Raw genomic sequence first — 144,179 nt, 5'->3', positions numbered from 1 at the left:
CCCGCTGCTTCCGGTACAAGTGCACCACGTTCGAGGCCTGGCTCCAGAACCAGAGGATCTCCATGTGCTTGGCGTCTCGATATGGTGACAGGTGGCAGGAGAATTCCACTTCATCCCCGACGTGTGCCAGAATGGGTTCCTCATGGCCTACCACCCTGATCTCCTCTAGGACAAGATCCCAGACAGTGGCCCAGATTAACTTTCCTCAAATAAGATAGTACATACGTTTTGTGGTTTTTTGTGGGGTTTTTTTGCCAACGGTTCCGTGTAATTTAATGCCTCAGAAATATGTTTATTTGTTTTTTGCAGCTCAGAAATCCACAATGAACTATTCAAATGACAAAGGTGAAACACTCTACAGGACAACCAATCCTGTTTCTTGAACAAGTAATTGTCATGAAATAGTTGGATGTGCCACGTTAAAAACTATACAAAACACATTATAACCAGATACAAATGTGTGGTGGGCTACTGGTAGCTGGTTTGAACCAACCAGCTGCCAATATTATTCAGGAGACAGTTGTCTCAATAGGGCCAGGGCATTAAATTAAATGGAGTCTTTGGCAAAAAAAAAAATGCACACTATCCTCTTATGTGAAGAAAAATTGATGTATTTTCATAAATGTGCAGAATAAAAGATCTGAAAGAAGAAAGACCAAATTATTGATGGTGATCATTTCTGCATGGTGTGAATAGATGTTTTCTTATTTTTGCTTTGTCTGATTTTCTAATATTTTATAATGTACACGCACAGCTTCTATAATTCTTTGTTAAGAATATTAAAATAATCGGTGGGGGGTGCTTCTTGCCTCATGAGTTTTCCTATCTAAGATCAAATCCTGCTATTGAGATTTTTATTTATCTGGATCTTTCATTTGATTGTCATCTGCAGTGATGTCTCCACATGGCTGCTTTACTCCCTGTTTTCTGCAATTTCCATGAGAGTTGCTGTTCTTGCTGCAGTGCCTTTCCACCCAGCATGCCTTCATTCGTTTTTTTCTGACTTCTGTGCCCCTCCTTTCCTTCTTTCAAAGCTCAGCTTAATCCCACCCCCAATTCTTCCTTTATGAATTCCTCCCATCCTTCACTTTGCCCATATAGCATGGGAGCACATTTCTTCTCTCCATATGAGACCCCTTGTTCCCTACTGGGTGTAGCCTGGACACCACTCCTACCAGCTTCCCTCTTCAGGTTCTCTCCAGCTGCTGCTGCTCCCATGCCTGATGCCTGGCCCTTTTCCTGGACATACCCTGCCTCAGCTTACCTCTGTCTTCATCTTCCTACAGACTGTCTCCTGCAAGGTTCTACTCAAACAGTACCTCCTCTCTATGGCCCTTCTTGACTTTCTGGAAAAAAACAAATTGGTCTCTTAGCTGTGATCCCGGATCCTTGGGTACGTTTCTCTTGCAGCTCTGGTTACACAGCTGGACAGTAATGTATATCATGTCTGTTCACCTTCCTTGAACTGACTGAGGATTTGAGCTGTGCGTTGTCAATCACTTCGGTATCCCTGGTTACCAGCTCAGGGAGTTGGGGAATTCTATTTGCATAATTAGTTTACATTCTCTGTTAGTTGCTTCTTTCATGAGAGATGGTTTGACCAGGATCCTTTCTGCTCTTCAAAAGCTATGGCTTATATCGCAGGAGAGGAGTTAAAAATATTTTCTGACCGGTTCAGCCTAAGTACAGACCAATAAGACTTTCCTGGCACCCTCCCGCTATGCTTTCTGCCATGGTTGTGAGCTGTGGAGTTGTTGGGGTTAGGGGGGCCCTGAAAGGATGGTGGAGGAGCACTGAGGGGCTGGATGGTGTTCAGGGTCAGTGACTCTTTAACAACTGGGATGGAGGGCTTATTTTTTAGCCCCTGAGACAGCCTAGTAAAAGGCTGCAAGATCTCAGTCCTGGGATAACCTGCAGAAGGGGTGGGCAGAAACTGATGTGCTCACTGAGGTCCCAGCTGTCTGGGATGCAGATTAGACATGTTACCTGAGCGCATCGCCCTGGGCTGGAGGAGGAGGAGCAGGTGAGTGAGGAAGAAGAGACTGCTGGGCAGACGTCCTCGCTGGTAGGAGTTCAGGCAGACTGAGAAATCCATCACTTTTCCACAGCAGTCGGGGCCACCTGCAGAGGGATAAAGACATACGGAGTGATGCAGTAGAGTTAGAACTCCACATATCAGGCCTGACATCTGTTATTGCCTCAAGTCTATTTTTTTCAGGTACTTTCAAGCTCCAGTGCCTGGCTTCTTTTCAGTCATAGCCAGATGTGAGAGTTGCTTCTAATTTTAACAGGCAGCATTGCTTGTAGTGGTATTGACCCTTGCTTGGACTCACAGTCTTCCAAGAGGACAGGGTCAAAGGGTCCCAGAGGAAGCAGCTTCTGAATTTTGCATTGTTTAGAGCCAGGAATAGAGCCATGCATTGTGTGGGAGCTGAGTTAGGTTTCAGTGACTTGGCCCAAACAAAGGGAAATCTATAAGAACTCTCAGATGCGTTTTCCTTTTCTCTGCCCAAACCTGTTCCCAATTCCCTTTGACCTGGAACATCAGGTCCACAAAACAGAGGAACAAACACAGTGCACTTTCCTAAGTGGCATGCACGCCTGGCTGCCTTTTAACTCCAGCCACACCTAAGACACCTTTTTCCAACCCTGAGACCTCAGGTGGAGTTCCCAGGAGGTCATTTGGTAACTGTCACTGAGTCAATAGCATCTTTAAGACCACAGTGATGGGACTGTCTCATCGATCCCTCCCCATACCCATCCGTGGCCCCAGAGATCCAGCCCCAGTGCAAGCAAGGGCTGTTCCCTCTTCACTCCTGATGCCCCTTGGGGAGCTGTGGTAATGTAATATGAGAATCAGTGAGCCTGAGAATATGAGAATCAAGGTAGCCGATTCATCTTGGGAAATATACAAGTCTCCCCATATTTCTCCTCTATTTAGTTGTGGGACTTTAGGCAGATTATGTAATTTGCTGAACCTTAATTTTTTCACTTGAACAATGGAAGAAACCAATCAAACTCAGAGGGCTGTTAAGTCTTCAAGGTGAGATGGATGCTCTTTAAAGAAAAATCAGCTCCTTCCTCTGCCTCCAACTTCCAAACATCTGCTTTCTGCTCCCCATCTTCTTCTAGAGGCTACATCCCTCTCCTTTCACTCCATCATAGCATCCCAGAGCAGAAAGGCCCATGGCAGTTTCTACTCTCCAGCTTCCCCAGTCTCCCCTCTCCCTCTGTCTGCCATCCTACTCCACTGTTTGGTTTTCCTTTCCCCTCAGACCTGCGAGGTGGCACCTGTTCCTGGGGTCTTGTGGCTACAGAGCCCCAGCCACACCATTGGTAATATCACCAGCAGGGTTTACATGAAGGACTTTAGTTCTTTTTTTATTGTGTAGTTGATTTACAATGTCTTAACTACTGCTGTACAGTGAAGTGATTCATTCTTTTTTTTAAATATTTATTTCCATTTTGGTTTGTGCTGGGCTTCCCTAGAGGTTCAGATGGTAAAGAATCTGCCTGCAATGTGGGGAGACCTGGGTTTGATCCCTGGGTTGGGAAGATCCCCTGGAGAAAGGAATGGCTACCCACACCAATATTCTTGCCTGGAGAATTCTAGGGACAGAGAAGCCTGGAGGGCTACAGTCCATGAGATCACAGAGTTGGACACGACTGAGTGACTAACACACACACAGTCTGGGTTATAGAGACTTCCCTGGTGGTTCAGAGGGTAAAGAATCTGCCTGCAATGCAGGAGACCCAAGTTCGATCCACTTTCTTTTTTAAAAATATTTTCATTATGGTTTATCGTAGGATATTGAAAATAGTTTTCTATGCTATATAGTAAGAATTTGTTTATCCATTCTACTTATGAAAGTTTACAGTAAAAAAAAAAAAGAAGTTGAATTCAAAGAGTTGAATGATGGTTAGCAGGGGAAGAGGGTGGGGGAATGTGGTACATGTTGGTCAAATGGTACAAGCTTTCAGTTATAAGATGAATAGGTTCTGAAGATCTAATGTATAGCACGGTGATCATAATTAATAGTACTGTATTGTATATTTAAATTTTTCTAAGATTAAAGTTTTAGTGTTCTCACAACAAACAAAAAAGATAACTATGTGAGATGGTAGATATGTTAATTAGTTTGGTTGTGATTATTATTTCACAATGAATGCATTTATCAAGATATCATATGGTACAAATATATACAATTTGGGGGGCTTCCCTGGTGATCCTGTACATAGGATTTTCCACTGCCAATGCAGGGGGCCCAGGTTCAATCCCTGGTCAGGGAACTAGATCCCACATGCCGTGACTAAAATTTAACATGCCACAACTAAAGATCCTGTATGCCACAGCTAAGACCCAACACAGCCAAGTAAATAAATATGTTTAAAAAATAAATAATGTATACCATTTTTATTTGTCAATCATACTTCATAAAGCTGAGAGAAAACCATATTAGGTTTTAGTAAAGTATTTTTCTGCAACTATTCAGGTCATGATTTTTTTTTTCTTCTTTTTCAATTGATTAATCAACCTAACCTGTCAAATTCTTAGAATAAGATAGTTGGCAATGAAAAAAAAAGCTAACAGTATGTGAAAGACTTTAAAACTGCTGGTCACGTAGCAGAAGATGATCTGAGAAGGTGTGCAGGTAAGTTAATGGAAGGCAGGCAACAAGAATGACCTCTGTGCTGGAAGGACCTGGGCTGACAGGACCACTGCCAGAGGGAGGGGTGATGGCCTGTGAGTCAGTCGGTCAGGGGCCTTGCCTCGTGGAAAGCAGAGGCTAAGCTGGGGAGTCTCCATTCATGCATCAGAAGGGGCCCCTAAGGAAGGAGATTAGAGTCCCCTTTCAAGGGGGCCTGGCTGTTTTGATAGCCAGCAGCTATTGGAATATGGTCACACAATAATCAGCAGAACAGAGGCCCTGGGCCAGAGTCCAGGCTCAGGCTGGGCAGTCTAGCCTTTCACCCTTTTGGCTGCCAGCAGGAATGTGTCTGCGACAGGCCCACCAACTGGGAGCAAAGGACATAGAGCCCTATGGATGTGAAGCTCTAAGGGTACATCAGCACCAGCTAATGCCTTCCGAAACTAGAGGGGCTCAGAGGGTGTTTACAGAACCATACGGACTAGCCAGACTCTGAGGAATTAGTCAAGACTTGTGCTAGGAACAACTTGGGTGTTCCCAAGGTCGCAACAAGGCATTAGATAGGTCCACAGCTGGGGGAAGGGGCGCCTCACAGCAGGGTCCGTATCCAAGGTCCCATATTCCTGGGGAAGGAGGAAGCTGCATCTATCAGTCAGTCCGTGCGTTCCAGACCCTGGAATTACTATCAGGACTGCAGTTCTCTGTTGTGATACACTCTTGTGATTTCAGTCACTGAGGCTGCAGGTGGAAGAGGTCATAAACACACATACATACATGCATGTGTCCACAATAATAAAAACTAATATGAATTGAGTGCTTACTATCTACCCAGGACTATCCTATATCAGAAGTATTATTACTATTATAGGACCAAGATAAAGACAAGGAAACTGAAGCAGAGGGAGGCTAAGTGACTTGCCCCGCACACATGACTGGAAGGTGGTGGAGTTGGGGGAGTTCCTCCTAAGCTCTGCACTTCTCTGGACGCAGCTTCCTCACCAGCAGTGTTGTGTCAAGGCGGGGTGCACCTCAGTTCTCCTGTCCCCCAAGTCACGACCCCTGTTAGGGACCACCTGGTCACAGAATGCAGCACTCACCCTGACAGCATCTCCCGGCAATTGAAGAAGTGGCTTGAGTCCCCAGATGTCAGCCGCAAGACTAACCAACCAATAAGTGGATACAAACAAAACCACTTCTGATAAAACAGCTTAAAACGAGTGTTTCCCTCAGACCTTGTCAACAGCATCTTCTCTAGCAGGAGGTCATGCCCCATAGTACCTTTGCTTCCAACACCCAAGGAGCTGATTTTAAAGCCTTTAATTGGAGGGAGGCTGTCTGGTGAATTCTTGAAGGGAAATCAGAGGGGCTGAATGCTCCCTTCCTGTTCTAAAGAGCATGCTCCTCCCCATTTGCTGCCAGAAGTTTGCCTTTTACAACCTCCCTCAGCAGTTGAAATGCTCTGATCCTTACCCCTCTGAGGGGAAACCCCTTCTGATCGCAGCTATTCACATCACAGTGGAAATGGATTTCAGCTTCCTTTTCTGATGGGGAGGTTTTACTGGGGAAAGGTGAGAGACTGGACACGTTGCAGATTTGAGGAAGATGGAAGACCCAGGGAGGCGAAGGATGGCCAAAAAGGAGGTCCTAAGTTAGAGTTAAGCTCTGTTGGTGGGGAGCCTCTGAAGACACAGGGAGATATAAGGGTTGTGCACACCAGTGCCAAAGAAGTGCTGCTGAAATGCCGCTACCCTCCACCCAAGTTTATCCTCCCTCTTCTTTCTTTGTTCCTTCTCATTTTTTACCTGGCCACACTCCAGCTTCATTCCAGTTTTGTCCTCCTGCATCTCCAACTCCTGAACAACATTAATGTTTTCTTGATTTGCAGTTCAGCACTTGAGTTTCTCTTTAAACATTATTTTATTTTGCTTTTGCTGCTTTTGTAGGCTTGGGCTGTGTGTGCTTTGCCCCTCTCTCATTCCCTGTGTCCTAAGATTTCAGCCCCCAGGGGTAGGACTTTTGCATTCTTGCATCCTCTCCTCTTCCAGCACCCACGGCAATGCTTTGCCCTCTGCAAACTGTTAATTAATGCTCTCTGGCTTGCTTTGGTTTTATTTCAATAGGTCCAGAAGTGTATTTACACCCCTGGTCTCTAAGGGAGATGAATTTCCCCAAGAAGAGATCTTCAGTGAGGCTTCATATGGCTTGAGGGGGAAATGGGATGTGTCTGAATCCTTCCTCTTCAGGTGGAGCTGCCAGAACAGGCATCTCCCCTCGGTCACACTGACATCCTTATCCTGCAGCCAGGTTCAGCTGATAAGATGGTACCAACCCATGCTGTGCTATCTCCTCAGCCCTCATTTTCTGAGTCCCATTTCTGAAAAGTGGAGGTTTAGACAGGATTGAGTCACATACCTGGCAGGTAGCAGCAAAGAGTCCAAAATGACAGGTGATCTCAAGTTCCCTCCAAGGGAGACAATCGCGAAGTATCCTGGCTCCAGATGCTAAGGTCCCCTAGACATGAGCTGGCAGCGCAGTAGAAGGGACCAGCTCTTCTGTGACAGAATTATCCACCCACCTTCCACATTAAGATACATGCTGCTTGCTCTGCCCTTTGTTATAAAAACCAAGATAGACAGAACAAAACGAGGAAGTCTCTGTCACATCCTGCCTGAATTGAATTTCCATGGAAAGTGCCCCCACTAAGGTCCTAGAAGTAGGGTAAAGGTATCTGGGAGTTTTGTAGGGACTGTAAACTACAGAAGCTCAGAGCAGGGAGAAGACGCTCCAGCTGGCTGCCCAGGATCTCTGGGGCTCCAGGGAGGCAGGATGGCCATGCCTGCCCCATTCTCTTCACCATCATAGCAAAACATACAGAGACTGGACAGGAATATCCACTAAGGATTAGGAGAGGCCTGGTGTTCAACTCTTAACTCTGGTGTTTAATTCTTAACCTCCACAGGGTTAAGGACAGTAAGAAAAATAATCTCAGAACTTGGCTATGAGTAAAATCTGCAAGAGCTGTTCATATACAACTTGGAAATGCAGCAGGGTGTTGTGCTGGGACTCCTCTAATGGAGCAGAGCTCAAAAAGAGAAGAAACAATGACTATCCCACCCTACCCCGTTTGGCCATATGCCACTGTGCCACTTTGGTGTTAGTGGGAATGAAGCACAATGGACCAAGGTGCCAGCCTAATCGGCTATTAGGCTGACATTGTTCCTAGGGGACAAGTCAGAGCTGTGGTACAGGGGAATTCAAGCACGTGGAGGACTCCCAGAAAGAAATGCCTGATGTTCAGGGAGGGACCTGTGCAGGTGCTGGGATTCTGGGTTAGTGGATGGAGGTGAAAACAGTGAACTTCGGAGCCCCAACCTGATGGTGATGCTCCATATTGAGGCAGGCTGGTGCATGCAACCCATAGAGACATCCCAGGACAGCAAAGGGAGCTGAGTAGTGAGCTTCAATGGTGGGTCCCAGTCCCGGGGGGTTGGGGAGACAGAGGAGGGCCCAGGGACAGGTTTAACATAAAATTGACACTGAATAAAGAACAAAATCAGGGAAATGATGGAGACAAAGGGAAGGGTAAAGACACTGGAGGGAGGCTGTTAGCATGTATGGGGCAGGAATAGGTTATGGGCTTGCCATGAGAGTTTACAAAAATCACCAGTGGAAGGCAGTCCTGGAAACAAAAATAGATGGGACCAAATTGCAAAGACCTTTTATTCCACAGAAGGAAGTGGAACATTGTCCTAGTGGGCAGCCAAGAGTCAACTGGACATTCAAAGGACATGAAGTGATTCAGGATGGGAAGAAAAGTGGAGGTTGGTTGAGGGACTATTTGGAAAGGTTAGTCCTGAGTTTTTTATTGGTTTTTCCCAACACACTACCTGGGGAGAGGTGAGAATGTCACAGCAGGAATGCAAAGGCAGCAGACAGAGTTCACTTCTGTGACTTCTGGACGCAGCACAGCTGGGATGTGGCAGGGAGACCCCCACAAGCCACTTCCTGCACTTCCGGTACATCCTCCGGCAGGGACAGGACCCTGCGCCCTGTTCTACCAGCTGCACATGGGCACCTCATTCCAAAACCTCAAGAAATGCATACATGCCTGTGTTCAAAAAGAGGGTGAGCTCTGGACTCCTGGGGAGCTGCAAGTGAAAAGGGAAGGACCCTCAGTTGTGTTTGTTTGAGCAAGCTCCAGGAGTTGGTGATGGACAGGGAAGCCAGGCGTGCTGCAGTCCATGGGGTTGCAAAGAGTCAGACACGACCAAGCGACTGAACTGAACTGAACTCAGCTGCCTTTGGTCAGTGAGGAACTCATCTTTACAGCTATTCCATTGGGTCACTTTGGCCAATTCTCCTTGGTGTATATCAGCCTCACCATGAGGTTGTCTGAGAGGACTCACGGGTGGGGGAGCCTGAGAACACCCCCAGCATAAAGGCCATTCTCACATATAACATTGGAAGATGGAATGAAAAGTCACACCAAACTCACAAGATTGGTTAATTCTTCAAAATAAAGGAAAGACAGCAGAAGAAATGACAATAAGAACAACTTAAGATAAACTTGTGAGAACAGATGTAAATGTAGGGGAGAGGGGAAGTTCCCTTCTATACTGAGTTTGAAAATATATAAAGCTTTCCCTCACATTCAGAGTCCATGCAGGAACTTGTATCCTCTTTCTCACTACCTCACACTGCTCGTTCTAGCTTTTCCAGTCTTCTTTCTGTTTATTCTTGGCCCCTATCTCTACCAGCCAAGCACCAACGGTGGTTACCTACCCCCACCATGCATTTTCTCCCAGCATCCTACCCACCTCTTCTCTCTGCTAATCTCTTTCCCCAAGTTCCTGCTCAAAATTTCTTCTTCCAATACCTTCATGAATGAATTTCCTCTTATCTCTGTGTACATACTTTCTTCTCATTCTTTAAGTTGCCTCATATTGTTTAAACTTGTATAAATGCCTCATGGGGCCACATTTACAAATGTCTTTGTGTAACTATATATTTTTTCATCTGCAATTCTGGCTCCTGATGCTCAGCAGCCAAGTCTCCTTGATCCTTGGGTACCAGCAGTGATTCTTCCTCACAAAGGATGCTAGCCAATCTCATGAGTTGATCACAAAAGGGAAGACAGTCATTAAAGGAGATGGGTTTTGCTCTGCACTGCTCAGAGGCAGAAAGATTTGCTAATTTCTCAGCAACCTTCCCCCAGCCCATAGCATGGCTCCCTGAGCTCTCCTATTGCATACCTTCTTTTGTTGTTTTCCAAGAAACTTAGACTGAAAGTCCTGTGCCTGTCAGCTGGCAGGGCGCCCACCATTGTGCTTTTGTCACACAAATGGTGAAGTGCACACTTGCATTGAGAGAGAAGGAGAAACACTCTACCAGCTCAGGCATTCATTTTAAGCTAGGTCCTGGGGGATGTAAAGGGTTGCAGGGGCCTCACACACCCTTCCACTACTCAACCACTGTGAAATCTCCAAGGTCAACAGGCATTTCTGGAGTGACTTTAGGAGTGTGACCCAAAGGCATCCTCATTGGACACTCCAGCCTCAAAGGAATCTCTTTCTAGTAAAGAATTAGCCAACATCCTTTTATAATGAGCAGAATCATGGAGAGTAAGAACTGGTTGTAAAGAAGCCATCAACTAATGCAGGCCCTGTTGAGAACACATAAAGCGTTCACATAAAGGGAAAAGAGGGCAGGCTTTAACCAGTGTGCCTTGATTATGTTTTTTTAAGCAGCCTGTCAAATTCTTTTTTTAAATAGGATTTGACAGAGATTGAGTTACATAAAGAGATTTTAGAAAAAAGTGATTAGGCTGTTATTTAAGGATGCTCCACACTCATGGGCATCAAACCAGCAGCTTCCTCCCCCAGCATGGGGTGGATTCCACTGTGTCATCCACACTCTCTCCTGGCTCCTTGGACATACAAATAGTATCTGTTTGTTACGTTAGATGGAAACCATTTTTTAAAATATTTAAAATTTCTAAACAAGGCGTAAAAGGTGGCAACCTCTCCTTTCAGGGTCATATGGAAACACTTGTGCAACCAAGAATTCACTATTGATTGGAGCATATATACTTTATTTCACTATTGTTTATTATTGCTTAAAGCTCTCAGACTCAGTGAACTTGCATGTTTAACTTGTAGATTTTTGTCTAGTAAAACTGCAAATAATTTCTGTCAAGGATAAAAGAAAAATAATCTCAAACATGCAGCTTATTGCCCTGTGGGAGATTAACCACTGTTGCATATAAGCCAGTAATCTTATCCCAACATTCTAGGGACTTCCCTGGTGGTCCAGTGGTTAAGACACTATGCTTTCAATGCAGGGGCCACAGGTTCAATCCCTGGTCAGGTAATTAAGATCCCACAAGCCACACAGCATGGCCAAAAAAAAAAAAAAATCTTATCCAAACATTCCTATATTAAGCTGGCTCGAAATATCCAACTCCTCAAATGGTCTTTGGACCAACTTTTGCCATATTATTGATTAATTATGAGTCAAATAAAATCCTTAACATATTCATTTCATATTTGAATGACTAGTGTTTTAATTTTAAAAATACATACTTTGACAAGTTATTAGTCTAGAAATAGCTTTCACTGAAAGTGCCCTGACCTGGCCCTCAATGAGCAGGGACCCATTGGCCTGGTCTTATCAGCACTGTGTGCTCATCACTGACATGATGAGCCCCAGTCCATCCCCAGTGGAGGCAGGATAAAATGGGATGATCTGGAAAACACTGCCAGGAAAATTCTCTCAAATATTCAACATCCTTTTAGGAGGCCTTTCTGTCTTCCTCTTTGTCATTTCAGGTTTAATTTCTAAACATCTAAGTATGATTGACAGTGTCATTATGAAGACCTTTTGAAAAGAACATTCACATCACTCACCTGCACACTTACATCATTATGTCTGGAACCTGGTAAGAACACAAGTCCTCAGCTAGAATTGAGCAGGTTTGTTCCCTGAACAGGGCGCAAGAGGGAAGATGGTGGTCCCTTCCCAAGTGTGAAACTAAGAATCAAGCTGGTTTGAGTAACTGCCTGAGGTGGGAGAAAGGGGGAATATCATTCAGAGTTGACCTTCTCTGTTGACTTCTAAAATATTTGTCCAGTATTGTGTTGGAGGAGGGAAGAAGCTGGCTGGGAGGGAGGGAAGCTGATGGTGCTTTGGGGTGGCCAGCCCCTTCCTCTGCATGTGGGCCTCTGTCGTCAACAAGCACAGCTGGGACAACACACCAACTCCTGAGCAGACATCAGGAGGGAAAAATGGAGGGAACGAAGAGACTAGAAAGAGAAGTTAAGTTCCTCCACAGTACGTAGGGTACAGAATATCTTAGATCACTTCGCCCAAGCCCCTCATTGCACAATCCAGAACTGAAGCACAGAATGTGTGACTCCAACCAGCCTAATAAGGAGGCAGAGTTTCCATGACACAACATGCCTGGAGAGGTGCACACTCTATATCCTGGGTGTATTTCTGAGAATCTGCCCCAGCTGAGGTTGGGGGCTGGTCATGGACACAGTATCTCTGTTCAGACTTGGCTCACACGCCTGCAAGGGAGGTGCTTCACATCACCCCACTCTTGTTGATCTGTGCACCTTTTCGATCTTATCTGTCTTGGCTTCTGAAGGGCAGAAATTCATGCTCTCACACACAAACAGACACACAAAAGCTGTCCTGAATGTGTTCTGTGCATATGTGTAACATTCCCCTTAGAACAGAAGGGGATTTCTGGATAACAGGAAACATGTAGTTAAGGTTTTGCTGACTACACACCAAAAATGTTATGTCAATTGGCACTTCTGGCAGCAAGGTGCAATGGGGGTACATCTCTGTGCACTCTTTTAATAAATACTGAAGTCATAAATCTCTTGCATTTTGCTACATTTATTTTAGTGTACCTTTTTTAATCTCTAGTTCATGTTTATGTTCTACTGTATTTCAGGTCTGTGAGTTGTCTGCTGTATTGCATCTCATTTATATTGGATTGTTTACCTTTTCTTATTGGTTTGGAGGTGTTCTTTAGATATTTTGGATATTATTTTATCCATTGTTTGTGTTTTAACTTTGTGTATGACATCTTAGAAATGTAAAAAAGAATTTTGTTTTTCATCTGGCTTGGTCTCTTCTATCTTTTATTTATTGGGGGTATAATTGTGCATAATTATGTTGTGTATAATTCACAACATTGTGCTAGTCTCTGTTGTATATAAAAGTTAATCAGTCATATGTATACACACATCCCCTCCCTTGGAGAAGGGAATGGCAGCCCACTCCAGTATTCTTGCCTGGAGAATCCCATGAACAGAGGAGCCTGGCCAGTTACAGTCTATGGGGTTGCAAGAGTCAGACACGACTGAGGAGCTGAACACTACCCCTTGCCTTCTGGGTTTCCCTCCCGTCTAGGTCACTACAGAGCATAGAGTACAGTTCCCTGTGGGAACAGGCTCTCAGTAGTTATGTATTCCATGCAGAGCAGTATATATCTGTCAATCCCACCCTCCCAATTCATCCTATTCTTCCTTTCCCCTCTTCGTATCCATACATTTGTTCCTTATGTCTACGTCTCTACTTCTGCGTTACTGATAGATTCATCTGTATCATTTTTCTAGATTCCACATATATGTGTTAATATAAGATATTTGTTTTTCTCTTTGACTTACTTCACTCCATATGACAGTCCCTAGGTTCATCCATATCTCAACAAATGACCCAATTTTGTTCCTTTTCATGGCTGTAAAAGTTAATCTAGATAAGTATATCAATATTTTATAACTTCTGGGGTCTGCTTCATGTTTTGAATATAAATGTAATTTTAAATGACAAACACATGATACAAATATTTCTAGTATTTTCTAATAATTCTATAGGTTTTGTTTCATTTATAATCATCACGAGTGTGTGGTTAGGAATATAAAATTTTCAGTGGGAAGCAAATGGCATATCACTTGTTAGAGAAAAATCACAGGTTTTCCCATGATTGAAGTGGCATCTTTATCAATTACTGTATTTCCGTACAATATTGGGTCTGTTGCTAAAGCCTCAGTTCTATTCTATTGACCTGTGCTGTACTTTGCTTAGTCGCTCAGTCATGTCCCACTCTTTGCAACACCATGGGCAAGCCTGCATTGCGGGCAGATTCTTCACCATCTGAGCTGCCAGGGAAGCCCAGTAATATTGGAGTGGGTAGCCTATCCTTTCTCCAGCGGATGTTCCCAAACCAGGAATCAAACTAGACTCTCCTGCATTACAGGTGGATTCTTTACCAGCTGAGTTACCAAGGAAGATCCTCTATTGACCTACTTAATCTCTTTTTATATCAGAAGTACACTGTTTTTTTTTTTTTTTAGAAATACACTGTTTTAATAACATTCTGATATCTGAAGGGCATCTCACTTCTGACTATACTTCCTTTTCTATAGTATCTGAGATATATTTTTATATTTGCTCCTCCATATGAACTTTAGAATCATCTCCACTATTTTTCAAAGTAGACATCTTGAGATTTGGATTGGAGTAACTGACATCTTTATGTTAATCTCTCATCCAAGAATACTGTTCACTTTTTGTTCTTTAATATAATCTTTTAGTTTTGTTCTTCAGGTACACAGTTAAGATTTTTTTTCTCCTAGACTTTATTTCATGGATTGTGTGGCTATTGTGAAAGAGATTTTTTTTTAAGTGTCATTCCTTATCGCTAGTATATGAGGAAGAATCATTGTCTTCTTGATTATATCTTGCACCTGATCACCCTTTAAAGCCCTCTGATCAGTTCAAATAATTTTTTAGTGGGTTCTCTTGGGTTTTATAGGTAGACAATTTTATCATTCACAAGAAATACATTTTCCTTTCTATTTAAATATTAATGCCTTTAAAATCATATTTATATTCAAAACATGAAACAGACCCCAGAAACTATAAAATAAATTGTTTAGTATGTTTATCTACATTAAAATTTTATACCTCTCTAAGATGAATGATACTATAAATAAAGTTAGAACACAAACAATGGGTAAAATATTTCCCACATGATAAAATCTCTATATTTTAATAGGAGAACTTACTTTGTCACATTTATTGTGGTTACTGATTTTCTTTGACTTTACTCTTGTCTTCTTATTTTATGTTCCTATGAAACAATTTCTTCTTACATATTTGTTTCCTAACAGTCAGCTTGTACAATTTTCTTTCTTTGTGCCCCCTCTAGTGGTTTTAAAGTTCTGTAATCTATTTCTACTTGTAATTACTCTCAAAAATGTAAAAAAGTATTTTTTTCTCCTCAGTTTGTCTAGACCTGTTGGTCACTTCTGAATGAGACAAAATATTGAACATGTTTTTACTTCTCTTCCCTTTCTTTCTACTCATCCCCCTCCAAACTCCCAAGGTTGATTGAAATAATCTGGAAGTTTTGTTTCAGATGTTTTTAAGTACATTTTGTCCTTCTTCTATGTTAAGAACTATTTTCTAAAAATTACAGTAAAACTCACAAGTACATTAGCCACAGTTAAAATAACACTCATTACTTTTGGCAGTTTTGCTGCATACCATTCTTCCTTATGTTACATATCTCATCTACTTTATCTTTCCTTGGGTTCATTTTGCTTGAAATACCCTCCAGTATTTTATTTCCATAAATATCCTTCAATAGAATAATTTCTCTGATTTCCTTCATTCCTGAAGATCTTCTTTCACTTCCTTAGTTGACAGATGATTGTTCGAAAATGTAGATGTATATATATATATATATATATATATATATATATATATATATATATATATATATATATGAGAAAATGAACCTGTAATAGTCATGGGGGAAGAGTGGTGAGGAGGTAGAGGGTAGTGTAAATAACTTAATCCTGAGCCCTCTGACCAGAGAGTCAATAGACAGGGACTGGTGATAAAATTTACACATAAGGAAGTAATTACAGGAAAATCAAACCCCAAAGTCACTAAGTTCTCCTTCTGGTAACAAGACTGGTTTGGATAGGGAAAGGATGAAGAACGGAGGGAGGTTAAAGTATTTTTTTTTTATTTGTTTGTTTGTTCAATTTTAATCTTTAAACATGAGCCTGTATTACTTCAATATACAAAGGAACTTATTAATTCCAGCCAAATCTGGGATGTGAAGTTGGGTTTTACCTGTGAGTGACTCAGTTTATTGGCCAAATAAAGAGAGAATAAACAGCATAGAAGCTTACAATATCAATCTCTCTCCCACCCCATCTCTTTTTTTACTACACACACACACACACACACACACACACACACACACACACGCCTTTATGTGTGAAGAGTGTGGGGGTGTGAGTGTGTGTAACCAGGCTTCTCTTTGGCTCTCTCTCTCTCTCCTTTCCTCCTAGGAGACGCATTTTTGACCTCTCCTTCCACACTGTCCCCTGAGCTGACTATTTTGTTTCTAGATAACAACCTCTTAACCCAACTCACCCCCATAGCCTTCTCAGTTCTTGGCTTTATATTTCCCACCCCCTTTGGGACCCATAGAGAACCAACCCTCACTTCTGCCACTCACCAAAGTGTCCTAGATCCTCTGATTCCTCTGGCCCCCTGAACTCAGTCCATCTTCCAAAACAAGTCCTGCCTCCTCTTCTTGAAGTTCTTCAGGAACATGTCTCTATCACTAGGCACAGTGCATCAGTCTGGCTTGACTTAAGCCCTACAACCTGATCCTAATCACTGTCCTAAGGTGAGAAAGTTCAGAAGGATGCCCCCAGGAGACAAGGTCCCTAAGCTTCCACTTTGCTAGGTCTGCAGTGGTTTGACTCTGACACCATCCTGGGCTTGACTAACAGCTCCTGTGGCCTGCAGTTATATCTATGACGTCTGTGTTTTGCTGTTTTGCTTTCCATATTTATTAAGATAAGCAATTGGGATTTTGGGGGGGGGGGAGCAAGATGTTCATAGCACTCATATTCCAAATCTGACTACCACACTACGTGAACATTAACTTTTTCTCTTATTCATATGACATTCTGACAAAGACTCCTTGACAAAACTCGGATTCTTCTGAGCCCTGTTCTTAACTAGTCTTCAACCTTGTAGTCTCCCAGCACAAATGATTCCATCTAACATCCAACCTAAGAGCCTTGAACAAACTTGAGCATAATTTCTAACAACTCAAGGCTGTGTCCCTGGGATGACATAGCCCCTGTTACAGCTCCTGCCTGGAAAAACTCAAGGGTGAAAAAACAGTTTACTGCCAGTCAACACTTGAAGATAGTATCCTGGTCTCCTAGTCTGTATGGAAGGGTAGGAGCCAGTTTCCACAAGTGGAAATTCTTGTAAATTTCCATTTTTCTTCATTTAAATTTTTATTTTATGTTGGAGTATAGTTGATTAACAATGTTGTGTTTGTTTCAAGATTACAGCAGTGATTCAGTTACACATATACATGTATCTGGGCTTCCCTGGTGGCTCAGTGGTAAAGAACTGCCTGCCAATGCAGGAGAAGCAGATTTAATCCCTGGGTCGGGAAGATCCCCTGAAGAAGGAAATGGCAACCCACTCCAGTATTCTTGCCTGGGAGATCCCATGGACAAAGGAGCCTGGTGGGCTACAGTCCTTGAGGTCCCAAGAATCAGACACAACTCAGTAACTAAACAACAACAACATACACATATATATTCTTTTTCAAATTCTTTTCATATTTAGGTTACTATAGAATATTGAACTGAGCTCCCAGTGCTATTCAGTAGGTCCTTGTTGGTTATCTATTTTAAATATAGCAGTGGATATATTTCAGTCCCAAACTCCCAATCTCTCCCCACCCTCATCTTTCCTCACTGGTAACCAAAAGTTCATTCTCTAAGTCTATGAGTCTGTTTCTGTTTGTAAATACGCTCACTTGTATCATTTTTGTAGATTCCACATATAAGTAATATCATGATATTTGCCTTTCTTTGTCTGGCTTACTTCACTTAGTTGCTAATCTCTAGGTCCATCCATGCTGCTGCAGATGTCATCATTTCATTCTTTTTAATGGCTGAGTAGTATTCCATTGTATATATGTACCACATCGTCTTTATCCATTCATCTGTCAGTGGACATTTAGGTTGCTTCCATGTCTTGGGTGTAGTAAACGGTGGTTCAGCGGACACTGACTCTGCTTAATCCCCTGCTTACCGCACTCCCTACTCCCTCATCCTCCCTTTCAAACACCCAGTCACCTCTACTCAAGTCATAGTTGAACTCAGTTTACCCTGGACTCTTCCCTATTTCAATAAGGTATTAATCAATAAAACCTGTTTATCATCTTAGCTAGGACCCAGTTTTATCTTTAACAATTATCTGGTGTCACGACTTGGAAAGAATCAGATACATCACTTGACTACTGGACCACTCACTCAGGACCCCAGGCGCACAGTTTTTTGAAGCCTTTGTCTTCACTCCTGACTTACTGATTGGGAATCCATTGGTGAGTCCAACTCCTGATCCAGTGCTAAAAAAAAAAAAGAAAAGTTTGTCGAAGCTGATAATGATAAATTTTGACTCTTCAGATTCTGAATGTATTTTACAAACTGAGTCAGAATCTCAGTCAAAAGAAATCAGGTTAGAGTCCCAGACTTCTCTGTTTATAAGACAGGAAGCCTGGGTTAAAGGCAGATTTCTTTGTTTGAAAACTTTCGCCAGTTAAGAACTTGGGAGATTTTTCAGCCAGCTGAAACTCCATCTTTTCAAACTCTCGCAGCCTACATGCTTCGCCACAGTGACATTCATTCTGTTCATGTCCTTTCCTGTGGACTGACTTTACTAAAGACAATTTAAAATTCAGCGGCTTCTTTGGCAAACTTAATATCTCCCCCAAACTATCTCATTTGAGATGTATCCTTTCCCTTCCCCTTCACTCCTCCATCCTTTTATCACCTTAAGTTTTCCTTTTGGCTCCTTTAAATCTTTTGATTTGTTTCCATTCAAACTCCTACCTCCTGTATTCCTCTCTTTGCCCACTAGACCTTTCCTTTCCACTCCAGCCTCTCACTTTCCTGTGGTCTGTCAAAATTTAGGCTCTGTTCCCCCGACCAGAGGTTCTTAAGGGACCACAGACCCAAAAGGCAACCTGAGGCTGAAAAAGTAAAAAGAACTAATTGGAACAAACCAAATATTTTATCCACTTATACAGGATTTGAACATAGCCAGATTGCCATTTACTGTCTCCCCAGTTCCTCACTCCAAATTTAGCCCACAGCCTCTGCAAGATTATATATCAGGGCAAAATAAAATCTTCAAAGTCTCCCTCCAGAAATATGGCAAAGTGTTTTAGTCCCCATATTGAGCAGGTAACTTTAATGTGTTCCATCTGCCATGAACACAGTTTTGATAAAAATATAAAGTGAGCAGCACCAACTCTTATATAAAATCCTGAGTTTTATATCATTGTCATGCCTGACTCACAGCTAAAATTATAGAATGGAAGCCATAAGATTCTTATCTGCATCTGTCTGTATGTTTATGCATGAATATTGTGTATATGTGGTATTTTCCTCCCTGCAGATGGTATTACCAAGTTAATATTATAAGATCCTTTAAAGAAAGTCTATTTGAATTGGCTTAGATAAAAATGAGAGTTTATAGAAATTAAATATTCCTAAAACTCCCAGAAATTTAGAAATATTTATCAAGTTCACTTGATTTAGGTAAATCTTTGATAAATGAGACTAATTTGATATTATAAAATAGGTTTAATTTTTTAAGGGTATATCTTCTTAATTGCTAGATTTAAATGTAATAGTCATACATTTTTATTCTACTTGAGTTGACTAATCAGATAAGCTTATTAGATGTAGAAGACCTACTTACTAGATGTAGAAGATTATATAAACTATAAATTTTATTTTAACCAAATTGAGTTATTATTCTGACAAATTTTATTTCAACAATAATTACATTTTATAAAATGCTTACTTAAAAGTAGTTTCCAAAATCTCTTTTGTAACTTTCAACCTTAGACTTATGCCAAATTAAATTAACAGATATTCATTAAATAGATTATTTATAAGATAAAATATTGACATTCATTATTAAGCATAAATTTAAGTTTATATTCTTTTGGCTTCTTTATATGGTACAAAAGGCTAAGGATATCTGGTCTGTTAACAAACATGTTCTTTTTTGCCACACTAAAAGAATTATTCTATAAGGAAACATATACCTATAAAAATTGTGAGATGTTATGTTTACAAATGGAGAAGGAAATGGTAATCCACCTGAGTATTCTTGCCTGGAAAATCCCACTGACAGAGGAGCCTGGCTGGTTACAGTCCATGGGGTAGCAAAGAGTCAGACACGACTGAGCACAAGGCACATGTTTGCAAAATTTGCTGGTCTGCTGCAGAATGCCAATATATGACACTTTACAATGGTCTACTTCCTGATTTTCTCTGTAAAGGTTGTGTGTGTGCTCAGTCGCTCAGTCATGTTTGATTCTTGGCGACCTGTGATCTGTGACCTACCAGGCTCCTCTATCCATGGAATTCTCCAGGCAAGAATACTAGAGTGGGTTGCCACTTCCTACTCTGGGGGATTATCCTGACCCAAGAATCAAACCTGTGTTTCTTGCATCTCCTGCATTGGCAGATGAATTTTTTTACCTGTGAACTAATGACTAAAAATTATAATCAATATATGTAAATAAAACTACTAGAAACAATAAGAGTAAAGAGAAACAATTCTACATGAAAGGTATGCAAGGAATGTAGGATATGTTTAATTAAGAAAAAAAGAGTAATTTTGTCCTAAAATGAAATGACTGATTGTTCCACAGTGAGAAAGTGGAAAGTATAGGACAAAATCTGGATAGATAATGGAAAGTTGAGAAGGCTTGTGAAAAAGGAATCTTATCTCTCGTGGACCAAGCTGACTAAGATTGGATGGACTTATTTAGAAGTAGTTTTTAAGGATCTTTAATATCATAACATATACAAACCTAGAGTTTGGCTTTCCTCTATTAAAATAACAAAGCTTTCTTTAATTGTTGGTTTGCTCTTAAGAAATTATACAAAGTTTTTCTTTGCCTTTTAAGTAATCTGCCTATTAAATAAAGATTCTGTGCCTTAATATTATTTCTGATGTTGCCCAGCAGCTAGAAATCTTTTTGGTCAGCTATACTGTGAACTCAGAAACTGGGTTTATAGTCTGATCCACCCACTAATCTTTTTCTTTTTGTTTTCATAGATTAAAACTTCATTAAATGCTTTACTGCTCACGTAACCCAGCAAATATCTTCTACTACCAAGTCTAATAGATGGCTTAACTGGTACCTAATAACCAAAACATCAATGAAGAAACAAAAAATAGACTTATATTGTTCAGAATTTCTCTTCTTCCTCTGAAAAAGAAGGACATGCAGAATTTCCCCATTTGACCAAACTCAGACACATCTGAGCTCAACTGTAAGCTAGACCTCAAACTTGGCCTGTAAGGACTGCAAACTCTCAGCATGTTGTTCACCAACCATATTAAGAGACTTGAACAAACTTTGGCATGGTTTCTAACAACTCATAGATATGTCCCTGGGATGACCTAGCCCCTTTAGGTTCCTCCCTCGAAAGCTCAAGGCTACCAAAAGAATTTAGTCTTTGTTCCAGCCAACACTCAGAGTTAGAGTCCCTGTCTCTCAGTCTCTATAGGAGGATGAGAGTCCAGCTTCAATAAACATCAAACCCAGGTGGTCTGTCACATAGACCGACCCTTCCTCCCTCTCTTTTTCTATTTTCACTCCCCTAGATTTTCCTCCCCTTTCTCTCATCCTCACTTTAAAACATGCAGCTACGTTTAGACTAGATGAAGCTGGACTCAGCTTACACTGAACTCTCTCCCACATTGCAATAGTTATTAATGAATAACATCTGTCTTAGTTGCATCGGGTTCTTAGGAATCATGCAGAAACTCTCTTGTGGGTAACTAAAACCATAAATTCACTGCCTAAAATGAAAAAAAAAAAAAAAACACACACACACCAAAACCCCAATACCTGAGAACCTGGACCTTGCCCTTTCAAAGCCACTTCCCCCAACCCCTCTATTCCTATAGTTTGTCATCTCTTACCATAATCTCCCCCCTTGGATTGCCAGGACATCTGGTTCACCACAGAGTGCCTCCTTCAGACTTTTGGGCTAGTTGAACGACCCACACTGTGGGGAGGCCTCTTATACTGATTGGGCTTCCCTGGTGGCTCAGATGGTAAAGAATCTGCCTGCAATGAAGAAGATTAGGATTCGATTTCTGGTTTTGGAAGATCCCCTGGAGAAGGGGATGGCTTCCCACTCTGGTATTTTTGCCATGAAGAATTCCATGGACAGAAGAGCCTGGTGGGCTACAGTCCGTGGGGTCACAAAGAGTTAGACACAACCGAGCAACTAACACTTTCACTTTTTCACTTTTATAAAGTGACTGCTCCAAGTCACTCTTATAAAAAGGAAGAAAAATCACAATGGAGAGGCTCAATTCCTATATTATACAGACAGGAAACTCAGTCACATAGATGTAGTCCTAATTTTGTGCAGTAAGGATGCAAAACATCATAATAGCCATTGCTTGAGCTGTAGGAAGATTACTGTACCCAACGATAAACCACCAGAAGTGTTTGTCATGCCTACTTTTCAGCAACTGAGTACACTTTAAGCTTGTACACTTTAAGCTTGGAGGCTGAACAAAACTGAAATCAGTTATTGCATATGGAGCTGCTACCAACGCAGAATCAAGGTCAGTTGTTGAACGTCCTTGGTGAAGCTAACTTTTTTCCAGCTCTTGCCTAAAACCAAGCAGTAATGAGTCCTTTCCTGATGAGGTCATTGTACAGTGTTTTCTCATTTGGCTGGCAAGAAATCTTGAGCCATCTCCCCTCCCCCATAAACACAGATGAAAAGAGGGGTAAGAGTAGGGTAGGTAAGAAGGAAAAACAGTCTCTGAGATTTTTCGCAGGCCAGGGTGGAGAAGCTGGCCTGCAGCTGGGTCCAGTGAGCTTCTCCTCTCATCTCCCATGCAACTCCTGGCCATCCTTTAAGCCCAGCTTGAGCTATTTTGGACACAATGCTTTTGAAGTCCATGGAGGTACCAGACAGCCTCTTAATTTGAACACTAGAGAGAATGTCACAGTCATTTGCACACCTCCTCTCAGCTGTATTTGTCATGCACAAACACCAGCGCTTGTTTCTATACTGTTCCTACCCACACTGTTTCTGCCCTGCACCTGGTTGATCTCCTGCACCATATTGTTGGGTTCCATATGGCACGTATGATATTATGCCTTATGTAAAGTTCAAGAAGCACAACTCGACCTCTTCATTTCTTCTTGAATTAGCTGCCCGCCATTGAATGTTTGGGGGCTTCCCCCGTGGCTCAGGGGTTAAGAATCCACCTGCTAATCCAGGAGCTGTATATTCGATCTCTGGGTCAGGAAGATCCCCTGGAGAAGGAAATAGCAACCCACTCCAGTATTGTTGCGTGGAGAATTCCCTGGACAGTGGAGCCTGGTGGGCTACAGTTCATGGGTTTGCAAAAGAGTCAGACACGACTTGGCAACTAAACAACAATATTGGATGTTTGTTTGACTCCACTCTGCTTTGACCCTCATGCAGAGTCTTTCTGGCTGACTTCAAACACAGCTATCTGCCTCTGAAAACCACTGATTTTAACAATAGTTATGCTCCTGAACTTTTACCCTGACTCCTGGCCTTCTCCTGGCTGTTGACTTTCTGTGTGGCTATTCTTATAGTAGGACTTAAAGGTGAAAGATGACTGAAACTCTCGGATCATCAGAGACCCTATCCTGTGACTTGCAGGATGGGAAGGATAGCACCTATTGGTGGGATTAGCAGAAGGCGTGGGTTTCATGGTGATGGTAGCCTTCAAGCTCTGGTAAATAGAGGGAGAAGAATACCTGCAATCAAGCAGCCATCAAACTGCAGCAGTTCCCTAAGGACAGGCCCAAGGCAGCTCAGAATGTGAAAAACACAGGACACTGGCTGCAATAGCTGAGATGCATATGAAAGAAATGATTTCAATGAACCTGGATTCTTGCATCTTCCCATTCATAGAAAAGTGCTCAATTCCTTAACTTGGGTTATCTGGTTTTCTTTAATTAACAATAATTTTTTGATGTTCTGACCACCTGCCTTTTGTTGCAAAACTTCTATGTAACCTGGTTCCTCCTCTCACCTCCTCCAAGCAGTTCTCTCAGGGTTATTTAAGATGTTGACTCCTGGGTTTAAAGTCCTAAAAATTCCAACTGAATAAAACATAACTCTCAACTTTTAGGCTGTGAATATTTTTTAAGTCAACAGTAGTGTCTAGTTTTGTTTATCTCTGACTATTTCTTATTCATGGATTCACTCCTTATTTAGTTTGAATGGCACAGGACAGCATTCTGCAGTTTATATAAGATGAAAATAATTGTTCTGATATTTAAGCTACAGGGATTTATAAAGGACTTTTGTTCATGTATTATTTGATGTGGGCTAACACTAGTTGAATCTCTGAAACTGTGTTTAATATATCTTATTTCAGTTGTCATATATAATTAAATGCAACTCAGCTGACACTTCTTTCTTAAATTTTTTATTGTGCAATAATTGTAGATTAAGTTACCCTCTCCCCTAATTTTGACAGAATGGTCTTGTATAAGAGATGAAACTCATCAATCAGCCTAGAATATGCTCCTGGTTATGTCTCAAACCTTTATGATTGGTCAAGTGACCTTTTTTCTTAGGGGCTCCCAGTAACTGTGGACTTGCCATTACCTATCAGTGTCCTAAATGGGAGAATCACAGTCAGCACTCAGACACAGATGGGTTAGAAGCAAGACCTTCAGTGAGCGTCTGGGAACATATAATGCTATGCCCTTCTAAGAAAGAAATTGGGAGGTAGGACTTTTTACCTGCTCCCTCTGTGTTAGGCTGGGGTGTAGAACCATGGGATGGTTGTTCCTAAGCCCCTTACGAACTTCTTTTTGACCACAGTCCTATGGGACTCCTGAATGCATGCCCTGTTGTCTATCAGAGCCAGGTGATCCATAGGCCCTTCCTTCAGGCAGCAGACGTGTATAAGCTCCTTCAATGAAGACACTGGTGACTTGGAGAAGGCTAGAGAAAGAAGGCAAGGGGAATATTCCCACACTTCCCTTGTCTCCCTGGAGGATTACAGTCAGCCACTAGATGCAAGCCACCAGACATTCAGGAAGCAACTTTTGAAGTATGCAAATAGACCCCTTTAGGGGAAAAACCAAAGAAATGAGAATATCTGCTCCCTCTTCTATGAGCCCTGGGAGACAGCCAGTTAAGAATTGCTCCTCTGTTTGCTATGTCTGTGGGATCCCTGAATGGAAGCCCTGTCTGCTATCAGAGCCATATGAACTGGGGTGGAGGGAGGGGGTAGAACACAGTCGGCTCAGTTTCAAGGTGTTGGTTGGGTATTTCGTGGTGCATTGTATGTGTTTGTTCCACCGTGGTCATAATTCTCACTGAAGCGCAAATCAATTTGCCCAAAGGCAGCCTCAAGCTCGCCCCTCATTCCTCTTGCCTGGCCCAGGCATGTCAGGTTCACTCCCTCCCCAATCGGCCATGTCTCCAAAGACCCCTTATACCTCTGTTTGGCGAAAGGTATTTATACGTATACAAGACTTTTTTGTTCCAGGCCGAGGCTGGGGAGCTCAGAAAATACTTGTTTTCAGTCTGCAGGAATTTCAATCCACTCCTGAAGGTTTACAGTCACCACCAGTTTTAGGTTTAATTTTGAAACATCATGAACTAGAGCTCTCGAACAGAACCTAACGCTGTGGGTCAGCAGAGCCGCCAGAATGAGTGAGACTCGGTCCTCCTGGCCTCCTAGAGGGGAACCGGAACTTCGCCAGAGGGCCTGTAGAGCTCTGCGCCCCAGCAGCCCCTCTGTCTTGGTTCCGCTTGCGCAAAGGCTGGGGCCACCGGCTGCAATAGTCCTGGGCGCAGGGTAGGAGGCCAAGCGGCGGTGATCCGCGGGACGTCAGGTAGATACAGACGGGAAAGCACCGGAAAAGAACGTATTCCTTCCCTTCTCGTTGCTGCGGAGGGAGAGGGCAGACCAGTCCTCCACCTCTGCTGGTTGCAGGAGGGCGAGCGAGAGGGTGGCAGAACCCCTTTAACCCGAAGGAGGGACAGGGAAGTGGTGGAAGCTTGGCTAAAAGGCTCACTCTGCCCCACCCTCTATGAGGCTGACCGGTTCTCATGTGATCTGGAAAATCACAGAGCAGGAGCAATGCTCTTTCCTTTCCAGAGAACTGAACTTTCCACATGGTGTGGTTTTTCGAGTTTTTGTTTGTTCCTGGGAAGGTGACGAGTTTAACTTAAACTCTTTACATTAAGTAAAAGGTAAAAAAGATTATTGAATTTCCCCTTCTTTGTGTGGCCCTTATTACCGCTGGCAGAGACCAGAATATGCCACCCCCAAATATGCCACTTTGGCCAAAGGATAATTGTGACCTGAAGGCAATTGAGAATCACCAGATACAGAAAAGAGCCCTCTGCCCTTACCTGCCTAAGAGCAAGGCATGTATTTCTTCAGAGAAGGCTGTGCTTGCTTCCTCTGTACTAAAAGATGAGAGCCACTCATTCACACAGAGGCAGTCAGCACCTCAGATGTTATTGTTTGCAGAAATAAGCAGTACTAAAATAATCCTTATCTAACATTGGTTCCCCCATATAGTTCATAGTCACCTATCCAGAAACTGTTCTTTGCTACCCAAAAATCTCTCCCTCATCAAGAGTCTCCTGAGTCTAATCTTACCTTTGAGATTTGGAACTGAGTTCTCTGCCCAGTTTATGATTTATGTCAGATTTCCACCTCTGTCTAAAACTTTATTCCTTCTCTCCTCCTGTACCTGTTCCCCTTTTGGATTGAGGAAGGTCAAAGAAAAGGAGGGATTGAAACTGAGCAGGACCCTCGGGGGGCCTTCCTGGGTGCAAAAGCCCATCTGTGCCACACACCTCCCTCCTTCCTGGCTAGTCTCCTAGCCCTTTCCTTAGTTCCAAAGAGCAGATTCAAGCAGTTGCTAATTACGGAAGTGAGGGAATGCAAAAAACAGAAAGCAGTCCAGAACGAATCCGTTCAGTTCAGTTCAGTCACTCAGTTGTGTCCAACTCTTTGTGACCCCATAGACTGCAGCACACCAGGCCTCCCTGTCCATCACCAACTCCCAGAGTCTACCCACACTCATGTACATTAAGTCAGTGATGCCATCCAACCATCTCATTCTCTTGTCTTCCCCTTCTCCTCCCAACTTCAATCTTTCCCAGCATCAGGGTCTTTTCAAATGAGTCAGCTCTTCGCATCAGGTGGCCAAAGTATTGGAGCTTCAGCTTCAACATCAGTCCTTCCAATGAACACTCAGGACTAATCTCCTTTAGGATGGACTGGTTGGATCTTCTTGCAGTCCAAGGGACTCTCAAGAGTCTTCTCCAACACCACAGTTCAAAAGCATCAATTCTTTGGCGCTTAGCTTTGTTTATAGTCCAACTCTCACATCCATACATGACTACTGGAAAAACCATAGCCTTGACCAGGCAGACCTTTGTTGGCAAAGTAATGTCTCTGCTTTTTTAGTATGCTGTATAGGTTGGTCATAACTTTCCTTCCAAGGAATAAGCGTCTTTTAATTTCATGGCTGCAGTCACTATCTGCAATGATTTTGGAACCCCCAAAAATAAAGTCTACCACTGTTTCCCCATCTATTTGCCATGAGGTGATGGGACCAGATGCCATGATCTTAGTTTTCTGAATGTTGAGCTTTAAGTCAACTTTTTCACTCTCCTCTTTCACTTTCCTCAAGAGGCTCTTCAGTTCTTCTTTTCTGCCATAAGATGGTGTCATCTGCATATCTGAGGTTATTGATATTTCTCCCACCAATCTTGATTCCAGCTTGTGCTTCATCCAGCCCAGCATGTCTCATGATGTGTTCTGCATATAAGTTAAATAAGCAGGGTGACAATACACAGTCTTGATGTACTCCTTGTCCTATTTGGAACCAGTCTGTTGTTTCATGTCCAGTTCTAACTGTTGCTTCCTGACCTGCATACCCATTTCTCAAGGGGCAGGTTGAAGGAAAGTTATTTGGCTCAAAATAGCCTGGAGCTAAAACTCCCCTCCAGGTCCTCCCCACCATTCTATGCAAAACAAAGAACTCTCTCACCTGAAGAAAAAAATGGACATTAAGGTTGATTATGCCCAGCTCCCAGCTGGTTCAGCCTCTGGTCGATCTCCAAAATTCCTTGCCCCAGCCATTTAAGAGATAACTACTCCGAACAACCTTGGAGAAGAACAGGCTCCCTTAAGACAGTAACTTTCCACATACATGCCTATATATACTTACTCTTTTCTTGGGTAAGTACAGCAGCTCACTAATCTGACTGCTGCCCCTTCTCACCTCATTAAAGGTGATCTGTTCCTGTAAACTGCTGGTCTGGTTCTTTTTCTGAACCTCACCTTCTCTAACTCCCTTCACTTATACAGGTCAGGTGGTGTGGTATTCCCATCTTGAAGAATTTTCCACAGTTTATTGTGATCCACACAATCAAAGGCTTTGGCATAGTCAATAAAGTAGAAGGAGATGTTTTTTTGGAACTCTTGCTTTTTCGATGATTCAGCAGATGTTGGCAATTTGATCTCTGGTTCCTCTGCCTTTTCTAAACCCAGCTTGAATATCTGAAAGCTCATGGTTCATGTACTGTTGAAGCCTGGCTTGGAGAATTTTGAGCATTACTTTGCTAGCATGTGAGAGGAGTGCAATTGTGCAGTAGTTTGAGCATTCTTTGGCATTGCTTTTGTTTGGGATTGGAATGAAAACTGACCTTTTCCAGTCCTGTGGCCACTGCTGAGTTTTCCAAATTTGCTGACATATTGAATGCATCACTTTCACAGCATCATCTTTTAGGATTTGAAATAGCTCAACTGGCTATTTCAAATAGCCATCACCTCCACTAGCTTTGTTCGTAGTGATGCTTCCTAAGGCCCACTTGACTTCACATTCCAGGATGTCTGGCTCTAGGTGAGTGATCACACCATCATGTTTATCTGGGTCCTGAATAGTTCAGCCTAAAAACGGTCCTTATTCCTCCTCAAGGGGTATATATAATAATCTGATACATATCTTCAACTGTTCAGTAAGAACCAAGCTTCCCCACCCCCCTACTGAGGGGACCTTAATTTAACTATATTCTGAGACCCCCTAAACTGGTTAGAATCAGAAGCTTGATGATTGAAATTCCTAGAAAATCACCCTGTTACCTCACCACCAACCAATCAGAAGAAAGTCATATGTCCTGCATTCCTCACCCTAAATGTTATCTTTTAAAATATCTTCCCTAAAGCCATTGGAGAATGTGGGCCTTTTGAGTACAAGCTGCTCATTCTTCTTGCTTTGCCCCACGATAAACCTTCCTCTGACATTGTGGTTTGTTTGGCTTTACTCTGGGTAAGGCGGATGAACTTGGATGCCACAGCAGTTTCACTTCTCTTCGTGAACCCTTGCATCTGTGCTGAGTCACTGCAGTCATGTCCAACTCTTTGCAACCCTATGGCCCGTATCCCTTCCCCTCCTCAGTCTCTCCTGTCCATGGGATACTCCAGGCAAGAATTTTGAAGTGGGTTGCCATTCCCTTCTCCAGGTAATCTTTCCGACCTAGAGTTTGAACCCACACCTCTTACATCTCCTGCTTTGGCAGGAGGGTTCTTTACCACTAGTGCCACCTGGGAAGCCCTCTGTGAACTCCTATGCATATAAGACTTTAGTAGGATTATATACTTTTTTCTCCTATGGGATCTGTCTTTTGTGAGTTGAATTCATATGCCCTCAGTCACTGAATGTAAAAGGGTAGAGGGGAAGTTATTCCTCCCTGACACTTCTAAGTAAATACCAGTTCAAAGTGAATCCTACATCCTTTTTAAACTCATGAGATAACTCCCTCCCTTTGCAGTGCTGTCCTGAATCAGAAATAAATCCCAGTAAGGAGTCGGGGTTGTCTGAAAGCAAAAGGACAACTTTATTGTTCAAAAGGTTTGCAAACTGGGGATATGCAGCCTTTGGCTGTTACTGAAAGTACATTTCCGGGGAGTGGAGGAAGTAATGGATTTTTAAAAGCAGAAACCACAGAAGCTACAGTTGGGAGGCTTATAAGGGAATTGGATGGCCCTTGCAGCCTGACCACAAGTTCTTACAGTTTGACTGAAACTTTTCAATGATTTGTTGTTGTTGAAGCTTCTTATTAGGGGCTTTCCAGCCAGGATCCTTAGCAGAATTAGAAGCCCTTATAACTGTCAGTTCGTGGTTTTTCTAAGAATACAGAATGTGTGACTGAACCCTCAGCCTGTTGTGACTGCCTGGCTCCATTTTATTTTGGGTCCCTCTTAGCCACACTGGGTCCATTGTCTATATTCTTTCTGCAGGGGATTTCTCTCATTTTACTTTTCCTTGGGGGATTTTATTTTGTCTTTATACTAGGGAGACCCCTGTACCTGCAAAGTCTCAGGTTGCATTCCTCCATCCCCAGAACATCTATCCAGTCTTTGTTTTTGTTTCTGTAGCTTTAACTTTTCCTAGGACATTTTGTCTTTCTTTCCACATGAATCTGCACCTATAAGTTGCCATTCCTAATAATTATACCTAGACCCATCCTCTCTCTTCCTCCTGGTTTTTTGCCCAAAGTATTTACATACTTTTGTATGTAAATCCTGTATTTACAGGATTTTTCTGGGGATTAAATGAGATGGTCTGGAAAGTGCTAAGCCCTGCACTTGATACATAGTAGGTGCTTGAAAAGTTGGTTGCAGTTAATGTGGGTGTTTGTGTATAATTTTCTCTTTCTGGGTCCTGTCAGCCCTGCCAAAGGGCCCTGCCACAGGTCAGGGTCTAGATGACAAAAACTCAGTCTTGTCTGTCCTACCTGACTCACATTATCCAGGCTCATAATTGACAGAGCAATACAAATGCTAACTTATTTACAATGAGAAATCTTATGCATCAGGTATTGAAATACACACATGGACAAGCATGTCACTCCTGCTTTCCTTCATAATCAGGAAGCTGAATTTGTAGTCAGAAGATCACCAGAATGGGCACAGAGGCTAAGAGGAGACTGTTCTAAGTACATGTAGGGTCTTCCCCCCCCTCCCCCAAAACCACACATCAGAGTAAGGCAGCTGTGTTTATAAAAGTTATGAAAAGCAAACAAAAAAATGTCAAAATACCACCACCAGAAGTGAGTTTCTCTCTAGCCTTTTTGCCCAATGTAAAGAATGTTTTTCTGTTTGCCTCTTTAAATAAATCATTTACAGTACATTCAGCCTTTTATCTTTCTCTTCTTTCAATGTGATTATTTTCCACCTTACTATTATGTCTACTGCCTCCTTATTTTCTGCAGTCCAGTGTTTCTCAGAGGCAAACAGAATTCCTTGCAAACTTGTGACAAATATCATCTTAGGTATCACCCAGAGCTATTAAAACAATATCTGGAGGGTAGATCTTCCTGGGTGATTATTATGTACCCTGGAGTTGAGAACAAAAAGAGAGTTCATAACCATTCATCAAGACTGGTTAGGAATGCTTTTCCTACAAGTAGTGGAAAGACTGACTAAATGGCTTGAACAACAAAAATGTTTCTTTTGTCATGTGTCATGGTGATGGTGATGCAGATCAACATCAGGACTGGTGGAGCAGACCAGTGGCATAGATGGAGACTTGGGCTTACCCTTGTATTAGAGTTCTTCAGAAAAATAGAAACAATAGGAGAGATTAACTTATTATGAGGAACTGGCTTTCACAGTTACGGAGGCTAGCAAGTTTTAAGATAGTCAGGGTGAATCAGCATGCTCAAGACCCAGGGAGAGCCACTGTTTTCACTTCAGTCCCAAAGCAGGAAAAAAACCTGACATCCTAGTTTGAAGGCCATCAGACAGGGAGAATTCTCTCTTATGTGGAGGAGGGTAAGCCTTTTTGTTCTATTCAGACTTTCAACTAATTGGATGAGACCCACCCAAGTCAGGGAGGGCAACCTGCTGTATTCAGTCTACCAATTCAAATCTCATTCAAGGATAAAGAAAATGGGACATATAATTACAATGGAATGCTGCTGCTGCTGCTGCTGTTGCTGCTGAGTTGCTTCAGTTGTGACCAACTCTGTGTGACCCTATGGACTGCAGCCTGCCAGGCTCCTCTGTCCATGGGATTCTCTAGGCAAGAGTACTAGAGTGAGTTGCCATGACCTCCAGGAGATCTTCCCAACCCAGGGATCAAATCCTGGTCTCCTGCATTGCAGGCAGAGTCTTTACCGTGGGGTCACCAGGGAAGCCCAGTGGAATGCTGCTGCTGCTGCTGCTAAGTCGCTTCAGTTTTGTCCGACTCTGTGTGACCCTATGGACAGCAGCCCACCAGGCTCCTCTGTCCATGGGATTCTCTAGGCAAGAATACTGGAGTGGGTTGCCATTTCCTACTCCAAATGGAATGCTACTCAGCCATAAAAACGAATGAAATTTGGCCATTTGCAATAACATGGATGGACTTGGAGGATATTGAGCTAAGTGAATTAAGTCAGATAGAGATAGACAACTACTATATGAGATCGCTTATATGTAGAATCTAAAAAATAAAGCAAACTAGTGACTATAACAAAAAAAGAGACTCACAGATATAGGGAACAAACTAGTGGTTACTAGTGGGGAAGGAGAACAGGGGAGAGACAGTATAAGGACAGGGGATTAAAAGGTATGAACTATTATGTATAAAATAAGCTACAAGGATATATTGTAGAGGGCTTCACAGGCGGCACTAGTGTTAAAGAACCTGCCTCTCAAAGCAGGAGTCGAAAGAAATATGGGTTCGATCCTTGGGTTGGGAAGATTCCCTGGCGGAGGGCATGGCACTTCATGGTTCCAAGGAGTCGGACACGGCTGAAGTGACTTAGTATGCACAGAATGTAAACCACCAAGGATGGACCCTAAATTAAACTATGGCCTCTGGATGATAATGATATATCAATATAGATTGTATGGTGACATATCATAACTAGACTTAATTATGACGATCATTTTGAAATGTATAGCAATACCAGGGTTACACAACTATGTAGAAACCCAGAACCCAAAACTGATCCAAAAGAAATATCAATACCCTGGATCAGGGTTTTATTCCCTAGGAGATGGCCTCCAAATTAGGGAAATAAACAGTTCCTTTGATTTTTAACTCTCCCAAAGTCTTATGCTACTGTGAGTTAATACATATGTACAACAGGAAATCCAGTCTCTTATCTTTTAAAAACAATACCCTGGGACTTTCCTAATGATCCATGAGCAACAATTGGAGAAAAATAGTATCTCCAATAGGAGACTAGGCAGCTGGGCTTGGACCACTGGTGTCAAAGATGTTTTCAGAACAGAATGTCAAAGACCTTAGCTTCAGAACTGCCCAGCTGTACATTCTTGGGTGATTTGCTTACTCTCTCTGTTTTCTCATCTAGAATATAGGGAGATATATACAGTGCCTTCACCATAGGGTTGATGGGAAATTTTAATATATTAATGTATGTAAAGTACTTAGAACAGTACCTAGAACAAAAATACACACCATAAAAGTTCTCACTATTGTTTATTATCACTGCAGATACAAGTTTTAGCCAGGACTTCTGGAAAAAAAGACACATCTACTTTTGCCCCAAAATGAGAGTGGTGAGAGGGTTACTGTTGCTTCCAGATCTTTTCCCAGAGACTGTGAGCTGTCCCTTAAGTCTCTGATATATGAGATTTCTACAGATTCATCCCTGTCTTGCTGCAGCTCCAAAGTACCACCTGTCACAAATGAAGTTTCACATCCATTTAAAGCTTCCATTGTGAAAGGAAATCATGTATATTAAAAGGCAAAAAGTGAAGAGGACAGCAACATGTATGGCAAATTCAAAAGGTACATTTCTTGAATACAGAACATATTCCTACAATGTACAAAAATTCCACAAAGGGTGTCAAGATGATACTTGATCTAAGCAGGGACAGTGGTCAGGGGAGGAGATGGTAAGGTACAATTACAATGGTAAGGGTAAAAAGATTACACAATATGTGACCTTTTTTTGCCTGAAAATTTAGAGGAAAAACAAACTTGCTAAAACCTAATCCTGGAGAGATGAGTGTGTAAAGGACTCTGTATTTATGGTTGGGGGCTGCTTTAATTGAAATAATCCTTCCTGAAAGCAGTTTGGCAGTCTGATTCTGTTTAGGCTTTATTGTGCTTAAATTAAATTTTTGAATAAGTAGTACACTCTCATAGTTCAAAATACAACAAGTATAAAAAGGATATGCACTGAAAATTCTCCTTCCCACCCTTCTTCCCCAGCAACCCAGTTACCTCCCCACAGTCAATGTTAGTGGTTTCTGGTGCAAACTTTCAGGGATATTTTTATGAGCATATACTAATTTGTACATATTCCTTCCATCCTTTCTTAAATAAAGTATAGCATAAAATAACTTGGAACATTTACTTCTTTACATCTTACAGAGTTTTCCCACACCATTTTATAAAGAGCTCTTTCTTTTTATGCATTAATGTTAGTTATTTCTTGGTGCTACAAGTTGTATTGTATCCCCTCAAAAATTCTAACCCTGAGTACCTCATAATGTATTGTTACTTGGAAATAGGGTCGTTGCAGACATAGTTAAGATGGAATCAAATTGGAATGGGTGTTATCAAGTCCAAGCTCATACTGCTCACTGTACGACATGCCAATAAATTGAGAGATGAGTTGTAGGGACTTTATTTGAAAAGCTATTAGACCAAGAGGGGGTGGACTAGTGTCCCAAAGAACCATCTTAGATTTCAGACTTCTTTTATGCTAAAAAGATGAGGTGTGGCTGATTGTTGCAAACTTCTTGGTGGTGGAATCCTTTGCTCTCATACCTTCCAAGTAGGTCTGCTCACAATGTTCCTATAAACCTCTAATAAGACAAACCTTACCCTCTGTTCTGAAACTTTCTGAATGGAAAAGTGTTATACCTTTAAAGGTCAGAGCCTTGAGAATGGTCTATCCTGAATGTTTCAGGCTATAGGCAGCATTCTTTTACAAAAAGTGCAGAGCCAGCATGACTAAGAATGAAAGTCGCTCAGTCGTATCTGACTCTTTGCAATCTCTTGGACGGTAGCCTGCCAGACTTCTCTGCCCATGGAATTTTCCAAGCAAGAATACTGGAGTGGGTAGCCATTCCCTTCTCCAGGGAATCTTCCCAACCCAGGGATCGAACCCAGGTCTCCAGCATTGCAGGTAGATTCTTTACCATCTGAGCCACCAGGAGCACAAGGGTTAGAGCTAAAGCAATAGATTCAGTATGGAAAAAGATGTGTTCTGATGAAGGCAGAGAAGGAGTGATGTGTCTATAAGTCAAGAAACACCAAATATTTACCAGCAAACCATGAGAAGCTAGGTGAGACACATGGAAAAGATTCTTTCACAGCTCTTAGAAGGAACCAACCTTTTTGCTGACATGGATCTTGAACTTCTAGCCTCCAGAATTGTTGAGACAATAGATTCCTGTTGTTCAAGGCTCTGTTTGTGGTACTTTGTTATGTTAGCCCTAGCAAACTAGTAATGTGGACATACAAAAATTTATTTAATCACTTTCCTACTTTGGACTTTTTTTTTCCTACTTTGGACTTTTAAGGTCTTTCTTCAATCTCTTACTTTTAAAAATGCTGCAGTGAATGCCTTTTGCACACACCATTCACTACTCTAGCATGGTGAATTTATAGACCAGAATTGCCAAGGCAAAGGATGTATAATACTGTATGATATCACTTACATGTGGAATCTAAAAAGTAAAACAAACTAGTGAATATAACAAAAAGAAACAGACTTACACAAATTGTGGTTGCCAGTGGAAGAAGAAAAGGGGAAGGGCAAAATATGGGTGGAGGATTGGAGGTACAAACTATTATATAAATATATATATATATACATATATATATATATTTTAAAAAGCTACAGGATATATTGTATAGCACAGGGAATATAGTCAATATTTTATAGTGACTGTAAATGGAATATGCAAGCGTGCATGCTAAGTCGCTTCAGTTGTGTCGGACTCTTCATGATCCTATGGACCATAGCCCACCAGACTCCTCTGTCTATGGGATTCTTCAGGCAAGAATACTAGAGTGGGTTTCTATGTCCTCCTCCAGGGAATCTTTCTCAACCAGGGATCAAACCCATGACTCTCGAATCTCCTGCATTGGCAGGCAGGTTCTTTACCACTAGCACCACCTGGGAAGCCAATTGTGAATCACTATATTGTACACCTCTGACATACAGTGTTGTACATGAGCTATAGTTTAATTAAAAGAATAAAAAGATGTATGTGTGGGGATCCGTACTGCCAAGTGCCTTCCCGGGACTTGGGAGAGTCTGTATTCCCTTCAACATGCATGCAGGAGAAGGGCTGCTTCCCCCATTTCCATCACCACAGTGTGTTATCAAAATTTTGAATCTTTGGGACTTTCCTGGTGTTCCAGTGCTTAGGGGACAGGATTTCAACCCCTGATCCAGGAAGATTCCACATGCCTCAGAGTAACCAAGCCCATGTGCCCCCAACTACTGAGCCCATGCTCTAGAGCCCATGTTCTGCAACAAGAGAAGCCACTGCAGTGAGAAGCCCATGCATCACAAGTACACAGTAACCCCACCTGCTCCCACTAGAGAAAGCCCAGGCGTAGCAATGAAGACTCAGCACAGACAAATAACAATTATAGAGAAAAAACTCATAACATCGAAATGCAGAATTTAAAAAAAAACACTTTTGCTTAAAATTTTGGATCTTTGCCATTCTGATAAGAGAAAAATAGTATCTCTATGCAGTTTAGGTTTGCGTTTATTATTATGAATCACTTGTCTATACTTTCCTGTGAACCCATTTCTCTATCAGATTGCTGATCTTTCTTATCAGTTTTGGAGGAGTTTTTTGTGTATCAGGGAAATTCACCCTTTGTGATATATGATGCAAATACTTTTCCCGGTTAGCTATTTGATTTTTCACTGTTCTCATGGTGGTTTTAAAATAAAATGTTTTTGTGTATTTGAATTGATCACTTCACTTTAACGGTTTCTGGATTTTATGTTAAAACAGCAGAGAATTGCTTATACTGGAATTCCCCCTTCCAGGATGATCTAAGAAATGTCCTGTGGTTCTTTCTTATGGAGGTGATAGCAGCAGTCGTGGTGAAGGTTAGTGTGGGCATGTTTCACATTTAAGTCTTCGATGCACCTGGAGTTTATCCTGATATAAAGCAGTGGTTTGAATCCAAATTTATGTTTTTCTAATACTTGATAGTTGTCCCCACACCACGTTTTCCCCACTGATTTGAAGTGAAACCTTTGTCGGATTCTAAATACCCATGACTCTTTACCTCTATTTTTAGACTTTATGTCTCATAATTACACCAGTTTAATTATTAATATACTATAATAGTGTTCTCTCATCACTTTTTTTTCAGGCATTTCCTAGTTAGAAACAAGCAAGAGCTTGTTCATTTTTTCACATGGACTTTAGAATCAATTGTGTGTTGCTAAAGAAAATTCTGTTGCTATTTTTTACTGGGATTATTAGTTACAGATAAATTTAGAAATAATATTGTTCTGATGCTGAATCCACACCAGTGAACTGTGCTTTGGAGAATCTTTCCATAAAGTGAGTTAATCTTCTGTGACCTCTGAAGCAATGTAACTATTCTTCACATAGGGTCTTGCATGTATCTTGTTAATTTCTGGGTATTTGTCTTTCTGAGTATTTGTTTCTATTCTAAGTATATAATCTTTCCTTCCACTATTATAATTCTAGTTTGTACATAAGAAAACTATTGGTTTCTGTATGTTAATTTGGAATCACACCCCTTACAGAATTCTTTTACTATTTATTCTAGTTTAGTTTTTTTTTTTAAGCTGAATCTCTAGGAATTTCCAAAAGTGAAATCTTTTTATCTACAAATAGGATAATTACACCCCTGCTTCCCAGCATTTATATTTTGCTTTTCTTTATCCAGCTGCAGTGGGAAATGATGGTAGGAGGGCTGACATGCTTGTCTGGTTCTCTTCTCTGATTTCTTCCTATGTTTCTTGACTGTTCTTGCCAACTATTCCAAGCAAAAGATAGAAAAAGCTTTTGCACACTACTATGTATTATAACACTGACTTGTTTTTTTTTAAAGGAGGCTTAGTAAGAACTTAAATTATTAACAACAGAAAAGTTGAGGAGATTATAGTTCAAGGGGCTTCCCTGGTGGCTCAGATGGTAAAGAATGTGCCTGCAATGCGGGAGATCCAGGTTCGATATCTGCGTTGGAAAGATCCCCTGGGAGAAGGAAATGGCTACCCACTCCAGTATTCTTTTCTGGAGAATCCCATGGACAGAAGAGCCTGGAGACCTACAGTCCATGGAGTCACAAAGAGTCAGACACAACTGAGGAACTAACACTTTCAGAGTATTACAAAGAATAACAACATGGAAATGATAATGTATAAAATCATTTGTGGGCTTCCCTGGTGGCTTGGCTGGTAAACAATTTGCCTGCAATCCAGGAGACCTGGGTTCAATCCCTGGGTTGGGAAGATACCCTGGAGAAGGGAACAGCTATCCACTCCAGTACTCTGACCTGGAGAATTTCATGGGCTGTATAGTCCATGGGGTTGCAAAGAGTCGGACACAACTGAGCGACTTTCACTTTCAAAATTATTTGTAAAAAGCAATATCTAAAACTTGTAGATATAGTATATTTATAATTATCTGAAAAATATCTGAAAAGTGGCAACAGAATGAAAAAGAACTTTACTAATATGTGATTAACAGTGATTGTCACTAGGTAACAAGATTAAAAGTGATCGCTTTTCCTAATTTTTCTCTTTTTCAATTTCACATAATGAGCTGACATTATGTCATAGTGGGAGAAGGAGTTTTATTTTAAAATTTTGTAACCAAACTTAATGATTAAAAGTGTAATTGGAAGCCAGCCCCTTTGGGCATAGCTTGACATTAATCTGCAGCTGAACTACTCCAAAGGGACAGATGAACCCTAAAGGGTGAATTCTGGGCAACATTGGCACTACATCTTTTGTCTTTCTAATGTGAGCAATAGGGAGCAACTGTAAATACAGATGAAGCTCTGCTTGCTCCCCCACTGCTCACCTCCTGCTGTGAGGCCCAGTTCCTAACAGGCAATGGACGGGTAATGGTCCATGAGCCGAGGGGTTGGGGATCCCTGTTCTCGGCTACTTTGCAGGGAAGCTCAAAAATCCCAGTCCTCAACAAATGTGTGTGCTTTTGCCTAAAACCACAAGATCTGAGAAGGTCCTGGGACTCTGCTCCTCCCTAAGGTTTGAAGCTGCCTGGTCTCCTCTGTGAGAAAGCACATCTCATACTAGTATGGTGCTAAATGGATCAAGATCAAAACCCAATTGCTTCAAGGAAACCCCTTCTATTCCTCCTATTTACTCACATTTATAAAAAATGTAAAAAGGTATAGAAATTATGCCACACATTTTCTCACTCTGTTAGAACAGGCAGATAGAAATGAGCAGACAAAGGAGGGACATAGGCCAAATTGGCAGGAAGCCACATATCCTGTAAACAATGAGGGTCCTTGGGCAAACAAAGAAAAGCAAGCACCTCCAGACTGACAGGAAACCACACATTCTGGGGTGATAAGTGTAAGCAGATAAAGCTGGGAATCTCTAGGGTCCAAGTGTAACCTGTTTCTCATTATGCCTTCATTACAAAAAAATTAGCCTTACAGGTAAGAAGTTCCCATCATGCACCTATGCCATGACACTTCTGATCAAGGCTTCTGCATGCATGCATACGAAATTGCTTCAGTCGTGTCCAACTCTTTGGGACCCTGTGGACTGTGGCCCACCAGACTCCTCTGTCCATGGGATTCTCCAGGCAAGAATACTGGAGTGAGTTCTGATCAAGGCTAAATAAGGACAAAAATCCCTCCTTCCCCTCTGGAAGATGGAGCTGTGATGAAAATCAAGAAATATAACCCTAAACCCCTTTTTTCCCCAATGAATAGTCTGTCCATTCATTTTGCCACCCATATCATGAACTTACTAAAGAAACTCGACAGATACTCACCTAAGTCTGCCCATGCTTCCTTTGAGCATGTACTGTGGCTTTGGCTCAGATGGTGAAGTATCTGCCTGCAACACAGGAGACTGGGGTTTGATCCTGGGTTGGGAAGATCCCCTGGATGAAGGGAATGGCTACCCATTCTCCAGTATTCTTGCCTGGAGAATTTCGTGGACAGAGGAACCTGGTGGACTACAGTCCATGTGGTTGCAGGAGCCTGGCACTCTATGGCTTAAATCCCTGCTTTGCTTTCTTGACCTCCTTATCTCATCTCTGAACATTTTCTTCCAAAGGCAAGAAACTACTCTCCCATAACAACTCTAGATAAGTAAAATCCATCCAATTAATTTTCATATATCATTGAATTGTTTAAAAATCCACCTTAGGGTTTCCCTGGTGGCTCGTGGTAAAGAATTTGCCTGCCAACATAGGAGATATGGGTCAATCCCAGGTCTGAGAAGATCCCACATGCCAGGGAGCAACTAAGTCCTTGTGCCACAACTATTGAGCCTGTGCTCTTGAGCCTGGACCCACGCACCGCCAGCTACCAAGGCCCGCTCGCCTTAGAGCCCATTGTCCACAAGAGAAGACACCGAAATGAGAAAACCCGGGACTGCGACTAGAGAGTAGCCCTGGCTCCCTGCAACTAAAGAAAAGCCCAGGCAGAAAAGAAGAGGGAGCACAGACAAAAAAAGCATTTCACTTGTCTAAGAATTGATAGTAATGTTTTGCAATATGCATACTTTTATTAATAATCCAGAAAATATTTAGCACGAGAAAAAATTGTAAATTTCTAATTTTGTTATGGAAATGCACAATAGGGTGAACAATAAAACTTGCATAAAACTTTTTACAATAGGATCGAATTCAATGATGTACATAGAATGAAAGTATTTTAGATTAGGATAAAAACTCTGAAGGACACAAAAATACAAGTTCGAGGAGAAAAACCAAAAACCTGTAAAATTTCTGATCGTTTAAAGTGGATGATAGTATCAAGTCGTCATGTGTTTGGAGACCCACGGATGCCTCTTAAAGAACAGAAAGCAGTTTTGTGTGTCAGTATTCACAATGTGGCCTCAAAAATGCCTTCTGTAATTACTAAACTCAAGATAAAAGGTATTTAGATGTTACTGCAAAAAGAAAGCATCGCTTTTCAGTCATCTCAAGCTGGGGTTTCAGGAGCCGACATCAGGGGTCACTGCCCGGCTTGAGCCACTGAAGGGCTGGGATCAGGTTTGATTCAGGGCTGCCCAGCGGGTAGCGCTTCCCTGCGGGTCTCTGTGGGGAGAACTCCGGCCACCGCGCCAGGCCCTCGAACATAGCCGGGCTCCCAAAATCCCTTGTGCTCCTCCCCCCTCCCTCCCCGCGGTGTTAAGTACCCGCTGGTACTTGAACCGACTTAGCTTCAAGTACATAGGTTCTTGAGGTGGTTTTTCTACCGAGTCACACGTTTGCTTTATTGTCCGCCCTACGCCGCAAGTTGAAGTTCGAGAAAACTGTAATCTTCGTGGGTTCGTCCCCAACGCGCGCCACGATGAGCGCTTCACATTAATTTATAAATCAAATATATATGTTATATATATGTAACTATAACGGAACAGTCCTCTCTAGCCGCGGACGCCTTCGCAGAGTGCCACTGGTCACGTGCCCGGAAAAGGAGCTATCATCGAGTCAGTCCTCCAGCCTTGTAGAGAGGACTCGGAAGTGCCCCAGAGCGGGCCTGGGTTTTTTCCGGCCGGGCCGTCCGCGCTTTTGTCCCGCCGGCGGCCGGGCTCCGGCGGCCGGGCTCCCGCGGCGCCGCCACAGCCAGTACGTGAGTCCGCGGCCGCCCACGCTCCCGCCCTCGGCCCTAGCCTGCCACGCCCTTCCCTTCTTGGCCGGGTCTCGGCTCTTCCTCGGGTCTTGGGCGGGATCGGGGAGGAAGCGCGCCCCCTCCCTACACACACCTTAGGAAGCGCACCGGGGAAGTAGAGGGGAGGGAAGACCTCGGGTCGGCCGAGAGGTGTCGGGCCCACCCCTGGAACATATCGGGTTCCTTGTAGGCCCCAACTTCGGCTGTCCGAGCGGGCCAGGGCTGGGGTGGGGCTGCCAGGTGTGTGGAGAAGGACTGGGGCCCCCATACCCGTGTTTCTCAGCTCTTTGCTGCTGTCTCGGGCGAAAAGGGAACCCAGAAAATCAGTGCTTTAAAGAAAGCCCCCAGTTCTGCGCCCGTGGCAGTGAAGTTTGTCCCTGGGATTTGAGAGTGAATACGAGCTTTGGAAAGATCCCGAGGGGTAATGTTATTTGACCTCCCCGCCCCACACCTTTTTTGTTTTGTTTGATGGAGCCGTGATGTTGAGAGACTCCTGCCGCAGGTGTTGATCGAACCGCTGGGAGGCGCTGCCCGGCCTGCGCCCTAGGAGAGCTCACCTTCTGTACAGACAAGGGATCTGGGAAGAGGCTGTCTGTTGCTGCCTCTCACAATGAGAAGGAATTGACTAGGTAGGGAGAAATAGGTCGAGGAGGCTCCTAGGGAATCCAGGCGTGGGGATGTGAAAGAGGAATGGAAGGCCGGGGCTGGGTGTGCTGCTCTAAGACGTTTGGACTAGGAGGCCACCAGGAGTGTTTCCTTTTTGAAAGCAGGAGGATTTTTCCTTAAATAAATTTTTGACTATGTAATGTATTCATATGGTTCAGATATTAAAAATGTGAAAAGATATCAATGAAAAGATCTCCCTCTGTTCAGCTATCTTTCTAGGCCCAATCCCTTTAGAAAACCAACCACATTTGATAGATAATTTGAGTGTATCCAGTTTCTTTATGCAAACATATTGGCAAATTTGAATGTACTTAGTCCCTCCTTTTTTTCACACAGGTGATAAGGTACTGTTCAGAATTCTGCACCTTGCTTCTTTTGTTTAATCTGTGTTAGAGGTCATCAGAACACAAAGCTTTTTTTTTTTTCTTTCTTTCTTTTTTTAAATACAGCGCTGCAATATTGAAGTGTCATGGCCGTTGTTTGGATGTTTTTGTTGTTGTTCAGTCACTCATTCTTGTCTGACTCTTTGTGACCCCATGGACTGCAGCATGCCAGGCTTCCCTGTCCTTCACCATCTCTGGAGCATGCTCAAACATATGTCCATTGAGTCAGTGATGCCATCCAACCATCTCATCCTCCGTCGTCCTCTTCTCATCCTCCGTCGTCCTCTTCTCATCCTCCGTCGTCCTCTTCTCCTCCTGCCTTCAATCTTCCCCAGCATCAGGGTCTTTTTTAATGAGTTGGCTCTTTCCATCAGATGGCCAAAGTATTGGAGCTTCAACATCAGTCCTTCCAATGAATATTTAGGGCTGATTTCCTTTAGGATTGACTGGTTTGATCTCCTTGCAGTCCGAGGGATTCTCAAGAGTCTTCTTCAACACCACAGTTCAAAAGTAGCAGTTCTTCTGCATTCAGCCTTCATGATCCACCTCTCACATCCATACATGACTACTGGAAAAACCATAGCTTTGACTAGACGGACCTTTGTCGTCAAAGTAATGTCTCTGCTTTTTAATATGCTGTCTAGGTTTCTCATAGTTTTTCTTCCAAGGAGCAATCATCTTTTAATTTCATGGCTTGCAGTCACCCATCTGCAGTGATTTTGGAGCCCAAGAAAATAAAGTCTGTCACTGTTTCCATTGTTTCTCCATCTTTTTGCCATGAAGTGATGGGACTGGATGCCATAATCTTTGTTTTTTGAAAGTTGAGCTTTAAGCCAGCTTTTTCAAACTCTCCTCTTTCACTTTCATCAAGAGACTCTTTAGTTCCTCTTCATTTTGTGCCATAAGGGTGGTGTCATCTGCATATCTGAGATTATTGGTATGTCTCCCGACAATCTTGATTCCAGCTTCTGGTTTATCCAGCCCAGTATTTCACATGATGTACTTTGCATATAAGTTAAATAAGCAGGGTGACAATATACAGCCTTGATATACTCCTTTCCCATTTTTGAACCAGTTCCTTGTTCCACGTCTGGTTCTAACTTGCTTCTTGACCTGCAGATTTCTCAGGAGGCAGGTCAGGTGGTCTGCTTTTCCCATCTCTTGAAGAATTTTCCAGTTTGTTGTGATCCACAGTCAAAGGCTTTAGCATAGTCAAAGGTACATAGCATAGTGAAGCAGAAGTAGATGTTTTTCTGGAATTTCCTTTTTCTATGATCTAACAGATGTTGGCAATTTGATCTCTGGTTCCTCTGCCTTTTCTAAATCAAGCTTGAACATCTGGAAGTTCTCAGTTCACACACTGTTGAAGTCTAACTTGGAGAATTTTGAGCATTACTTTGCTAGCATGTGAAATGAGTGCAGTTGTGTGGTAGTGTGAACATTCTTTGTCATTGCCTTTCTTTGGGATTGGAATGAAAACTGACCTTTTCCAGTCCTGTGGCCTTGGATGTTTTGGATGTACCACCATTTTTTAAGATCTAGTAAGGCCATTCGGGTTGTTTCTAGTTTCTTTGTTACTTCAAACTACAGCACACCCAGTGACTTTGTCCCAGGGCATATCTGAGCAAGAATTTTTAAAGAAGGGATTGACAATTCATACAGTGTTTGAAGAACAAATTAAACCAACTAGTTTTTCCTCTCCTGATACTTGTGTTTATGATACTTCGCCTTACAGTAGCCCAAACAACTGTCTGTTAATGACACTCTTCAAGCCAGTCTTGCCCCTTTAGCTTCAGAAAATCTCTCAGTCCCCCTTTCAAAATCTCCTTTGCTTACCTTATTCCTTAGGATGACTAGGGTTCTCTTCTCCACTACTAGGTATGAGAACGTTCTATTTCATTTTTTACTTTAAGGAAAAAATCACCCTTAATCATAAGGATTAAGCAGTAGAACCAACTTATGTTAACCATTTACAATTCTAATACTTATAAACTAAATGCAATAACTAAAGCAGAAACCATACTTTCTTCCCATCTGCATAACACTTTTCTCACACACTCCTTAGTCTCATCTTTGATTTGTCCTATCCTTTCACTTCTTCTGAGTCTGTAAGCGTTTTGTCCTCATATTCGCTCTGATTTTCTCTTTTTCTTTCTCTTGTTGGTCACTTCCAAGTCCAGTATAATATCCAACAACTTAAGACACAGAATCCAGATGGTAGATTGATTTGTGGAATATGGTTGGTACTCTGAAAATCCTCAGTAGCCGCAGATGTGTTGTACCTGTTGCTTGTTGAAGTCTGTTGTTAAGGTAGGAATTTTCAGCCATAGTAAGCCACAGTTCCTCTCTTCTGAGTTGTCTAGTCTCTTGAGAAGTGACTCCTGACTTTCCTGGGCAGGGATAGCAAAAATTAAGGACAGATTCTTACTCTCTTCATGAGCTTTTCCAGGCATTGGTGGTAGAACATGAATAATGTGAAGCACAGAAGTACCCAGATGATGTGGTTCCTATGTAATTTAGAAGGAGTGGATGGCTTACTATTGCTGAAACTTAACTGATATAACTAGGCTATATGGATATAACCAGTTTTCACTCTGTTGAGAACTCATTAGAGAGGAGTTCCCCTTTAGCCTTGAGAACTTTTAAGAAATTAAACCCATCTGGCCCTCTTTCTGTGTAGGAATTGTGCTTTTGAAGTGATTCCTTTCTTGTGTCATAGAGGACACATGAGCTAGCCACCACATCAGTATTGATTGGATTATAATAATCTTCCAGACTCTAGTGCTCAGTTCTCTCTCCTCCTCAATCCATTCTCCCATTGCAGCTAGAATGAGTAATCTTTCTTTTAATTTTATATTATGAAAAAAATTTAAACATAATAGGAAAGTAGAATAGTATAATGAACTTGGTACATCCATCATTCAGATTCAACAATTATTAGGATTCTGCTATATTTGTTTCCTTTTTCCCATTTTATTTTTCTTTGTTGAAGTATTTTAAAGGAAATTCCAGACATGCCATTTCACCTAGCATAGTCTTAAAAAAAAAAAAAAGGCACTTCAAATGTAGCCTAAATGCCATTATCTCGCACCATCCTAAATTAATTCTGATTCCTTGATTTTATCTAGCAGAATTGGCAGACTTCTGGATCTCTGATCTATTTTTATATGGCCTGCAAGCAGAGAATGGTTTTTACATTTTAAAAGAAATGCTAAAAAGTAAGCCAAAAAGAAATACAAGTAATAGAATTGTATGTGCCCCACAAAGCCTAAAATGTTTCCTGTCTAGCCACTTTAACCTCCTGATTTGATAGAATAAGTGATCTTCCAAAATGCATATCTGAGTTTTCCACTCTGCCTAAAACTCTGAATCAATCCTGGACTCCTTAGTATGATGGGCAGACCTTGCTGCAGCCCTTATTTTTGCCCACCTATCCAGTTGTGCCTGCCACCATCTGTTCCATATGTCCAGAGCATGGTGAACACCAACCCTTTACACCTGCTCTTCTGTCTGCTGGAACTAGCCCTTTCTTCCTGAAGCTTTTCTTAGTTCTTTGAAGCAGAGTATGTCCCTTCCCCTTCTTCCCTCATCCATGCTTTATGTCTGCCATTATTATCATATGTTGGTTATATTCCTGCCAGACTCTACTACTAGTTTGCAAGTCTCCTAGTACTATCATCATGTTTTTGAGCTTTTCTGCTTGTGTTTCTGACTGACCTTTTCTTAGTCATCAATTTTCTTTAGTCAATTCATAATATTAATCCCATTGCCGACCATCTGCTTTCAGTGAAGATGCACATGTATATTGCCCTGTTTTGATTTCAGTCATTAAGAGGATTGGGTGGACTACATCAGATGATAGGAAAATCTGCTTCTCCCCAAACAGAGGAGGTTAAGCAGGGCTAGAACAGGGAGACTCCTGGAGTCTGCCTAGGCCAGAGGTGTAAACAGTGAAGTACTTACAGTTTCATGCAGACCAGGCCAGGCCACAGCCAATCAAACAAGGAATCCCAGAGGACATGAAGGGACTTGAGAATTAGCCTGTCAGAGGGGAAAGGGTCCACCCATCTGGGCCAAGGACTGTAAGTGTGGTGTCAGCAAGGGGTGAATTAGCATGGCCTCTTTGGTGTCCAGCAAGTTGCTCCAGCTGGTGAGATGCAGAAAGCTTCAAGCACCACACTAGGTAGCCTTTAAACACTTATTGGGGAGGGCTCACATATGCATTTTACAAGATTCTGGATAGTGTTGGAAGAAAAATTGCACAGGGTTAAGAATGTAGGTAGGGAGACTATGGCAGAAGTTCGGAAGGGAATTTAGGAGGGCTTAAACTAAATTCTTAGTAGTGGGAATGGAGTTGGGGATGAGGACTTGAGAACTGTATGCTGCTGCTGCTAAGTCACTTCAGTAGTGTCCGAATTTGTGCAACACCATCGGCGGCAGCCCACCAGACTCCACCCTCCCTGGGATTCTCCAGGCAAGAACACTGGAGTGGGTTGCCATTTCCTTCTCCAATGCATGAAAGTGAAAAGTGAAAGTGAAGTCTCTCAGTTGTGTCCAACTCACCGACTCCATAGACTGCAGCCTACCAGGCTTCTCCGTCCATGGGATTTTCCAGGCAAGAGTACTGGAGTGGGGTGCCATTGTCTTCTCCGTGAGAACTGTATAGGTGGTCTTAAATGGTCTTCTGGATATGGAGTGGTGAGGGAAAAGGGAGAGCCCACTTCTGATTTATTCAGAAGAAAAGATGGGTGGATATGAGACTCGGTAATTGAAGAGGGGGTCTGGGCCAGAGATGAGGCTCTGCAAGACAGCTTATAGGAGCCACACATATAGATGGGACTTCCCAGGAGGATTATGTAGAGTCAGAAGAGGAGAGGTTTCAGATGTAACAGGGGGCCGGAACATCCAAGGGTCAGCAAACTCAGGAGTCAGCACCTGGCCCTGAAGAAGCTAATGCAGCATGGTCTGAGTGGAATAAATCAGATTGAACAGATGCATCATGTGGGGAGATGGGACATGAAGACCACTTTTTCAAATATGCAACTGTGGACAGGAGGCAGGATGGCAAAAGCAGTATCTGAAGGGGAAGGAATAGTTGAGACAATTTTAAATTTACACTTTAACATTTTTTTCATTGGGAAGATCCCCTGGAGAAGGAAATGGCAACCCAATCCAGTATTCTTGCCTGGAAAAATTCCATAGACAGAGGAGCCTGGCAGGCTATTGTCCATGGAATCACAGAGAGTCGGACATGAGTGAGCACACACACATACAAACTTTTTATTGGGAATAATTTCCAATATACAGAAAATTTTCAATAATAATAATAATGCAGCAGAAACAACATTTTAAATCAGTTGTACTCCAATAAAAACTTTTTAAAGATAAAGAATAAAAAATAAATCCTAATAATCATCACATTATTTTTAATATAAATAAATTTAAAACATTAAAAAAATAGTGAAAAAAATACCCTTTATTCATTCACCTGTGGTTAACTTTTAACTTCATTTTATCTTCTTTCTCTTGGTATTTCATGCATATCTATCTATTTTTCTAAACCATTTGAGGGTAACATACATATCATGGCCCTTTATCTCTAACACTTCAGTGTGTATTTATAGGGATATTCTCTTGCATAACTACAGTGCCATTGTCAGCTTCAGTAAACTTAAAGTTGTTAATGACTTTTGCCTGACTTACCATACATATTCCAGTTACATCTGTTGACACAGTTATTTTTAATAACAGCCTTTACCTCCAGTACAGATCCAGTTGATATCAGGTATTGAATTTAGTGGTCAAATCTCTTCAGCCTCCTTTAATATGAAGCATTTCTGTAGCTTTTGTATTTTATGACAATGATACTTTTAAAGAATATAAATACCTTTTAGTAGAATGTTCTTTTTTTGAATTTATCTGATCTACCTATATTTATTTTTCAGTTCAGGTAATGCATTCTGTAAGTGATGTGTCCTTCTCAGGGTGTCACTTCTAGAATCACATGATGTTTATCTGCCCCCATTGGTGATACTAATTTAAGATAACCGGCCAAGCCATGGTTTAATCTCTTCACTATGTGATTACTGTTTTTTCCCTTGCAGTCTGTGAAGGAGTATTTTAAGACCTTGCATATATACTGCTCCTCGTGAGAATGCCCCCCAAACTTAGAATCCTTTGATAATTCTCCCCTGATCCAAGTTTTTACTCTGATAGTTGCAGAATGCTGATTTTTTTTTCTTCCAACTCTATTCCCTCCACATTTACCAACCAGCCCTGGCATTCTCCTGTAAACAGGAGGCCTCCCTTTCTCCTGTTTGTACCTGTATGAACTCATGTAATCCTCTTTTCAATGGTTTATAATTCTTGACATAATTGCCGTGGAGCATAAATTCAGTGTTGAAGCTGGCTCTTGTGGTCTTGTCATATGTCCACATCATCTTTTTGTCATTGTTAAGCATTTCCATATTTGCTGTCATAACGATGTCTCAGTTCATCTTATACCTATCCTGGCCCCAGCCTGGAATCCTGCAGGTTCATTTTGGTAGATAATGATAGTAGAGTCCAAGAACAAGGTACTGGATTGTGCTCATTAACTCAGATATTTTTAATTCTTAGCTTTTCAGCAGACAAGGCTAGCGAATATATATACATTTACACACATATACATACAAATATTGGAGAAAGAAATGGCAACCCACTCCAGTATTCTTGCCTGGAAAATCCCATGGGCAGAAGAACCTGGTGGACTACAGTCCATGGGGTCTCAAGAGTCAGACACGACTTATTGACTACACCACCACCACCACATACATACATACAGGTGAATGTACATTTATATAATGTGCACATTTGTATATAATTTAGAAATCATAAGTTCACAGTAATACCTCTGATTTCTCCCCACAGGGTCTTTCTTGTCTTACCCTATTCCATATTATTATGTTCCTTCTTCCTCTATAAGAGCTCTGGCTCCCAACTAAATCAACACATTTACTCAGTCTAGTAATAGATCTAAAATTGTTTCTGAATTGCTTTGCCCATAACACTACAGGAAACAAACCTTCCCAAACTAGTTTGCAGCTCTTCCCCACTGCTCACTCCAGCCTTCCCAAAACTGAGAGTATGTATTACAAAGTTACATATTATGTACCCAAGTGACATGGATTAATTCTTCCTTTTTTTTGTTTCGGTCTTACATTTACCATATTCATGTAAAACACAAATGAATTCATTGGTTTCCATTCACTTTATAGTTTAGTGGCTTTCCCCCTTTCCCAGTCTTATTGATTTAATTTTATTTTTTGAATCTGCAAAACATTATCATGCTTCCATGAGTAAAAGCTATACAGAAAGCTGTAATCAGTGTCTCTGTCCCCTCTTCTGTTCTATTCCCCCACTCTATACCTTATAGGAAACAGTCTTCACTGTTTTGTGGATTTTCTCATTACTAAAAAGATAAACAGTTATATGCTTGTTATTTTTTATTTTCCTTCTTACATAAGATGTAGCATATATGCTGTCTTTTGCTTTACAACATATCCTGGAAATTGCTCCCTAACAATTTATAGAAATGTTCCTCTTCTTTTTAGTACTCCATTGTGTATGTGTGCCATATACACCAGTCTTCTATGCTTAGACATGTAGATGATTTTCTAGATTTTGTAATTAAAAATAATGCTACGATGAATAACTTTGTGCACATATGCTTTTGTATTGTTGGAAGTGTATCTTCAGTGTAAATTCCTGGGTGGAATTTCTGGATTGGAGTATAATGCATACATAGTTGTGTAGATATTGGCAGATTTCCTTCAACAGAGGTTATGCCAATTTGCATTCTCAGTAATGTGTGAGACTGTCTCCACAGCCTCACCCAAAGAGTATATTTTTAAGGTTTTGAATATTTGCCAATCTAACGTGAGAAGGGATCTTAGTATAGTTCTCATTTGCATTTCCTTATTATGAGTGAAATTGAAAACATGTTTAAGGATCATTTATGTATTTCTTTATATGAATTGTCTGTTCATGTTCTTTACCCACTTTCTGTAGGATTTTTAGTCTCTTTAACTTTAAAACATTGTATATTTATTAGCCTTTATATATAATATATGTTGCAGATAATTTCTTCCACTTTGTCATTTATTTTTTTGGTTTTGCTAATGGTATTTTTTGCCATGCAAGTTTACTTTTATTTCCATGTAATCAGCTTTGTTACTCTTTTATTGCATCTGGGTCATAAAAAGCTTCTTCTGTACTCAGGTTGTAGAGGCATTCACCCATGTTTTCTTCTGGTGCCAGTTTTTAATATTTAGACTTCTGCTACATTTGGAGAGGGTTTCCCTGATAGCTCAGTTGGTGAAGAATCTGCCTGCAGTGCTGGAGACCCCAGTTTGATTTCTGGGTCAGGAAAGTCGTCTGGAGAAGGGATCAGCTACCCAGTTCAGTATTCTTGGGCTTCCCTTGTGGCTTAGCTGGTAAAGAATCCATGTGCAATGCAGGAGACCTGGGTTTGTCCCTGGGTTGGGAAGATACCCTGGAGAAGGGATAGGCTACCCACTCCAGTTTTCTGGCCTGGAGAATTCCATGGACTGTTTGGTCCATGGGGTCGCAAAGAGTTGGACACGATTGAACAACTTTCACTTCACTTCACTTACATTTGGAGTTTATTCCTGTGAATGATGTAAAGAATGGATCTACTTCCAACACTATTAAAGAGACTATTTTTGCTTCATTGATTTGAAATACCACCTTTATCATATACTTGATTCTGTGTGTAATTGGGACTATTCTGGATTTTTTCCTATTCTGTTTTTTTTATATACCAGTACCACACTGTTTGGGCTTCTCTGTTTGGCTGTTTGGTTCAGACAGTAGAGAATCCACCTGCAATGCAGCAGACCCAGGTTTGATCCCTTGGTCAGGAAGATTCCCCTGGAGAAGGGAATGGCTACCCACTCCACTATTCTTGCCTAGAGAATTCTGTGGACAGAAGAGCTTGGTGGGCTACAGTCCATGGGCTTGCAAAGAGTTGGACACAACTGAGCAACTAACACTTTCACTTTTCACCACCCTATTTTAGTTATAATAGCCTTTGGAATATCTAAATAGTATGAGTAGTTCTCCTCCCTTACAGTTTTTCTTTTTCTCTTTTTCCACCCTGACAAATTTTGTGTTTCCCTGGCAATTTCAGGGGATTTGATTTTGTGTTGTAGAAACTTGACATCTTTCTCTTCTCAGAGCTGAGGGTGATAGAGGTGAAGGGGCCCAGATCAAAGGGAATGGGTAGAGCAGGGTCCCCCATGTGATGGGAACAGGATTCAGAGCACAGACAAAAGATGTGTTGCTACTAATGGTCTGGATTTCCAGTGACCACTCACATTTTAAATGGCATGACTGCTCTGCCCAAGGCTGTAAAGAAAGGGAGCATGGAGCTAGGGTTGTGCCACCACTATTCAGTGACTTCTAATGATCTCTTACCTAATATTAATAGTCATTTTGTGAAGCCTTCATTTTTTAAAATGTATACCGAGTGATTCTTTATTTTAGCTTCCTGGTGATATTGAGTTCCTAGCTCCTCCTGTTCTGTAAATGTTAATTCAGAGTCCATTATTCACTTCTGTAAGCATAAATTGGGTCATGAGTGCAGGTGTTTATATGTGTCCACTCCCGAGTATATATCTTACTTTTCTTTTATTGCCTCTGCTTTCTTATCACATGTTCACACATAGAGTTTCTAAGTAGAATTACAGAGTACTGACCAAGGGGGGTCTGATACCCAGGTAAAAGAGAGGTCTGAATGTTAACTAAGTCTAATTACAAATGTCTAATTGTCTAAGGCTGGGAGACAACTAAGTTAGTGTTGCTTCTGTTCTCAAGAGTCGGTCTTTTAGCAGGTGCATGCTGACAGAGTGCCAGCTGTGTGTAGAGTGCCTTCAACGGAATAAGGAGTCACTGTCTTAAAATCTGCTTTGAGAAGGAGTTTGCCTTTTCTGAGTCCTGTGGTTTATCCCCAGGTTCCAACCCTGATCCAATAACCTGATCTTGATTAAATAATGAATTAGGTGCTATAGCATATAGAATTAACCAAGTGACTGGCAGTGTTCTCCATACCTTATATATGTTTTTTAATACATCAGTTCTATTGCCCTCATTTTACAGATGAGGAAACTGGCATAAAGAGCTTAAGTAACTTTTTGGGGGCTCATACAGCTAGGTATTTATGCCTAGGCAGTATCATTTGCTTTGCTTGACAGTTTGTATTTTAGCTTCTGATCTTTGATATGCTCTGACTGCCGTTAGCCTGTTCATAAAGTGGGAATGAATGGCTCTGCCTGGCAAGCCAGAGTGTGTTCTTCCATGTAGAGTTCTTCCCTGACTAAACCACTCTCCAGGGTCAGTGTTTTCCTTGGAGAGGAAATCCGGGAGGCTATACCAACAACAGGCATCTGCAGCTTGTTTTCTTTCTCATCTCTGACATGACTGTCCTCATGATTTCATAACCAACTCCCCATTACTTCCACTCATGTACTGATTTCTCCTTTAGTTTTGACAACCCTCTGCTGATTATGACTTCTTAGCTTTTGTCTTATTAATCTTTCTGTCTCCTATTCTTCAGAGACTCTTTGGACCCTCTGTTTGGTTTTCAGAGACTAGGTGGCATTTTTCAACAACTGGTCAATGTTGCCCTTGATTCTGTGCATCATTCCAGTTCATTTCAACTTGTCATCATGCTAAGTTGTTATGCAGGAATAGAAAACGTCTCTGTTCCATTGGCAACCCAGGGATCTAGCATTTTAACATTACTCCGCAGGGGCAGAAATTTTGGCATGTCCATGATTGTATCCCTAGCAGTTAAAAATGGTACCTATCACACTGTATGTGGTCAGTAAACATTTGTGGAGTGAATGAGTGAATTTGGATATTAATTCCTTCAGTTTTTCTAAAGTGAAGGTATCATTTTCGTTTTCTTGGTTTAGTGTCACATTTGAAGACGAGAGGCACTGAGGATGAGGAATCAACTGAAAAGTATGAAAATACTGGAAATGCAGAATCTGTATGGCCAAAAGTGGAAGGTCTTCACAAGGATCATATGCAGGAGTCTAAGGTTGGTGAAACTTGTGATTGGGATAACAAGGTAGAAAATCAGATGGACAAGCCTGAGGGAAAAAGAATGAAGGAAGACAAAAGTGGCATCAGGGAAAAGATTGGCAAAGCCAGGAATACAGCAAATATAAAGACAGAACAGGAAGATGAGGCATCTGAGAAAAGCTTACATCTGAGCTCAAAATATGTTACACACCAGACTGTCCCTATAGAACAGAAAAACAGTGAACAAGTCAAATGTGTGGAGAGCATTAATGGAAACTCTCATCCCAGTCTACAGCAAAAAGCCAGTGCTGTTAAGAAATCACATAAATGTGATGACTGTGGGAAATCCTTCAAATACAATTCCCGACTTGTTCAACATAAAATTATGCACACTGGTGAAAAACGCTATGAGTGCGATGACTGTGGAGGGACTTTCCGGAGTAGCTCAAGCCTTCGAGTCCACAAGAGGATCCATACTGGGGAGAAGCCGTACAAGTGTGAGGAATGTGGGAAAGCCTACATGTCCTATTCCAGCCTTATAAACCACAAAAGCACCCATTCTGGGGAAAAGAACTGTAAGTGTGACGAGTGTGGAAAATCCTTCAATTATAGCTCAGTTTTGGATCAGCATAAGAGAATTCACACTGGGGAGAAGCCCTATGAGTGTGGTGAGTGTGGGAAGGCCTTCAGGAACAGCTCTGGCCTCAGAGTCCACAAAAGGATCCACACAGGTGAGAAGCCCTATGAATGTGACATCTGTGGGAAAACCTTCAGTAATAGCTCTGGCCTTAGAGTCCACAAAAGGATTCATACAGGGGAGAAACCCTATGAATGTGATGAGTGTGGGAAGGCCTTCATTACCTGCAGAACACTTCTAAATCATAAAAGCATCCACTTTGGAGATAAACCTTATAAATGTGATGAGTGTGAAAAATCATTTAATTATAGCTCTCTCCTCATTCAGCATAAAGTTATCCACACTGGAGAGAAACCTTATGAATGTGATGAATGTGGGAAGGCTTTCAGGAACAGTTCAGGCCTTATTGTGCATAAAAGGATCCACACAGGAGAGAAACCTTACAAATGTGATGTCTGTGGCAAAGCATTCAGCTATAGCTCAGGCCTGGCAGTCCATAAAAGCATTCACCCTGGGAAGAAAGCCCATGAATGTAAGGAGTGTGGAAAATCATTCAGCTATAACTCACTTCTTCTTCAGCATAGAACAATTCACACTGGAGAGAGACCTTATGTATGTGATGTCTGTGGAAAAACTTTCAGAAACAATTCAGGACTCAAAGTCCACAGGCGACTCCATACTGGGGAAAAACCATATAAGTGTGATGTGTGTGGAAAAGCCTATATCTCACGCTCTAGCCTTAAAAACCACAAAGGAATCCATCTTGGGGAGAAGCCCTATAAATGTAGTTATTGTGAAAAATCCTTCAATTACAGCTCTGCCCTTGAACAACATAAAAGGATTCATACAAGGGAGAAACCCTTTGGGTGTGATGAGTGTGGAAAAGCCTTCAGAAATAATTCAGGCCTTAAAGTCCATAAACGAATCCACACTGGGGAGAGACCTTACAAATGTGAAGAATGTGGGAAGGCCTACATCTCACTTTCAAGCCTTATAAATCATAAAAGTGTACACCCTGGGGAAAAACCCTATAAGTGTGATGAGTGTGAGAAAGCCTTTATCACATACCGAACCCTTATAAATCACAAAAAAATTCATCTTGGGGAGAAGCCCTACAAATGCGATGTGTGTGAGAAATCTTTTAACTACACCTCACTTCTTTCTCAACACAGAAGGGTCCACACTAGAGAGAAACCCTATGAATGTGACAGGTGTGAAAAAGTCTTCAGAAACAACTCAAGCCTTAAAGTGCATAAAAGAATTCATACTGGTGAGAAGCCCTATAAATGTGATGTGTGTGGAAAAGCCTACATCTCACACTCAAGCCTTATTAACCATAAAAGTACCCACCCTGGCAAGACCCCCTACACATGTGATGAATGTGGAAAAGCTTTTTTCTCAAACAGAACTCTTATAAGCCATAAAAGAGTCCATCTTGGGGAGAAACCCTTCAAATGTGTTGAATGTGGGAAGTCTTTCAGTTATAGCTCACTCCTTTCCCAACACAAGAGGATTCATACGGGGGAAAAACCCTATGTGTGTGATGGCTGTGGGAAGGCATTTAGGAACAGCTCAGGCCTCACAGTGCATAAAAGGATACACACAGGTGAGAAACCCTATGGATGTGATGAGTGTGGGAAGGCATACATCTCACACTCGAGTCTTATCAACCATAAAAGTGTTCATAGTGGGCAGCAGCCCTATAATTGTGAGTGTGGGAAATCCTTCAATTATAGATCAGTCCTTGACCAACACAAAAGGATCCACACTGGAAAGAAGCTATACCAATGTAACGAGTGTGGGAAGGCTTTCAATATCAGATCAAATCTCACCAAGCATAAAAGAATCCATACTGGAGAGGAATATTTAAATGTGACAAATATGGGAAGTCATAGTGGCACATCACAGAAGAGAACTCATGAGGGAGGGAATGCTCTGGATGGGACCAGGATGAGCATGTCTCTGTAGGCGGCAGAGTTTACCAAGTATCAGGGAAGGCAAATGGAAGAAAAACTTTATAAGAGTGTCTGAGGTCCTTGTTCGTGGCTTATAATTTACACAGTATAAATGAAACCATGAGTAATTTCTTTTCTCTGTGATTTTCAGTCATAGCCAGCAAGGAAGGTTCCAGTGTTGAAGTAGGTGAGCCCTTATGGAATATAAAATATTTAACTCATGCTGGGAATAAAACCTATCAAAGTGATGGAATATGAAAAAAGCCTTCAAAATAAGTAGACATTTCTGGACGTAAGAAATACATATGAGAAAAAGACTTCAATTAGAAGTCACATAGTCACCAACAGAAAGTTCATATATGGGTAAAGTCTCAGTAGAAATGTAGGAAATTCAGGAATAGCTTTGAATTCCAGTTATCCGTTGGTCAGTGGAAAAGATCCAAGAAGGACCTCCAGTAGGCTAATTCAGGGAAAGGAAACAGGCTTCAGGGAATATAAATTAATATAGTAGTGGTCATGAAGAATAACTTTGATATAATTGATTTGGGGGAGTGACGGCAACTTGTGAAAATTTGAATTTCATTGTAGGAAATGTAAAAAGTATAGACTTATAAATCTTACAGAAAATAGAGAGTCACTCAAATAAATTCAAGTTGATTGGACTATACTGTTGTAATGTTGTGATATACACTATTGAGTGGGTGAAACTTTAAAAATTTTCAAATAAATACCCTTAATGAATCATGGATGTGTGATAAGTGAAAATATCACACATTATGCTACAAATGAAGGGTTCTACCATGGACGGAAATTTAGCATATTTAATAACTAATGGAACACATCCTCAACATGCAGAAAAAATTGATCCAGGGATTCCCATGAATAGGAATTCTGAGCAGGAGGGCATTTTATTGCAGGACCTGAAAAACTAAGTAGCTACCTGTTATTGGGGGATAGGAAAAAATTCCTGCTTCTTAACAATCCTGTTAAATGTTTGATTGTTTGTGTTATTGTAAAGATTTCATGCACTACATGTGTTTATTGTCTGTTGTAAAATGTTATGAATTTCTGTTCAGGGCTCACTCTCAGCCATGAAGAGCCAGATAGTTGTGGCAAGGTAAGGTGAAACTCCAATAAAGGAATTCTTCAAAAGTAAACAGGCTGTGACATACTTTAGGTGGAAGAACACACAGAGCCATTTGTGTGTCTTGTCTTTGTAGGGTAAGTTATACCAGATGCAGACCAAGGAGGGCAGCAGGGGACTCACCCCTCAGGGCTAGTAGCTCAGATTTTATGAGAAATTAGGTGGTACCTCCACCAGAAGTGAAGATTGGATGAATCCTCATACTGAGGCTGGATAATAACCCCTAGGAGTGGACAGGTTGGGCAAGTGGTCAGTCACAAAATAGAAACTGTTCTCTTGGGACCAGACAAAATTTAACAAAATAGTGTTAACTATATGTAAGACTGGAGACTTCCCAGATGGCACTAGTCGTAAAGAACCCACCTGCCAATGCAGAAGACATGGGTTCGATCCCTGGGAAGATCCCCTGGAGGAGGGCATTGCAACCCACTCCAGTATTCTTGCCTAGAGAATCCCATGGACAGAGGAGCCTGGTGGGCTACAGTCTGCAGGGTTGCAAACAGCTGGACACGACTGAAGCAACTTAGCACACATATATAAGACTATTAACTAGGTAACTCAAAGAATGAAAAGTGAGTCTTTTGAGAATTAAGTAACCTGTCCAGGAATTTTCCTGGTGGGGCTTATCAATAGAGGCCAAATTCTAAGTCAAGTCTCTCTGGCTCCAAACTCCCCTCTTTACAAGAGGACAATGTTTAGTCAGATAGCTTCTTGGTTCTCTCTAGGATTCCTGTTTTTATACACATAGTTTCCATGCCTCTCTTTAGAAGTATTTCTTCCACTTGCTTCCAAACAAGGTAAGTTTTGCTGGTGGTGGGAGGGAGGGATGGTGGTAGAAAAGGGAGAAGGAAAGAGCATTTCTGCCACTCGTTTCCACTTTGGAATGTCACAACCACACTTGCTTTTTGTCCTCTGCCTGCAGCACTGACAAACCTGACCCTGTCCATAGACTTGGATTAGTTTATTCAGCAAATACTTGTTAAGGATCTGCTAGACACATCCATTGTCTCATGTGCTAGGCAGTAGATAGAGGACAGTGGCCACCACAAAACCACGCTAATGGATGCTGAACTAAACTTTATGCTTTGTGAGGAAAGTGATCTCCACCTACTGGGAAACGAGGCACTAGTGACATCTGAACAGGATATTGAGTTGAGTCTTTTACTTAAGAGAATGGGAAATAGGATGGCCTAGTCAGAGGCAGCATTGGAAATGCCTGCATTATCCAGAGGGGGCCAGTCCCTGGAGGTCTGGTGTACAGTGGGCAGAAAGGAAAGAGGCCATGGAGTATTGATTCCTAGTAGTCACTGAGCATCTACCAATCTTTAATTTGCTGGATATAGGGCCAGCTCTGTTTGATCAGGTTACTTAAGGTTTCCATGTGGCCAGGGCTGTTGGTGTGCCTGTGGCCTGAAGTTCCCAACCCCCTCACATACACACAAACACTCCTACATGAGTTTACATGGACCTAATGCATCACCTACTTTCAAAAGAGACATGGGTTAAATAACAACGGAGAAGACATGTAATGCACGGGTGGGAATTCTGAATGCCCCAGCCTACTGAGCACCTGGACGTGCTCCTGTTACAAACTCTGTTGACTCAGGCACATGGAGAATGAGCCACAGCCTACCTAGGGCCAGGTATGTACTGCTTGGACTGGTTCCAGAAAAGGAGGGAGTCTTTGGGTCTCCAGCCATAACAGGCAGACTGTAGAACAGATCTAACAAGCTGGTGCAGCTGCACCTAGTTAAGCCCACATCAGGCCTTAAGCTAGTTTAGGGATCACTAACCCCCACTGAACTGAACCCCCACTTCTCCCAAAGAACATCTGATATCCAAGAAGAAAAAATTGCCAACGTGTAGGTAAATTGAAACACTGTATTTTTTTTAAAGTGCTGTGTCTAATTATCAAGGCTAAAAAATAAATGGAATTTGGACAATAGGTAAATTGGAGGCTGGAACATTGTGTGAAACTGGGTTAAATGCTTGGATTATTTGACAGGGTGGTCAAGATGCTGTTTAAAATGGTAAAAGGTCATGGGCAAGCACTGGAAGGATAGAAATAAAGTATAATTTGAAAAATCTGAACTGGAAAATGTCAAAGGCTAGAAAAGGAAAAATGATATCAAAGGTGAGACAGTACTTTGTTTCTGGTGAAGGCCGTCTCGGTTATTTGGGTCAGTTTCCCAGAAAAAACACTGAAAAGTGATTTCTTACAAAAAATATATTTTTAAAATATTTGGTTGCCTCTGGTCCTGTTTGCAGCAAGTGGATCTCTGTTGGATCATGCAGGATCTTTCATTGCAGCCTGGGGATTCTGGAGTATACTGGCTCAGTAGTTGCAGTGAGCAGGATTAGTTGCTCTGCAGCTTGTGGGATCTTAGTTCCCTGACCAGGGATCGAACCCACGTCCTCTGCATGGCAAGGTGGATCCTAAGCCACTAGACCACCAGGGAAGTCCCTAAAAAAGTTTTTTAAAAATGCAAATGGCATGCCCTCCCTTTCCCTTAAAAGAGCCTGGAGTCTGAAAAGACTGCAGTTTAAACAGGCAGAGTTGTTTTAAGATGGGGGTCTTGTCATCAGAGATTAACACCAAAGCGGCTTAGGCCTCAGACTGTGCTGATGCTATAGAAGAGTTAGGCCCCACTTCACCAGCCACAAAGAGTGAGAGAAATAGAAGGATGATAGGGCTAGGCTCACCCAGGGTGGTGAATCTTACAGGTGACTTCCAAAATTAGGCTGGGTTACCAGAGTGCTACACCCTCTGGACCAGATAAACCAAATCTAGACCCATCCCCAGGGTACTTTTGTTGCCAAGCACAGCAGTTGAAGAAAAAGAACATCCCTAACAGATTGTGGTCCTTGACCAACCCTTACAACCCAGGTAAACACAACCAGAAGCAAACAAAACTTCCTTGGAAGAGGACTCCTTCAATCTAGACCTCAGGTAACAATTTTTCAGGGGTAATAATCAGAAATAATAATCAGGCACAAGGGAAAAAGCGTGACTGAAAACCAGCAGAAAAGAACGGACCCACATAGACTTCACATTAGAATTAATGGGTACGTTTGTGAGAACAACTGCTTCAAATATTTAAAGATTTGGCAACAGATGGTGAAATAGGGGGAATAAGAATTGGTGAGCTGGAAGATATGATTGACGTTTTATCCAGAATGCACCATGGAGATAGAGAAATACGGGAAAACACAGAAAAATGGGAAGATCTCACTGGAAAGTTTAATGTATATTTAATCACAGTCTTAAAAGGCAAAGATGGAAAAAGACAAAGGTAATTGGGCTGAGGATATTCCAGAACTGATGAAAAATAAGTCTATAGATTTAAAGCCCAAAGAATACAAATTAGGATAAATTTATCAAATCATATCTACAAGCATCATAGTGCAACTGCAGGAAATCAAGAAAAAAAAATTACCTTCAAAGGAACAAACTTCCCAACAGCAACAACAGAATCCAAATGAGTAGAATGAAAATGTCAGTATAAAGGTAGAAAATAACTGTCAAATGAGAATTTTGTACCCAATGAAGATACCTTTTATGAATGAGGACAAAATAAGCACATAAGACAATTTTGTTTCAATCATCCCCTACTGACCCTTACTAGAGGAAATTTTAAAGAATGTACTATAGAAGGAAAGTGATCTCAGATTGGACTTTTAGATGTGAAAAGGAATGAACAAAATACATATAAAATGTAACAGAGTTTTATACCAAACAATAAAAATGTACAGTTGTTAAGATATGCTTAAAATACCAGAAAAAAATGATATATAAATCACAAGAGAGTAAAATGGATTGAAGTATTAGGGTGAAGGTTTTGGTTACTCATTAATATTGTAAAATCTAGAGGAATCATAAAAATAGAACATACAAATTCGATACTAATAGAAAAAATGTTTAATTTAAAATGTAAGTTAAAAAAAGAAGGGTGAGACCAAAAAAAAAAAAAAAAAAGATGGTAAATCTTAAGCAAAAAAAACCCCCACAATATTTAGACATAATTTAATTTCACTAAATGTTTAACAAAGATTGTCAGGGAGTGTCTTCGTTTGGGCTGCTACAGCAAAACACCACATGCTAGGTGGCTTATAAATAACAAAAAATGTATTAATATTTCTTAATTCTGGAGGCTGGAAGTCCAGAGTGATTGCAGATCAGCATAGTTGGGCGCAGGCTTTCTTCAGGGTTATAGACTTCTTATATCCTCACATGGCAGAAGGGATTAGAGAATCTTGTGGGGTATCTTTTATAAGAGCACCAATCCTATTCATGAGGGCCCAACCCTGATGACCTAATCACCTTCAAAGGCCCCCACCTCCTAACATCATTACATTGGGTATTAGGATTCCAACCTGCGAATTCTGGGGAAACACACAGACCTTAGCACACAGGGCGAAAGTACAAAACCCCACTACATTACTACTTACAAGAAACTCAAATATAAGGACACTAAGTTTGAAAGTAAAAGAATGGAAAGAAGTTATATGAAGCCAACATAAAACTGATGTAGCTCTACTAATATTAGATAGAGCAGGGACTTCAAGGCACAAACCATTCTTAGAGATAAAGGGAGTTGTTACATTAAAGACAAAATGTTCAGGAAAGAAAAACACTGAAAAGATAGAACAGTTATAAGTTAGTATCTACCTAAAAAGTATTCAGAACACAAAAAAACATAACATCCACAGTTATTTCTTTAATCTCTCTAATTAATAGGACAAGCAGATTAAAAATTGGTAAAGATACAGATTTAAACAATAAGATTAAAAGCATTCTAATGCATATGTATGGGACACTGCACCAGTGTATCAAGGATGCATATATTTTGTCAAAAACACATGAAATATTTTCAAAAATACCTACACAATGTTATGTGTCAATTATACTTCAGTAAAGCTGGGGTGGGCGGCTTGACAAATATGCTGGACCAGAAAGTAAATCTGAACAAAATTTAAATAACTGAAATTAGAAATTAATTTTTAAAATGTATAAAGCATGTCTATTCAGAAATTTGCATAAACATTTTAAAATCACAGTTCAAAGAGGAAAGTATTTTCAACTGATTGATAATGAAAATACTACATATCAAAACTACGGAGATATTGCTTGGTGCTTAGAAATTTATAGCTTAAAAGATATTTCAGAAAATCAGAAAGCCTGGTAATTAATCACCTAAGCAACACTTCAAAAAGGAAATCAAATCCTAATGGAAATTACAACAAGGAAGTAATAAAGAGCAGAAACTAACAAAACAGAAAAACATTATAAAGACCAGAGCCAAATGTCTGTGTTTTGGAAGGGACTGATAAAACTGACAAACTTTTGGTGAGACTGAACAAGAAAAAAAAGAGAAAGCCTGAATAACCAAAGTCAGGAATAAAAAGGGAGAATACAGAGAACTGTAAATTTTTCTTCTCTGAACATAAACTGACCTCCTTGCTCTCTGCTATTCTGAGAGAATAGCTCACTCCTAAACTCCTGACTCAACAATTCTGAGAACAGGAATGTAACAGTCACGATGAGCCAAATCAGAAAGAAGTACAACTCATTTCTGTAAGACTGCAATACCTAAAAAAAAAAAAAAAAAAAAAAATGATCGCAATACCTACCAAAACTGCAGTATTCAGTGCTGCTTTTGTTTCTCTCCCCTATAAAACCTCTCATTCCTCAGGTTTGGGGAGACATTCCCTTTAAATCTTTCCCTGTTACAACAGTTTGAATAAATTCCCTTGAAGTCTCAGCAGATTTCTAAAGTTTTGTGTTACAAAATACTACAGACATTAAAACAATAAGATATTATATCACAGTTTTGTGCCAATAAATTAGAAATTTTATTTGAACTGAGAAAATTCCTAGGGGGAAAGAAACAAGACCTACTAAAGGTCGCACAGTTGGGAGGAGTATGGGAAAGATTCTGAAGTGAGTTCAGTCCTTACGGAACTCACAGGAGGAGTGAGTGGAGGGAGAAGCAACAGAGAGGGAAAGAAAAACCTTGATAAACAGCAAGTTTGAAAAAGCTTTCCATAGGAGTTCACTCTATTTCTAGCAAATCTGTCTGAAAGCAAAAGCCTGAAAAATGATTTCATCAGGGTTTATATACAGAGACACTATGGGTAAAAAGTTCTGAATATCAGTCATGAAATGCAAGGGAACTTTTCCCTCATGAGATTAAAAAATGAGAAATGGTCACCTAAGGATCAGCTAGCTGAGGACAGACAGCTGGGACCTGAAGTCTGTCTGCATCAGGACCTTAAGGTTTCCTAGGGAATTCCCTGGCCTGGGAAGCCTCTCCATGCCTCTTCCCCAAACTCAGCCGAGGGCCTTGACTGGAGACATGCAGAAGGAAGTCAGAAAATATTTAACTCGATTTTTCTTTCCATTGAGTGTTCCCATTTAGACCTGGCAGTTCTTCTCAGGCTGTGAATAGTATCAGTTATGCTCAGGAAGGAGTTTGTGTGAATCCCACGCAGAGAGGCAACACAGTTTAGTAGCCAAGAGCAGTGTCTCCGCCATGAAGCTGGGGTTCAAGTAAGGACTCTCACTTATTCCCGGATGACTAAGCAAGTAACTAAATCTTCTGCTTTTTTTTGCTTGTGTGTCCTCATCTACCTCTTGTTGGGATAATAATGGTAACAATCTCAGAGGCTGTAATGAGGGTTGGGGAGGTTACTGTTATTACAGCCCTTAGAAATGTGCTTGGAATGAGAAGCATTTGTAGAAGGGTGTGGGAAGTAAGTCTGACAGTGTGATGGCCCCTGCCAAGGATTCATACATCTAGACGGACACTCAGGCAATGGAATACAGCCCCATCTTCAAGCCAAGAAAATCCCCCAAGGACTACCCCACACAAGGTTTGAGAAGAAATATTTTTTTGGATATGTTTACTCTGTGGTATTTGCTTCTAAGCAAGCAATCCATTGTTTCTAAGCAAATATGCTTTTTTTTTTTTTTTTTTTCTGGAAAAGGGATCAACAAGAAGAGCCTCCAGCTCTAGTCCAGTGACCCAGAGTGTTGGGTTGATCAAGGGCTGCTTCACACTTGCTTCTCTGGCTAGGCAGCCTGCCCACTCATGCTGTACACAGTTTTCTCCCCACTCCCTCCCCATCCCTCTGTTTTCTTGGTAATAGGCATGCTGGAGACTACTGAAGGAAGGATTGGTGAGAGCCAAGCTTCCACCATCTTAACCATGGCTATTTTGGGTAAGTGTTCTTGAAGACCTTAGAGAATAAAAGGAGGCCCTGGAATGGGAGGAGAAGTTCCTCTGGTCTGGGGTCAGTATTCTGGTGAATGTGATAATTATCTATAATTTCCCCATTTGTAAAAATGAAGGAAAAGACCCAACTCACAAGGTTGCTTTGAGGATTAATGAGAAAGCACTTTGTATTTTGTAAAACTTCACATAAACATTATTGTTAAGTTGATTAATGATCTGTCTTATTTTTAAAAGTTAAAGGAGATAAAGAAGATGAGAGTAAAAATCAATGAAACTGTAACACAACAGGATCAAAAGTCAAGGTTGGTACTTTGAAAAGAGAATTAAAATTCTCTTCTGGTAGACTTCTGGTACAATAAGAAAGAACAAAGCACAGATAATTATAACAGATACCCTAGGTTATTTGGAAGTGTATTTTTAAATTTTGAAACATACAGGAAATTCCTAGTTATAATTTTGTTATTGCATTTTGGTTAGAAATCATACTGTATATGGTTGCTATCCTTTTATGTTTGTAGAGATTTGTTTATGGCCCAGTGTGTGTTTGACCTTAATGAAGATTCCACAAGCATTGGAAAAGAACATGTGTTCTGCAGACTCTGGGTGCAGTCACCTAGATAAAGACATTGGATCAATTTTGTAATGTATTGTTCAAATCATCTCTACTCCTTATGAATTTTTATCCACTTGTTCTATCAATTAATGAGATAATTGTTGAGTTATCCATTTCTACTTACAGTTATGTGGGTTTTGCATAATATATTTGAGGCCATGTCATTAGGTACATGCAATTACAGACTCGCTACATCTTCCTTACTTAAAGAAGTAAAACTCTGTAGTAATGCCTTTGGCTCACTTATTTTTTTTCTGGTATTAGTAACAGCAGCTTTTTTTTCATTATTGTTGTCTAGCATAACTCTTCCCATCCTTTCACTTTCAACCTTTTCTGCATCCTTGGGCAGTTTCTTTGTTTGGTAGGGGTGGTTTATAGACTTTCTGTCCACTTGTGGGGTGGGACTGAACCCCCAGCCGTGACAGTGAAAGTGCTGAGTTCAGTGGACTTTCACTGGACCACCAGGGAATTCCCTCTGTATCCTTGTTTTAAATGTGCTTCTTGGAAGTAGCATGTAGTTGTTGTTTTAAATCAGTTTGATAACTTTTTTTTATCATAGGTATTAGGTCTTTAATATATAACTTCCGATATGTTTGGGTTTCAGTTTTATTCACTGCTTATTATCTTTTAAATAGTTTTATTTATTTTATTTTTGGCTGTGTTGAGTCTTTGTTGCTGTGTGGGCTTTTCTCTAGTTGCGGTGACAGGGGCTACTCTTCATTGCAATGCACCAGCTTCTGCTTATAGTGACTTTTTGTGTTGCGGTGCATGGGCTCTAGAGTGTGGGGGCTTCAGTAGTTGCAACTCCTGGACTCTGGAGCGCAGGTTCAATAGTTGTGGCACATGGACTTAGTTGTGCCGTGGCATGTGGGATTTTTCTGAATCAGGGATCGTACCCGTCTCCTGTTTGGCAGGTGGATTCTTTACTACTGAGCCACCAGGGAAGCCCCACACTGCTTATTATTTATCCCAGATGATTTAAATTCTGTTATCTCTTTTCTTACTTTCTTTCAGATTAGATTAGAATTATTCTATTTCCCTCTTTTGATTTGGAAGTTTGTGCTTTTCTTTTAATGGGCAAGGAAATAAATGATCCATTCTTGACTTATGAAAACCTAGTTTTATCTTCATCCTAGATAATGAAAGGATCTTAAATACTTTAACTATTTATCTCCTGCCTTATATGCTATTATTTTGTGAATATTAATTATGTACATGTAAATGTATATAGATATGTCATAAAAATACATTATTATTTCTACATCAAATGTTTATTTACATTTATCCACATATTTACTATTTTACTTTCATATTGTTCTTCGTTCTTCTCTCCCTCCCTCACTTTCCTTGTGAGATCATTTTCTTTGTGTTTGAAAAACATCATTTAAAACATTCTGTCCTGTTATTATACCTTCATTCTTCCTTTCCCTTAAACTTTATATTTTGTATCGGAGTATTGGGCTTCCCTAGTGGCTCAGACAGTAAAAAAAATGTGCCTGAAATAGGGGAGACCCAGGTTTGATCCTTGGGTTGGGAAGATCTCCTGAAGAAGAGAATGGCAACCCACACCTAGTATTCTTGCCTGGAGAATTCCATGGACAGGGGAGCCTGGCAGACTACAGTCCAAGGGGTCACAAGGAGTAAGACATGACTGAGCAATAAATATGTATATATAGCTGATTTATGATGTGATATTTTCAGTTTCCACCTTAATTTTTAAGAAACATTTTTTTCTAGAAATCGAATTCTAGGTTGAGCATGATATTCTCTTGTCACCCTGGAGGCACCAAGCCACCAGTTTCTGACTTGGTTGAGAAGTCAGCTGGTGAGTAGTCAACTGTTCATCTGTCCGTTTAATATATTCTTTTGTTAATGGCTTAAGATTTTTTTTCTCTGTCTTTGGTTTATCCCAGTTTTACTATGATATGTATAGATATGGACTTTTTTTTCTTTAGTAAGTAATCCCCCTGGGATTCTTTGGGCTGTTAAATTGGTAGATATGTATCTTCCTTTAGTTTTGGTAAATTTTCAGCCATTGTGTGCTTGAATATTAGTTCTATACCATTCTCTTTGTAATTTCCTTCTGGGACTCCAACTAAAGGTATGTTAGACCTTCTCATTGTATCACTTATGTCTCTTAATCTCTTGTTCCCATCCCTTTGTTCCCTTACTTCGTACCTGGCTTCATTCTGGATATAACTTACCTTCCAATTCACTGTGTAATCTGCTTTTATGTGTATATTCTATTTTTCAGTTATAGAATTTCCATCTGCCTCCTTTTTTATAACATGCCAAATTCTTAAATTCGTCTTTTATGTCCTTGAGCATTGTTATTTTAAAAGCAGCCTCTGTACCAGTTTTCTCTGATGCTGATCCCTGAGTATGTCACCAGTCCCTTGCATTAGATTCCCTCCATCCAAATACCTAGAGTGGATTATATGTTCCTGATTGGAACCTGACTGTTACACTGCAAAAGGGAAGTTGGTTCAAGACCTACAGAAGTTGTGGTCTAAAGTCAGGTGACTCATAGCATATGTTATACTATAATTTATTTAACCAGTCACCTAATGATAAACATCATCAACTCGATGGACATGAGTTTGAGTAAACTCCGGGAGTTGGTGATGGACAGGGAGGCCTGGCATGCTGTGATTCATGGGGTCGCAAAGAGTCGGACGTGACTGAGCGACTGAACTGAACTGAATGATAAACACTTCAGTTGTTTCCAGTCTTTCTAGTATAAATATATTTCTTATACATTTGCAGTAAAATGTATTTCTTTACCCTCAGCACAATTTCTGAGACAAATTTTGCTTTTAAGTTTTTGATAGATATTATAAAATTGCCCTCCCCAAATATTACAACTATAATTCCAACAATGGTGTGTGAAACTCTTTTCCTATACCTTCGCCACATTTTTCACGCTTGCCAAGCTGATATTTGAAAAATGGTATCACGCTGTTTTTTTTCCCCAAAAACTTCTAAAAATCTTGAAATAGCCTCAAAGAAAAATGGAAAGTAGAGTTTAAAACTTCCCCCCTTGAATCAATTGAGAATTCACAAATTTACGAGTTCCTAGTGAAGTGAAGTTACAAGTCACAAGTTACAAGTGAAGCACCTCATTATATCTGCATATTTTTAGTGTATATTTCCTAAAAGCAAGGACCATCTACATCACCACCCCACAACCATCAAAATCAGAAAATTAATACTGATGCATTACTACGAATTCTCTGACTCCATCCAGATTTCTTTAATTGTTCCAATAATGTCCTTTGGAACAAAAAGATCCAGCTTATAATCATGCCTTGCTAATTCATTTTTGCTTTCTAGTTTCTTTCAATCTAGAATAGTCCCTTAGTCCTAGAATAGTGGTTCTCAAACTTGAGCAAGCGTCTCAAACTGAACACAGCCTGCTGGGCCCCAGGGGGCTTGTTAAACACAGACTGCTGGACCCCAGATTCTGTGATTTAGTAAGGCTGAGATGGCTGAGGATTTCCATTTCTACAAGTTCTTAGGCAGATTATGTTGGTCTGGGGATCCCATTTTGAGAACTGCTGTTCTGGAACCTCTGCATGTTAATGTCCTCCAGCCCTGACTAATCCCTGAGAGTTCATAAGACAATCAATAGGCTTCTGCAAAAAGTGGAAAGTCAACACATAGTCTTGTCTTCTTAAATTTTAACATAATGCTTCATACCACTAATAAGTAATTTTTTAAAAAAGGAATTACCACATGTGGTTTGTATTAGTTTCTGTTTGCTGCAGAAATCACCATAATTTGGTGGTTTAAAACAATATAAACATATTATCTTAGAGTTCTGGAGATCAAGAATCTGAAATGAATCTCACTGGGCTAAAATCAAGGTGTCAGCAGGAGTTGCATTTTTTCTGGAGGCTTTAGAGAAGAACCCATTCTTTTTTTTTTCTAGCTTCTACAGGGTGCCCAAATTTCTTCGTTCATGGTTCCCTTCCATCTTCAAAGTCAACAGTGGCTATGCTAGTCTTTCTATGCTTTATCCCTCTGATACTGACTGACTCTCCTGCCTCCCTTTCATGTATAATGCCCCAGGGGAATGATGCAGAATAACTACCTCATTTCAAGATCCTAAATATCTTCAAAATCCCTTTTACCACATGAGGTAACATATTCACAGGTTCTAAAGGTTAGGATGTGGACATCTTTGGGGTCCATTTTTCTGCCAACCGCAATGGTGAAAACCACTAGCTGTCTACCAAACTCTGTTCTCTCCTGTGAGCACACAGCTAGAATAACATCTTCTAGTCCTTTTTACAGTTGGTTGACAGCACATGATCAATGTCCCTCCAAAGGGATGTGAGCAGAAATGTGTGTGTTCCTTCCATGCCAGATCTGTGAGAACCTCCTTTGCATGCTCTGCATGTTCCTCCCATTTTCTCTAGACCTTAGAGAATGGCAGAGCCTGTGTGCCTAAATGATCACCAAGGAAGGGAACTGCCCTCTGATCCAAACACCCATCCTGAACTGCTAAGGGTGGGTGCAAGAAATAAATTTCTATGGCCTAGAGACTATGCTGTAGAGCCATTGCATTTTGAGTCTACCTGTTACAGTTCTTAGTCCTAACTAATACTGCCCTAACAAATGAGAATATATCTTGATTTTATTCCCAATGCCCATTTTTCATAAGACCTAACTTCCTATTTCCCTAAGAAGACTGGGGTCATCTGAAATAGCCAACCACAATTTTTTACCTCTGTCCTCTAAATGTATAACAGTTACAGAGGAGGTACACTACTAAGACCTGTGATGCCTGCTTTCTGTTGTTGCTGTTGTCTCTTTGAGCATACTTCCCTTCCTTTCTTGTTGCCTTTTCTGAGCCAGATCCCCTTCTTCAGCTCTGCTGCCCTCCTCACCTTCTCAAGTGCTCTTGCCACTGGCTCCTTAGCTTCCCCTTTTAAACATGCTGGCTTTTACCCTAGTGTTGAGTCAGCTTTCCTTTACTCTGTTGTACCCTGAGGCTTCCCTGGTGGCTCAGATGGTAAAGAATCTGCAATGCAGGAGACCCAGGTTCAATCCCTGGGTCAAGAAGATCCCCTGGAGAAGGGAGTAGCTATGCACTCCAGTATTCCTGCCTGGAAAATTCCATGGACAGAGGCGCTTGGGGGGCTACAGTCTGTCTGTGGGGTCCCAAAGAGTTGGACACGAATGAGTGACTAACACTTTCACCTTCACTTTTTTACCCTGAAGCTACTTCTCTTTTTGTCTGCCTCCTTTTACTTCCTTCCCAGAAATCTGGAGGTAGAAGGGAGTGGAGACTGACCTGGTTTGGAAGTTCAAAGAAAGATAAAATGAAGAGGCAGTGTTCAAGCTGACAGCTGAGGGCTGAGGCCTGAGGTTGAGCAGGCATTAGCCAAGCAAAGGAGCAGGAAGACATTTACAGGGAGACAGACAAACAGCTGGCAAAAGACTGAATTTGGAAGGCACACACATGATAACTGGGGTCAAGGACTTGTGTAAAACAGAGGAGAATGCTCTGGGGATGGGGTGCAAGGTGGGAGTTAGGAGCTAGAGGTGGGGTAGGGAGAGGAGTTGTTAGGGAGCAAGGTGAGGCATGGAGGATGGGTGTGTGGAGGGTGTCTCCAAGGTCCTAGCTCAGACCCCAATCCTTGCCACTGCTCTGGAGTTGCCAGAAGTGTGACCTGGACCACCCTGCTCCCTGCTGTATGACTCTAGGAAGCAGGGGAACTCAGATTTTGACTAAAGGCCTATTGTAACTTATAAAAACATGAAAGAAACCAAAAAGTTGGATGACAGCTGTGGCTCCTCTTCTGGCTTATTTTGCAATGATTTTTTCACCATAGCCACCCTGTCTCCTGCAGAGGCGAGGCCCTGTGTGTGCAGAGCTGCTAGCCAGAAAGTCCTGGATCTGATTCGTTCTCTTGTGGTCCTAAGGGCCAAGCTATCCTGGGCTGCCTCACAAAGATCCCAGATACTGCAGTGGGGTGGACTGTGAGCACTGCCGAGAGCTCTTGGCAAAAAAACAACTCCACCCATGTCCTGCATTTAGAGATGTAAACAAACACTAGCATAGTTTTTAACAGCTGAAGGCCATGTCCCCTAGGATGACTACTCCAGCCCACTGAAGTTCCTGCCTGGGAAAACTCAAAGGAATGTTCTGTTTGTTCCAGCCAACATTTGAAGATAGGATCCCTGTCTCCCAGTCTCTGTAGGAGGGTAGGAGCCTTGCTTCTATAAATGTCAGTGAGCAAATCCCAATGGCTCAATCACATTTTTTTATTTCTATTTCCCTGACTCTGCTCCCACTCCTCATTTACTCCTACCTACTCCCTCATTCTCCCTTTAAAAGGCTCAGGTTATACAAATTGAATTAGAGTTCAGTTCACACTGGACCCTCTTCCGTATTGCAACAGTTATCGAATAAAATCTGTTCTAATTAAAGCAGTAGTTTTAATTAGTGTCTAGCTTTATCTTTGACAGCTGGAAAGTAGTATTCCACCCACTCCCACATCACCACCAATTAGGATGATGATTGATGCTTTATGTGAGACCCTCAATGAGGGTAGCTTAGACAAGATGAAAGTCGGAAACAGTAGCCCAAGGCTGCTACGGTGGCTCTGCAATCACCAGGGACTCAGGCTCCCATTATCTTGTTACTCAGCCTTCGCTTGTGCTGCTTCCTTCCCATGGGCCAAGGAGGCTTCCCTAGATCCAGCCATCTGATCTGCGTTCCAGTCAACAGGAGCTTCTTGAAGAAGCATGATGTGACAGGCACACCTGGCTCAAGATATATACCACTGATCAGAACTTGACTTGAGGAAAGTCCGGACCTGGGGTGGGGACAGCCATGTTTTGTCAGGTAGACCTGACAAATACCATCTTCATGCCAGACAAGGAGGCCAAATATCGGGATAACTAGCTCCCACTCCCTTCCCACCTCACCTAGTATCTTTAAGAACTCTGGGTGAAAGGAGACTTTGGTGATGTTTACTGGAGGAGAGTGAAGAGGTAGCACAACCGTTGTGAAGACATTTCATGAGGAAATCCAGTAACTGTACTCAAAGCAAAATGGAATTTTTCAACCTTGGGATTCTTACTTTCTCCTGAGATTGAGAACTATTAGGTATGAGTGTGGAAGAGGGACTTGGTGAGAGGAGGGTGGGAAGGCAGATGAGCTGCTTATGTGAGGAGGCCTGGCTCTGGACAGTACCACCGCCCCTCACCTCAGGCTCCCCTTGTACCAGAATGGCCACGGCTAGGGGTTCAGGTATGACTCCAAGGTGTAACAAGTGCTTTTGACTGAGTCACCTCACTGATTTGGGCTTCTCTGTTTAAGCAGAAAAACTTATTTCTCAGAAATCTAGATGGAAACCTCAAATAAGGTGGAAAGTGGAGCTTCTCAGGTAGAGAATGGAAAATTGGGGTGTTGCCCGCTGGATGAGACTGTCATGAGGGATTTGAATCACCTCCAAAGAACTAGCTAGGGCAGAGACTACAAGCTTTTCAGAGGATCCAGTCTTGCCTTCTTCCATTTAGTAATCAGACCCCTCCCAACAGGTTTTGGCAGGGCATGTGCCCAGCTTCCCTTCAAGCCTCTGGACAAAGGAATGTGAGCAGAAGTAAAGTAGAAACTTTCAGGTGATGTCCTTAAAAAACAAAACAAAACAGTTCTTGGTCCTCTGCTTCTTCTGCCCCTCCCACCTGGCTTGGAAAGGGGACAACTGGAGTGGCACTGAAGTGACATCTTGGATTCATGAGTGGATATCTTGTTTTGATGATGACAATGCCACCTTCCAGCCTTGGCACCCAATGACCTGTGAAGCAGTTCAACTATTGCTCTGTACCATCCACCTGCCCACCTCTGTGCTGTTATCTAAAAGAGAAATAGAGGCCTATTTTGTTAAAGCCAATGCATCTGGGATCTTTTTGTACAGTGACTTAGACAGCTGCCTAACTAGAAAACCAAGTCTTAAAGGAGCACCGTTTGATAACCTCTGCATTACCTACTTTAAGCCGTCGACAGCACACACTTATGGAAGACCATTTTGCTTATGACACTTGTCCCCATATGGTTTTTGCCTGCTTTTAAAGCTTTCCCAGCTCCATCCCAATGGAGGAATCTATAGCCTGGCTGGCTGAGAGTATTCAGGAAAGCTGGTTTGTCCAGTCAGATGCAAATTTCTGAACTGACACAAGAACATAAAGCAAATTAGTAGAAAATATGATTTCTGTTTCTTTTCCTCCTCCCATCATTTCCTGCTAGCTTTCACCTTTTCTTTATTCTTATTACTCTTTCTCACTTCTCTTTCTCCTTGGTTTTTCTCTGGAGTGCCTAAGTAAGTTGTTCAAACATGTGCCATTCCATGGGTTATCACTGATGGCTCATGGAAAAGTAGGAAGGCAAAGCATCCAAGACACAGCTGACTGCTGGCAACTCAAGCGCCAGGAAATGGTGAAGCCACATGAGAACTATACACTGTAGTAGGACATTTTCTTCTTGTTGAAGGATAATCAAAAGGGTGGAGAGTCACCTGCATAAAAAGCATCAGTAAGGGACTTCCCTGGCAGCTCAGTGGTTGTGTGTGTGTGTTAATTGCTCAGTCGTGTCCGACTCTTCGAGACCCCATGGACTGGAACCCTCCAGGCTCCTTTGTCCATGGGATTCTCCAGGCAAGAATACTGGAGTGGGCTGCCATTTCCTTCTCCACAGTTCAGTGGTTGGTACTCCACAATCTCAATGCAGGGGGCGGGGGTTTGAACCCTGGTTGAGGAACTAAGATCCCACATGCTACATGGCATGGCCAAGAAAATAAAAAAGCATCAGTAAAAATACTGATATGTAGTGTTCAGTGGACCTTTTTTTCAAGTTGAAAACTGAGTAATTGCCACCATTTGTCAGGCATAAGTCTAGGTGTCTCAATACATGGTCTCTTAATTTTTACAGAATCACTCAAGATAACCATTCTTACTCCCATTTTACAAATTAGAAAACTTGAGTTCAGATGGGATTTCAGGTGGGATTTGAACCCAGCTTTAAGGGAAATAAGTCCTGAATATTCATTAGAAGGACTGATGCTGAAGCTGAAGCTCCAATTCTTTGGCCACCTGATACGAAGATCTGACTCATTAGAAAAGACCCTGGTGCTGGGAAAGACTGAAGGCAGGAGGAGATGGCATCACCAACTCGATGGACATGAGTCTGAGCAAGCTGCAGGAGCTGAGGGTGGACAGGGAAGCCTGGTGTGCTGCAGTCCATGGGGTCCCAAAGAGTTGGACACAACTGAACAACTGAACTGGAGGGAACTGAACTTGACTATTTTTCCTCTAATGTCACTCTGCCTCCCACTTTAGACAAGAGTATAAAGTGTTAAAAACTGGCCTTGGAAGATGTGTTTAATTTCATGTGTCAGCTTGGTTGAGCCATGGTTCCCAGATATTTGGTTAAACATTATTTTGGATATTTCAGTTAGTCTTTTTGGATGAGGTTTACATTTAAATGGATTGACTTTGACTAAAGCACATTGCCCTCCATAATATGGGTGGTCTTGTCCAATCAGTTGAAGGCCTACAGAGAACAGAAAGACTGACCTCCTCTGAGCTAGAAGGAATTGTGCCAGTTATGAGCCTTTGGACTTGAACTGTAACTTTTCTCTGCAGCTCTCCAGCCTGCTGGCCCACCCTGCAGATTTTTGGACTGGCCAACCTCCAAAACTGCATGAGCCAATTCCTGAAAAATCAATCTCTCTCTCCCTTTCCTTTTCTCCTCTTCCCTCCTCTTCTTCCTCTTCCCACTGCCCCCTCCTCCTCCTTCTTCTTCCCCTTACTGTTCTCCTTTCTCCTCCTTTTCTTCTTCTTCTCTCTCTCTAAGAAGATAGGTAGACAGACAGACAGACACATCTTCTTTATTCTGTCTCTCTGGAGAAGCCCAACTAATATGAGGAGGAGAGAGAATTATAAAATGGAGGGAAGAAAACAGTGTTCTCAGAAATGAATGGTAGTAGATTGCAACCAAAAAGAACCAGAGAAGACAGTAAAGGAAGCTGATTTACTGCTGTATGCTGCTCTGAACTGCTTTCCTGCCATCTTCAGGGATTACTCTGAGGAAGGCAACATACATTAGTCTCTTTCTTATTTTTGCTCATTGTTACTTCCTCCAAGCCTTAGCACAATGCTTGGCACAGAGAAGACACTCAGTAGATACTTGTTGAATGAACAGATAGTGTACCAACTATGGTTCTAAGATGCCTAACAGATAGGCAAAAATCCAGCAGTGTAAATGACGTATGTGTAACAGTCCAGAGGTAGGACTGGAAGGACAGCTGTGCCATCTGCCTCTGGGCTTGGTGACTGCTGCAATCCCACCATGCCCTCCAGGTGATGGGCAAAGGGAAGACAGGGCATGCCTAATCCTTACAAGGTCAAGGCCTGAAGCTTGTACACATTGCTCCCCCTCACATCCCATTGGCCATAACTTAGTTGCAAGGATGCACCAAGCTGCAGAGACGACTGAGGTCAATTGAATTATCTGCCTGCAGCTCTTCCTCTTCTCCCTGCCCTTGGCAAGGTTCACCAGGATGGAGAGTACTTCCCTATCCCATTGATTTTGCACTTCAACCAGGGGCATATGTGGCAGAAGCGACAGTATGTTAGCTCCAAGCCAAGGCCATGTGTTTCTGCTCACCCTGCCAACGCAGCTGCCACCCTACATGGAGAAGAGCCTGCCCAAGGAGCCACTAGTCCAGAGAACAGGAGACGAGTGGAGCAGCCCTGACCCAGCGCACAGCCTGAAGCAGAGCTGCCTTTGCTCACCTGAAAGGAAGATAAATGGCTTTTTTTTGGAGATTTCTGGTCACTTGCTATGCAGCATTAATGCAGCAGAAACCTAATGCAGTGGCTATGGACTCAGCCTTAACTGAGGGGTTCTGCTGTTCAGTAGGGGAAAATGCATATTAGTATACTACAAGCATTGTGTGGGTATAAGCAGGGCCCCTCCCTGGATGGAGCAGAGATAACCCAACCTGTAGGGGACTCCTTTATGAGTCCAGAGCATTGTCGAGCCAGTTCAGTTAGCATGAATATAATGTAAGGGTGCATGGCTTCCTAGGACTGTCTTGTGTGGAAGCACTGAAGATCAGCTGACCTGGAGCCAGTCACCTTGATGACAGGAGAAGGGGGTATGGGAGAAGCAACTGTGTTTGGAATGGAGGCATCTTGGGAATAAAGTGCAAGCTGTGGGTTAGAGGAATGATAAAATAGAAAACTATCTGAAAACCAATTAAAATAGTTACATTACAACAACAACAAAAAGCTTGGAAAGTTTTCACCATGAGTCAAGAAGTAGTTTTAATAATAGAAGCCTGAAATTACTGTATATTACCATATTAAAAAGTTGGCTGTTGTCAATACAGCTGTAGAGAATGAAGCCATTCCTATCTGAATCCTATACAAGATTTGCAATGCATGGGAAAGATAACTAATGCCTTGACCAGATTAGTCAAAATTTACTTCTAAAAAAACATTTTCTCCATGGTGCCTCAGTACCTGAATACTCACAGTCTGCACACCAAAAAGATTTTCAAAGGAAGCGACTCTCTGTGCTACTTGCTGGTTATTTTGTCAACAAGAATTTAGGTGTACAGCAATGGTATCAAATTTTTTCTACTTGGGAAACTGATAGAGACCTGCAAGAGGTAAATAACTTTTGAAACCATAGCAATTTGGGAGTGACCATACATTTTGAAGGGCTTCCCTGATAGCTCAATTGGTAAAGAATCAGCCTTAAATGCAGGAGACCCCGGTTCGATTCCTGGGTTGGGAAGATCCGCTGAAGAAGGGATAGGCTACCCACTCCAGTATTCTTGGGCTTCCCTTGTGGTTCAGCTTCCCACTGTGGCTCCACCTGCAATGTGGAGACCTGGGTTTGAACCCTGGGTTAGGAAGATCCCCTGGAGAAGGGAAAGGCTACCCACTCCAATATTCTGGCCTGGAGAATTCCATAGACTGTATCGTTCAGGGGGTCGCAAAGAGTTGGACATGACTGAACTACTTTCACATACATTTTGAGGTAAGTGAATTAACCCCTGATAAAGTATTGACTGCCTTTTGGAGACCAATTGAGGAAAATAAAAAAACAGTTTAAAACATTTCTTCAAGTATGAATGTATCCTAAATTTTACCTAGATTTTTTTCTGACAATTTAAAAACACTTTAAGTTTTATTGTGAAAAATTTAAAACACTACGTTGAAAGAACCATGAAGGCCTTCCCTCTAAACAGAATGGTTAATATTTTACATTTGCTCTCTCTCTTCCCTGCCCCCACCACACATACACTGACATACATAAATTTTGAAACTAAGTTGTCAATATGACATGATCCTTAAGTATTTCAGCATGAATCTCTTAAGAATAAAGACAATCACCTATATAAACACAATGCCACTATCACACCTAAGAAAAGTAATAATCGTTTTACAATCACAACAAATATCCAATCGTTCTACAATCACAACAAATATCCACATTTTTTTAAATTGTCCCCTGAAGATTTCTATGCAGTTTCCCCCACAATCTAATCAAGGTTTGTTTAGTCTTTCTGTAGATTAACCTGGAAAATCTCTCCCATCTTAACTTCTGTTTGGTTTTGACTTACAACATCAACTTTTGAAGAGTTCAGGCCAGGGGATTTATAGAGTTGTACATTCTTAATTTGTCTGCTTTCTTCCTGATGGTGTTCTTTAACTTTTACTTTTAAGCCTAGAAAAGAAAGTGAAGTTGCTCAGTTGTGTCCGACTCTTTGTGACCCCATAGACTGTAGCCTACCAGGGTCCTCTGTCCATGGGATTTTCCAGGCAAGAGTACTGGAGTGGGTTGCCTTCTCCTTCTCCAGGGGATCGTCCCAACCCAGGAATCAAACCCAGGTCTCCCACATTGCGGGCAGACTCTTTATACCATCTGAGCCACCAGGGAAGCCTATGTTGCCCTTAAAATGGAAATTAGGTCTGGAAGCTTGATTAGTTTTGGGTTAAACATTGTTTGCAAGAATGCTTCAAAGCATTCTGAAGAGTTCCACCTCATAAATGTTCATCTTCATTCATCTTATGAAGAGGTTGATATGTTAGGTTTTTCCACTACTGGTGATGCTAATGGTGACTGGGTGGAGATGGTGGCTGCCATACCTCCATGGAGAAGCACCTGCCTGGGAACAAAGACTGAGGCTAAGTTTACATGCTAGATACATGCAAAGTTACATGCTACATGCATACATAAACATACATGTTTTATGATGAGTACAATCTCATGGAAGCAAAAAAAAGCAGGGAGGGAAGAATTGAGGCAGAAAAGGAGAGAAACAAATAAAAAGTGATTTATTGCTGAGCTGGCAATGACTTCACAAGTGGCCTGCTTGTCACTTTGTCATGTGGGACATCTTTGGAGTTGCTGCGTGACACCTTCACATCCTGGAAGACTCCTCTGGGGAATCAACACTCCTATGGGGTGTTGATGCATCTGTACTTCTGGACTGTGTTACCAGGTGCCTCTGGGCAGCTACTGGAAAAACCAGGGCCTCCATGGGTCCCACTGCTTTGGACCCAGGCATGGGAGCTGCTGCAGCTTTGACTCTGGTAGGTGTAATGACAGTCATGTCAAAGCAGGGACATCTGTTGTAGGAGGTGAGGTGACAAGGTGGAGGCTGGAGCTTTACAACTGTCACTGGGCCACTGTACCCAGCAATCTGGGCAAGTGGGTCCCCAGGGACAGGCAAGGCCAAATGCATATGTGGGGGTGGGCATACACTGCACTGGGTATCACAGGAACAACTTTCCCTTTGAAATTAGTAATGATCTGTGGAGTGGTACTCCGCCCCTGTGTGAATAACCTATTGCCCAACTACCTTTCCTGTAGTGATTGTAGTACCATTTGATTATCCTTGCCTGTGGCAGTTATTTTATTAGGAAATGCAAAATAAGGGGACTAGCTAGGCTCACTGGCACTAGAATATAATTTTTAGGATCTTTCAGGAACACAGCTATTTCATATGTATATGTATGGAGAGCAAGGAGGTAGAATATGAATTATATGAGTTCATATTGTTATTGGTATTTAATATTTAACAGTGTTTTTCTTAAATTCTCCTTTATTTTTCCCCTCTTATACTGGAAATTCCTGGTTCCCAATAAAATGTATGTGCAGTCAGAATATGGGTGTTTAGTTTATCCCAAATAAGCTTCTTTTTCATTGCTGGTTGAATGACCAATTTTATATAGAGTTGGACCATGTGTTTCTTCTAAGGTCCAACTTTAGGGCATTTTCATGATTTACTCTTATTTCTGAATATATAAACTTTATGGTTCAAAAATCAACACTGTATAAACACATTTAGTCAGAGAAGTCTCACTCCCATGAACATTATCTCCACTCTGTTCCAAACTACCCCTTATAGGTAATCATTTTTATCCATTTCTGGTTTCTCTTTTCCTATACTTTTGGGCGGGGGCAAAAATAAGCAAATACATATGTACATCTTCATTTCCCCTTCTTTCCTACACAAAATGTGACACGGTATATACTCTGTCTTCTTTTTTACTCTTAATATATATCAAAGGACTCATTCTATACTTTAAGGTTCATAGATACCTTAAATGCTAAAATTTACTGTTTTCTATCTGTATCTAAGTTTCTATATCCAAGTATCTATATCTACCTACATTTAAGAAAAATACACTTAATATCTCAAATGCATTGGTTACAGTGTTTGCATGCATGCTAAGTCACTTCAGTCACTTCAGTTGGAAGAGTCACTTCTGACACCTTGTGACCCTATGGATTGTAGTTTGCCAGGCTCCTCTAGCCATGGGAATCTCCAGGCAAGAATACTGGAATGGGTTGCCATGTCCTCCTCTAGGAGACCTTCCTGACCCAGGGATCAGACCCGAGTCTCTTACGTCCTTCTACATTGACATGCAGGATCTTTACCACTAGTACCACCTGAGGAGCCCACAGGTCAGTTGGCTAGTCAATGCTGTAGTAACAAACTTCAAAATCTTAATGGCCTTAAAGAATAAAAAGTGAAAGTAAAAGAATCACTCAGTCATATCCGACTCTTTGTGACCCCCTTAACTGTACAGTCTGTGGAATTTGGAATTCTCTAGGCTAGAATACTGGAGTAGGTAGCTGTTCCCTTCTCCAGGGAATCTTCCCAACCCAGGGATCGAATCTAGGTCTCCCTCACTGCAGGCAGATTCTTTACCGTCTGAGCCACCAGGGAAGCCCAAGAATACTGAAGTGGGTAGCCTACCCCTTCTCCAGGGGATCTTCCCAACCCAGGAATCAAACCAGGGTCTTCTGCATTGCAGGCAGATTCTTTTCCAGCTGAGCTACCAGGGAAGAAAGAATCAAAGGTTGATTTCTTGCTTACAGAGTCTTAGGTGAATTGAGCAGTCTTCGTCTTTCAGCCACACGACCTAAAACATATGTGCTCTATGGGAGCCAGGTTAGGTAGCCAGGCCTAGAAATAGCCCACACCATAACCCCGTCACACAGCCCCAAACTAACTAAAGGGAGGTTGAAAATGTACTGTCAAGTTCATAAAGAGGAAACAGAAATGGACTTGGGTGAATATGTAGCACGCCAGTCTTTATTCTTTCATATAAACTCCACAATAGCTCTTCCAGTTAGGTACTTTTCCCCCCATCTTACATTTAAGGATGTTGAGGCTCTAAGGCGTTATGTGCCTTTCAAATTCATAGTGTGGTGTGTGTCACAGCGTGCTGTGTGTCAGAATTAGTTTCATATCCTGGTGTATCTACCTCCAAAGCCTGTACATTCCATGGCCAAACAGTATCTCCCCACTGAAAAAGCATGGCAAATCCACTTCATTCACATATAAATGCAAAATTTGAAGAAACAGAGGTTGGAGCAATTGGTACAAGATAATAAGTATTTAGACTTAATATTTATAAGCTATTTCCAACAGAGTGCAAGATAAAAATTAAATCTCTAAGAACAATAAAAACTAAAACATCACAGGACAAAATGTTTCAGTAACACTGGATGATGAAATAGCTTCATTTATAATTTCTGAATCAAGAGCTAATTGTTATAGGAATTTTTTTATAATTCAAAGTACAACTGCAAACATTTCTTCTTCCTCTTTCTAAGCAAAAGCATCATATATTCTTTGTATGAGAGAAATTATGACTCTGTCAAAACCATTTAGGGTAGTTTTGGGGAATTATCCCAAGTAATCTCCATGGATTTTTCAGTGAAAAACCTTGCCTTTAGAGGAAATAAAACAAATGTTAAAAACCACTATGGTTTTCTGTAAAGCAATTATCCTTCAATAAAAAATAAATTAATTTTAAAAAACCCACTATGGCCATTTGGACAATGCCTTTAGTCCCACATTATAACTTATATTTAATGCCTAAGACCAGGTGCAACAATGTTCAATTCCAGTGTATGCTTTTAATAAGTTATTACAGTAAACAAAACGAACAAACCTGGGAACTTTAAATGATTTAAATTAAGCACTGGCCATTTATATGCAGGGACTGAAGATTCCATGAAAAGATAAGATGGTTCTGGAGAGTGATTTTTCCAGAACAAGGCAAAGCTTACCCTAACCCATGGGTGTGAAACCAACTCATCCTGGCTGTTGATCCAACAGTTTTCACAATAATGCCCTGCAAGCCTCAACATCATTAGTGTATTTCAAACATTTTGGACCCTCACTACAGTAAGAAATATCGTTAGCCATGTGCAAACACAATGACTCAGAGACACAGGAATTTTTTGAGATAAAATGCAGGCAGTAGAGAAGGAAATGGCAACCTACTCCAATATTCTTGCCAGGGAAATTCCATGGACAGAGGAGCATGGCAGGCTATATAGTCCTCTGGGTCACTGAGTCAGACACAACTCAGCAACTAAACAACAAACTGTGTGCATACCAGTGGTGGGTGTAAGGTAGGTAGTAATCTGATTTTACTATTTCAGGAAAGAGGAATAGTTGTCCTTTGGCTGTTTCTTAACACATGTCCTCCCAGTATTTTGTTTATAAAAAGGATTGTGCAAGAGTATAAAATCACACATAGGAAACCTTCGGTAGTCATGGATTATTACATAGAATTTACAAAGACAATGAATGTTAAATGTTCATTGAAATTCTGTGGAACTGTCTAATGAAAAAAATCAGTTTATATTTTGTATTAATACTCTGCTTCTAGAGACAGTTAAGTAATAGAATTACAGACTGAAGATTGTCTTTTCTTTGTAAAATTATCATTTTTAAAATCTAGCAAACATTTTCTTTCTCTACTTCAGGTCAAATCTCAGCCAGTTACTGATTTCTCCTGCTTTATCTTTTTAAAAACCTGCTTACAAAAGCCTGTTTCATATAGATATAAAATCATTCTAAGAGGCTTAGGCTTTGTGAAGGATGGAAAATAGATGTGAATGTGATGCATGAGTTTTTCTTTCCCTATTGTGTCCTGGAAGCCTTTGTTTAATGTAGTCTTTCAACCTCTATGTTCCTGAGGTACGTAAGTGAGAGAACTAAAACCCATCCCAGGCAGTGACAAGCTCTAGCTCTGGCCATGGGAAGCTATAGCTGACTGTGTGGGCTTGTGGGCATAGTTTCCCCATTGCCTATCATGGGAATTCCACAGGCCAAGTGAAGGTCAACATTGTGAACGTTTAACAGTTCCTGTGTCTGATAAGATTGGGTGTGAAAAAGGAAAGTAGGAACACACTCGCTCAGAACTGTTAGTGGATTGTGTAGAAGTGACAGAATCGTTAGTGGACTCAGCTTCCTTCATTAATGTGTGTCCTAGACTTTCTCTTATGTCTCCATTCCTGCTTTATTTTATAAGAAAAAGTCTGCCCTCTGTTCTTTTTTGTTTTGGTTTGTTTAGTTCTTTTAACTCTAGCACATTTATTCTGTATGTAATTGTCATACTTTGGGGGGGAAATCAGAAACAATCTTTATGAAGCTCGAAGAATTTTTAGTGAGTAGATGAACAGTAATGAGATATTTGAGATACCTTGCCAAAAAGGCTTGAGAATGTTGCCAGATTAATAATCATATATTTTAGAATGTAGGTTACCCAAAGGAGTAGGGTGACCACAAATAGCTTTATTACTCTTGAGAATACTTGGAGAAAGATATCCTTTGCTCATGTCAAGGTTGGTGTGGTTGAGCTGTGGGGTCACTGCAAAGCTGCGTGTCCCACAGGCCTGTGCTCATCAAAGGTTAAATACCTGAGAGAGAAAGTTCTCTTACACTTGGTTCATGGCAGACAGTGTGGGCAGGAGACACACACCTTAAGAATTCACCTCTGCTGAGGTGATGTCCTGTCATGTCTACTGTATTCTTGGGCTTCACCTGTATTAACAAGTTTTGTACTGATAAAACCTTCTAAAAGCCTCAGTGAATGAGCTTGTACAATCTTGCATATGTACAGGAAACCCATCCTGTCTCCTAATGTGATTACTCATGTACAATATCATTGTGTAAAATTGATTAAAAAGGGAGAGCAGTTGAAAAAAAAAGGCAGGCAGTACACTCTGATCCCCTTCCCTAATCCACCCAATCCCCTACTCAAAATGCTGGCATGGCCTGGGTTCACAACCTGCAGGAGTTGTGACCCACAGTTTGAAACCCCTGAGTTATTGCTGGTTGCTTTGGCTGGCCCATCAAATCAGCCTGTATAGTATATTTCTTTTTTCTTTTCTCTCACAACTCCCAGAGGGAAAAGGAGCCAAGTGCTTGGAAAGGGAACTGTCACCTGGGAGTCAGTAACCAAATCCCAGAGCCTGGAGAAGTCAGCACCACTTCTGGAAGTTCCCACAATTGCCCAGACATGACAAGACCCTACTACTTTAATACCATCCTCAAAAATGTTGAGGTTTACTTAGCATGGTGTCCTGTTACTAGAAATATCAGATTTAGCAAAACAATTAAAAAAAAAATCAGGACAGCCAGTAAAATTTGAATTCCAGATAAACAAGGAATGGTCTTTTTTTAGTGTATGTCTCATGCAATAACAATTATTCCTTGTTTGTCTGAAGTTCAAATTTAATTGGGTGTCCTGTGTTTTATCTGGCAACTCAACTGGCTGTACACCCTGTCTCTTTACTTTGAAGGTCCTAAATCTGATGGATGGATGTAGGCTGGACAGGATGTGGGCATCGTTGCTGGGAGGAAGGGGGAATATCTGGCTCAGCCTCCTTCCGCTCCTCTCGTTTTCGTTGCTGGCCACACAGCCCACAGGCCCTTGATGGGCCTCATCAGGAGAGCACCCTCTCAGACAGGGCAGTAGATTGGCACAAACCCTGTTCCTACTCTGTCCCCTTGACCTTGGGGTCCTCCAGGAGCTTGGCATGCTAGACCTCCAGGATGCATGCTGCACTGCCACTCTAGCTCTGCGGCAAAGGGACAGTCACCAGCCCATCCAGCTTTTGAATGGAACCCCCGTCTCTCCTTCTTATAGTCACTCCAATCTGTGCTAGTGATCTGCTTGGGGAGGGAGAGCCCCGCTGGGAGGACAGAACACACTTCCTACTTCCCTCCTCCAGAGCCTACACCCCCAACCTCCCACTTGCCTCCCCTTGCCTCCAATTCTAGATATCCCAGAGAAAAGTCTTGCCTTTCCATCAAAGCACACTCTCTGACCCATGTAGGCCAAGTCTGTTCATCCCCTCAGAGTTAAGACCACTGGACTTGGTTTTTCTTCTCATTTTCCCTCTCCCACCGCCCCAGGAGGAAATCGGTACATTTGAAATGGCTCATAAATGGATGGTTTACTGAAGTGATTCGATCCTTCCTGTGTCCTTGCAACAGTTCCCTTACATTTGGTTAACAGGAAGGACAAATATCACCTCCTGGCCAAAGCTTCAGGTCAAGTTCTGAGCTCTGGGGCCCTGTAGGGCCTTCTTCCATGGCCTGGCTTGTGCTGCGAGGCTGCTGACCCATTTCTTCAATGGGCTGTGAGCAGCCTGAGGACAGGGGCCCAACATCTGTGGAAAAACACATGAAGATGAGTCTGCCGTAGCTGGATAGAGGGGCAGTTGAAAAGTATGGGCCATGGTCCTTGTTATAACTTCTGTTTGCTTTCATAAAACTTTTCAGTAAACACATCTTGTTTCCTCTGACTACCAAGACCCAGCAAGATCTGCTGCCCCAGCCACATTTCCTTCTGGGGTTTTCTCTCCCTTTGTTAACACTTACTTATCCAGACCTTTCTGCCAGGGCCATCTGGGTCTTCCAAGATGGCATTAAAAAAGAAAGAAAGAAAGAAAGTAGCTGGGACTTCCCTGGTGGTCCAGTGGCTTGGCTAAGACTCCATGCTCCCAACACAGGCGCCCTGGGTTTGAGCCCTGGTCTGGGAACTAGATCCTACATGCCACAACTGAGTTCGCATGCCACAAAGAAGACTGAAGATCCTAAGTGCCACAACTAACACCTGGTGCAGCCAAATAAATAAATACTTAAAAAGAAAGAAAGAAAGAAAGTTATCACTGCTAATGTGTAAATGACTGTCATTAGGATACACTTAAATTTTGCATTTTAAAGGAACTAACAGGTATTATTAAGCTCTGATATATGTGCCTCACACTTTTAGTGTCACATAAGGTTAAGATAGAACTTTTTGCATGCAAGAGTCATACTGGAAGACAAGATTTAAATACATGAAGTCACTTAAAAATGACCTAAAGAGACTGGCAGATAATAAAATGCAATTCAAATGGCTTATAAAGGTCACAAAATGACATTGTGTTTCATCATTTGTGAAAGATTTGATAAGGTTATTCCTAAAGTTTATTTATTTCAAATAAATCACCAAGGAGAACTTTCAAATTTTACGTGTAATAAAATAACATGGTACTCACTATGTACCAGGCACCACTGCTGGCAACTCCTCCAGTCTTTACAAGAATACCATGAGGTGGCCATTAATTATTTCCCATTTGTCAGGTGGGGGAACTTATGCATCGAGAGGTTAAAGAATTGCCACAGAACTTTGCGGCAGAGCTGGCAGCTGAACTCAAGGCATGAGGATCTTGAGTGTGCACATAATGATATGCCACGGCATCTCTGAACACAGACCTAAACTTGCACTTTTCCATACTTTTCAGATTGTGCTTCCTTACTTTTTAAATGGGAAAACAATGTATTATTCTTGGAGTGCCTATTTTATTTTCCATTACCCCACACTTGGCCCTCTTGGTTCAATCTTGTAAAATCTACAATCAAGTTTCTAACATTTTCTTGGCTCTATTTCTTCTCTAGGGATCTGTTTGAGTGGACTCTGTAAACTTCACTCAGATTTGAGCCCAAAGTTCTGCCTTATCCACTGTATCATGTTTCTTTCTTCTTTTGCTCAAAATTTATCAGGTTAAATCTTCGACATTTTACATTTTTTTTTTCTACCTTTCTTAATTTTGATTCCACAGCCTGCCTGGGTTTCCATATAGGATTTCACTGAGACTTCAATTTCCTCAGTGGCTGCTCACATCTACTGCATCCAGCAGCTGTTCATACTCCACTGGGGTCTCTCAGGATACTGCTGGGGGTGAGGTGAAACTGAGATGAGCAAAGTAGTAACACTAGGGACAACCGTACCACAATGAATTCCAAGACAAAGACGAGTGAACCAGTGCTGACAATGACTCAGGTTTCAAGGAGGAAGAGGCATTTGAGCTGGTAATAAAAGACTTCTGCAGACTTTGGTGGGTTGATAAGGAAGACGTGGAAACCCAAGCTGAAGGCGGGGAAATGAATCTGGAGTCTCTGTGTTCCTCAGACCAACCATCCGTGATCTCTTCCTTGGAACAAACTGCCTCTGGTTTCCAAGTATTGACAAAGCCCAGAAAAATGCAAATCAAATGTTTTTCTTGAAACATTGGCCTCACTCTGGATTGTAGCTGAGTAACAGGATCCATTTCATACATCAACTCAACTCTGTACAGAAATTCCAATTGTTTTTCACCCACTCAAGACGGCATGTGAGAATGCAAGCTTGATATTCCCACAGACATGACCTCAAATGGATCTGATTTATTTAGAAGCGCCAATCATCTGAAAAGGTCAGTCCTTTAACAGTTACCAGGAATGAAATCAGTGTATGATACAATGCAGAGGTGATTGTCATACAGCAGTGAAATAACTGGGAGGCAGCAGGCAGAATGGATTATTAACTCCAAGAAGCTCGTGGCCCCTTAAAAAATTTTTTTTGCCTTGAACAGTTTCCAGGTAATACCTGATGAGTGTTCGCTGGGAGTGTAGGGTTGCCTTAACTTCTGTTCTTCCACTATTCTAGAGGAGTCTAGTATTGGTTTGGGGGGCATGGGGGTGGGGAACATGTGTACCACACCTTTGTCACAAAATGAGGTGGAAAACAGCAACTCACATACTGAGCAAAAGATCAGAAATGATACTTTCAAACAGACTAATGTATGTGTTTCTCTTTTCATGATTAGTAAAGACTATTACTGACAATTATTTAAAATATTTCTAAAAATTAGAAATAGTTGTTCTGGTTTAAAACCCATTTCAAAAGAGATAAAGGAATTATGATGAGGTTATAGTTTTGATTTGGAGGTATTAGTTTTCAATTGTTTTCCCCAAAGTACTTCTTAACTGCTCCTACATGAGGAGGAGATGCTTTAAAGGGTTTGACTGGGGTGTGTGAAACCTGGTAACTGCAATCAGGATCAGCACCCAAACTGCTGGCACCAGGCTCAGTTTAGATGATAAAGATTAGAAATATTCCTGTTTGAGCTTGGTTCTACTTCAAGTAGAGAAGGATATATGACCCCTAAATCAGAGGTTCCTCTCTCCTGGTTCCCTTCAAAACCTACCTTCAGGAAATACTCCATATTAATTTTACATACTTCTTGTACTTCTGCGTTGTCCTCAGTGTTTACTTGTAAGTTTTTTTTGTTCTTTCTTGAGAACCAGTCTCCTCTCTCCTGTGACCTGATATATCCTGAAGGCAAAAGACACTTCTATTTCAGACTGTTCTCCCTTGACTGCCCTTCTCCCTCTCCTCCCCTCTCTGCACCACTCCCCACTAGTGGAGGCCCTACAGGAAAACCTCAGCTTCGTGGCATCAGTATCTGAAGTTTCAAATATTCACTAGGTAACTGGACAACCCTTTCTGATGGAGCTGGTCTAAAGGAATACTGACCTACGAATGCTGCTGGTTTAAATGCAAATTCACAGATTTGAAAACCAACCAATCGATCTAGTAACAATCAGAACTTCTAATATGGTTAAAGAAAGGTGTTTAAAAGCAGACTGGATTTCCGTATGACATGATCACACTCTGAGAGTCCTGAAAAAGGGAGAGGCCAGGTGAGAAATGGGAGCAGCTTCCTAAGGGAGGGGATGCTCAGGGCTTTCTCTGTTCTCAGATGGAAAGGGCATTGAGGGGTCCTCCCCTGAAAGCTCAAAACAACTAGCACCCTGGCATACTGATTGATATCTGGAAACTTCTAAATATCACAGATATTTACATAGCTCTTTTCAGTTCTAAAAGGGTTCCCACAGCCTTGGTTTCATTTGATCCTCATGAATGCCTTGCCAAGAATGAAGGACAGATTTCACGACCTGAGCCTTGGAAAAGGAAACCAAATCTCCCAAGTCCACAGAAATCAGAGGAGCCAGAATCTGAGCTAGCAGGTAAATGTTCATTGCATTGAACAAATTCAGAAACATATATGAGTATTATGAGGTAAACAGGGTCTCTTCTTGTAAGAAGCTCATAATCTAGTTGGGGAGAAATGCTCCAAATTAATATAATTAAAATAATACTAGGATTAAATAAGGAAAGACCAGACACAAGGCAGTAAGTGCATCCTTCACTGTGAAACAAAGCAAGGCAGTGCTATGATTTTAAGTGTACTTAAACAGCTTTCATCCCATGATTAAACTGAAATTCCCAAGTGTCCTCCATCTATCACCTCACCTTCATCCTAAGTCTCTGCTTAATATTCTGGGTTTCACTTGAATTCCCTATGGCACACTACACAGTCTTCAGCTTTACACATCAGCTACAGAGATGTCTGGGCTAGTCACATCCTCTTTAGTCTCATGTTTGCAGTGTAACTCCAGGTCCCCACACCCAATTTTTAGTTATTTATTTTTATCCACAAGGGACATAAAAAAGGGAGTGGGGGTTATCTGTCTTCAGTGTTCTGGAAAAGTTCACCCTCACTTCCTAGAAGTGCTAATGGGAGCAGATTTTAGAAAATGGTATAATGATTAAGAAATCACACATGAAGAGAGACTTATAGTTGAAGGGTATTTCAGGAATGAATACCAACCAGGCCAAAGACAGAGTGAGTGAGAAGACAGGAGAAAGTCAGAACATGCCCATGGTGAGGACTGTCTCCATCTGACATAGAAGATACATGGTGTGATGATTATGTGCATACCAAGAACAGGGTTAACAGATCATTTAAAATTGGGATTTCCCCAAATCTAGGGGGACCCTGACCCACATCCACTGTTCTCCAGAAAATACAAATTTCTCCCAAATACCTCTTTCTTCATCTGAGGATTCTGTAGGCTTTTATGTGGAGGCTGCAGTCCAGTCTCCTTATATTCATTCCTTATATTACACTGGCAAAAACAGATACTATAGAGTGGAAACAACCTAATATCTATCACCTGATGAATGAAAACACAACATATATACAGTAAAAAGTTATTCAGCCACAAAAAGGAATGAAATGCTAATACATACTATAACATGGATGAAATCTTAAAAACTATGCTAAGAAGCAGACACACGTCTGATGCTATTCATATGAAATGTTCAGAACAGGCTGATAGGGATGTACAGTAAATCAATGGTTCATAGGGGCGAGGGAGGCAGGAAAGGAGAGTGACTGCTAATGGACATGTGGTTTCTTTCAAGGGTGATCAAAGTGTTTTAGATAAGTGGTGATGGTTGTATAACTGTATCAAGTATACTGAAAACCACTAAATCATACATTTTGGAAGGATGAAAAAAAAAGCAAGTATGCCTTGTTAGAATTTTATTTTAAATTTAAGGACAACATGGAGGAACTTAACTGTATTAATCTGATATTTGCCTGGGAACATTAGAAACATCAAAAATAAAATAACTAAAAAACTAAGGGCTTCCCAGGTAGCTCAGTGGTAAAGAATCCTCTTGCCAATGCAGGAGATGCTGGTTCGAACCCTGGGTCAGGAAGATTCCCTAGAGGAAGAAATGGTAACCCACTCCAGTATTCTTGTCTAGAAAATTCCTTAGACAGAGGAGCCTGGTGGGCTACAGTCCACATGACTGAAAAGAGCTGGACACAACTGAGCAAGCATGCATGCATGCACAAAAAAACTTCAAAAAACATGAAAAATGGCAAAGAAGCAAAGACCAAAAAATGAGGGAGGTGGAGGATAGTCAAATGAGTCCCAACATATACAAAACTGGTATTCCTAAGATGGGATAGAACAAATGAAACAAACAAAAAGGACTAGACTGAAACTTTTCAGAATTAATCATAAGAATAGTAACCAACATTTACTGAGCACTTACTATATATATTGCACATAGTTTGAGCATCAACTCATGTCAGAAGACCAAAAGGTTGAGCAAGGTCCGCAAATCTTGAGCAAGTGTCCTCCAAGACTTTTGTCCTTTAAATAGAAAAGCTGAAACTATTTTCATTTGTGCTCGAGGTTTGCTACCTGACAGAAACCTTATCCTAGATCAGTAAATCCCAGGAAGGAACTGACTGGCCAAGCTTGAGTCCTTTGTGACCCAATTCCTATGGCTAGGGTATGAGCTGTAATGACTGGCCCAGGTTGGGAAGAGATAGAGAGAAGCACAGCATTAAGTAATTGGGAGATGAACCTTGAGGAGTGTGTTGATTGATTAGAGGTGGAAACTTTGTGAAGGACTTGGAATTCTGGCACAAGTATTTCGTGGGATGATGGAGCTACTCACTGAGAAGGGGAATGCTGGGAGAGGAGCTGGGAGGAATACTGTGGGTCAGTTTTGGACACTTGCATTATTAGAGCTGTCTGTGAGGGGCCCCAGTTGAGATGTCCAAGCATGTAGCTGGATATACGGGCCTGGAGGATGGAGAAGGGGCCTGGGGGCTTATTTGTGGAGTTGGTAATGGAAGCCAAGTGACTTATACTGGGGTTGAAAGCAGCTCCTGGCAGGAAAGAACTCTCCTGGGAGGTTCCTTTTGTCTTGACATTGATAGCTTATGGTGAACAATGTTGGATTTGTGATCTCCGAAGAAGATGATTTAGCTTTGGGACCAGGGACCAGGCTTGATCACTTAAGAGCGTCTGTGTAGCAGAGTTTTATTAAAGTGAAAAAGGGACAGAGAAAGCTTCTGACATAGACATCAGAAGGGGGAATGGAGAGAGTCCCCCTTGCTAGTCTTAACAAGGGAGCTATATACTTTTTCAATTGGTTATCACAGTAAATCAAAAGAATGTCTCAAGGTTGTAAAGGTCTTACCAGACCCACTCCCCTAATTTACATCTTAAGATAACAGGATTCAGTTTGGTTCAGTTCAGTTGTTCAGTCGTGTCCAACTCTTTGCAACCCCATGGACTGCAGCATGCCAGGTTTTCCTGTCCATCACCAAGTCCCAAAGTTTGCTCAAACCTATGTCCATTGAGTCAGTGATGCCATCCAACCATCTCACCCTGTCGTCCCCTTCTCCTCCTGTCTTCAACCTTTCCCAGCATCAGGGTCTTTTCCAGTGAGTCAGTTCTTTGCATCAGGTGGCCAAAATATTAGAGTTTCAGCTTTAGCATCAGTCTTTGCAATGAATATTCAGGACTGATCTCCTTTAGGACTGACTGGTTGGATCTTCTTGCAGTCCAAGGGACTCTCAAGAGTCTTCTCTAACACCACAGTTCAAAAGCATCAATTCTTTGGCTCTCAGCTTTCTTTATATCGGGAACTGAAACAACTCTGTGCCCCTATTTCAATGATCAACTGAGATTACTTCCTTTTTTCCCCTTTACAAACTATCATGGCCGAGCAGAATCTTCAGCGACAGCTTTGCAGGGAAACTGAATTCACTGTCTCCTCAGATTGCTGGCACTCTGAATAAAAGCAACTTTCCTCTTACAAACATTTGTCTCTTTCTTGAGTAATGATTTTTGGGCAATGAGGATCCAGATCTGAGTTTGGTAACAGCATTACATAAACAGAAAGTGTTGGGCACAGAACAAGAGGGAAGAGGAAGAAGCTGGTTAGGAAGGTTGAGGAGTGGTCAGAGAAGGAGGAGGGCACCCAGGAGAGTGTGGTGGCAAGGGAATTAAAGGGGAATAGTGTTGGAAGAAGAGGTGCATAGTCCAGTGTCTCAGAAGCTGCTAAGAGGTAAAATAAGATAAGAGGAGAAAATGAATATGGCCGTTTCCTTATGGGTCAGTTTTAAAATATATTCCAGAATAAAAGAACATGTCACAAATAGAAAATATACAAACTGACTTTTGTACCTATAGGACTTTGGACTAAAATCAATACAAAGAATACTTGATAAGATAAGGAGGAGTCCATTAAATTATAAAAGAGGATCTAGTTTCTAAAATGAATCCCAAATAATTGTCATCTGAAAAATATATGTTGGAAAAAATATACTTGTGAAAATATTTAAGAAAACATCGAAAAACAAGGTAATGTGGAAGACTTAAGATGGTGTTGGCACAATGTGAAGAAAAGGATCCTTCTGCCTGCTGGAGTGAAAGCAGTGATACCATTTGGTAGGTCTGCTGACAACATCATCAAAAGACTTCAACAGTGAGCACAACCTTTTAATAACTGTTCCAGGGGTTTATCCTGAGGAAATAATTAGGGATGTGCACAGAGATTCATCTACAAGTAATTCCACAAAAATGAAAAGCTGGAAACAAACCAAATGTACAAAATCAGGTAAAATAATTATGGTACATTTATACAGTGGGAGACCACACAGTCATTAAAAATGTCAGAAGTGTATTTTCTGATATGAAAAAATGTTTGCAATATATAAAGCAATAAAAGCTAATTATAATATGATCTCAAATATGCATATATATGAACAGAACAAATTGATTATTTCTGGCTGCTGGCTTTACAAACGGTTTTTATTTTGCTTATTTGTGATTTACTATTTTAAGATGCTTACTCCTTGGAAGAATAGTTATAACAAACCTAGACAGTGTATTAAAAAGCAGAGAATCGCTTGGTCGACAAAAATCCGTATAGTCAAAACTATGGTTTTTCCAGGACTCATGTATGGATGTGAGAGTTGGACCATAAAGAAGGTTGAGTGCCAGAGAAGTGACACTTTCGAACTGTGGTGTTGGAGAAAACTCTTGAGAGTCCCTTGGTCTGCAAGGAGATCAAACCAGTTAATCCTAAAGGAAAGCAACCATGAATATCCACTGAAGGACTGATGCTGAAAACTGAAGCTCCAGTACTTTGACCACCAGATGCGAAGAGTTGACTCACTGGGGAAGACCCTGATGCTAGGAAAAACTGAGGGGAAGAGAAGGGGGCAACAGAGGAGATGGCATCACTGGCTCAACAGACATTAGTTTGAGCAAATTCAAGGAGACGGCGAAGGACAGAGAAGCCTGGTGTGCTGCAGTTCATGGGGTCTCAAAACAGTTGGACAGCTGTTGTTAGCAGCTGAACAACAACAAAATTTTTCGGTAATGAACATATATTCTTTTATAATAACTTTAAAAAACTTGGTAATTATATAAAGGTGAAAGGAGAAAAGAACAAGTTCACTAGCATTAAACCATGCTATGCTGCGCTTACTCGCTCAGTTGGGTCCGATTCTTTGCAACCCCATGGACTACAGCCTGCTAGGCTCCTCTGTCCATGGGGATCCTCCATGCAAGAATACTGGAGTGGGTTGCCACTCCCTCCTTCGGGGGATCTTGCCAACCCAGGGATCGAACCCAGGTCTCCCACACTGCAGGTGGATTAAGCCTGAATTAAACCATAACTGATCATTAATACATAAGCAAATCATGAAGTGTGAACATTTATCCTGAGTTAACTATACTTAGTTTTTCTGCTATCAGAGGGAATGAGGTCTAAAATAGAAACTGGCTTGTGTTACAGAAAATAAAGTTACATACTTGTCTTTGAACTGTGAAATCTGTACATATTACATATTTTTATATATGTACAGAGAAAATATTTCGAAAGGTATCCACTAAATTTGAAAGTGGTTCCTTTCAGCAGGATAAGATAAATGGAGGTGGGAAATAATTAACTTTTCCTTTGAACAACTCTATTGTCTGAAAAATAATAACAAGCATGCAAAAAGTTTAAGTACATTTAAAAAGAAAAAGTGGTTGTAATTTTGAAAATATTTAGAAACATGATAGTATTTATGGTATGATGACAAAAATATCATATACAAAATATGCTTAGTATGCTTACCACTATGTTCATGTATCTGCAGGTAAGAAAGGCCTAGACAACAATACTCCATCATGAAAATAACTGTTCAAGTTCATTCATTCATTCATTTCACAAATGTTTGCTGAGCACCTAGTAAGTGCTGAGCACACCCTTGTTCCAGGCACTTGGGATATAGCAAGGAACCAAACGGCCAAACATGCCTCCCCTCAGGGAACTGACATTCAAGCAGGCAGAGACAGACAGGAAGGAGTAAAGCATAATAAATATGGAAGAAGTTGATAAGTGCTACTGAAAAAATGGAGCAGAGTAAGGGAGAATAACTGTAGTTTTGGGAGAAGGCTCTTAAGAATCCCTTGGACTGCAAGGAGACCAAACCAGTCAATCCTAAAGGAAATCAATCTTGAATATTCATTTGGATGGGCTGATGTTGAAGCAGAAGCTCCAATACTTTGGCCACCTGACTTGAAGTACCAACTCATTAGAAAAGACCCTGATGCTGGGAAAGATTGAAGGCAGGAGAAGAGGATGACAGAGGACAAGATGGTTGGATGGCATCACTGACTCAATGGACATGAGTTTGAGCAAGCTACAGGAGATGGTGAAGGACAGGGAAGCCTGACAGGCTGCAGTTGATGGGCTGCAAAGAGTCAGACACGACTGAGCAACTGAACAACAAAGGGATACTGGCAATGCTGTGGTAAGGGCCAGGGTTTAATTAGGTTGGTCAGGGAAGGCTTCACTGAGAAGGTGACATTTGAGGAAATATTTGAGAGTAATTAAAATATCCAGAATACAAGCTTTATAAGCAGAGAGATCAAACTGCAACATATTGGATCATATAAAAATCGAGAGTTCCAGAAAAACATCACTTCTGCTTTATTGACTACACCAAAGCCTTTAACTGTGTGGATTGCAACAAACTGTGGAAAATTCTTCAAGAGATGGGAATACCTGACCACCTTACCTGCCTCCTGAGAAATCTGTATGCAGGTCAAGAAGCAACAGTTAGAACTGTACATGGAACAATGGACTGGTTCCAAATTGGGAAAGAAGTATGTCAAGGCTGTATATTGTCACCCTGCTTATTTAACTTTCACGCAGAGTACATCATGCAAAATGCTGGGCTGGATGAAGCACAAGCAGTAATCAAGATTGCTGGGAGAAATATCAATAACCTCAGATATGCAGATGATACCACCTTTATGGCAGAAAGTGAAGAGGAACTGAAGAATCTCTTGATGAAAGTGAGAGGAAAGTGAAAAATCTGGCTTAAAACTCAACATTAAAAAAAAATGAACATCATGGCATCCAGTTCCATCACTTCATGGCAAATAGATGGGGAAACAATGGAAAACAGTGACACACTTTATTTTCTTGGGCTCCAAAATCACTGCAGATGGTGAGTGCAGCCATGAAATTAAAAGACACTTCCTCCTTGGAAGAAAAGCTATGTCAAACATAGACAGCATATTAAAAAGCAGAGACATTACTTTGCCAACAATGGTCTGTCTAGTCAAAGCTATGATTTTTCCAGTAGTCATGTATGGATGTGAGAATTGAACCATAAAGAAAGCTGAGCGCTGAAAAATTGATGCTTTTCAACTGTGGTGTTAGAGAAGATTCTTGCAAGTCCCTTGGACTACAAATCAAATCAGTCAATCTTACAGGAAATCAGTCCTGAATATTCATTGGAAGGACTGATGCTGAAGCTCCAATACTTTGGCCACCTGATTCGAAGAACTGATTCACTGGAAAAGACCCTGATGTTGGGAAAATTCAAAGGCAAGAGGAGAAGCAACTGACAGAGGATGAAATGGTTGGATGGCATCACTGACTTGATGGACATGAGTTTGAGCAAGCTCCGGGAGTTGGTGATGAACAGGGAAGCCTGGTGTGCTGCAGTCCATGGGGTTGCAAAGAGTCGGACATGACTGAGTGACTGAACTGACTGATGAACTGATAAGCAGAGAGAACAGCTAGAGCTTTTGCACTAGAAATATTCCCCATGGAATAGCAATGAAGGTAGTGTGGCTGAGACAGAGTGAGCAAAGTCATTTAGGAGTAAGCAGGCCAGTTGGTATTGGGCTCTGTAGTCTACTGAAAGGACTGGCTTTTTATTCCAATTGATCTGGGGATACACTGTGGGGTTTTAAGCAGAAAAATGCCAGGATCACTCTGACTGCTGTGTGAAGACTAGGCTACTGGAGGAGGGAAGTAAAGGACTTGGGTTGTCCTTCATCCTATGGGATGAAGTTGGCTGTGAGAATACCGAGGTATTGAATCTGAGACACAGTTTGAAGACAGAGCCAAGAGGATTTTCAGACAGATTGACAGGGAATGTATGAGAGGAGTATGAGGATGACTCTCAGCATTATGGCCTGAACAAATGAAGTGGTGTTTCCATTAATTCCAATGAGAAAGCCAGCTGAGTGGAGTAAATTTGGGGTTGTGAAAGTATCAGGAAGTTATCTGTAGAACTGTATTATGTGAGGGTAAAAGCAATATGAATTTTGTCTTAAGACTGTTTCTAATATTACATCTTTTCAAATGAAAAAATCATTTCAAGACTCCTGACTTAGTAACTATTACATTCCCAGTAGTGTAAATATGCAACTTGGTCACTGCTAATATTCTGGAGAAATTGTGTGGGTAGAAGATATTCCAGGAAACTGGAACCTAGGTTACGGTTTTCCAAAGAGTGGTGGGATGGGAAACAGAGGCTGTAAATCTTTTCAGAATCTTGGCAAGATTCTAGAACATGTCATTAAATGGATGACATATGATTGCCTAAAATTAGTAGTAGTTCCTATTGGATTCAGTCTGATGTTAACAGCAAGTCAGATTAATGTATATACTAGAAAAACCCAGTCTTTTTCCTACATGTCTCCATTACTACTCATACAGAATACTTTACCTCTGACACCAAATGCATGAGCGTTTTCTCCCACCAAGCAGTTCTCTGGGATACCAGCTGGTTGTCCTACAATTTAACTCAATTCTGACACAATCTGAAATAACATCAGATAACACAGGTTAGGGACCAGTACATGAGACTGACTCTGCTTCAGATGCCAATTACAAATAGTAAGTCCCCAAGTTACTCCCAACTTCTGTTCTACCTGGAGGTTCCTGTGACCTCGTACCTGGAGGATTCAGTAATTTGCTAGACCAACTCACAGAACTCTGGGAAACACTTACTTATGTTTATTAGTCTATTAAAGGATACAGATGAATGCCAGATGATATACAGAGGTCGAGGCCTGGGGTGAGGGATATGGGGGGGAGTAGGTCCCAAGCACAGGAGCTTCTGTCTTCCTGAGTTGAGGGTGTGGCACCCTCCTGGTGTGTGGATGTGTTCACCAACCTGGAAGCTCTCTGAACCCCATTTTGTTGGAATTTTAAAGAATGCTTCATCACCTAGGCATGATTTATCATTAGCTCCGTTCTCAAAACTTCCCTCATCTCAATACAATGGCAAGGGTAGGGGGTGGCGTGAGAGTGAAATGAAAGTCGCTCAGCAGTGTCCAACTCTTTGCAAGCCTATGTTCTATAGTCCATGGAATTCTCCATGCCAGAATACTGGAGTGGGTAGCCTTTCCCTTCTCCAGGGGATCAAATCCAGGTCTTTGGCATTGCAGGTGGATTCTTTACCAGCTGAGCCACAAGGGAAGCCTTCCCACAAGGAAAGGCTCGGGAGGGAGATGCTAAAAAATTCCAACTTTCTAATCGTGGCTTGATCTTTTCAATGACCAGCTCCCATTCAGAAGCTGTCTAGGAGCCCACACAAAGTTGCTCATTAGAAGAAATCACATTCCTATCACCCAGGAAATGCCAAGGGTTTTTGTGGCCTTGTGGCAGGAACTAAGGTCAAAGGTCAAATATTATAACAAAAGAGCCTCCTAGTACTCTTATCACATATGAAAATTCCAAGGATTTTAGCAGCTCAGTATCAAAGAAGATATTCCAGAAGACTGCAGACTAAGTTCCAGTTTTCAATAAAAGGGGAAAAAAACAAAGGTTGCAAAGTCATCCAAAGCCCTGGCAAAATTCAAGAACACGTCATTAAGTAGATGACATATGAACAAAAATTAGTAGTAGCTCCTTTTGCATGCAGTTTTAAGTCAAGTACATGTCTGACCAAAAAAAATCAACCAGAGCAATTTTGGAAACTGTAAGTCTAATGTTTGAAGGTGTGGAAAGGTTCAAGACGAGACTGCACACGATAGTGGCAACACAGGTTAGTGTTACAGACTGGAAGGTTCGCATTCAACCCCTATCACTTTTTAGCCATCTAACCTCTGGAAGACTTCTGTGCTGCTCAGGGAACGGTAACCATGGCACAGACTGGTGCCTACTAACACTAATACTTGACAAGGGCTTCGCACAATGCGTGTAGAACAGAGCTGTCCTCGGGGCGGGAGGGGGAGGAGAGCTTACTGTAGTCTCTTTTCAGACCCAAGGAAGGTCCTGCCTCCGTGAGAGATGCAGCGAGAAAAGTAAGCAATAAACAAAACAGCCTTCTTCTAGTACTGCTACAGGGCTCTCAGCGTAGGAACGGGTGAACACAGGACTTGGTGCTTCCAGAACTGCTTCTCACCATGACTCGAATCCAGAGAGTGGACCAGCTTAGGCCTTCTTCAGAACTTCAAAGAGGCAGGTTGTAGCGACAGTAAAACCAAGGGGACCGGGCGAGACTGCCCCCGGCCGACTCCGCCCCCACTTGCGGGCTCTCGCCCCGCCCCCTTCCCGCGCGAGTCCAGCCTGGCCAAGCAGTCTAAGCACCAAACTTCACCAACCGGTCGAGGAGTCATGCGCATGCGCTCTTCTTCCCGCGCGGCTCGACGTGACGCGACCGCCACACTCTGCCCCGCCCCTTCTTGCACAGCCGTTACTCTTGTCCCCATGTCCTTTCTCACCTGCACTCTGTCCTGCCCACACCTCGTCTCCAGTTCTGTGACTAGTAACTGCAGAACAACCTCAAATCCTGCAGAGTCACGTTCCGTGCTCCCTTGGTGGCGGTGATGATGGGCGGGGGGAGATAAGGCGGGATGACGGGAGGCGGCAGATGCCGCGGACCCACTTCCGGAGGACGGGCGGAAGTGGCTGCGGTAGATGGTGGGAGGGGGAAAGGAGTGCGAGGGGAGGGCCGGGCGCCGGGGGTCGAGGGGGTGGGGCCTGGGCCGGTACTGGGGACCGGGCCTGGGGCCTGGAGTCCGACCAGGGGCGGGCTGCGGATACCTGCCCAGTTTGGGTGGGCGGGACCCAGGTAAAGAACCAGCGCAGATAGAGCGAGGGTTGTTTGGGCTGCAGAGGGGTGCGGGGGTCAGAGTCTAGAGAGGGTCGCGTTGTTACCCTTTTTCCCAGTGAACACAGAGCAAGGGGTTCTGGGGAGAAGGGTGGGAGGAGTAAGTTCTTGACTGGGTGGGGGGGCGTTCTTGTAGATGCCACGCCCCTACAGGAAGGAAAGGCGCGTGCGTGCGTGTGTGTGTGTGTGTGTGTGTGTGTCTGTGTGTGTCTGTGTGTGTTTAAGAATAAACTTAGAAGGGAGGGGGCGGCCGGGGTGGGCCACTGGATTGAAAAAATTGGAACATCACTGGGGCTATTGGTGGTAGCATTCGGGCCTCTAACATTTCAGGAAAGTGCCCTCGGGAGTCGCCTCAGGAAGGAGTTTGACGGAGATTGGGAATTACATCTTTGGCACGAAGCGGGGGGAGGTATCAGTGAAGGGAAGAGGGCAAAGAATGCTTGTAGAAGGTGCCAGCATCTAGGTCTGGTATGGATTTAATTCAGACTGGGAGAGTTGGCCGATTAAAACACTGCACACCCTAAGAAGCTTGGGAGATGTAGGGCGATTAGTGTGTGGCACAAACGAGGAGAACAGGAGGAGAATGTTCTTTTCTGTATTTCTTAGAAGACAGTCTCCATACAGCAGTGGTTTTGGTTACTTTTCTGTGGTGGGATTAGGCGCTGTCTTTCCTTTATCTTGAGTCATATTTGTATACATATTGTTGAGGTGACTGTTTTGGGGTGGAATATGTGAGTGAGGTAGGTACTTTGAGTAACCTTGTGGAGTGTTTAAGGAAGGGTTTTTGATGATAATCTCATTTAGGTAGGAAGTATTAGGGATTCCTTTGGGTATATAATAGATTAGAGAGTGTCATGATGTTTAAATATTCTTCAGGTTAACAAAGAAATCAGCTTCCTGGGCCATGCCGGTTCTAAGGCCTGTTTCCTCTCATGAGCTTCAACGGAAGACGGACTCTCCAGCCCTCACAGTGGATGACTTTCCTTCCCTGAACAGGAGATGGGATAGTACCTGGGATCTGCCTATCACCAGACTCTGGGCTTAATAAACCAGCTGAATGAAGGGATGTAATAGACCTCTGGGAGGGACACTGAAGCCTGCAGGGGGGGGAGGGGCCTGGACATACTCCTTCCCCCCCAGACTCCTCCCACACAGAGTCCACTCAGCCATGGACTTTGGACCTGGACCAGAGGAGAGAAGCTGCACTTCGGTGTTTCTGATCTGGGATTCTCAGTTTTGGAAATGGAGTACTGGATGGGGTTTTGATGATCTTCAGGGGAGCAGCTGAGAGAAGAAAGGTAAGGTTCCTGTCTCATTTCCCACTTGGTCTCTTGTTGCTCCTGTGCAGATAGTGTTGAGTGGGGCGAGTCCGGGGACACTGCCATTCAGAAAGTGCCCTGATGAGAACTCTTACCCTGATGGGTACACAGGAAACTTCACCTCTCTTTCCCTCTCAGGGTGCAGGCTTGTTCCCAGTAGCTCCTTACCCAGATAGAGTACCTTGAAAGGAGTTGGGAGCAATGGCAGTTGCTCCCAAGGAGAACATAAAAAGACTTTAGGCCTCTGCAAGGAGGTTGTATTAGATTACTTGTAAGGGCTTTTTCCACACTGGGGTAATTGGATTCCAAGTCAGTTTGGGCTAAATACAACTCTGGAATGGATTATCCAGGCTGAGGCAGGCTGCTGTGTTTTGGGGACCTAACTAAATAGAGCTGCCTTGGGTGGGGGCAGGTAGCAAATGGTCTGGAATACCTCCTAAGTTGGCTCTCCTCCTTCCCCTTTAAGGAAATGTAGGCCGCGAAACCTCACTGTAAGAGCAGAGAAACAGAACACAGGTTTGGGAATCAGGATTTGTGTCCTAGCTCTGCCTTTCTTAGTGTACACCCCTAGATATGTCAGTTAAGCGATGCCATGTTCTCTCCACTTGCAAAATGGGGATAACTAACTTTCCAAGTCCCCCACAGGTTGTTTGCAAGGAACAAATGAAATGATAGATTTTTCAGGAGTACCCAGGGCCATGTGCATGTAGCAGAGTAGCATTGCTATTGCTTGATATGCTTGTATAGTTGCATAGAGAAAAACTGAATTAGGAGTTCTGTTCATTTATTGAATTAGTGTTCTGGCAAAAGTCTTACTTGTGCTCAATTAAAAACTCTGTCTTGAATTTGTCTCATCCTGTTGCTACTAGCCAATACCTGGCATCATGAAGTGGTGGCAAAGGTGCATGGGTTCAAAGAGAACTCAGATTAAGGGATTCTGCCAGGTACCTTGTGGCTGTCAGAGCTCTCCAGTCAGCTGGCCTCTTTGGGGTAGCAGACCAAAGAGAGGTGGAGAGAAGTGTCAGTCTCAAGGACCAAGTGTCTGTTAGGAGATGGAGCTCCATTTCTTGGAGTGAGCACTGGGCCTTTCCTTTTTATTGCCATAACCTGGTCCTCTCTCCTGCTCTTTGAAGTGACAGTGTTTTTCAGACCGCCGTTTAGCCTTCTATATTTTCGCAGGCTCTGTTCCCACTTAAAGCAGAAGCTGTTCATTTTACCTTCTTACCTTCTGTTCCTTCCTTGAATTCCAAGTTACCTATGCCAAGATGCCTGGTTTTCTGAGTGACAGAAACAGCGGAAAGAAGAGGTGATGGAAATTTTGATAGACAGTAGGATACAGTGAACTGGGAAAGGGGTAGGAAACTTGGCTTCTAGCATCTCTTTGCCTCTCACTAGCTGTGTAATACCTAGGCCTCATATTCAGTGTTCATTTGCAAGCTGAAAATTGTGTATTTATGACTTGGTTTCTTTCTTTTTCCCTTCCTTCTTTTCCATAGGAGTCTGTGAGACCCCCAGTGGCCTGAGGGCTGGGCAGGCAGACCTAGGTGGACTTCCTGGCCCTAGATATTTCTTCTCTAGTCTGATGCCTAAGGTAGCTCTTTTGAGGCTGGGCTTCTACTATAGGGTGGGTCTGTCACCTCCCCTAGCTTTGCCCAGCAAATTCCTGGTGCTATTCTTTGCTTAGACACTGGGATCACAGTGATCTTCAGGGATATGTGGTCCCAGGCCCTCATCCTGCCTAGGAGGCCTGTGAGTGCTTCGAAGCACTTGAAGTACCACAGAGTCGTGCTGTATTGGTACAGTGCTTACATTATGTGAAGTGTCCAGGCTGTTGTCTTGTGTCAGTTTTTCGTCACCACATTGTTGTGAGGAGAACAGAGCAGGGATTATTCTCCCAGTTTGATGCGTGAGGGGAAGCTACAGAAGCCCTGAGCAGGCAGGGCTTGCCTTAGTGTAAAGTGGCAGACGCTGTGATCGCCTGCCCAGTTCTGTGCTGCTTCTGTAGCATCTGACCTGACAAGGGCCGGTCGGGACTCTGCTGCAAACCTCCAGGGAGGAGAACTCGAGGGCCCTGTCAGACAGCCTCTCTGGTAAGATGTTTCCTTGTTAGAGTGAGCCAGAATTCCTCTCCCCTATTGTTTCCAGCAAAAGCAGTAATCCTTCCCTCAGCCTAACCTTTCAATAAGACAGTCCTCTTGACACAGCCATTGGCCTTCTCAAAGGGGCACCATGATGCCAGGGCACAGCACTCATTGGGTGTTCAGCCACTTAGCCAGGACCAATAAACCACATGCTGTGTGTATGTTGTAACTGAATTTGTTTATACCCTTCTTTTATCCGAAAGGAATTGTAGGTGACTAACCAAAAGTTCCATTTAATAGACATTGCTCAGTGGTTATTGTGTTAATCTTTTCTCTTTTCTTTGATTTTGGTGAGCTGAGTTTCTGTGTTGTCGAGGGGAGTAGAGATATCGGGAGGAAGTAAGAGGGGAAAAATAGATACATCATTGATTTAAAGCTTTGCTTTTATTTCTACTTATGGTTTCAAGCTAAAATCTGTCTTATGTTCAGAGCATGAATTCTTTGCGAATTATACAAAAATTCAGGATATCTTGGGCATTGTTTATGGGAGGGCAGTTTCCTGGGACAATTTTCACTTCCTTCTTGTCTATCCTCTCCTTTTTTGGGAGTAGTGGCTAGGACCAGAACTTCCTATTCTTCCATTTTCACAGAATCCAATCCCAGTTTCATCCCCAGAATTCAGGCACTTGACTCCTTGTTTCTGCCCTCCTTCCCCTATAACCCTTCTCCGTGAAACATCCACCAGGAGCCCAGGGCCTCTTTTCCCAGGTCAATTTGGCACTCATCACCTTGGAATCTTGCCTCTCAGAACACATGTTTTCTTTTGCTTCCATCCAAGAATTCAGCTCATCCTGCCTCTCTAACCAGGTCCTTTGTTTTGAGACAGTCAGGGAATTTCTACTCTTAGATCTTCTGTGAGCCTTGAAATTTAAACAGAGGATTATAGTAATGGTGTGTGAGTTTTGGTACACAGTTATCTTCTCTCTTCCCTATCGAATAGCCTTAGATAGAGGAGGATGATTGGTAGAGATGGGAATCTGTCATATTCTGGGCTAATTGGTTTCCTCACATTCAGCATTTTACTCTGGCCTTTGTCCTGGGACAGTGATCTTAGCTTTTGATATCTTGGATCCACAGTGTTTCCCATCTTTTCCCAGTTTTAGGAAACTATGGTTTTCCCTCTTGCTTTGACATGGAGTATTAGTATGTAATAATCCCATGCCCCCCTCATGAGGAAAAGTTTAGAGAGAGGGCAGAGATACAGAAACATTGGCTGCTGACTGGCCCATAAGTGTGGACTCCCATCTTTTGCCACAGTCCACACAATCGACTAAACTGGACACCCTGGACACACACACACAGTCCAGCGTCACTGAGGTGTCAGCTCTTCTTTCATTCTTCTCTTTTAGGACCAGGCTCCAACTGCAGGATTTCCCTGCTGCCCCACTGTGTGCTTGTCATGCTGAACACACAGCTATCTCAAACACTCAAGGCTGCATGAGAAGAGGGAATGAGTGCCATCTTGGAAGTAGGACTGCCTGGGTCTAAAACCTAGCCATGACCCTCATTAGGTCTTGTGACCTTCAGCAAATTGGGACTTAGCTTGAGCCTCAGACTCTACATCTGTAGAGTGAGATGACAGTGTATATTCTGCAGAGCTGCTAGGGTTAAAGGAGAGGCTGGAAGTGGGGTAGGCTGTAGGTGCATGTGAAGGCCACTGCAATTTTGTTTTAGCTCCAGACCCCCATGCAGGGAATTTTAGGTCATGTCCTGCCTTTGTTTCTTTAAACCGCTGCATAATTCCTAGTTTCACTTAGAAATAAGTTAGTGAGTGATGTCAGTAACCACACACCATGAAGTTCCAGACTGCTCTGTGCTCTGAAACACAGCGGAGGGAAGTGGATGGGGGCAGGTGCTGGTGCCAGAACAGTGTCTTGATCACATGCTAGCGCTGGCTGTGGACCCAGTCCTTCTCAGGAAAGTTATCTGCATGAGTAACCAGTAGTTCTTAGCTTCCCACCTTCACTTCTTAGGGTCAGATACAGATGTCTAGGCTTTTCCAGGGTTCCCCCTTTCCCCCTTTCACAGGTCTACCCCAAAGCATGCTTGAGGCCTTCATTTCCTCTTTGGGTCTAATGGTTCTCCCCTAGGGAAAGGTCTGTCTGTTTCTACTCTTTTACTCTGAACTAACAGCATTATCTACCCCGAAAGAAAAACCAAAAACAAGGGTGGGTGAGGGAAGCCAGCTTGTTCCTTCTCGGTTTTGACTGCAAGTGTTTCCTCCTGGCTTCCTTTTGGCACCCTGGTTCTTGTTCTCACTTCCCTGTAAGCTGCAGCCTCTGTGATGCCCTGGACTCCTCCCTCCCGGAAGCCAGCGGTTGGGGGAGCAGGCCCCCAGATTCTTGGCTTTGGGTTTGGTAAACGCACTCCTGAGGTAAGCTGCTTGGCCTACCTCTGGCAGGGCTATTCCCCTAAGCTCCACGAGATTCTGCACTCTGGCTGGGGCTGGGCAGGGAGACTCGAGAAGTCTGGACTGGAGTGGATTAAGCGTAATTGGTTTGATGGGTATTGACCCGTGGAGTTGCGATTGTGAGCAGCGAAGGGCCCAGTAGTAACAGTTATCTCCACTACATCTCCCGAAGTTGGGAACCCCGGAAAACTTGGGGTGTCCAGACCTCGAGTCGTTCTGAGAGATCGGGCGTTGGAGACGACCTGGGGAGAAGGGGCCCTGGGCGAGTTGGGGCAGACAGCTCCGCCCCTCGGCCTGCCCCGCCCCGCCCCGCCTTCCCCGGGGAAGGGCCACGTTGCCCGCCCGGCTGTCCGGGCCGGCGCGCTGCGAGAAGGGCCGGCCGGGCGGAAGGCGCCGGCAGCCGCGCGAGCGCCTTGAACGCGCCGGGGCACCCGGCTCGCTCCCCACGCTTCGGGGCGGGCCAAGTTCAGGGCCGGGAAGTTGGAAGGACCTGGTAAGTGGGAGCCGGGGAACGCCGGCATCCGTCGGTTCTGGGGTTTGTTCCCGGAAGGGGATCGAGGTTTCTGACTGAAGGAGGCCCCGCCGGAGGGGAGAGGGCGCTTCGGGACTCCGGTACCGACTTGAGAGGCTGCCGCTTTCCAATCCCTCTGTGTCCCCCGACAGCCTCGGTGCATGAGAGCCCCAGCAAGAGGAAATTGGCCCGGGCCACCCGGAGTCACGGCCGCACGCCCCTCCTGAGCCGGGAAGTGGAACTCTGGCGTTCCGCTTGCGGAATCCCGGGCCTCCAGCTGTTGGAGAGAGGGCGGGCTCCGCGAGGAGGGGGGTGGTTGTGAAACTCACCCTCCGGGCGGACCTGGGTGCGGGGCTTGGAGGAGCTGGTGTTGCTGGAGAGGGTTGGGAAGAGGAATCCGAAGTGGCCTTTCCTCAGACTCCACCCCAGAGTCCTTTCCAAAAGTTATTAGGGGTTCTCAACAGCTCTGAGAAAGAATTGACTCAGTGTGGAAATAAGTAAATTGTCAAGAAAATTTGCTCCTACTTGTTTGCTAATGTGTGTGAAGTAGGGGGCCCTGAGACGTGCAGGGCCCGCATCTTATAAACTCCCGAGCAGAAGGGTTGGGGCCAGCTAGTCTGTGTCTCCGCAGGACAGTGAGCCCCGAAGTAAAAGGCTCTACCTTGGTTAACCTTTGCCCCTGGGATGTATGTAATTAGTCTCTGCTTTAAGAACATCAACTGGCTAAGACTGTCCAGCTTTCTCTTCTGTCATTTATAATACTTTTCAGACCATGTAGCCTTTTCTCTTAGATGCTTACACCCCCCACCCCCACACCCCCACCTCCCCCACCGCGTCTTCCTTCGATTCCGAGACAATTGAGCTCTCTTGGATTCCCCACCCTGACCTTTTCTCAGATTAGAAAGCAATGTGGTGTGTTTAACCTCAGTGGCGTATGTGACAGGTTAAACTCATTTCCTGTTTGGGACACTGAGGAAGTTACTACTGTTCTTTTTGTCATCAGATCCCAGGGACCTTGGAGATGATCCACATCAAGCCTCTCCCTGTACAAATGCAGGAACGAAGGGACAAGTGACTGCTCGAGGTTCCTTGGTTTCCCAAGGCTTTGTGCTTTTTTGCTGCACTAGCATCATGTATCCCGTTAGCCTTTTCCAGGATGAATAACCTGTATCCCTCCTCTCTAGGTCTTATTCTCTTAAGTCCTTGAATTATTTAGTGTATCTTCTCTGACTCCCTTTCAGTTCTTCCATCCTTTTGAAATTGTGGAGCCTGGTACAAGATACAGGAGGATACATTATTAGAGGAGGTCTAATAATGAACAAAAAATAATTCAATTAAGTCTCCATTATCTCTGGCATGTCTGTACTTTCTCGGTTTTTTAAGGCAGTGCTTTTTTAACATGCTAAGCAAGACAGAGATGGAAGGGAAGTTCTGTCAGCATTCATTTCCATGCCTTCTAAAAACTAAATAAGACTTCTCCATTTGTGCTCATTTTTGACTATCAGGTGTTCTCTTGCTGTTTAATAAAAACACCTTTTTTTTTTTTTTTTTTTTTCCATAGAGGACTGGCTAGAGAGTACTATAGGAATCAGAGTGTTAGAAAGGGTTCTTACAGCTCCAAGGCAGTTCTTCAGAAGAAAAACCTGAGACTTACAGGAGTTGGTGGGACCTACCCAGAGCCTCCTGGTTTTTGATTGAGGGTCTTATTCACTAAAAAGGCTCATTCCTCATTCCCACCACAGTGTACTTGGTCTTTGTACTTGGTGGTATGGACCAGCTGTGTCACTTCCCTGAAGGAGTAGTGAAAACTCTGGCAAAACAAAGTTTGAGTTTGAGTTTGTGCTTTGCAGGCAAATGTCACTGATAACAGAACATCAGGTGCTCAGATCAAGGTTAAGGACTGTTCTATTTTAGAAAAGGAAGGTGTGTCCGATTCTATTTTCCCAAATGGCCACAACCTTAAACATCCCATTCTCCAGTTGTTACCGTAGGACACTGCCCTCCTGCCACCTGGCTGTGGTGGCTGTGTTTCTTTTTCCTTGAATGTAGGCAGGACTCATGATACCTCTGACCAGTGAATAAGTCAGAAGTGATGCAAGGTTGGATCATGAAAAGGATGCAGTTTTACTTGGCTTGCGCTCTTTCTTCAGGCAGTCACTTTTTGGAGTTCAGCCTCATGCTCAGGGGAAGTCCATGCCATGTGGAGAGGCCACATGGAGGTGACTCCAGCTGACATCTCAGCCAGTGCCAACATCAACCTGCAGACATATGAGAGACTAAGCCTTTAGAGGAGTCTTCTAGCTGAAGTCACAGACATCATGGTGCAGAGGCAGGTCATCTCCTTTGCGCCCCAGTGTCCAAATTCCTTACTTGTAGAAACCAAGAGAGAATAAATGATTGCTCTTGTTTTAAGCCACTAGGTATTTTTTATTATTCATCAGTAAATATATAATAAGGGAGCATGTATGTATAGGGGCAGGACCTCAAAATTTGGACTCTTGGGTACACAGGGCAAAAGGAACACTTGCCCTTTGTACCAAGGCTACTTAGATTCTGCATCACTCATCGTTTCAGATACTCATTGCTACATAACACATCACCCTAAAAGCTAGTGGCTTAAAACAACAGAATTATTTTATTCCCGTTTCGGCTATGTCATTTTGCTTCTGGTCTTTCATGTAGTTGCAGTTGGATGTGGCTGGGGCTGGAATCATCTGGAAGGCTTCCTCTCATGTCTACTGTCTGTTGCTGACTGTCAGCTGACCTTACTGTGGTTGTCAGCCAGAATACTTGGAAGGTATCTAGTTCATGTGGCTGGGCTTCCTCTTACCTTGGTGGCTGGGTTCCAACAATAGGCATCTCAGGAGCATCAAGTAGAAACTGTTGACTTTCATGAACTAGTCTTAAGAAGTCACATAATCATCACTTCCTCTGCAGTCACAGCTCAGAGAGAGGAAACATTGACCCGACCCACCCTGCCCCCCGCCCCAAGCTCTGGAGGGAGGCGTGTCATTGTCACTTTGTAAAAAGAGCATGTAGAATGGGATGTTTTGTAGTCAACTTTGAAAAATGTAATCCTTCATTGTTAGGCTTCTAATTTAGTCTTTCTCCCCAATTTAGTTAATAATGTCCTCCATCTAACTACTTGAACTTCATACATGTGCCAAGCACTGTAAGAGGTTTAGAGGTCACAGAGCCTTTTTTCTGAGGAGTAAGGGAGAGTCAGGTAAGTCCAGCTGCAGATTCTGTTACAGTGTGGAGAGGAGGGCAAGGGGTGTGCAGAGAGTGTGATGGGAGTATCGCTGTGGGGAGCCCAAGTCTGCCTGGATATTAAGGAAGTACTCACCCAGACTGGGTTCTTAGGAGGTACCATGCTTGTCAACGGGGCTTTAGATGATTTCAGCATGCAGGACCAGCCAGAGCAGAGACAGCAGTGTAGGGGGTACTAACTGGGGGAGGTAAGTAGCCTGTTGAGGCCAGAGTATGCAGTTCATGGAGTTAGTGGTTGGAAGTGAGGTTGAAAGGGATGTTTGAGTCAGTTTGTTGTGAAGGACCTGTGTGTCATAATAATGATTTTGAATTTTATTCTGTGGGTAATGGCAGTATGTTTTTTAAGGCAGGTGAGTGTTGTGACCAGGTGTGTACTTTAAGAAGGATGCTCTGTTGCTATTGGGAAGGTTGCTTAAAGGGAAGCAAAGTTAGCGATAGGTGGACCAGCTGAGAAACCCAGTCAGGTTAAAGGGTTTGAGATCTTGAAATGGGATGGTAGCAGTGAAAGAATTACTTTGTCTTCCACTTTCGTATTTCTGAAATTCTTGGGGCTGGATGTGTTTCAGAATTTAGAAATTTTTGGATTAAAAAAGATGACCTGGTACATTTATGATATAGTCTAAGATCTGGAGCACCATACCATAGTCCAACATGTTTATTTCTGTAGCAAAATATATGAATGGGATAAATAAAGGCTATAAGTAGCCTCACATTAGATTAGATTTCTCCAAAAGAGGTTATGCCAAACAAGTGTGGTAAGCTTCTGTTTTTCAACACTTTTTGGACTTGGGAATTACAGTTAAGTGATTGTAGGTGTGTGACATACACACGAAAGTCACTTTTTTGTTACAGGCAAATCTCCTGAATGTTGAGGATCCTAGCATAGCGGCTTGGCAGCACTGGGGGAGCTGGTCCACCTCAAGTAACGTGTAGCTGAGGGGATTTGACAGATACTGAGCACAGTGTTGTGCTGGTGCTGATGGTTGTGAAGGGGAGGTGGACCTCACATGGGCCGATGGTATCTAGGATGGTGTCCGGCGAGAGGTCAGAACCCACTCGGTGAAGGAGAGAGAGAAGAGCAAGCCAGGCAGACAAGCACATGCAAAGGCCCTGAGGCAGGCCTGGATGTTTGGACCCTGGAAGGACCCTAGTAGAGTGGTGCAGAGAGAACCACCAAGAGAGGAGGCAGACAAGTGATGGGCTAGCACTTACCTTGTTCATGCCAGGCACTGTTCTAAACACTTAATGTGAATTATCTCAGCCATTCCTCAAAGCAACCCAATGAGGTATTCTACTACCATTTCCATCTTAGAGGTGAGAAAATTGAGTCTCAGCAATGTGAAAAAACTCAGGGTGACACCCAAGCATTGCCCTGGGCTGTCTGACTTGCCCTTGTTACTGCCATACCCTCCATACCGGTAGGACTTGGAGCGACAGTGCCTCCTGGATGGGCTCTGTTGGCCAAGAGATGGACTGTCATCCCATGGGCACAGCCATCTCCTGGAGAGTGCATGCGTTTGTGTATTCACACACCACTAACTTGTAGGCAGAGTAGAGGATCGTGCCCTGGAGAATAAGGGGAGAAGTAGTAGGAAATGGCACTGGGACTGTGGGAGAGTCTGTGTGGAAAAGGGGTGGGCCTGGGAATAGTTATGTCCTGTGCTCCAATGGCAAGAGAAGGAAGTTCTGTTTGACAATTTAGAGGAAAGGGTTGTGGAGTGGAGAACAAAGTCCTGAGTGCTAAGTTGGAGGCCTGGTGGACTGGGGCAGCTGTTTGCTATGGGCTGTCTAGCCATTCACAAGGTTTATAGACTTGCTAAGGGTACAGTCTGCAGAGGGGCTGAGAAGATTGGGTTGATCTGCCTGGCTTAGAAGGGTGGTGGGGAGGTCTGGGCCGTGGGGTTGTGGGTGTGGTCTACCTAGTTCTAATGTCTGGAGAAGAGTGAGGATGGATATGGTCCCTTGGGGTTTTGCCACCACTCTGAGAGCCTCTTGGCCTGAGGTGGCTCATTGATAAGTCTGAGACAGGCCTGCTCTTCCAGCCCTGAAGCCAATACTTGAAATGATGGAGTTCAGTTTCTCTTTTCTTTCCCCCTTCCTTCTGCCTGAAGTCTTTTCCTACCCAGTCACTTGGGAGGCAGGACATGGAGGGTTAGGGATTCCAACACTGACCACATCCTCAGGCAGAGGGAAGAAAAACTGGGAATCTGTGTGTGTTTCTCTTCTGGGAAACCCTGATTGGTAAATGAGCACTGATGAAATGGAAATTTAATGACACAATAAAACAGAGGCTTCCAAGAAGACTGGTGCTATTGGAGTTGTGAGTGTGGATGGTTTCTGGAAGGAAGATAGGAGGAGGTGATGCTTGCAGGGACTGGAGGGATCTCAGAGGAGGGAGGCAGGATCCATTCCCTGTAGAGACCATTAAAGATCAGCCCTTTGATCCTTGGATACTGGATCGGCCTGTTTGAGAGCCCAGGAGCACAGAGATGAAATCTGGGACCCGAGATTCTGGTTAGCAATAGTGAACTGGGCTGTGAGGCAGAGGGTAGCTGGCAGAGCAGCCAGCACAAGAGTGCAGACCTGCAGCTTTTGGGTGAGAAGTGTTGAGACCAGAGGCAGGAATGCCAAGGTGAAAGTTGCATGGTCAAGAATGGCAGCTGTCCAGGCATTGAAGGGTGTGGTAGGTCCTTTAAGTAATGAGGTCTGGTAGAGTGAGGGGTCTGGCAGGACCATGCCTTTTCTTGTTGGCTGTGTGTCCCAGTCTCTTCCCAGAGCCTGGCAGAGAGCAGGTCGCGTCGTGGCAGATGGTGGAATGGTTGAAGAGTTCAGGACAAATAGATCGTCCCCAGTTCTGATGTGTCCAGCTGGGGCCATATTGGACGAAGCTAGTCAGAGCTGTGGGCTATGTCTCTGTTTGATTTTATTTGAAAATAACTTCAAAATATACAAAAGTTGCAAGATTAAAAATGGTGTAAGGATTCTCTTATTCCCTTTATTCAGATCCACCTATTAACATTTTGTTCCATTTTCTCTTCATATTTATTCTTGATATTTTTGTTCTGAACCATTTGAGAAGTTGCATCTACCATGGCTCTCTATACCTAATTACTTCATCGTGTATTATATAAGAATTGGGATATTCTTTTATATAACCACAGTGTGGTTATCAACTAGTCATAGTTGATATTTTGATCAACTAGATATTTTGATATACTGTCTATATTCTAATTTTGTCATTTGATGTAATAATATCTTTTTTAAAAGTTTTATTGAGGTATAAATGATATACAGTAAACCTTATGTGTTTAAAGTGTGCATTTTCATAAGTTTGTTCATATATATTCAGCCCATGAAACTATCACCCCCACAAAGTTTCCTAGTAATACCTCCCCTGATGGTCTCACTGCCTCCATTCCTAGGCAGACACTGATCTGTATGTATTCCTTCATATGTTGCAACATTATCTTGAGATTTGTCTATGTGTATGTGTATCAGTAGTTTGTTTCATTCATTTTATTTATTTTCTGTGCTTCATTTTAATTGCTGAGTGTTATTTCGTTCCGTGGATAAGCCGCAGTTATCAGTATCCAGTGCTGATGAGTGTTCGGGTTGTTTCCACTTTTGGGCTGTTATGAGGAAAGCTCCCTCAAACATTCTACATGTGTTTTTTTTTTTTTTTCTTTTCATTTTTATTAGTTGGAGGCTAATTACTTTACAATATTGTAGTGGTTTTTGTCATACATTGACATGAATCAGCCATGGATTTACATGTATTCCCCATCCCGATCCCCCCTCCTGCCTCCTTCTCCACCCGATCCCTCTGGGTCTTCCCAGTGCACCAGCCCCGAGCACTTGTCTCATGCATCCAACCTGGGCTGGTGATCTGTTTCACCCTTGATAGTATACATGTTTCGATGTTGCTCTCTCTAAACATCCCACCCTCACCTTCTCCCACAGAGTCCAAAAGTCTGTTCTGTACATCTGTGTCTCTTTTTCTGTTTTGCATATAGGGTTATCGTTACCATCTTTCTAAATTCCATATATATGTGTTAGTATACTGTGTTGGTCTGTATCTTTCTGGCTTACTTCACTCTTGATAATGGGCTCCAGTTTCATCCATCTCATTAGAACTGATTCAAATGAATTCTTTTTAATGGCTGAGTAATATTCCACGGTGTATATGTACCACAGCTTCCTTATCCATTCGTCTGCTGATGGACATCTAGGTTGCTTCCATGTCCTGGCTTTTATAAATACATGGGTTTTTGTATACACATTTGTTTTCATTTCTCTTGGGTGTATATGTAGGAGTGAACTTGCTGGGTCATATGGTATCCCTGTTTAGCATTTTGACAAACCGCCAAACTACTTTAAAAGGACTTCAGTGCTTTATCTCACACCATATATGAAAACTAATTCAAAATGAATCATAAATGTAAATGTAATACTTAAAACTGTAAAACATAAAAAAGAAAACATAGGAAAAAAATCTCTGTGACTTTAACAAAGATTTTTTTTTTTTTTTTTTGCAGTTATGAAGTTTATTGTGGGTAACTTACACAAAGGAAGTATCGGGCAGACAACAATCCAGAGCCATTCATAGCTACAAAAGATTTCTTAAATACAACACCAAAAACATGATTCATAAAAAAAAAAAACTGAAAATTAGAAATCATCAAAATTAGAACTTCTATTCTTAAACTGATTCTATTATGAGAATCAGACAAATTTTTTATTTTTGCTAGTCTGATGGGTGAGAAATGTTACCTTAGTATAGTTTTAATTAGAATTTTTCTTATCATAAGTGAAATTGAACACCTTTTCATACATCTATGGGCCATCTTAGTACTTTTTTGTGTGAGTTATGCTAGTGTTTTAGACAGGGAATTTTTGGCTTTTTTTCCCCTCAGTTTTTAAGAAGTTTTTTGTCTGTTAGGGTATCGGCTTTTTATTTGTGATGTGTGTTTCAAATATTCTCTTCCAGTTTGTTATTTTTCTTTTGACTTGGCTTATGGTGTTTTTGGAGAAGGAAATGGCAACCCACTCCAGTATTCTTGCCTGGAAAATTCCTTGGAGAGAGGAGCCTGGTGGGCTACAGTCCATGGGGTCGAAAAGAGTCAGACACAGCTTAGCAACTGAGCACACATGGTATTTTTAGCCATGCAAAAGTTTTGTATTTCTTACTACATCTGTATTTTAGGGCATCCTTAGAAAGCCTTTCCCTATACTAAGCTATAGAGGAATTGACATAAATCTTTTAGCACTTGTATGTTTTTAATTTTCTACTTAAATATCTAGTCCACTTGAAATTTATTCTTGTATACAGATCTTATTTTTGTCCACAAATACTTGTATAAGACCATTCTTTTTTTTTTGCCCCAGTAATTCTAATTATCCTCTTTATCATACATTAGATTTCTACATGTATTTGGGTCTATTTCTGTAGTTGAAATTCTATTCCTTTGCATGATCTGTTTAATTTCCATTCCGTGAATGGTCTGTTTACACATCAGAACCGCTTTGTGTTGTTCATTCACTCAGTTGTGTCCGACTCTTTGTGACCCCCATGTACTGCAGCACACTAGGCTTCCCTGTCCACCATCTCCCACAGCTTGCTTAACTCATGTCCATTGAATTGGTGATGCCATCCAACCATCTATCTCATCCTGTCATCTCCTTCTCCTCCTGACTTCTGTCTTTCCCAGCATCAGGATCTTTTCCAGTGACTTGGCTTTTTGTATCAGGTGGAAAAAGTATTGGAGTTTCAGCTTTAGCATCAGTGCTTTCAGTGACTATTCAGGGTTGATTTCCTTCAGGATTGACTGGTTTGATCTGATCAGCATCACACACTTTTAATTATAGAGGCTTTGTCATGTGTAGTATATCTGGTAGGGCTAGTCCCTCTTCACAGCTTGTTCATTTTCATCATTTTCCTAGATGTTCTGTTTGAACTTCAGTGCCAGTTTGACTAGCTCTACAAAAACTACTTTTATTGAGATTTTTGATGAAGCTGAGGTGTCCTAACCAAGAACAAGGGATATTTAAGTCGCCTTTTGTCTTTTCAGGAATTATAAGTTCCTGTAGGTTTTTGCATATTTCTTGTTTATTCCTGAATAGTGTATCATATCATACATTTCATATCATTTCATAGCTATTATAAATAAGGTTTTCTCTTTGCTGTTTAATGAAACAATGAAAAAATTCATTGTTTATTTGATGAGTTATTATTTGTGGATATGAAGGCTATTGATATTTGCACGTTAATTTTTACCTGCCACTACCTGACACAATTTTTTGATTGTTTGGGTTGGACTTATCATTGTTTCTCTTAGAGTTTTCCAGGCATATTCTCATAGCATCAGCACATTTGTACTTCTGCCTGTAATTGTATTCTACAGTCGAATTGCATTGGCTGATCCCTCCAACAGAATGTTAAACAGTCATGTAGATCTGGTCCCTGACCTTCATGGGAATGCCTCTGGTGTTTCCTTATTAGGTAAGGTGCTGGCTTTAGTCCTGAGGTGTGGCATTAAGAATTTTAAAATCAGTAATCTTTGGGCAGTTTGATTTGAGGAACGGGAGGCAGATGGTCTTACCCCCCACCTCTCCTAAGCTCTGGATGGAAGATGGTAAACAAAATCTGTCAGGTAGAGAAGGAGTGTGTGGGGTTCCTTTGCTTCCTCTCTTCCACCAACATCATTCTCTACATATACTGCTCCCCCACTCCCCCCTCAAAGAAACCCACATTTCTTTTTAGAGGATTCATAAACTCATTTTGGAGTCGGGGAGCATGCTCTCCTAATCCTGTTCTTCCATACAGATTGACCGTCTGAATTAGGGAATGGGTAGCTCTTTTCTAAGAGAGGTCTGGAGTTAACCTCCTGGCCTTCCTTGTCCTGACCTTTCTCATCTGTTTCTGCCCCCCTTCTTCTACTCTGGAGCAGCCCTGCACCTTGTGATGATGGTTGTTTTTCTCCTCTCCTCAGGTTCATGGCTGCTTCCTAATCCCGGAGCCCAGAGGAAGCATCCCTAGAACCGTGGGGCTGTGAGCCAGGCAAGCTGAGGGCAGCCTTGAGCCCTACCCTTCCCGCCTCCCCTGCGGGGGCCAGGATGCTGAAGAAGCAGTCTGCAGGGCTTGTGCTGTGGGGCGCCATCCTCTTTGTGGCCTGGAACGCCCTGCTGCTCCTCTTCTTTTGGACACGCCCGGCGCCTGGCAGGCTACCCTCAGACAGTGCTCTTGATGATGACCCCGCCAGCCTCACCCGCGAGGTGATCCGCCTGGCCCAGGATGCCGAGGTGGAGTTGGAGCGGCAGCGGGGCCTGTTGCAGCAGATCAGGGAGCACCATGCTAGGTGGAGCCAGCGGTGGAGGGTACCCACCGTGGCCCCGCCTGTCCCGCCGCGAGTGCCTGTGACCACTCCACCAGCTGTAATCCCCATCCTGGTCATCGCCTGTGACCGCAGCACTGTTCGGCGCTGCCTGGACAAGCTGCTGAATTACCGGCCTTCAGCTGAGCGCTTTCCCATCATCGTCAGCCAGGACTGCGGGCATGAGGAGACAGCCCAGGTTATCGCCTCCTACGGCAACGCTGTCATGCACATCCGGCAGCCCGACCTCAGCACCATTGCAGTGCCACCCGACCACCGAAAGTTCCAGGGCTACTACAAGATTGCGCGGCACTACCGCTGGGCACTGGGCCAGGTCTTTCACGAGTTCAAGTTCCCAGCAGCCGTGGTGGTAGAGGATGATCTGGAGGTGGCTCCAGACTTCTTCGAGTACTTTCAGGCCACTTACCCGCTGCTGAGGGCCGACCCCTCCCTCTGGTGTGTGTCTGCCTGGAACGACAATGGCAAGGAGCAGATGGTGGACTCTAGCAAGCCCGAGCTGCTCTACCGCACAGACTTTTTCCCTGGCCTGGGCTGGCTGCTGTTGGCTGAGCTCTGGGCTGAGCTGGAGCCCAAGTGGCCCAAGGCCTTTTGGGATGACTGGATGCGCCGGCCAGAGCAGCGGCAGGGCCGGGCCTGCGTGCGGCCCGAAATCTCCAGAACAATGACCTTTGGCCGCAAAGGTGTGAGCCACGGGCAGTTCTTTGACCAGCACCTCAAGTTTATCAAGCTGAACCAGCACTTCGTGCCCTTCACCCAGCTGGACCTGTCGTACCTGCGACAGGAGACCTACGACAGGGATTTCCTTGCACGTGTCTATGGTGCTCCCCTGCTGCAGGTGGAGAAAGTGAGGACCAGTGAGCGGAGCGAGCTGCAGGAGGTGCGAGTGCAGTACACGAGCAGGGACAGCTTCAAGGCCTTTGCCAAGGCCCTGGGAGTCATGGATGACCTCAAGTCTGGTGTCCCCAGGGCCGGCTACCGCGGCATTGTCAGCTTCCTGTACCGGGGCCGCCGTGTCCACCTGGCCCCACCCCAGACCTGGGATGGTTATGATCCTAGCTGGAATTAGCAGCACCTGTGTGTCCGTCGTGGGCCCCCTCCTTGGCATCTCATGACCTAAGATGGGACCGCAGTCCCTGGACTTCATCGTCCTCTCTGTGTTTCTCTCTTGGGTCCATTTATCTTTTTTTTTTTTTCTTTTTCCGAGTGGCATTCAAGTGCACAGATGTTAAGGTGAAGGTTATTCTCTCATTCTCAAGGGGGTCAAATCAGGGGACTCTTTCTGGGATATGTTGGGGGACTTATTAAGCAAGAAACCACTGTGTGGTAGGAGGGACTTGGGCTTGTCATGGCCACACACGTCCACATTCCAGGTGTTCTCCTAGGACATCAGCGGAGAGGTTGGTAACTTTAGTTCTCTTGATCAGGCCTTTTTCCCTGTCCTGGCTCTTCTAGCCAGAGTATGAGCCCTCTCCCTGTACCTGTCCCCGGCCATCTCTGCTTTCTCCCAATTGGAGTAGGGGTGGGAGGCTGGATTGTGTGAGAAGGGCATGTATCTGTGCCAGAATGAGACTAACCAAAGGGGTTTCATCATCGTCAGGGTCTGGATAGAGCTGTTAAGTTGTCAGGGTTTACTGCCTCCTGCCTGTATCTCTCTTCTTCCCCTCTCCTTCATCTCTGACCTCCTCTCAGCTCTTCTTTCTATGCAGCCCAGCCCTTCAAGATTCTAAGATGAAGTGGAGAAGGGGAAAAGCAGACATTCCCTCAGCTCATCCTCTGTGATGGGGAGAAAGCCTTGGATGCTGGGGCACCCCTCCTTCATTCTTCCTCTAAGAAACAGACTGCCCCTCCCGCCTCTCCTTCCAGTCCTTTCCAAAAACCAGTCCTTTCCCTGTTGCTCTAGGACAGTTCACGTTAACCTGGCTTCTGGAGGCCCTCTCAGTGTGAGGTATGGCAGCCAAGACCATTCAGCCCAAACTCCCTCTTCTCTCCCAGACGTCCCCGGGCGCGCAGATCAGGAGGCAGGTGGGCTGGAGAGTAGCGTGTGTGTTTTTGTTCTTGCCTGACCTCAGTTCATGGAGGAAAGTTTAAGCTACAGAATTATTTTCAAAAATAAAGGCTGAATTGTCTGAAAAACTGTGTGTTTATGTGTCCTGGAAAAGGAGGTGGGAATGGAAAAGGGAGGTGAAGGGTGGAGGAAGAAAGGAAAAGAATGAGGACTGAAGGAAGGGGCTGCACAGAGAAGTAAATCCATTGGAGGAAGAAAAGCAGATGACAGGAAGATAAGAGCAGGGAGTTGGGGGGAAAGGCATAGGAGAGCTGAGGAGGGCCCTGGGTGTGAAAGGCCAGGCTTGGAGGCGGAGAGGACCTAAGGCTTTACTCCCCTACTGCTAATCTCTGTAGAGGTGGGCTGTGGCCCCTCAAGGCCTGAGAGAACGTGGGCCTCCGCTCCTGCAGTGAGTACGTTGTGTGGGCGCCCTCTGCTGGCCCAGGCACCATTTCCTAGGCATCTGAGCTGACAGCTGGATCAACTCTGGCAGTAGCACTTGGAGCGTGAGAATGGCTTTTACACTGCCACCCAGAACACCCACACATAAATGGAAAACTTTCCCTGAAACTATTCCTGAGAGTTTCTGTTACCCACCTTTTTTTTTTTAATGCTGCTTGTAACCCATCAACTTGATTTCGTTATTGGGTTTGAAAACCCTGGGCTAGGTGACTTTGTTGATACTAACCACCCTTGAGCATCACACCAGGTGGATGAGCTGTGGAGAAGGGGGTGTAAACAGGTCACTGAGGGAGCAACTCTGGCCTCGCTACTGGACTCAGGAATTTTCTCTGTCCTAAGGGATGTTGAAGTTGAAACTCCAATACTTTGGCCACCTGATGCAAAGAGCTGACTCGTTTGAAAAGATCCTGATGCTGGGAAAGACTGAGGGCAGGAGGAGAAGGGAACAACAGAGGATGAGAAGGTTGGATGGCATCACTGACTCAATGGACATGAGCTTGAGTAAACTCCGGGAGTTGGTGATGGACAGGGACGCCTCGTATGCTGCAGTCCATGGGGTTGCAAGGAGTCAGACATGATTGAGTGACTGAACTGAACTGAACTCAAAGGAACCAGTGTTCAGACGTTCATTTTAACCTTGTAGATTCTTGTAGAGCTAGTTTTGTCTTCCCACATCCTCTTAGATGGATTATTTAATGTTGTTCTGGGTTATAGGGACATGGTCATTGTCCAGGATTTGCAAGGTGCTCTATCTCACCTGACACAACAGGGCCAGGTGTATTTTGGTCTTGGCACTAAAGTAACAGCTGCTTACCGAGTGCATTGTTTTATCCTCCACAATTAAAATTAACTCATTTAATTCTCAAAAAGGTCATGGGTAGTAATGCTCTGATTTTACAGACATGGAAATGGCACAGAGAGGATCCTTTGGCCAAGGCCACACACCTAGTTGAGGTGGAATGGAGCCCATGTTTAGTGAAATTAAAGATGCTTGTTCCTTTAAGGAAAGTAATGACAGACCTTGTTCAGTTCAATTCAGTCGCTCAGTTGTGTCTGACTCTTTGTGACCCCATGGACTGCAGCGTGCCAAGCTTCCCTGTCCATCACCAACTCCCGGAGCTTACTCAAACTCATGTCCATTGAGTTGATGATGCCTTCCAACCATCTCATCCTCTGTCATCCCCTTCTCCTGCCTTCAATCTTTCCTAACGTCAGGGTCTTTTCCATTGAGTCAGGTCTTCGCATCAGGTGGCCAAATTATTGGAGTTTCAGCTTCGTATCAGTTCTTCCAATGAATACTGAGGACCGATTTCCTTTAGGATTGACTACTTTGATCTCTGTAGTCCAAGGGACTCCCAAGAGTCTTTTCCAACATCACAATTCAAAACCATCAATTCTTCAGCGCTCAACTTTCTTGATGGTTCAAATCTCACATCCATACATGACTACTGGGAAAACCATAGCTTTGACTAGATGGCCTTTGTTGGCAAGATAATGTCTCTGCTTTTTAATGTGCTGTCTAGGTTGGTCATAGCTTCTTCCAAGGAGCAAGCGTCTTTTAATTTCATGGCTGCAGTCACCATCTGCAGTGATTTTTTAGCCCAAGAAAATAAAGTCTCTTACCGTTTCCATTATTTCCCCATCTATTTGCCATGAAGTGATGGGACCGGATGCCATGATCTTCGTTTTTTGAATGTTTTTTCACTTTCTTCAAGAGGACAGCCCAAGACAGAGTATAAAAAGCTGAGACATCACTTTACTGACAAAGGTCCGTAAGTCAAAGCTATGGTTTTTCCAGTAGTCATATATGGATGTGAGAGACCATAAAGAAGACTGAACATCCAAGAATTGATGCATTTGAGTTGTGGTGCTGGAAAAGACTCTTGGGAGTCTCTTGGACTCCAAGTGAAACTGTTTACCACAGATTGAAACTTGAACCCACGTGACTGGGACTGGAACCCAGCCAAAACCCATGGTACCTGGTTTTAGGACCTAATGAAGCTCAGGTTCTTGATGTCTCATCGCAGAAAGAAATCAGTGAGAGACAAGGTGATAGGTAAGAAGTGGTTTTATTCACATACAGATGAAAACACACTCCACAGAGTGTGGACCATTGCAGAGGGCGAGTGCAGCAGTGAAATGTAGCTTGGTTAGTTTTTATAAGCTGGGTAATTTCATATGCTGATTAGGAGGATTATTCCAACTATTTTGGGGAAGGGGCAGAAGTTTCCAGGATTTGGGCCACTGCCCACTCCATGGTCTTTTGACAGTGACTTGGAACTGTCACGGCACCTCTGGGTGTGTCATTTCACTTATTGATTTAGGATCAAGGTCTAGTCTTGTCTGCCATCTTGGTCCCATTTGATTCTAATCAGTTTATGTTATGTGCTTGGGCTATGTCATTCTTTCAAAAGTTGTGCCCTGCCTTTTTCTTTCCTGTTATATAAGGAGATCAAACCACTCAATCCTAAAGGAAATAAACTCTGAATATTCATTGGAAAGACTGATGCTGAAATTCCAATACTTTGGCCATGTGATGTGAACAGCCAACTCTGGAAAAGACCCTGATGCTGGGAAAAATTGAAGGTGGGAGGAGAAGGGGACAACAGAGGATGAGATGGTTGGATGGCAATACCGACTCAATGGACTTGAGTTTGAGTAAGCTCCGGGAGTTGGTGATGGACAGGGAGGCCTGGTGTGCTGCAGTCTATGGGGTCGCGAAGAGTTGGACACAACTGAGCTACTGAACTGAACTGAACTTAATCAGGACCATCCCCTTTCTATCTTTTTCTTCATTTCCTCCAAGGCCATCTCAGCCTTCCTTGTACTTTGGCCTCCTCTCCCTCAGGCCCCTGGGTGGCGGATGGGGCTGGGCTGCCAGGTCTAACAGCAGGTGGGGGTGGGAGGGCAGCTGTCCCAGAGAGATTGCAGAGGAGGAGACAGAAGACTCAGGCTGGTTTCTCCTCAAGTGAGGAGCACTTTCAGGGATCTCTGTGTTCTGTTTGTCTTTCTTTTGATGTGCGTCCCCAGAGAGGGCAAGTGATTCGTGTGTGCCTAGCTGCTGCCTCTCAAACCATGATCCTCCTGTGGATAACAAAGCAAGCAGAAGTACTGAATGGAAAAAGCATGGGTGTCATTAAACCTGCAGAGCTATGATAACCTTGAGTCCAGAGATTAAAGATAATTCAGGAGCTGACAGGAGCTGGGTATTGAGCTCACCCAGCTCAACATGGCTCCCAGGTGAGCTGGGCGTGATCTTGGGAGACAGCAGAGAGCAGCAATTTGAAGCAGAATCTTAGTTCCCTACCTAGGAATTGAATTTGGGTAGCCTGGGTAAAAAATCAGGAATCCTAGCTACCGGACCACAAGAGGGGTTTGTAGGAGAATGGCTAGAAACTAGAAGCAAAGTTCCCCTGGCTCTTGTCCCATTTGAAAAGTGAATTTCTCAAGGAGGCAAGAACTGTAAAAATAGGTATAAAGTTTATCATTAGAGACACAATATAATGTGTGGGAGAGCACACAGAGAAACAGTTGATTTAAATAAGACAGAAGCAAGGCAGAAATACACACGTGGAGAGAAAGGGCGTCCTGCCTAATGGGGAGAGCAGTAAAGAGGTGATTAAATCTGTGTATAGGGCAGTTCTTCCAGGTCTTTATTTGGTTTTTGCCAATTATCTCATTTCTTTTCTCACTCCTGATCTGTTCTAGGTCCCTCCTCAATATGCATGTGCAACTTTTTGCCAAGAGGGATTCCAGTGCAGAGGCCTGTGGGAGTTTTAGCGTCACCTATTATGGGGTGGCACCCCCTCCTTTTTGAACCTCGAGGAGCATTCCTGTGCACGCGCAGTCAGGAGGGTTTCCTTGACCCCAGAAATTGTCATCTTATCTCTTTACTCCAGCAGAGCTCAGCTCCTGCCATTAACTTTGTCCTTGGAAAACAAAGCTTCAATTTTACCCTGCTTGACAAACACCCACTGTCCAGCCCTGGGACCCCCCTACCTCCTCCCTCAGGCCCTCACTGGAACCTTGGTGACTGACTGGTATGGTGCTCTCAGGTCCCAAGTTCCCGAGAGTGGAGGGTTTGTCCGTGAAATGTGCAGGGTACAGCTGCCCACAGGTGGCCTCCTGGGGACCTGATGTGTCTGTGGGCCCGGAAGTGGCTTGGGCCAGCCCACCCCTCCTCTGCCTCGGCTTTGGCGTTTCAGCCTCTGCCAGTGACCCATAGCCCTTCCTCCTCCACTTCCTGCCATTCTCTTCAGCCTCTGCTATTTCCGCCTTCCCTCCACTCCACAAGTTTCTCAGCCTTGGTCTCCTTATCTGGGTCATCGTGGTGGGATCTCATTCGTGGGCCCAGCTACCCCCAGTGTACACAAATGTGTTGAGTACAGTCTCTGACCGGGGTTCCCCTGAACCTTTGTTTGGTAACTTAGGGTTTGTTCAAAACTGGACCAAGGCTGGGGGTTGCAGCTGGGGGTGTGGTAGGCAACCAGGGATGGGCCGCAGGCAGAGGAGTTGAGGAGGGGGGTTGGGGCCGGTGGAAGCTGGTGGGGGAGAGGTGGGGACTGTTAGATGGTTAGCTACAATGACCTTTAATCTGTTGTGTTTTTTTTTTTACAATAACCTTTTAAAGTGAAAAGTATCATTCATTAACACTTTTTTTCATATTACCACAGCAAAGCATGTTCATTTTAGAAATCAGAAAGCAAATAATAAAACAGTCACACTTATAATCCACCACCCCCATCTCTATTTACAGTCAGACTTCTTTCTCATATATGTAGATAAATAGATAAATCATCTATAAAGTCATAAAATTACATAAATATTTATTTAGCTTTATATAAGTTGAACATTTATATATATCCTATATATTGTTTTATAACCATGTCACATATTCACCTTCACCATAATTATGATCACTTACCTTTTCCCTTAAATATATTTAACAAACACTCAGAGGTTCAAGCTTCCTGAAAGGATTTCCTTAGAGATGAGTGGTTTGCCTCCAGCCCAGCTGGGGCCTTGAGTTTCTGTCGGTTCTCCCACACACCTCCATCTAGGGGCAAAGGTTAAGGCTCTTCCTGATGTGGAAACACGCACCACCATTTCCTGTCTTTTGAAAAAGTATATTTGACTACTTCTGTGTCATCTTTTTTTTCCTATTTATTAAGCATTCTGAAAAATATTTATTTTATTCATTTGTCTGGGCTTCCTCAGTGGCTTAGCAGTACAGAATTCACCTGCAGTATCTGAATCGGGAAGATCCCCTGGAGAAGGACAGGGCAACCCACTCCAGTGTTCTTGCCTGGACAGTCCCACGGACCGAGGAGTGTGGTGGACTACAGTCCACGGCGTCGAGAAGAGCTGGACACCACTGAACGACTGAGCACGTGTTTCTTTGGCTGCACTGGGCCTTGGCTGCAGCACAAAGGCTCTTACATCTTCGTTGTGGCTTGAGGGATCTTTAACTGTTGCAGGCAAACTCTTTAGTTGCAGCATTGGGATCTAGTTCCCTGACTGTTGCGGGAAGGAAGCCAATTCTGACTCCATGTTGGAACTGTTTCTTTGACTTGCTTTTCGTTGCTTTTATCATAATCACACATAATGGCCCACCTCAGAGAATCCTGCCCCTCTGCCTGACTGTTAAACTAAAAGGCCTTTGTTCAGAACCCCGTCCACCTGTGGATGGCAGGAAAGAAGAACTTAACACACCCCCTGCCAAGACTTGCCATTCTAGGAGATGTTTGCAAAATTAATGGCCTTTTTACTTTGCTTCCTCACCTCCCCCCATCTCTGATCTATAAAAGAATCTGGCATCCAGACCCCATAAGTTGGTTATTTTAAGGCACTAGCCTGTCATCTTCTCCATCTGCCAACTCCCCAATTAAAGTCTCTTCCTTGCCTCAACACCTTGTCTCTCAGATTCGTTGGCCTGTCATGCGGTGAGCAGAGTGAGTTTGAACTCAGTAACATGACCAGAGATCAAACCTGAGCTCCCTACATTGGGAGTGTGATATCTAAGCTACTGGACTACCACAGAATTCCCCCCATTGCCTGTCTCGAGACATGGTATCTTGCTTAACTGCTTTCCATTGTTTCTGCATTTTTTGTTGTTGATGTAGCCCACCAGGCCCCTCTGTCCACGGGATATCCCAGGCAAGAATACTGGAGTGGGTTCCCATTTGCTTCTCCAGAGCATCTTCCCGACCCAGGGACTGAACCCCCGTCTCCTGCACTGCAGGTAGATTCTTTATCCCTGAGCCACCAGGGACCACTTCTCTGATTAAATTTACTATTTGGAACTCAGGGAAGACCTAAGAAGCTAGAGTTTTCTTACAGTGAGGAGTGGGGGTGGGGGTGGTGGGGATCTGCTCCCAGAAAGGCCCCACAGGGTCCTACTGTGTTTCACAGGGATCTGTGTGTCTCTTCCAGGAGATGCACTTGTATTAAAAGCAGAGGCTCTTTGCCTTATAAGGTATCAGTCTGGTCGCTGAAACAGAGATACCCAACACAATCTGATGTTGGGCGAAATAAGATGTTTTATTTCTCATCCACTCAGAAGTCCAGGTGGGTGGTCTTTGAGGCTGCTACAGCAGATTCACACCCACCAAGAACTCAGTCTTCCATTTCATCATTCCTACCATCTTCAACACATGGTTCCCAGATCCCAAAGACGGTGCCCTGGCTCCAGCTAGAAAGGAGGAAAAGAGAAGGGGAAGGCAAGCCTCTTTCTTTTTAGAATGAAACCTAGAATTTGTACATATCTTCTTTCCTCACTCCCCACTCACCAGAACTTGGTCTAGTTCCCCTATTTGCAAGGGAGCCAGGGAAATGGAGTAGCAGCCTTGTGTTCAGCTAAGCTTCTCTTACCACATGGGACCAGACACCTTAGCCTATAGGAAGCTATGCAGTGAGTGGGAATGAGGTCCCAGGTCATGAAAGGGGACCTGGCTTCTGTTTCACTTGCTGGACTGCACACACTCTGAGCCTTGAGCTGTGTGGGGCTACCATGTAACAAGTCTGATGATCCCTGAACTGCTTTGCTGGAGAGGCTTCAGCCATGTGAGTCAGCCACGTTGCATAACCAGTCTGGGAGCATTTAGATGTCTGCTGCCCTGCTGATACCTACCTGCAACTGCATGGGACACCCCAAGTGACAACCGCCCAGACAAACCCCTCCTGAATTTATGACCCATTGTAAGCAAAGTGGTTGTTTTATGATGCTAAGTTTTGGGGCAATTTGTTAAGCAACAGTAGTACCTGGTACTCTTATGTACTATATTCTGTTGCTGAAATGTTAGAAGATTTTAGGTAACCAGAAGGGAATGTTCAAACAAATATTTCGAAAATAAGAATTTTTAAACATTTACTCTTCAATCCCTAGGGGTGATGATATTGTTCTCTAGAAGACTGGCTTTATTATTTCAGTAGAAGTTGTCTTGAATTAATAGATGTGGTCTTGTTTTCATCCCCAAAGTTTTTTTTTCCATTTTATATTCAAAATATGCCACAAGTTTTTATTATGAAAAATTTCAAACCCATTGAGAACTTGAATTACTAGTACCAAGAAGACATATTCCACTGAGATGGTATGACACGTAGTGTTTTGTCATATGACAGACATATAAAACTTTCTATACCATTTGAGAGAAAGTTCTTGCAGTCAAAGCAAAGAATTTTAACCACTAGACCATCAGGGAAGTCCCACACTTTTTTTCTAACCATAAAAGTAATATTTGTTCATTGTATAACTCTTGTAAAATACAGAAAAATAAAAAGAAAATAAGGTTCATCTTTTTTTTGGAGGGGGGGGTTTGTCATACATTGACATGACTTTTAACTGTCTTGAAAAGCAAGTTTTAAATTTAAATTGTCGTCATAGAGAAGGCGCGCCCTCTGCTGACAGTAGGGTGAATTGCCAGGTAGTGGAATTTTTATTTATTGTACACCATCTCTTGGGGATTTTTGTTGAATTGATTCTTTAGACTTATGAATTAATCAGGAAAGCTGACTTTCTGAAATTGCAGACCTTAGCCCAAAAGCCACATACCTGGGGATTTTATCAAAGTCTTAGGCAACACCTCATCTGAAACAAGTAGTCTGACTTACCATTCCTTGCAAAATTGGTTTCTTTTATTGTCCAAAGAGATAGACTTCCATCCCCAACCATACCCCGCCAGTTCTACATCCAATTCCATGGCACAGACACGTGGTTCTGAGGTGGGAGGATTCTGGGTCCCTGGGCTGGACAGCTGGTGTTTGTCGAGTGCAGTAGATTTTAAGTTTTGTTCTCACCCAGACAGTCCGAGGACAAAGCTAGTGGTGAAAGCTGACATCTGCTGAAGTAAAGAGATAACCTCTTATCTCTTCCTGAGGTCTTGGAAGACTTTCCTGTCTGCACATGAGCAAGAAAACTTCTAGGGTCAGAAGAGGGGACCACCCCTTAATAAGTGTGGATATGCACCCACAGGCCTCTTCAGTGGAATCTCTCTTAGCAAGAAGTTGCACACACATCTTGGGGAGGGTCCAAGGGCCAGTCAGGTGTGAAAAAAGAACCAAAATAGTTGGTCATAGGAAACAAAGACCCAGAAGGGCTGTCCTATATAAGTGATTTCAGTCACCTCTTTACTACTCATCTCACTCAGGACACCCACACCCCTCTCTGCGTGTATATTTCTACCCAACTCTGACTTACTGCTCTCCTCCTCATTAGAGAGGATGCCCCCTCTCTTTCTCTCTGCATGTGTATTTCTGCCGCGCTCCTGTCTTAAATCAGTGGCTTCTCTGTGCGCTCTCACTCAGCCGTGCTGTGTTTCTAACAATGAACTTTGTGCCTGTTTTTACAATTTTTGTCTCCGTCAAACATTCTTGCTTTCAAAGGGGTTAAAGAGCTGGGCCCCTTTGCTTCTAGCGTCTAGCCCTTGGTGTTCTAATGGCTAAGATTCCAGGTTTTTAACCCCTGCTCAGTTCCTTGGTAGGGAACTAAAATATCTCTTCAGGATCACTCATTGCTGTCTCTCTGAAGTCAATTTCAGCACCTCTCTCCCCAAACTGAAATAATGACTGTTTCTTCCTAGATTCTTTTTTTTTTTTTTTTTTATTGCTCTGATCCATCCTTTCTATCCCCTTTTCTCCAACCACATCTTGTCTTCTTTAACTTCCCACCTTTTAGGGCTTCTGGTGTAAGTTCACTGCACTTTTGTTCTTTTTTTTTTTCCTATCAACTTCTGCCTTACTGAAAAATAGCAAATTCATGTATTCAGCAAGGCCTCTGTAAGATTTATAAAAAGAATATCCTTGGACTTCCCTAGTGGTGCAGTGGATAGGAATCTGCCTGCTAATGCAGGGACATGGGTTCCTTCCCTGGTCCAGGAAGATTACAGATGCTGTGGAGCAGCAAAACCAAAGAGCCATGACGACTAAAGCCCATGCACTCTAGGGCCGGTGAGACACAACTACCGAGCCTATATGCCAATAGGCTACTGCAATCCATGTGCCCTAAGAGCCACACACTGAAACTACCGATCCTGCTTGCTGCAACTAAGGAAGCCTTAAGGCCTAGAGCCTGTGCTTTCCAACAGGAGAAGCCACCACAGTGACCCCTCAATGAATAATAGCCACTGCTCACCGCAAGGAAAGAAAGCCCGTATGCAGCAATGAACACCCAGTGCAACAAAAAAGATCATTAATTAATTAAGAAAAGAATATTCTCTTTCTCTCCCTTTCTATTTCCCCCTCCTCTTCCCCTCTCTCCCTCCTCAGAGGAAGTCACACTTTCCCTGAGAATAATATTATACCTGCAACCTTCAGGAGTTGCGAACAGCCATCACAGTAGCTCCTACTCAATTACCTCGATGTCTGTCTCCACTCCACACTAGATAGGAACTAAAGTGATTTTACAGTTACAGTGAATTAATAAATTACTCATTTTCAAGGTTGATTGACATACCCCTCTATCAGGAGATATTTGAGGAAGACAGTTGGCTTTGTGGTAAGAGTACTACAGGGAAAGGAATGAAGGAGAGGGTGAAGCATTTGAACATTCCGAACACTGGAAGCATCAATGTAGAGTAGACTGATGTGCAGTGAAGAGATGGGACCCTGTCGCTCTCAGCCCTTTTGGCCAACAGTCTTGTCTTGTTGCCTTATTTTGCCTGTGTCCCACAGCTCCTTCTCAATGAGCTACAGAGCCTCATGCTATGGAATGTGAAACAGTCTCAAGTCCTCTGCTTGTTCGGCACATGGCGATCCATGACATGACATCTGGAACCATGACATGACATCTAGAGGAGACACATCTCTCTTAGTGTCCTCCATTTACGCTAACCTCAACCTGTTCTCATCTTACCTCCACCTGCAGGTGGGGAGCCTTCTTGAAGTACCTGATCTCTGCCACTGCTCACAGTGTAAGACCCAGACCACTGTTCTGCTGCAGGCCATACAGCGTTCTTGGGCTACAAACATATGGAAATAGATAAGCTCTATCTAGACAGGTCTCAGACTGCTGTTGTTTTTCAAAATACTCTCCTTCCTAGTCTCCTCCAATGTCTGGCAAAGTGACATAGACAGGGCACACTTTTTTATTTTGCAAACTGAAGTATAGATGATTTATAGTATTATGCTGGTTTTAGGTGTACCACATAGTTATTCAATATTTATGTAGATTATACTCCATTTTAAAGTTGTTATAAAATATTGGTTATATTCCCTGTATGACACATTACATCTTTGTATCTAACTTAGCTAATAGTTTGTACCTCTTAATCCCCTACCCCATAAAGCCCCTCCAGTTTTCCTACTGGTAACCACCATTCTCTGTATTTATGAGTCTGTTACTGCTCTGTTGGATATACTACTGTTACATTCATTTGTTTGCTTCATTTTTTAGATTCCCCAAACAAGTGAAACCGTATAGATAATATATGTTTATGCCTTTTAGATAATATACATCTTTCTCTGACATATTTCACTTAGCATAAAACAGATCCATCCTTATTGTTGCAAATGGCAAAATGTCATTCTTTTTATGGCTAAGTAAAATTCCACTTTATATCTATCTTAACCTATATCTATAATTGGATATATAATTATAGTATCTAGTTGTATCTCTCTCTCTTTACATATATACATATCTTATATCTTTTGTTGTATCTCTCTTTCTTTACATATAGTTGTACCTAGTTGTATCTCTCTTTCTTTACATATATATATCTCTTACATCTTTTGTTGTATCTCTCTTTCTTTACATATAGTTGTATCTAGTTGTATCTCTCTCTCTTTACATATATATATCTTACATCTTTATTGATCAATCATTAATGGACACTTAGGTTGCTTCTAAATATTGGAATTATAAATGATGCTGCTATGGACATTGAGTTATGGTTTTTATTTTCTTCAGATATATACCCATCATGGAATAACCGCATTTTAAGCTTTTCGGGTAACCTCCACACTATTTCCCATTGTGACTGTATTTTTTAAAATTTATTTTTAGTTGAAGAATAATTGCTCTGCAACATTCTGTTGGCTTCTGCATACAGCCATGTGACTCAGCCGTAAGTGTACACACGTCCCCTCCCTCGTGACCCTCCCCTCCCAGCACGTCCCACCCCACCCGCCCTGGGGTTGTCACGGAGCATCAAGCTGAACTCCCTGTGTTATACGGCAACTACCTGTTTTACAAATGGTAATGTATGTGTTTCAGTGCTTTTCTCTCAATTGCCCCACCCTCTTCCTCCTCTGCTGTGTCCACAAGTGTGTTCTCAATGTCTGCATCTCTATTTCTGCCCTGCAGATAGATTCATCAGTACCATTTTTCTAGATTCTATATATATGTGTTAATATATGATATTTTTTCACTTTCTGACTCACTTCATTCTCTTTAACAGGCCCTAGGTTCATCCACCTCACTAGAACTTACTGAAATCTATTTCTTTTTAATGGCTGAGTAACATTCCATTGTTTATATATACCACAACTTCTTTAGCCATTCGCCTAGTCGATGGACAGCTAGGTTGCTTTCAAAATATTGGAGCTCTAGCTTCAACATCAGTCCTTCCAAAGAATATTCAGGACTGATTTCCTTTAGGATTGACTGGTTTGATCTCCTTGCAATCCAACGGACTCTCAAGAGTCTTCTCCAACACCTAAGTTTAAAGGCATCAATTCTTCAACACTCAGCCTTCTTTATGGCCCAGCTTTCACATCCATACATGACTACTGGAAAAACCAAAGCTTTGACTAGACGGACATTTGTTGGCAAAGTAATGTCTCTGTTTTTTAATATGTTCTCTAGGCTTGTCAGCTTTTCTTTCAAGGAGCAAGTGTCTTTTAATTTCATGGCTGTGGTCACCATCTGCAGTGAATTTGGAACCCAAGAAAATAAAGTCTGTCAACTTGTTTCCATTGTTTCCCCATCTATTTGTTGTCATGAAGTAATGGGACCGGATGCCATGGTCTTCATTTTTTGAATGTTGAGCTTTAGTCAGCTTTTTCATTCTCCTCTTTCATCTTCATCAAGGGGCTTCTTTAAATCCTCTTCACTTTCTGGATATCTGAGGTTGCTGATATTTCTCCCAGCAATCTGGATTCCAGCTTGTGATTCATCCAGCCCAGCATTTCGCATGGTGTACTCTCCATAAAAGTTAAATAAGCACGGTGACAATATACAGCCTTGACAAATTTCTTTCCCAATTTTGAACCAGTCCATTGTTCCATGCCTGGTTCTAACTTCTTGACCTGCATACAGATTTCCAAGGAGGAAAGTAAGGTGGTCTGGTATTCTCATCTCTTGAATTATTTTCCAGTTTGCTGTGATCCACACAGTCAAAGGCTTTAGTGTAGGCAATGAAGCAGAAGTAGATGTTTTTCCAGAATGCTCTTGCTTTTTCGATTATCCAGCAGAGGTTGGCAATTTGATCTCTGGTTCCTCTGCCTTTTTTTAAGTCCATCTTGAACATCTGGAAGTTCTCAGTTCGTGTATTGTTGAAGCCTAACTTGGAGAATTTTGAGCATTACTTTGCCAGCATGTGAAATGAGTGCAATAATGTGGTAGTTTGAACATTCTTTGGCATTGCCTTTCTCTCAGATTGGAATGAAAACTGACTATTTCCAGTCCTGTAACTACTGCTGAGTTTTCCAAATTTGCTGGCATATTGAGTGCAGCACTTTCACAGCATCATCTTTTAGGATTTGAAGTAGCTCAGCTGGAATTCCACTACCTCCACTAGCTTTGTTTGTAGTGATGCTTTCTAAGGCCCACTTGACTTCACACTCCAAGATGTCTGGCTCTAGATGAGTGGTCAAACCATCATGGTTATGCAGGTCATTGAGATCTTTTTTGTACAGTTCTTCTGGGTATTCTTGCCTCCTCTTCTTAATCTCTTCTGCTTCTGTTCAGTTCAGTTCAGTTCAATCACTCAGTCATGTTCGACACTTTGTGACCCCATGGACTGAAACATGCCAAGCCTCGCTGTCCATCACCATCTCCCAGAGTCCACCCAAACCATGTCCATTGAGTCTGTGATGCCATCCAACCATCTCATCCTCTGTCATCCCATTCTCCTCCTGCCCTCAATCTTTCCCAGCAGCAGGGTCTGATTGGGAAAGAGTCAGCTCTTTGAATCATGTGGCCAAAATACTGGAGTTTCAATGTCAGCATCAGTCCTTCCAGTGAATATTCAGGACTGATTCCCTTTAGGATGGACAGGTTGGATCTTCTTGCAGTCCAAGGGACTCTCAAGAGTCTTTCTCCAACACCACAGTTCAAAAGCATCAATTCTTCGGTGCTCAGCTTTCTTTATATTCCAACTCTCACATCCATACATGACCACTGGAAAAACCACAGCCTTGATCAGATGGACCTTTGTTGGCAAAGTAATGTCTCTGCTTTTTAATATGCTGTCTAGGTTGGTCATAACTTCCCTTCCAAGGAGTAAGTGTCTTTTAATTTCATGACTGCAATCACCATCTGCAGTGATTTTGGAGCCCAGAAAAATAAAGTCAGCCACTGTTTCCACTGTTTCCCCATCTATTTGCGATGAAGTGATGGGACCAGATGCCATGATCTTAGTTTTCTGAATGTTGAGTTTTAAGCCAACTTTCTCACACTCCTCTTTCACTTTCATCAAGAGGCTCTTTAGTTCCTCTTCACTTTCTGCCATAACGGTGGTGTCATCTGCATATCTGAGGTTATTGATATTTCTCCCAGCAGTCTTGATTCCAGCTTGTGCTTCCTCCAGCCCAGTGTTTCTCATGATGTTCTTTGCATAGAAGTTAAACAAGCAGGGTGACAATATACAGCCTTGACGTACTCCTTTCCTGATTGGGAATCAGTCTCTTTTTCCATGTCCAGTTCTAACTGTTGCTTCTTGACCTGCATACAGGTTTCTCAAGAGGCAGGTAAGGTGGTCTGGTATTCCCATCTCTTTCAGAATTTTCCACAGTTTATCGTGATCCACACAGTCAAAGGCTTTGGCATAGTGAATAAAGCAGAAATGGATGTTTTTCTGGAAGTCTCTTGCTTTTTCGATGATCTGTAGGATGTTGGCAATTTGATCTCTGGTTCCTCTGCCTTTTCTAAAACAAGTTTGAGCATCTGGAAGTTCATGGTTCATGTATTGCTGAAGCCTGGCTTGGAGAATTTTAAGCATCACTTTACTAGCGTGTGAGATGAGTGCAATTGTGTGGTAGTGTGAGTATTCTTTGGCATTGCCTTTCTTAGGGATTGGAATGAAAACTGATCTTTTCCAGTCCTGTGGCCACTGCTGAGTTTTCCAAATTTGCTGGCATACGGAGTGTAGCACTTTCACAGCATCATCTTTTGAGATGTGAAATAGCTCAACTGGAAATCCATCACCTCCACTAGCTTCGTTCGTAGTGATGCTTCCTAAGGCCCAATTGACTTCACATTCCAAGATGTCTGGCTCTAGGTGAGTGTGAGTGATCACACCATCGTGATTATCTGGGTCGTGAAGATCTTTTTTGTACAGTTCTTCTGTGTATTCTTGCCACTTCTTCTTAATCTCTTCTGCTTCTGTTAGGTCCCTACCATTTCTGTCCTTTATTGTGCACATCTTTGCATGAAATGTTCCCTTTGTATCTCTAAATTTCTTGAAGAGATCTCTAGTCTTTCTCATTTGATTGTTTTCCTCTATTTCTTTGCACTGATCACTGAGGAAAGCTTTCTTATCTCTCCTTGCTATTCTTTGGAACTCTGCATTCAAATGGGTATATCTTTCCTTTTCTCCTTTGCTTTTCGCTTCCCTTTTTTCACAGCTATTTGTAAGGCCTTCTCAGACAGCCATTTTGCTTTTATGTATTTCTTTTTCTTGGTGATGGCCTTGATTCCTGTCTTGTACAATATCACGAACCACCATCCATAGTTCATCAGGCCCACTGTCTATCAGATCTATCTGCTTCTGTTAGGGCCATAAAATTTCTGTCCTTTATTGTGCCTGTCTTCACATGGAATATTCCCTTGGTATCTCTAATCTTTTTGAAGAGATCTCTAGTCTTTCCCATTCTATTGTTTTCCTCTGTTTCTTAGCATTGATGGAAGGTTTTCTTATCTCTCCTTGCTATTCTTTGGAACTCTGCATTCAGATGTGTATATCTTTTTTCTCCTTTGCCTTTTGCTTCTCTTCTTTTCTCAGCTATTTGTAAGGCCTCCTCAGACAGCCATTTTGCCTTTCTGAGTTTTTTTTTTCCCTTGGGAATGATTTTGATCACCACCTCCCGTACAATGTTATGAACTGCCATCCATAGTTCTTCAGGCACTCTGTCTATCAGATCTAATCCCTTGACTCTATTTGTCCCTTCCACTGTATAATCATAAGGGATTTGATTTAGGTCATACCTGAATGGTCTAGTGGTTTTCCCTATTTTCTTCAATTTAAGTCTGAATTTTGCAATGAGGAGTTCATGATTTGAGCCACAGTCATCTCCTGGTCTTGTTTTTGTTGATTGTTTAGAGCTTCTCCATCTTTGGCTGCAAAGAGTATAATCAATCTGATTTTGGTATTGACCATCTGGAGATGTCCATGTGTAGAATCATCTCTTGTGTTGGAAGAGGTGTTTGCTATGACCAGTACATCATCTTGGCAAAACTCTGTCAGCCTTTGCCCTGATTCATTTTGTACACCAAGGCCAAACTTGCCTATTACTCCAGGTATCTCTTGAATTCCTGCTTTTGCATTCCTCAGTCCTCTGTGATGAAAAGAGCATCTTTTTTTTTTTTTTTTTTTTTTTGGTGTGTTAGTTCTAGAAGGTCTTGCAGGTCTTCATAGCACCATTCAGTTTCAGCTCCTTCAGCATTAGCGGTTGGGGCATAGACTTGGATTACTGTGATATTGAAAGGTTTGCTTTGGAAACAAACACAGATCATTTTGTTGTTTTTGAGACTGCACCCATGTACTGCGTTTTGGACCCTTTGTTGACTATGAGGGCTACTCCATTTCTTCCAAGGGATTCTTGCCCACAATAGTAGATATAATGATCATCAGAATTAAATCCTTCCATTCCAGTCATTTTGGTTCACTGAGTCCTAAAGTGTTGATGTGCACTCTTGCTACCTCCTGTTTGACCACTTCCAATTTGGCCACCTGATGTGAAGAGCTGACTCATTGGAAAAGATCCTGCTGCTGGGAAAGATTGAGGGCAGGAGGAGAAGGGGACGACAGAGAATGAGATGATTGGATGGCATCACCGACTCAATGGACATGAGTTTGGGTGGGCTCCGGGAGTTGGTGATGGACAGGGAAGCCTGGCGTGCTGCAGTTCATGGGGTCACAAAGAGTTGGACACGGCTGAGAGACTGAACTGAACTGAATTTATTTTGATTCATGGACCTAATATTCCAGGTTCCTATGCAATATTGTTCTTTACAGCACTGGACTTTACTTCCACCACCAGACACACCCACAACTGGGGATTGTTTTTGCTTTGGCTCAACCTCTTCACTCCTTCTGAAGCTGTTCTCTGCTCTTCTCCAGTAGAATACTGGGCACCTACTGACCTGGGAAGTTCATCCTTCAGTGTCACATCTTTTTGCCTTTTCATACTGTTCATCGGGTTTTGAAAGCAAGAATACTGAAATGGTCTCCCCTTCCATTCTCTAGCAGACCACATTTTGTCAGAACACTCCACCATGACACATCTGTCTTGGGTAGCCCTACGTGGCACAAAGCAGTGTGTGTATGACTTTCCCAAAGTCCCTAACTATCCCTTCTCTCTGGCAATCGTGAGTTCATTTTCTAAGTCACTGAGTCTCTTTCTGTTTTGTAAGTAAGTTTATTTGTATGATTTCTTTTTAGATTCCACATATAAAGGATGGCATACAATATTTCTCCTTCTCAGTATGACTTACTTTATTCAGTATGACACTCCCTAGGTCCATCCATGTTGCTGCAAATGGCATTGTTTCGTTCTTTTTGATAGCTGACTAATATTACACTAAATGATCACATGGACCACAGCTTTGTATAACTCAGTGGAAATATGAACCATGGCATGCAGGGCCACCCAAAATGGATGGGTCATTGTGGAGAGCTCTGACAAAATGTGGTCCACTCATGAATGAATGGCAAAATGCTGCAGTATTCTTGCCTTGGGAATCCTAAGAACAGTATGAAAAGGCAAAAAGATGACATTGGAAGATGAGCCCCCCAGGTCGGTAGGTGTCCAATATGCTACTGGGGAAGAGTGGGGAAATAACTCTGAAAAGAATGAAGAGGCTGAGCCAGAGCGGAAATGACACCCAATTGTGAATGTGTCTGGTGGTGAAAGTAAAGTCCAATTCTGTAAAGAACAAAATGGCATAGAAACATGGAATGTTAGGTTCATGAATCAACATAAATTAGACGTGGTCAAAAAAAAAAATTAGACGTGGTCAAGTAGTAGATGGCAAGAGTAATCATTGACATTTTAGGAATCAGTGAACTAAAATGGACAGGAATGGGCAAATTTAATTCAAATAACCAATTTATCTACTACTGTGGGCAAGAATCCCTCACAAAAAATGGAGTAGCCCTCATAGTCAACAAAAAATTTGGAAATGCAGTACTTAGGTGCAATCTCAAAAATGACAGAATTATCTCTTTCATGAGCAGATAATTGGATTAAAGCTTTACTGAGCAAGGCCCTGCTCACCAGAGCAAGACCCAGTTTTCCCACCACCAGTCCCTCCAATCAAGAAGTTTACACAAGCTTCTTTGCCTCCTCCATCAGAAGGCAGACAGAAGAAGCAAGAAGAAGCACAGTCCCACAGCACCTAAAACAAAAACGTTATTACAGACAGTTAATTGTGTAAAAAGCAGAAAGTTATGTCCCAGATGAAAGGACAAGATAAAGTCCCAGAAAAACAATGAAATGAAGTGGAGATAGGCAACCTTCCAGAAAAATAATTCAAAATAATGATAGTGAAGATGATTCAGGATCTTGGGAAGATAATGGAGGCAAAGATTGAGAAAATACAAGAACTGGCTACCAAAAATCTACAAGAACTAAGGAACAAACAAACAGACATGAATAATACACTAGAAGAGATCAATAGGCAGAATAACTGAGGGAGAAGAACAGGTAAATGACCTGGAGGACAGAATGGTGGAAATCATTGCCACAGAACAGAATATAAACAAAAGAATGAAAAGAAATGAAGACAGCCCAAGAGACCTCTGGGACAACATTAAACACACCAACATTTGCCTTATAGGGGTCCCAGAAGGAGAGGAGAGAAAGGACGCAATAAAATATTTGAAGAGATAATAGCTGAAAACTTCCCTAATGTGGGAAAGGAAATAACCAAGTCCAGGATGCACAGAGTCCCAGGTAAGATAAATCCAAGGAGGAGCACACCAAGACAAGTAGCAATCATACTGACAAAAATGAAAGACAAAGATAAAATATTAAAAGCAAAAAGGGGAAAGTGACAAATAACATACAAGGAACTCCCATCAGGCTATCAGCTGATTTATCAACAGAAATACTCAAACCAGAAAGGAATGGCACAATATATTTTAAATGATGAAAGGGAAGAACTTACAACCAAGAATATTCTACCCAGCAAGACTCTCATTCAGATTTGATGAAGGAATCAAAAACTTTCCAGACAAGAAAAATTAAGAGAATTCAGCACCACCAAACCAGCTTTACAACAAATGTTAAAGGAACTTCTCTAGGCAGGAAACACAAGACAAGGAAAAGACGTACAGAAAATAAAGCCAAAACAATTAAATGATAATAAGATCAAACATATCAATAATTACCTTAACTGTATATGGATTGAATGCCTCAACCAAAAGACATAGACCAGGTGGGGGGATGAAAACATGCGCATGCATGCACTTTCCCTTACTGCATCACTCTGCTTGACCACCCCCCCAATCATATATAATTATTTTATATTGTTAATTATGTTCCCATTATAGCTTGTAATTATAATTATCTTTTACATTTTTTCTGGCTATTGACTGCAAAAACTGATAAAAATCTTTCACTATTGTGATTATGTAACTATTACTCACTTAATACCATCGTATCATGATTGGTCAACAGAAAAGTAATAGAACTCTATATCATCAAAACTACAGTTTAATAGAAAAACCTGTAATCACTTTCTAAAATCCAGATGCACATCAGAATTGTCTTAAAATATTTTGAAAAATACAAATTTTTGCCCCCAGGTATTGCTTTTTCTCTCCAGAGCTCCAGATACGTTTCTAATGAGTAGCCATGTTTAAAAACAGCTGGACTATATGCTGATCTTTTACTTTTACCTAGTTTATTTCACTTTTTCTATTTCATATTCAGTGCTCCCATTTAATTTAGTTTATGTTTTCCAATTTCTTCATCTCTTTTTTTTAATGTTCTTTCTCTAGCCTTTATCAAGGGTTGTAGAAAAGTTTTTGTATACATATGTAAGTAATATATACAATATATATATTTTAGAAAACATAAATTTTTGCCTAGCTAAAAAATTTATGACATTTTTATTTCACTTGTTTGACTTAGTATGAGTAGAATGCTAGATTTAATAGTTATGCAGCAAGCAGCAAAGGCTTACTGTATAGCACAGAGAACTATAGTCAATTTCTTGTAATAACCTATGATGGAAAATAATTTCAAAAATAGTATACATGTGTATGTATAACTAAATCACCTTGCTGTGTACCTGAAACATTGTAAGTCAACTATGCTTCAATAAAATATACATATTAAGACAAAAAAGAATTGGTGTTAAAGGCATATGTACTTGAATATATGTGCACATGTGCCTCATAAATAAAGTGAGAAATCAAAATAGAGATTAGGAGACTTTTGTAATGTACATAACTAACATGAAATTAATATTGAAAATATAAAATGCCTCCTATGATTTTTTTAGACAAATTCCAATATCCTAATAAAATGGGGAATATATATTTGCAGATAAATCCTGAAGCAAATTGAACGGACAATGACATGCAAGAAGATGCTCAATTTTACTAATAATCAATAAAGTGTAAATTAAAATGACAATGAAATGCAATTTCTTTTTTTTTTAATTTTTTTTTATTAGTTGGAGGCTAATTACTTCACATGAAATGCAATTTCATATCCATCTGATGAGGAAACATTTAAAGGTTTTTATAAAGATAGAAATAAGATAAACTTAAAAATGCAATTTGGGAATACCTTTTGATGTTGATGATCATCATCTCCTATGACTCAGGAATTTTATGCTGTGATAAGTATCTAAAGAAATTTCTGCAGCCAGGCACAAGAGTTATGAACAAATATGCTCTCTGCCTCACTGTTTGATGTAGCAAAATATTTGACACAATAGTTCATTCTTCGAAATTAGTGATTAAACGGTGTTGTTTATACCATGAAATTCTATATAGCAATTAAAATTAATAAACTCCACATACCCTTCCCCTTAGCAGAGGATCATCTCCAGAGATCTGTTTTTGCTCACTTATTTATATTTATCCTCATTGCTACATATTTTTAGTAGATTGTGTGGCATATCTATAAAGTCAGTGGAAAGTTATTCAGCCCTAAAAAAAGAATAAAGTGTTGATATATGCCATGTACAAACCTTGAATGCATGAAACTAAGGAAAAGAAGCTAGACAGAGAAAAGATTAAATATTTTAGGATTCCATCTACATGAAATTTTCAGAAAAGGCAAATCTATATATAAAGAAATATATCAGTGCTTGCCTGGGGCAGAAGGTGATAACAGGGAGTGATAACAAATGGGCATGAATTTTCTTTTTGGACTAATGAAAATGTTCTAAAATGTTGGATGCACAACTGTATGAATGTGTGAAAAGCCACTGAATTATACACTTTAATTGGTTGTATTGTATGATATGTAAATTATAGCTGACTCATTTGAGAAGACACTGATGCTGGGAAAGATTGAGGGCAGGAGGAGAAGGGGATAACAGAAGATGAGATGGTTGGATGGCATCACTGCCTCAATGGACACGGGTTTGGGTGAACTCCGGGAGTTGGTGATGGACAGGGAGGCCTGGCGTGCTGCGGTTCATGGGGTCGCAGAGCCGGACACAACTAAGCGACTTAACTGAACTGAAAGATTTTAAAGGACTTCCCTGGTGTCTCAGGGGTAAAGAATACACCTGCAATGCAGGAGGCTTAAGAGATGCGACTTTGATCCCTGGGTTGGGAAGATTCTTGCCTGGAGAATCCCATGGACAGAGGAGTCTGGTGGGCTATGGTCCATAGAGTTTCAGAGTCTGACACAGCTTAAGCGACTGAGCAGGCACAAAGATGTTAAAAGTAATATATGCTAACTGAAGCAAATAAAACTCTGTTGTCTAATGAAGAAAAATCCATCAGTATCCCTCTACTTTGACTACCTTGTGCAACATCCTTCTACTAAGCAGCATAAACACGATCAGTTTGGGATGAATCTTTTCACATTTTTCTTCACATTTGCATAACCTTACAAACATGGTGTTGGAGACTTTTGAAAGTCCCTTGTACTGAAAGAAGATCAAACCTGTCAATCCTAAAAGAAATCAAAATCATGAATATTCATTGGAAGGAATGGTGCTGAAGCTGAAACTCCAATTCTTTGTATACCTGCTGGGAAAGATTAAAGACCAGAGGAGAAGGGGTCGACAGAGGATGAGATGGTTGGATGGCATCACCAACTCAATGGACATGAGTTTGAGAAAGTTCTGGGAGATGGTGAAGGACAGGGAAGCCTGGCGTGCTGCAGTCCATGGGGTTGCAAAGAGTTGGACATGACTGAGCAACTAAAAATCGACAACTAATATGGACATATGCAGATATCTCTTTCTCTCTTTCCCCCCTCACCTAACCCCTGCTCTTTACAGGAGAACAGTTTGTATATTGGGGCTTCCCTGGTATCTCAGATGGCAAATAATCTGCCAGCAATTCAGGAGACCTGGGTTTGATACCTTGATCAGGAAGATCCCCTGGAGAAGGGAATGGCTATCCATTCCAGTATTCTTTCCTGGAGAGTTCCATGGACTGAGGAGCCTGGCAGGTTACAGTCCATGGGATGGCAAAGAGATGGACATGACTGAGTGACAAACACTTTCATTTTTTTCATTATTTATATCACCAGATACCTGCTTTGCTCATTTACACCTAGATTTATGTTCTGGCACTGCCATGGGATAGCTGTATAACTCGAACCCTCTGTGCCACAGCATCTTCTGCAGAATAACAGTGAGAGTGGTAACTGCCATGCAAGGTTACTGGGAGGACTAATTGGGTTAATACGTGGAGTGCTAGAATAGTGTTTGGCAAATAGTAAAGCTGTATATGTTTTAGCTATTTTTTTTTTTCTTTCATGGATAGTTATCTAAGAAGACTTCTCCATCTACCCAGAAAGTAACCTTTTCCATAATTGCACATAGTACATTTTGTACATTTGTACAATTGTATGTGATTGTACAGCTGACTCATTGGAAAAGTCCCTGAAACTGGGAAAGATTGAGGGCAGACAGAGAAGAGGGCTTCAGAGGATGAGATGGCTGGATGGCATCACCAATGCAATGGACATGAACTTGGGCAAACTTCGGGAGATGGTGAGGGACAGAGAGGCCTGGTGAGCTGCAGTCCATGGGGTCACAAAGAGTTGGACACAATTGGGCAGCTGAACAACAACAACATAGTTTTTTTTACACTAATGCCAATTAACTAATAGTAAAATGATGCTCAGTAAAGTAATAGTGTTTAAATATTTTAGTGTTTCCCTAAATGATGCTAAGCTCTCTGAGTGAAGGGAGAGAGTATTGCACTTATCACTCAGATTGCAATTATTTTATGTGGTATCTGTCTTGTGTTAGACAGTAGACTCAAGTACAGTCATTTTCTGCATTTGTTTCAGACAAAGAGAAGGCACAGAACAAGTGTCTGTATTACAGTAATGTTTCTCAGGTGGCACTAATAGTGAAGAATCCGCCTGCTAATGCAGGAGATGCAAAAGACATAAGTTTGTTCCTTGGGTCGGGCAGCTGCCCTTGAGTAGGAAATGGTAACCTGCTCCAGTACTCTTGCCTGGAAAATTTCATGGACAGAGGAGCCTGTGAGCTACAGTCCATGGGGCCACAGAGAATGGGACACGACTGGGTGATTGAGCACGTACCATTGAATGAATGTCCCCCATAGGCTGGCACTGTGTTTACAATATATCACTAATCCACAAATGGTGCTACAGGACAGGTCATGTTAATAACATCAACAACTTTTATTTTCTGAGACTCCAAAATCAATGGAGACTGTGACTGTAGACATGAAATTAAAAGACCCTTGCTCCTTGGAAGGGAAGCTATGACAAGCCTAGACAGCATATTAAAAAGCACAGACATCACTTTGCTGACAAAGGTCTGTATAGTCAAGGCTATGGGTTTTTCAGTAGTCATGTACGGATGTGAGAGTTGGTCCATTAAGAAGGCTGAACACCAAAGAACTGATGCTTTTGAATTGTGGTGCAGGAAAAGACTCTTGAGAATCCCTGGGACTGCAAGAAGATCAAACCAGTCAATCCTAAAAGACTTCAACCTTGAATATTCATTAGGACTGATGCTGAAGCTGAAGCTCCAATAATTTGGCCACCTGACGCGAAGAGCTGACTCACTGGAAGAGACCCTAATGCTGAGAAAGAGTAAGGGCAAAAGGAGAAGGGGCAGCAGAGGATGAGACGGTTGGATAACATCGCTGAATCAATGGGCCAATATTTGAGCAAACTCTGGGAGATAGTGAAGGACGGGGAACCTGTCATTTTACAGTCCATGGGGTCTCAGAGTCAGACATGATTTAGCAGCTGAACAACAACTCACAGGGAAACTGAGGCTTAAGTGCATCAAGAAATCTTTTAAAAATTGTTTTCCAGTATATCTCAAAAACTATATCTCAGTTTTATTGAGATATAGTTGGCATAGAACATTGTGTAAGTTTAAGGTATACAACATGATAATTCGATATACATATATATTGTGGAATGATTGCCACAATAAGGTTAGTTAATACATCTATCACCATATGTAGTTACC

At 42.3% G+C, this 144,179-nt stretch overlaps 3 protein-coding genes and 1 long non-coding RNA gene across 16 annotated transcripts in view; 2 read left to right on the top strand and 2 right to left on the bottom strand.

Moving 5' to 3' along the window:
- BTNL9 (butyrophilin like 9) overlaps nucleotides 1–7,233 on the bottom strand; it is a 22,334-nt gene extending 15,101 nt beyond the window's left edge. The window contains exons 1-3 of one of the 2 annotated variants that reach the window (XM_065918354.1): nucleotides 7,062–7,233; nucleotides 1,987–2,121; nucleotides 1–165 (exon numbers count right to left, since the gene is read on the bottom strand). The exon at nucleotides 1–165 is cut by the window's left edge and continues 183 nt beyond it. In XM_065918354.1, the coding sequence (XP_065774426.1) occupies nucleotides 1–165; nucleotides 1,987–2,095 (274 nt within the window). In that variant the 5' untranslated portion in view covers nucleotides 2,096–2,121; nucleotides 7,062–7,233. Of the gene's footprint in view, nucleotides 166–1,986; nucleotides 2,122–5,746; nucleotides 5,896–7,061 lie in introns of those variants that run through there. The other variant, XM_065918355.1, reaches the window with a different exon arrangement.
- A 34,272-nt stretch (nucleotides 7,234–41,505) lies between these two features.
- ZFP62 (ZFP62 zinc finger protein) lies at nucleotides 41,506–93,881 on the top strand. 7 transcript variants are annotated; one of them, XM_065918341.1, is made up of 4 exons: nucleotides 41,506–41,609; nucleotides 53,678–64,398; nucleotides 64,675–64,746; nucleotides 93,637–93,881. In XM_065918341.1, coding segments are annotated over exons 1-2 (2,718 nt in total). In that variant the 5' UTR covers nucleotides 41,506–41,608; the 3' UTR covers nucleotides 56,395–64,398; nucleotides 64,675–64,746; nucleotides 93,637–93,881. The 7 variants fall into 7 exon arrangements, with proteins under 7 accessions (XP_065774413.1, XP_065774412.1, XP_065774411.1 ...); XM_065918340.1 differs by lacking the exon at nucleotides 93,637–93,881 and adding an exon at nucleotides 74,315–74,717 and having other exon boundaries at nucleotides 64,513–65,062; XM_065918343.1 differs by lacking the exon at nucleotides 93,637–93,881 and adding exons at nucleotides 42,155–42,281; nucleotides 74,315–74,717 and having other exon boundaries at nucleotides 41,565–41,609; nucleotides 53,678–65,062.
- On the bottom strand, nucleotides 80,988–99,420 carry LOC136156027 (uncharacterized). Of its 3 annotated transcripts, none has more exons than XR_010660897.1 (4): nucleotides 99,229–99,420; nucleotides 97,706–97,799; nucleotides 88,232–88,359; nucleotides 80,988–85,387 (listed from the first exon to the last, which is right to left on the bottom strand). It is a non-coding gene; the product is annotated as an uncharacterized lncRNA (long non-coding RNA). The 3 variants fall into 3 exon arrangements; XR_010660898.1 differs by having other exon boundaries at nucleotides 88,265–88,359; XR_010660899.1 differs by lacking the exon at nucleotides 88,232–88,359.
- Nucleotides 99,421–99,669: 249 nt separating this feature from the next.
- On the top strand, nucleotides 99,670–119,271 carry MGAT1 (alpha-1,3-mannosyl-glycoprotein 2-beta-N-acetylglucosaminyltransferase). 4 transcript variants are annotated; one of them, XM_065918362.1, is made up of 3 exons: nucleotides 99,670–99,803; nucleotides 100,973–101,394; nucleotides 116,737–119,271. In XM_065918362.1, the coding sequence occupies exon 3, from the start codon at nucleotides 116,861–116,863 to the stop codon at nucleotides 118,202–118,204; it is 1,344 nt and encodes a 447-aa protein (XP_065774434.1). In that variant the 5' UTR covers nucleotides 99,670–99,803; nucleotides 100,973–101,394; nucleotides 116,737–116,860; the 3' UTR covers nucleotides 118,205–119,271. The 4 variants fall into 4 exon arrangements, with proteins under 4 accessions (XP_065774434.1, XP_065774433.1, XP_065774432.1 ...); XM_065918361.1 differs by lacking the exon at nucleotides 99,670–99,803 and adding an exon at nucleotides 99,946–100,057; XM_065918360.1 differs by lacking the exons at nucleotides 99,670–99,803; nucleotides 100,973–101,394 and adding an exon at nucleotides 106,299–106,459.
- Nucleotides 119,272–144,179: the final 24,908 nt, after the last annotated feature.

The sequence above is a fragment of the Muntiacus reevesi genome, chromosome 1 (assembly GCF_963930625.1).
Source record: "Muntiacus reevesi chromosome 1, mMunRee1.1, whole genome shotgun sequence".
Classification (NCBI taxonomy): domain Eukaryota; kingdom Metazoa; phylum Chordata; class Mammalia; order Artiodactyla; family Cervidae; genus Muntiacus; species Muntiacus reevesi.
Note: the sequence above shows the minus strand (reverse complement) of the source record. Positions and strands in the feature narration are given on the sequence as shown.

Bases quoted from the DNA above. Each gene is read 5' to 3' on its own strand.
- MGAT1 (XM_065918362.1), top strand. From the start codon at position 116,861: ATGCTGAAGAAGCAGTCTGCAGGGCTTGTGCTGTGGGGCGCCATCCTC.